Source organism: Anopheles marshallii, chromosome 3, assembly GCF_943734725.1.
Source record: "Anopheles marshallii chromosome 3, idAnoMarsDA_429_01, whole genome shotgun sequence".
Lineage (NCBI taxonomy): Eukaryota > Metazoa > Arthropoda > Insecta > Diptera > Culicidae > Anopheles > Anopheles marshallii.
This window is the reverse complement of record NC_071327.1, coordinates 885,039-1,024,051: the sequence shown is the minus strand read 5'-3', so window position 1 is coordinate 1,024,051 and position 139,013 is coordinate 885,039. Positions and strand designations below refer to the sequence as shown.

General features: G+C 45.1%; 23 protein-coding genes across 25 annotated transcripts; 12 read left to right on the top strand and 11 right to left on the bottom strand.

Annotated features, from left to right (window-relative positions):
• The first annotated feature begins 4,069 nt into the window (after positions 1-4,069).
• On the top strand, positions 4,070-5,995 carry LOC128710928 (rac GTPase-activating protein 1). The gene has a single exon (XM_053805793.1). It carries the CDS (start codon positions 4,070-4,072, stop codon positions 5,993-5,995), a length of 1,926 nt encoding a protein of 641 aa, XP_053661768.1.
• Positions 5,996-8,896: 2,901 nt separating this feature from the next.
• Positions 8,897-12,212, top strand: LOC128710929 (protein dimmed). Its single transcript, XM_053805794.1, has 3 exons — positions 8,897-9,283; positions 10,925-11,179; positions 11,493-12,212. The coding sequence occupies exons 1-3, from the start codon at positions 8,897-8,899 to the stop codon at positions 12,210-12,212; spliced, it is 1,362 nt and encodes a 453-aa protein (XP_053661769.1).
• Positions 12,213-20,558: 8,346 nt separating this feature from the next.
• LOC128713375 (DNA polymerase delta subunit 2) lies at positions 20,559-22,561 on the bottom strand. Its single transcript, XM_053808232.1, has 5 exons — positions 22,274-22,561; positions 22,028-22,211; positions 21,859-21,867; positions 21,390-21,514; positions 20,559-21,329 (listed from the first exon to the last, which is right to left on the bottom strand). The coding sequence occupies exons 1-5, from the start codon at positions 22,559-22,561 to the stop codon at positions 20,559-20,561; spliced, it is 1,377 nt and encodes a 458-aa protein (XP_053664207.1).
• Positions 22,562-22,938: 377 nt separating this feature from the next.
• LOC128715726 (protein D2-like) lies at positions 22,939-23,559 on the top strand. Its single transcript, XM_053810638.1, has one exon. It carries the CDS (start codon positions 22,939-22,941, stop codon positions 23,557-23,559), a length of 621 nt encoding a protein of 206 aa, XP_053666613.1.
• Positions 23,560-23,960: 401 nt separating this feature from the next.
• Positions 23,961-25,162, bottom strand: LOC128710942 (actin-related protein 2/3 complex subunit 1A-B). The gene is made up of 2 exons (XM_053805806.1): positions 25,090-25,162; positions 23,961-25,012 (listed from the first exon to the last, which is right to left on the bottom strand). The coding sequence occupies exons 1-2, from the start codon at positions 25,160-25,162 to the stop codon at positions 23,961-23,963; spliced, it is 1,125 nt and encodes a 374-aa protein (XP_053661781.1).
• Positions 25,163-26,114: 952 nt separating this feature from the next.
• On the top strand, positions 26,115-28,182 carry LOC128711224 (carnitine O-palmitoyltransferase 2, mitochondrial). The gene is made up of 2 exons (XM_053806091.1): positions 26,115-26,895; positions 26,963-28,182. The coding sequence occupies exons 1-2, from the start codon at positions 26,115-26,117 to the stop codon at positions 28,180-28,182; spliced, it is 2,001 nt and encodes a 666-aa protein (XP_053662066.1).
• A 2,181-nt stretch (positions 28,183-30,363) lies between these two features.
• On the bottom strand, positions 30,364-37,665 carry LOC128713521 (brefeldin A-inhibited guanine nucleotide-exchange protein 2). Its single transcript, XM_053808382.1, has 3 exons — positions 37,410-37,665; positions 30,627-35,728; positions 30,364-30,552 (listed from the first exon to the last, which is right to left on the bottom strand). The coding sequence occupies exons 1-3, from the start codon at positions 37,663-37,665 to the stop codon at positions 30,364-30,366; spliced, it is 5,547 nt and encodes a 1,848-aa protein (XP_053664357.1).
• Positions 37,666-38,800: 1,135 nt separating this feature from the next.
• LOC128714628 (brain protein I3) lies at positions 38,801-39,396 on the top strand. The gene is made up of 2 exons (XM_053809502.1): positions 38,801-38,876; positions 38,969-39,396. Exons 1-2 carry the CDS (start codon positions 38,801-38,803, stop codon positions 39,394-39,396), a joined length of 504 nt encoding a protein of 167 aa, XP_053665477.1.
• Positions 39,397-40,109: 713 nt separating this feature from the next.
• Positions 40,110-45,979, bottom strand: LOC128715767 (cysteine sulfinic acid decarboxylase). Its single transcript, XM_053810681.1, has 4 exons — positions 45,254-45,979; positions 42,524-42,680; positions 42,240-42,450; positions 40,110-40,710 (listed from the first exon to the last, which is right to left on the bottom strand). The coding sequence occupies exons 1-4, from the start codon at positions 45,977-45,979 to the stop codon at positions 40,110-40,112; spliced, it is 1,695 nt and encodes a 564-aa protein (XP_053666656.1).
• Positions 45,980-48,693: 2,714 nt separating this feature from the next.
• On the top strand, positions 48,694-52,032 carry LOC128711460 (leukocyte receptor cluster member 8). The gene is given in 4 exon segments (XM_053806337.1): positions 48,694-50,844; positions 50,911-51,109; positions 51,190-51,547; positions 51,603-52,032. Coding segments are annotated over 4 exon segments (3,138 nt in total).
• Positions 52,033-55,515: 3,483 nt separating this feature from the next.
• On the top strand, positions 55,516-56,261 carry LOC128711462 (uncharacterized). The gene is made up of 2 exons (XM_053806338.1): positions 55,516-55,732; positions 55,798-56,261. Exons 1-2 carry the CDS (start codon positions 55,516-55,518, stop codon positions 56,259-56,261), a joined length of 681 nt encoding a protein of 226 aa, XP_053662313.1.
• A 1,803-nt stretch (positions 56,262-58,064) lies between these two features.
• LOC128711244 (zinc finger protein 85-like) lies at positions 58,065-60,435 on the top strand. The gene is made up of 2 exons (XM_053806110.1): positions 58,065-58,096; positions 58,179-60,435. The coding sequence occupies exons 1-2, from the start codon at positions 58,065-58,067 to the stop codon at positions 60,433-60,435; spliced, it is 2,289 nt and encodes a 762-aa protein (XP_053662085.1).
• Positions 60,436-61,029: 594 nt separating this feature from the next.
• Positions 61,030-65,281, bottom strand: LOC128715897 (facilitated trehalose transporter Tret1-like). The gene is made up of 6 exons (XM_053810815.1): positions 65,194-65,281; positions 62,300-62,663; positions 61,890-62,233; positions 61,606-61,820; positions 61,325-61,525; positions 61,030-61,260 (listed from the first exon to the last, which is right to left on the bottom strand). The coding sequence occupies exons 1-6, from the start codon at positions 65,279-65,281 to the stop codon at positions 61,030-61,032; spliced, it is 1,443 nt and encodes a 480-aa protein (XP_053666790.1).
• A 4,817-nt stretch (positions 65,282-70,098) lies between these two features.
• Positions 70,099-91,591, bottom strand: LOC128715930 (uncharacterized). Its single transcript, XM_053810852.1, has 8 exons — positions 91,399-91,591; positions 79,250-80,151; positions 73,908-74,079; positions 72,339-73,831; positions 71,829-72,130; positions 71,287-71,757; positions 71,053-71,213; positions 70,099-70,976 (listed from the first exon to the last, which is right to left on the bottom strand). The coding sequence occupies exons 1-8, from the start codon at positions 91,589-91,591 to the stop codon at positions 70,099-70,101; spliced, it is 4,572 nt and encodes a 1,523-aa protein (XP_053666827.1).
• A 5,472-nt stretch (positions 91,592-97,063) lies between these two features.
• On the top strand, positions 97,064-97,444 carry LOC128711988 (vitelline membrane protein Vm26Ab-like). Its single transcript, XM_053806880.1, has one exon. The coding sequence runs from the start codon at positions 97,064-97,066 to the stop codon at positions 97,442-97,444; it is 381 nt and encodes a 126-aa protein (XP_053662855.1).
• A 7,473-nt stretch (positions 97,445-104,917) lies between these two features.
• On the bottom strand, positions 104,918-108,233 carry LOC128711882 (ATPase inhibitor mai-2, mitochondrial-like). The gene is made up of 3 exons (XM_053806769.1): positions 108,184-108,233; positions 107,835-107,970; positions 104,918-105,049 (listed from the first exon to the last, which is right to left on the bottom strand). The coding sequence occupies exons 1-3, from the start codon at positions 108,231-108,233 to the stop codon at positions 104,918-104,920; spliced, it is 318 nt and encodes a 105-aa protein (XP_053662744.1).
• Positions 108,234-108,848: 615 nt separating this feature from the next.
• On the bottom strand, positions 108,849-111,214 carry LOC128714800 (nucleolar transcription factor 1-like). Its single transcript, XM_053809680.1, has 6 exons — positions 111,139-111,214; positions 110,676-111,064; positions 110,478-110,599; positions 109,542-110,396; positions 109,338-109,466; positions 108,849-109,263 (listed from the first exon to the last, which is right to left on the bottom strand). Exons 1-6 carry the CDS (start codon positions 111,212-111,214, stop codon positions 108,849-108,851), a joined length of 1,986 nt encoding a protein of 661 aa, XP_053665655.1.
• Positions 111,215-112,014: 800 nt separating this feature from the next.
• Positions 112,015-114,885, top strand: LOC128711194 (dynamin-1-like protein). 3 transcript variants are annotated; one of them, XM_053806060.1, is made up of 5 exons: positions 112,015-112,116; positions 112,364-113,988; positions 114,082-114,209; positions 114,537-114,748; positions 114,829-114,885. In XM_053806060.1, exons 1-5 carry the CDS (start codon positions 112,015-112,017, stop codon positions 114,883-114,885), a joined length of 2,124 nt encoding a protein of 707 aa, XP_053662035.1. The 3 variants fall into 3 exon arrangements, with proteins under 3 accessions (XP_053662035.1, XP_053662034.1, XP_053662033.1); XM_053806059.1 differs by having other exon boundaries at positions 112,364-114,006; positions 114,079-114,209; XM_053806058.1 differs by having other exon boundaries at positions 112,364-114,209.
• Positions 114,886-116,731: 1,846 nt separating this feature from the next.
• LOC128713416 (actin-related protein 2/3 complex subunit 5-C) lies at positions 116,732-117,342 on the bottom strand. The gene is made up of 2 exons (XM_053808275.1): positions 117,197-117,342; positions 116,732-117,047 (listed from the first exon to the last, which is right to left on the bottom strand). The coding sequence occupies exons 1-2, from the start codon at positions 117,340-117,342 to the stop codon at positions 116,732-116,734; spliced, it is 462 nt and encodes a 153-aa protein (XP_053664250.1).
• A 4,683-nt stretch (positions 117,343-122,025) lies between these two features.
• LOC128716113 (uncharacterized) lies at positions 122,026-123,129 on the bottom strand. Its single transcript, XM_053811033.1, has 3 exons — positions 122,228-123,129; positions 122,101-122,108; positions 122,026-122,033 (listed from the first exon to the last, which is right to left on the bottom strand). The coding sequence occupies exons 1-3, from the start codon at positions 123,127-123,129 to the stop codon at positions 122,026-122,028; spliced, it is 918 nt and encodes a 305-aa protein (XP_053667008.1).
• A 1,423-nt stretch (positions 123,130-124,552) lies between these two features.
• LOC128716111 (uncharacterized) lies at positions 124,553-125,656 on the top strand. Its single transcript, XM_053811031.1, has 3 exons — positions 124,553-125,454; positions 125,574-125,581; positions 125,649-125,656. Exons 1-3 carry the CDS (start codon positions 124,553-124,555, stop codon positions 125,654-125,656), a joined length of 918 nt encoding a protein of 305 aa, XP_053667006.1.
• Positions 125,657-131,871: 6,215 nt separating this feature from the next.
• Positions 131,872-133,160, top strand: LOC128714046 (chorion protein S38-like). Its single transcript, XM_053808922.1, has 2 exons — positions 131,872-131,898; positions 131,991-133,160. The coding sequence occupies exons 1-2, from the start codon at positions 131,875-131,877 to the stop codon at positions 133,158-133,160; spliced, it is 1,194 nt and encodes a 397-aa protein (XP_053664897.1). The 5' UTR covers positions 131,872-131,874.
• A 1,204-nt stretch (positions 133,161-134,364) lies between these two features.
• On the bottom strand, positions 134,365-137,149 carry LOC128716105 (hornerin-like). Its single transcript, XM_053811026.1, has 2 exons — positions 137,138-137,149; positions 134,365-136,959 (listed from the first exon to the last, which is right to left on the bottom strand). Exons 1-2 carry the CDS (start codon positions 137,147-137,149, stop codon positions 134,365-134,367), a joined length of 2,607 nt encoding a protein of 868 aa, XP_053667001.1.
• Between the last annotated feature and the right edge of the window lie 1,864 nt (positions 137,150-139,013).

The following is a 139,013-nucleotide window of genomic DNA, read 5'->3' as shown; positions in this document are numbered from 1 at the left end:
TTCCTGGCAAATGATCGTATCCTGATCCCGAATCTTGCGGTCTGTTGCGCGATGGCAAAGCCAGCTTCATACGCTCCGTGTGTCGGTAACCTTAATCCTGTACCGCGGTAAAGTGCAACAATGGCACAGCGCCGCCACCTGTTCCACGCCTCTCGACACCGCCACCCAATCGAGCTGGGACGTGTCGAACGGGTCGCGTATACGACGGGTTTCCTCGACGGGTTGCCTTTGCCATTGGAAAAGCCACGATCTCTGTTGACCTTTAGCTTGGCTCACGTTTATGCGGCAGTGTCATGATTTATGCGACCGGATCCGGTACCAGCAAGGCCAGCTCGCTTCACATACAACCACACAAACACACAGTCCCAGCACAGTGAGTTTACAGTGAGTATGCGTGGGTTGCACGACATTGGAGTTCGGTGTCCGGTTCCGCGGCGAAAGTGCACCGGATGCAGAAGGTGCAGAATGGAATGTGAAAACGGGCGTCCGTGGACTGACAGTTGGAAGGGAAATTGGGCTATGGCAGTACGGTGTAGTACTGGATCCGTTTTTCCCACGCCCACGTGCAGTGCTTGTGAGATGCATTCGGTGAATGTGTGGCCGCTCCGGACGACAACGATCGCAAAACGAGAACGAGAATGAGAACAATGCTGTTGCGGCTATGGCCCGGAACCGCGCAGTGCACTATGCGTCCGTCGTGTTAACACTATTGGACATACAACAAAACCTAAAGTAATCTGTATGTTTGGAGAACTTTAAAATATCTATTGAATGTCTTAATATTACGAACCAACAATGGAAAAATTAAACCAACCTAGGCTACAGTCCAGTGATGTTTGAAACGATATTCCTCTTTTAAATGAATAATTAGAGGTTCGTGTGCTGGTAACACATTACGCTGTTAGTACAGCTGTAAGCTTATCCTACCAGTCCTCGTAAAGCCACAAAGACACAATTTCTAACCCAAATAACACAAAGTTGATAATGGAAAGCGCTACCAGGGTACATTGCACGCTAAATAGCACGTTGAATGCGTTCCTCAAAAGCCCATTCTGGTTGTGAGATAATCTTGTAACACTTTGTACCTTTTTGTACATCTTTATATCCGGTCGGATGAATGGCTAGAAGTATATGCTTCCCACTTCCTAACTAATCCCATTTAGAATGATACAGGCATTCAACAGCAATATTAGCATGAAGAAATAAATTGCCAATTTTAAAGCTTTTATGGCAGACAGAAGAATAGTTCGTGACTAAAATGTAAATTATCGACTCGATATGAAGCATTTTGTCAGAGTCGACTTTGTAAGCAAGTGAAATGTACGCCTAAAAGTATGCACGGTTGTAGAAAAACGCCTCGAGTTATGCAATTGTAGGGTTAAGTTCTTCTCGTTATGACCTTTAAACCTGTTTGTTCTCAGTTAGGCTTTATTTTCGAAACTAATGCTTTTCAGGTTGAGGTGGATTATGTTAGACAAATAGTTTATTAATTGATAGACATCCGTGGTGATATATTTAGTATTTTTCACAGCTATTTAAAAAGAATTCACTCAACATTTAACAAAGTAGAGACACTAGGTAGCAGAAAGTCCGGTCTCTTACACTGCAAACCAACAACATTAAAGTCTGGCCGATGCAGATAGGCCTATTAAAATGCATTACAGGTACTGCTTCCTGGTCGCCATACTGCCCGCCAAGTGTAATGTGTGTCAAGGTCCCCAAGGGTAACGATTTGTGCTCTTTATCCATGATCCTTAATCGCATCTTTGAGTCTTGCAACCGTGCACACCGTGCGTAGCAGCTACAGCTTAGCATGCGGCCGGACAGTTGGTAGAGTATCGCGAAACTTTTACCTTCGGATTCATGACGAAAAAAATGAACTGCAAGAAAACTTTAAGCTTTTTACCATCTAGAAGATGCACACGCTTGTGGGTTAAAGAGTTATTCGCAAGGAAACAGTTTAGTATCAAGCTTTATTGTACTATGTATGACTTTTATTAAACTCTAATCGGTGAAGCAGCAGTATTTGCCGATATTTGGCCACGAGCGGTATCATATAGAAGAGTGTTCAATTGAAATATATTGGAATAATTTATGCGTTCCTTTATCCCAGCTCCACCAATAAAGGCGTTGCGACGCAAAAATACATTCTCATACAAGTCCTTAGCATTGCAATAAATTCCAATCCCCTGCCCAGATTCATACGCAACGAACACCTTTTAACACTCGGGGTGCTCAATTGGGATAAAATTGAGGCGTATCTTCAAATGTTAAGAGCCTAATCAAATCAAACATCAATCACAAACGAAAAGGTTGAATCGCGAGGCATTATAGAGAAGCAATTTGAACGATTTTCCTTTTTTTATTGAGGGTACACATTTTTACATCAACATAAACATAAATATTTTATTTTTCATTTTGTTTTATAAAAAGTTCTTGGACCTTTCGTTATTTAAATCGTGAAGCTTTTCGAACAAGACGAATATAACTCATATTTTTCAAACAATGTTGTACTTTCTACCTCGTTTAATCAGATAGCAAAACACCCGTTATGCTTCGAAATCCTCCCTAGTCCTTGGTTCTCTTAATTCATCAAAAAGAACAAACACGAGCAAATAGCCTCGTTTGTTATACGCTCCTTACTGCTTCCACGCTAATGTCAAGTTCTGGTTGAAAAATAAGAATCATTTTTTGCCATTTTGTCTCCCTGACTACCTTCTGACCAAACAGAACTTCACCTCAAGTTATTCCGCGTACCGAAGTGCGGTAAACTTTTTCCTTTGGCTCTAGCCACCAAGATGACCATCGTTAAGACCACCGCTTCAAATCCGGGCTTCCAGGCACGTTTTTTGCGCCACGATTAATTGTACCTAATGAAGCCAACTGTCCCCATGACGGATTAGGGCACTTATTGCAAACAGTAGCAGCAGGGCAGAATATAATTATGCTATTAATTTCCTTCCCTGGTTGGTACCGTTCACAGGCTGTTCCAGATTTTCCCTCCAATAAATTCATAAATAAAAGTGTAATAATAATAAAGGCATTTTTATGTTTATATGAGACAAGTAATATTAAGAGACCTTCTTCCAATGGAATGGATACAAATTCAAATTCCTCGTAAAAAAATGCTCAACTACATTCACCAACTTTCCCCAACATAGTGCATGCAGCGGAAGTAACCTCAATTATATGACTTTCTGTACATAAAAAGGCAAACTAACAACATGTGTGTCAAGCTCTGTTTGAAAGCAATCGGTCGTAAAACTATCTGCCCTTTTCCTTCCTTCTTATTGCTTGTTACCTTCAGATTTTTTACGACTCGCCATCATTGGATAAGTGCTTTACGGGTTTTCCTATTTTACGATGTGTCGATGATAGTAATTTTTGCTAACCCGCTCGAGAACTTTCACTTGCAACAAGTTACCCGTCATAGGTGAGTGCAACTTTCAGCAAACAGTTTTTTTTCTCCTTCGTTCGTGCGTTCTAGCATTTTGCTGCATTGTAGGATAAACGTGCACGTAGTGCTGCTTTTTCAAAACTAACAAGCTTTGACATTCACTTAGTGTGGAGAGGATTTTGAACAGCTTGGCAAAAAATGATGCAGAAACTATACGTTTCGTTTAACTTTACTACATGATTGCCTTTCATACCGGTTGGCAATCTACATTATTCTGCTTCATTTTCATCTTGTAAGCAATATAGTGTTAGCAATATAGCATTTTTAGTTATTAAATTAAAAACGTAATTTCACAGAAATGTTTAAAAAGTAGCCAATGAAATTTACAACATCCGATAAAACACATTCAATTTGTACATCAGGGGTAGGAAGGTGCATCAATAGCGGCAGACACGCGATCGAAGCAGCCGCCGCTGCACAATGACAGCTGATCGCGTCCCGTTTGACAGCTACCCAGCTAACTGTCAATGCAACCCTGTAACGGTCGGCGGCAGTTTAGTTTCGAAATCGGCGGCTGCTTACGGGCTTTCCTGTGTGTGCCGTCAATTCTACGTAGCAAGAGGGACGCGTTGTGTATTCGTAACGGAAAATCAAGTACCGAATGGTGTATCAATGGTAAAAGTGATGGAGTTGTCTCTGGTGGCTCAATTCGATGATCTACGGCGTTCGTGTGATGTGTTACGCGATGGTGCGGCCGAGGTGGAGTTTTTACGCTTTGTCCAGCTGCAGGACGAGTGCCGAATGCAGTGGCTGAAGTCGATCGACGAAGCGAAGCGCCTGCAGCACGAGCTGGATAATGCGCTGCGCATCATTACCAATCTTGAATCGAAGCTGTTTCACGCCCGCAAGCTGCTCGAGACGGAAACGAAGGCCCGTCGACATGCGGAACATGAGCGTGATTCGATGGAACGCAAGATGATGGCCGTCTGTGAGATAGTGCGCAACGAACATACGATCCGAGATGAGACGCGTGAACAGTTGGCCGTGTTTGCGACGGAACCGAGACGCAAATCACGGAATGGACACGGTGCAGACGGGCCAGACCGTGGGGAAATGGCCGGCGGTATAGACAACGACATCAATTCGACCGGATCGTTTCTGGTGGATTTGTCCCTGACGCAGTCGGAGGACGATTTCCTAGAACCGCTCAAAATGCAAGCCAAACGAAAGTCTTGGAAGAAGCACCGCCCATCGTACAACAATAATGTCAGCTTTAAAATGCCACAGGAACCGACGAAGCGCGTGATGGAAATTAATTCCACCTCGAACACGATAGAACCACGCTCCGAGGGTGAAATCATCGCACACGCCAAGATAACCGTCCCGACCGGACTCGACGGTGGACCCATTCAAGCCGAGTCCACCTTCCGCACCATGGCCCCGCAAAGGCTGCCGGCGGTCGTTTCGAGCTGCGCATCGTCCAACTCTACCGCCGCTACCGTGGTGAACGTGCCGGCAGCACCCGAAAGGCAGGAACTTAAGAAAACGGTCATCCAACGTCAGCACGATTTGGTCGGTCGAACGTTCATCGGTGGCGACACGTGCAACCAGTGTCAAGAACGGATTCGTTTCGGTTGCAGCGGCCTGCGGTGTCGCGAATGTAGAGCCGTATTTCACGGATACTGTCGCGAAAAGATATCTGTCCCCTGCGTACCGCAATCACAAACCAAGAATGGCCGTCGCGGTACGGCCAGCACGACGGCTACCAACGGTGGCCCACCAACGCCACAGGTTCCGGGTGCCATTAACAGCCTGGAAGATTACTGTCCTTCGTCGAGCCCTCGCATCCCAGCGCTAATCGTGCATTGTGTAAGCGAGATAGAAAATCGGGGCCTTACCGAGGTCGGCCTATACCGACTGTCCGGATCCGACCGAGAAGTGCGTGCCCTGAAGGAGAAGTTCCTGCGTGGTAAAACCGTTCCCACGCTTGGCCAGATCGACGTGAACGTGCTGTGTAGCTGCATAAAGGATTTTCTGCGCACCCTGCGCGAACCGCTCATCCCTTGCGCTCTTCTCGCCGAGTTCTCGCAGGTTGTATCCGATGGTTCAAGCCCGAACGGTAGCCAGCGAAGACGCGAACAGCTGTGCCAGCTGATTGAACGGCTCCCAGCGCCGAACCGCGATACGCTTGCGTTCCTGATGCTACATTTCCAGCGCGTCGCACAGTCGGAACAGGCCAAGATGCCGATTGACAATTTGTCGCGTGTGTTCGCACCAACCATTGTCGGTTACACGCGGGCCGATCTTGACATGAACGAGATGTGTGCGGAAACGTACGTGCAATTCAGCATCGTGCAGGCCATGCTGCACATCCCCACTGACTACTGGAGCCAATTCATTCAGCCAGCCACCAGCGGTTGGAGCGAGGAGGTCAATAGGAAGGGTGCGACCGTACCTACGCCGAGGCGCGGTTTGGGCGATTTCATGACGCAAGCGCTGGAGAAAGAACGACGCATGGAAACACCGATATTGCGTCGACCCCGCAAGGACAGGAAGTATTACGCGACGCCACCGTACAACAAGACATCGAAAGATTAAGCGTAGGACGGACGGTGAGGGAACCGTGCTTAGTTAAAGATACTTAAATTAACCATATCGTTAATTGCCCCATATTTTCTTTTATATGTGTTTTACTCTTATCCCATTGAAGGTGTATAAACTTGTTGTTCCATCCACATTTGATAAATAAAATAATATGGAAATATGCACTAACCACAAGCAGCGCGCAGGAGCGATTGTGTCACTTCCATCGAAAACTGTCCACAAAAAGGAAGAAAGAATTGAGATGCTTTAACAGAACTTATGTAAAACGTGGTTAGATTAATTCAGTTCTCCCTTTTTACCGTCACTTGCAGCAGTTAGTTATCGTCGTTGACCGTCGAGGAGAACTTCCATAAAAACCACGATGATGATGGTCAAACTCCTTCTTTTTCATTTCCACTTGACATTTGATCTTCCGGACGATACAATTTCATGTCCAGCCACACACACTCACACGCTGATCCCGCCTGTTTCCCCGTGTGGAATTAACCCTGAAAGAAAGGACATCATCGTTCAATGCGGCAAGAATTGATCAACCGATGGAGGGAAAAAAACAACAAAAAAAATGACTCAGAAACATACCGAAGCCACCGGAAAACTTCCCGCCAGACTGCCCCCATTCGATTCTCCCCGGAGAAGAGAAGATTGGCTAAATTAGAAGAATATAATCTCAGCGGGATATGATTCAATTTGTTTTCATCAACAACTTCCACGGTTCGATACCGCGCTCGTCCGGGTGGGTTTGTTTTGTATTTTCCTAGCCCGGTCCCGAGGTTAATTTTCCTCGCACACACATTCCTACTGTGCGCGCACTCCGACCCATTTCATGACCGGCAAAAAGTCCCCTGACAGTGACGGTCCAACGGTGCTGGGTCCGACATAACGTCGTGCCGATGATGGTAGTTCGACGCGTGTGTGTCCGTGTATGTGGGCAGAATAATGAAACCGAGTTTGGCTTACTGTCCCGCAAGTGATAAATTTTTGATGAAATTGGAAATAGAACGGTTTTCTCTAACCCCCCTTCGCCTGGCAGCAACGGTTCACCGAAATCAAACCCCAACCTAATAGGCTTGTGGCGCCGTGGGCAAGGATTGGAAAGGATACTTGGTCTAATTTAATTACGTGTGTCCTTAATTAGCAGCAGCAACCGGAGGAGTGCGCTGTTACCAATTCGTCACTTTGTCGTTAACTTTGACCACCGTCTAGCCTACCAGGTTAAACAGGCGTCCATTTCTCGAGTACGGCGGAGTGTTGCGAGTGTGCGGAGGACCTTTTTTCGCTCTCTTTTTACTGCCAAACGACACAAACGCCCAACTTTTGTTCACTGAATGAAGCCCCTATTTAGCGATTCGTCAATGGTGCAATTGGATGTGGGAGGTCGTCAGTTCCCAGTTCCAGCGTACATGGTGCGTGTACATTATAACTATTCCCATTCCCTGGCCACTCTGGTACTTCCCACTCGTTATACGTGGCTATATGAAATATTAAGCGAATCGAGATTGGTTCGCTTGGCGTTACCCAAAAACTCATTTTTCTGAACATATATCGTAGGAGGCCTTTATTTTTGGACCCACTTCCAGGAGTTCACCAAATCAAATCACCTCCTGTTCAACGTCTCAGTTAATTAACTCTCATCGATTAAAATAAAAAAATTCCCATTAGAACGCACTTTACTGTACTTCCTGCGTATTCTAAATGGAGCTAATAATAATGCTCTGATGGTAATGAAATGATTTTTATGGACACGTTATGGGTTAAAAAAAATAATAAAACATCAAAATGTCTTACAAACAGCGAGAGGGAAAACAAACATCCTTCTCCGAAGGCCACATCAAAAAAGGGTATTCCGTTCTATAACCCTTCCCCGCCCATCACGTTCAGAGGCGCTAATCAGAATCTGCGATCCAGTTTGTTGCTGTGTGTGCGTTCTCTTTTGCCCCCCGCTCTTACCGCAAAACTTTTCAACATTAATCTTGTGGCAGAAGATTTGATTTCGCCACCGGAACATCATCCTCGTCCTGGGAAGGATGGACCGTTGTTCCCACTCTTGGGTTTCTATTTGCACGGTTAACGTTCACGAAGAACATGTTCTCTTTGCCCGGCCAAATCCGGACCGGAGCGAGACTTGCTAATCCCGTCCCGTCATCTAGCGGGAGAACATTTCACCCCTGGTGATAATCTGTATGGCTCCATCGACCACTACGCAGCTCGCGATTATTACAAACGATGCGGTCGTAGAACAATCTCGCCATGACAGAACCATCCCCGGGTTGCCGGTCGTGCAGGAAAAAAAGCGACAAAAAAAACGGTTGCTCGAGCCATTATGCGGAAGAATGTTGAGCTTGCTTGAGGGCTGAGGGCATCCTCACCCGACCATGGCCCCCATGACTGTCCCGCGTTCTATACGCCGGCGGTCGCCACGGACGTTCTCGGTGGCGTGCTCGGACCGGCATGTCTTCAAATTAATCTTGAAATAAAAATAGATTGCGGACTAAATTGGTCCGGAAGTGTTTTATAATCTGTGGGGCCTACCTTTCGTCAGGATTGTGCACAACTCCTGTCCATCCGGGATCGCATTGGCGCATTTGCCTTCCGTCGTTTTACTCGGTCAGGGAAGGAAAATACCACACGCAAATGAAAGGGGATTGGAAACATTTTTATCACGCCTTGTTCTTTGCAAGATTCTTCACGTAGTTTGCCCCGATAAAGCAAATAACATCCTTTAATTTATTTACTTTTATGCCTCCATTACTAACACTCCGCTTTTCGATTTGTTTTGTTGTGGACTTTCTTTGCAGGTCAAGAAAGCTACGCGCATGGAAAAGACATCTGCAATTAAGTAAAAAACAAAAAAAAGCGGAGAAAAAACATTTAAACGTTAGCACAAAACCGATCGCGATGCGTTCCGATCTATCCGACGATAAGCACAGTGTGCAGTTGGCCGCGGCCGAAATAGCAGAATCATCCGACACGAGCGGATTCTACGAGCTGGCCTCTAACGGCTCCACGAACGGTATCATCCATGGAAGCGGACACCATTCGCATCATCACCATCATCATCATCACCACCACCATCAGCAACAACATCAGCACCATTCGCAGCATCATCCGCACCATCACCAGCAGCAACACCAGCATCCCGCCCATGCCCAGCATCAGCAGGAGCTGCAGCAGGATAAGAATGCAAACCTGCTGCAAAGTGAATCCCTAACGACCCATTCGACCGGTGGCATTACCCTGAGGGCTACCTCGCGACCGAAACGGGCCACCAGACGCATGCAAATGGTGAGTTTTATCGATTTGCGCGCTGACCTACTGATAGTGGTTTAATGCTCAAAAAAAAAAAGGGAAAACCAGATGGTGTCCCAACCTTGGGCCACGGTTATTTTTGGGTGATTGAGGTTTAGGAAACATTACCATTGTAAGGCACATATTTCTTAAGATAGAAATGCGGGTTTTTTTGTTATTCTACTTTACTGACATAGTTCTATCTTTTGGACCTAACCAGCTTTACAGTTCTTGTCCACGTGAACTTCCTGTGTCGGTGTGTTTGGGCGCTCAGCGGTACCGATACTTTCCGCTCGCAAAACACCCGCAACACGATGGGGTTTTTATTTTGCGATAAAAATAAGCTGATAGTCCACACTTTTTACGACTCTAATTACTGAAATCGATATCGCTCCACAAAAGTACCGACACACCGAAGATGCAGCTACTGTGTGCTACACCAGTGGAACCAGTGCCGCGTTTGCCCCCCGCTCAATCTCGCCAGCAGCGAGGGCGGGCGAAATTCGAGCGCATCCGCGAATGCGAAAATTCAATCAACCCCCCTGCAACCCCCAGCCTCGAGGGAATCGGAAAGCACACCACAGGCACATTGTGTGGAGAACTCGTACCGACTGCCGAAAGGGCGACAAAATGTTGTTTTTTTCTCTCCACCAACCACCGCCGGTTTGGCCGGTATCGTGTTCCGGTGTGGCGGATATTAAACGGTTTGTTTACTCTGTCATAATGATAATCGTGCCTTGAATCCGGTTCACGAATATTGGCATCTGTGGGGCACGGGTTTTCGGACACGAAACGAACACTGCTGCCCACCCGAACTGGACAGGAAGCATCGAGGTTTTAGTATGTCGAGGACTCACCTGCATCCGCTCTTGCCATGTAATGGGGGCCGTGCCGTACGATCCTTCGCAACAACCGTGGAACGATGAAGGTGGTTTGATGGTGTCGGTGTCCCACCATTTCCCTCGCCTTCCAGAGTATTTGGAAAGTGAAAGTCGTAAATGGGTACAAGACTAAAACGAGCAGAAAAGAAAGTGAAAACAAAATGAATTTTCGGTGTGTTGCAAGCGGTGGATTGTAATCGTGTACGGTTTATGATGCTATTACGCCACGAGAACGATCTGCAATCGATCATGCGTGCTATGGAGTGGAGTAGGAGTAGGAATCCTACGCAAAAATGGATGACAAATTAAACACTGAATTAAATAGGCTATTATTAATTGATACAATCAATTTATCCGGCGCTACATTCGCTTCGTGGGATTGGCCTGCCACGGTCGAGCACCGTTGTGTGCCTATTCATTCACTGCGTCACAACTTGGACCTATTACGCCTGCTCATAAACACGAATCAAAAGAACGACATAAAAGGATTTGACGGGGTGGGTTGTTCGGTGTCATTCTCATGATATGACCAACCCACCGGAAGCCGGGAAAGACTAGGTCACTGTACAATAGTGAGTTCATCTTACAGCCCGTAGAAGGGCCCGGACACTTTTCCGAACAATCGACAATAATGTTGCTTTTAAAATAAGGCACCATTATTAGAAACTTATAATACCCCATGTCGCACACATATCCATACCTGCATCCATGTGGAAGCTTCGTCAATTTTGTTTAATGAACCACGCCGTTTTTGCAGGAAGCTGCAATCGACCCGGACATGACGGACTCAAGCTCGCAAAGTGACGATACGAGCTGTGGCAGCAGCCGCACGGGCAGCCGGGGCAGTAACGGTGGCCGCTCGGGTCAGGGGGCGGCTGGCAATGGGAGCAGCAGCAGTAATGCAGCCCGCCGTCGCAAAGGTGCGATGAATGCGAAGGAACGGAATTTGCGGCGCCTGGAGTCGAATGAACGCGAACGAATGCGAATGCACAGCTTAAACGATGCGTTTCAGGTGAGATTTCCAACTCGTCGGTATTTGCTGCCGCAGTCGGTCCATTATTTCTTTATCCCCCCTTCAGGCTCGAATATCATGTCCTTGAGAAAGAGTACGCTGTTCTTCGACTTTTCTTAACTGGTGCCTTTTTGTTTTGTGCTTCGCCTTTCTTTTCCATGCTCGTCAACTTACTGGGCAAAACATCGATTGCAATTGGATATGCTTCGGAACTCGTCGCAAACTCGTCCAATCGGTTCGGCTCGGCTGGAAACATACTTGACGCCCGCTGCTGCTGCACCGGTGTCTGTCCTTAATGTCTTTGTTTGTCCAGTCGCTGCGGGAAGTGATTCCGCACGTCAAGAAGGAAAGACGCCTGTCGAAGATCGAGACACTCACGCTGGCGAAGAATTATATCACCGCGCTAACTGATGTTATCATCGTGATGCGTGGTGAAGGTGAGGCAGCAGCGGCCGCCAACGGTGCCCTACCGCACCTCAACACTACCGCCAACCTGCCGATCACCGACGTCGGTACGGTGGCCACGTTAGCGATGCAGACCAATTGTCTCACGGCGATACAGGCCAAAACGCAGCCGGAAGTTGTGGGTCCATGTCATGCAACCGAGGTGGATCCTATTTCCTCCTCGCTCGACATAATCTCCGCCACCGTCGGTACGGCACTCGACTGCCACGACCGGGTCATCCTGCAGCATCATCTCACGCTACCGCCCCACCAGCAGCATCACCAGGTGCAGGATGGTAGCAGCAGCAGCAACAGCAGTAATGGTAGCACCACCAGCAGCAATGGCAGCAGCAGCAGCAGCAGCAACAACAACACCACCGCCAGCAACAATAACGGTAGCAACGCCAGCATAAGCAACACCACCGGCAGTATCATTGACGTGTCCGTCGTGACGACAGCGAATGGTCACCATCCACACCACGGTAGCATAAACAACAATCACCTTAATACCCACCATTTCAATAACAATAGCGCTAGCAGTATAGATATCGAAAACAGCTTCTACGAGGATCCATTTCAAATGATGTAATCCCCATTCGAGAACCGAACCGCCGGGTCCATTCCTTCCGAAACAAAACAAAAAAAAACGAAGCATTCCATCCTTGAGTCTGCAAATGTCCAGGAAAGGTTGTGTTTTTGTGTGGGTAAGCGGCGTACGGCAAACATTCTGGATCCAACAGAAAGGAAAAGAATTGAAGAATCTTCAGCGTAAAGGACTCCGGGAAGAAGGACACTACCAACAGACACTGCGCAGGACTTTGCTATTGTTTTGCGTAATCTCGGCTAGAAATCAACCGCCAAGATTTTCCCAGAAGACCGGGAAAAGCAGAAACAGAAATGGCAGGTAAAAATATTTCAGCTGATGATTTACTGTTTTTGTAAGCTTCGTTACAAACATTCTCGAGCATTACCCTGTACAATGCCGAAAGGTGTACAGAAATGTTGTACTCTCTGTCTTCGTCTCGCTAGGACAGTAAGTCTGTTACCTCCGTTGGAAAAAGAATTCTACATTTACCTAGACATAATAACAAATCCGGTTTGTTACGTATGGTTGGACACTTTCTTCAGAGATCCCACTTAAATTGGTACTCTTGCGTATTTAGAATACTAGAACAAAAACTGAAAAAAACACCACCGAATCTACAACTTCACTCGCTTCTGCGGGCCGACTCCGATTGGTTTGTTTTGTTGTGATTTAAATTTATGTCCTAGTGATCCTGGTCCTTGCATCAGACGGACAACAGTACGACTGAGAACGGTCCACTGGTGAAATCTCTTGACTTATACCTGATGCACGTATCCACTTTCCAAGGGATCCGTTGTCCTCGAACTGGATTCTTCAACGCACCCCACCCGCCCACCTTCGTTAGATGACCAACACCCTTTTGCGTTGGGCTTCACTGCAATGTGGGCCACTCGGCTAAGGTACTGTTTAGCGCTGAAGGTTGTACGAAGCACAACACCCGCAAGATTGTTCCACCGTTGGAAGCGACCGCTGTGTGTGTGTGCATTCTGCTTAAGGACAGATTTTTGTTTTATTTATTCGCCCTCAGTTTTGTCCGGCTGGTGATTTATTAGTATTCCACGTGCGGACTCAAATTCTACGCCTCCGTTTCGGAAACGCTCGGGCTCGACAGTGGAGCCGCCCTTGAGTTCGGTTGCAACAATCATCTGCTGTAAATGGTGAATTCTTTTCATTTTCTCATATTAAGAATATGCCATATGGAGAGGGAATGACAGGGAAAACGGGATATGCGGCGAGGCGTGTAATGCCTCCCCACGGGTATGGAATCATTTTGATGGTTTTTACAGGTGTAAGGAACACAGTGGATGTTTTAGTGCTCTGTACATTCCTTCTAATCTCACCACACACCGTAGGGACAGTTGGGCTCATTGTTTGTCACAGAGAACAGAAAAGAATGCGTCATATGGTTGCAGCACAATAAGAAGATTGCAGTTACCTTAATGTGTGTACAGTCTGAATAATGGATGTTAGGTAAGCTATTGTACTGGATGGCACTATAATAAGCAGGATTTTTGGGATGGTCACCAAAATTCATACGGTTGTGTCTTTTTTTTGTGGTTGCGAGATCCCACTGAAAGCTAGCATTATCCTCCGCAACTGAGTATTAGTAATCTGACCACCCAAGAACGAGAGACCTGCCTCAATGGACAACATTCTATAAATTTCAGTAAACAATTTGTTGATTGAGTTGAAACTCCCCTAAATCCTTCATCCTCAATGTATTTCAAACGTATTTTTCTTCAATATCCAACGATCTCAACTCACCCTTAGACTGTACATAAAATACTAAAATAGATACTGCCCGCCAACCTACATCTGGCACGTGCTTTCGGTTGCGATGTATTATGTCTAAATGCATTTCGAATCTTTTCGACCCCCGAAAATTCAGTCAACTTTTCCTAAGCTTTCCAAATCCAATTACCATTCCATCGCTACGCGAGCGGGCCGACACACCACCGTATCGCGATCGATGGTACTTCGCGAGAAAATGGACTCATATTTTGGGGAATACCTTCAGATGAGCGTCCACTAAGGAAAAAAAAACTTCACTCAAGAAACAAAGTCGCTAAACGAATCAACGAGTTTGCACCGGTATAGAACCCGCGACTCGCGAAGATGTTCTTCCTGTACGGCGCTGTACATTCGATGTCCTTTCGTCCTTCGCCAAATTGAACTTTCTTTAGCGACATGGAGCTGGCAGCAGTTACTGGATTGAACAGAAGCAGAAAAAAACGTGTCACATCAATACGGGTTGCCTTCAACAGAAAGGCCTCGAACGACCCTTACTCGCTACCTTAAAGCGCTGTCCGGGGCGCGTTATGCCGTCTCGTTATCGTTCGTCTCCGAATAAACGTATCTTCGTCAAAGGCGACAGATAATACATTTATCGAATTTTTTACTCTGACTACCCCCATCTCCTATTGCACACCGTTCACCTGTAGGTCTATATCGCCACGGATCTACATCTAACTCATACGGCCAGGTTGGGATGATCCATTCTTATCATTCATTCTTGTCTTCGTCTCACCTGCCAATGTGTATATGGGCGCTTCATGTTTTCCTTCAGCGAGGAAATATTTTTTAAATAGGCTTCTTCTTGTCCTTCAGTCCCCTCTTTCAGTTCTTCATAGTAACCTTCGTCAGCGGTCTCTCAAACTTGCTATACACCAGGGCTTTAACGATGACCTTGGAGTGTTAAATGGATAGTAGGAAAATGGCAAAGGTAGCTGTAAAATAAGTAAGTTCGCCTATAAAAAATCCGTATCACAATTTTCCACAAACACCCGCTACAGCCTCCTCTCTAGATGCCCCCAGCGTCATAGGCTACTGGATGATTCTATTGCTAAAGAATTCAAAACAGTAAAACGATTTAGAATGTAGCGGAAAAGTTCGCCAACCAGTATTTCGTCATGGTTTCCGTGTTGTTACTTTCGTATACAGCTCCTTGCGAGGAAAGGTTTGCGAAATCGCTATGACGACCTATAGGTGTGTGTGTGTCACGTCTTATCTATTCACCCTTTGCCATCTCGAACCATTCACAATGCTATCAAGCAATTCGAACTAATTTTATTCTAGCCCAATCGAATAGGATAATTTGACAATCGTGTGCCCGACCCGGGGGTGTGGATGAATGAGCGCCATAGATATTGTGGGTTGTTTGGTGCGATTGACGAAAGAATCTGTATCCATCAATCATAATTTTGTGTTTTTCTACTTACCTTGTCTGTGGAGCTGGCTGTAGTCGAAGCGTTGAAGGATGAGGCGTCTCCATCGGGACTACGTAAGCAACTTCTGGCCGCGACGGTTGATACAGGCTAGAATTTTACCGCTCCCGTAGCCAATTTAAATGACACCGATTTCGCGTGAAACTTTAAGTGGCAAACAAGATAAGAATGTTTGAAATATATTTCAAGTAATTGATATTCTAAAAATGGAATAAAATACCTACGGTTATGTGCTACGATTTACGATCCTTCCAACACCAACAATAAATTCCATCCCGTCTGTTCTCAGCCCTGAGAGGACATTCCTTACATTCCTCCTTTCACTGTTGTTGTGTTATTATGTTTTATTATCCCGACAATCTTTCCTTTTAACGGCAATCAAGCGACCATCATTCTTGGGCTCAATTATTGCCATCGCCACGATTCTCAACCTACCCAATCTAATCCTCGGCTCATGCGTTCGTGTTCAAGTGCGGGCCACGCGTTGCTCGAACCTGTCCCGTCGCCACATGTTGCTTCACAATCGGCAAAACATGCCGTTGTTTGTTGACGAAAGGCGCAAAGAAGATAAATACGTATTTATGTTCATCTAATTCTGTCAAGCGATTCTTCTTTCACCCATACGCGTCGATGGCGTGTGTGCTCGCTAACTTCTTGACAGTGTGCAGACATCACCCCACGAAAGTATCGCGCGTCCCCCTTGGGTTGGGGGGCGGTGGGTTTTCTGTGATGGAGAAAAAAACAAAGCGAGCGGTTGCTCAACCCTCGGGGTCGATTCGGTACAACGGTTCAATCTGTACCGTGGTTCGGTGCCGGGCGTGGGAGATCCTTCCAAGAATTCGCATCTCTCTCGTCTCGAATCACTGTATTGTGCCGCCGCCTGGGGTGGGAAAAAGGGAATCCTTTAAGGAACCGTTTATAATAACATTACACGCAGATTTACGCATCTACAAAAGAGACCCAATATCTCCCGGGTACTCACACAGCCGTGAAGGTGTGAAACACCATTAACAAAAAAAAAGTCTGTATGCTACCATAAGGGACACTTTTTTTTCAACCTTCGGTATTTTTTGAGATCCGATAACCCCAATACAGCCAATAGGGAATTGAAAAATAGGGGGGAAAAAAACTTTAAAACACTCCACATTTTGGTGCGCAAAAAAAAGCTACTTGAAATGGTAGATGCTGTATTCACAAAGGAAGAAAGAGACCATCATTTGTGGGACGAGACTTATGCTCGGTGAGAAGAATTCACAAGCAAAAGCGCCATTGACCAAAAACACACGCATACACACAGCCACCCAGTGCCGCCTGTTTTGCTCCACTTTTCGGTCACCACCGTTGTTTCACCCTTTTTCCCTACATTTCCATCGTCACTTCCATCACCAAAGTGCCATAACGGAAGAAGAACGAGGGAGTGAAATATGCTCTCCCTTCCGATGGTCTGCCGGTTTGGACGATTTATCAGGATTTTCGTCAGTTCAACGCGTCAACGAATTTGTTATTCCATTTCTTGGTTTTTTGTTTGTTCCATTCAAACATTTTCCGCTAAGGCTGAGGCTGTGTTCCGGCGTTGTCAACTCCTTTTACATTTTTTTTCTAGATTCTAGGGCGTGGGTAGGACGGTAAGTAATAACTTCAGACAAGCATGTTTGCTGCCACACTTTGCGCCAACATGTTGCTCTTTGCATCGAGATCGAGTGCTACTTTCTGAGTGGCCCGTCGTACTCAAACCGAAATCATCTGCCTGTGATTCTACACCAAGACATCACGAACTCTTCACTTTCAACACCACACGAACGCTCGTCAGACCGATGGTCTGCTGACGACGTAAGGACCCTGCCTGTTTGCGCGAGTTCCGTTTGCATCTATTTGGCTCGTGTTTGGTTAAGCGTGTGTGTGTGTGTCCTTCGCGACGAGTGTGGTGCGCTTTCGCCAATGATTGCTGGGCGGAAATAGCGGAAAGATATTTATGTTAATCAAATTTGACATACCGATTTCCTGGGATCAACCACGCACTTCCGCCGTGCAATCCCTATGGCAAACAGTGTTAACAATTTTGATAGATGTGCGATGGAAGGAACGCGTAAGGGAGCTGGGACAATGCTTTCAAAATACTAAAAGGGGAAAGATCTTAGTCACCCAACTTGTCTCCGAGATTCCATTCAAACATCACGGAACGAAGAGACAGGAAGAGTTTGTTTATCCAAGGAAAGGCTTGTTTTTCCGATGATCTACCTAGTGCCGGGTGGATGGGTTGTTTTCGTTTGAAAGGGATTATCCGTTCCTTAAATAGTAACCTAGAACCTGCTGATGGCTTTCCTAAGGGGTGATTATTACTGGTATCAATTTATTTATGGAACTGCCGAACGATAAAGCGTGTCGTATAATTGGAACAGAATTGGAAGCAATCGGGAATTTGTAAAATGTTCTTTAACTTTATCGAGAAAGGTTCTGCATTTCAATATTTTTTTAGATTTTTTAAATAAGTTTTTTTATGTACTTTTCGACATCTTCACACGTTGGACTGCAATGATATGAAATAGAAAAGGAATACATGACAAAAAATGTTATCAAACTGCGCTCATCCTTTACCGGAACCTGGGACATAGTTCGGTCAGTGACCGTGTGGAATAGTATCCGTAAATGCAATAATATTTTCCTGTTCAAACGATAATCGCTAAGGAATGTAACGCATGAAACCACATGTAGTGACAACACGGCACATCTACCAACGGTACGCTCGGTACAGCGGAACACCTACAGGATTTAATGGTGCTGTATAATGCAATTATTCACTTCGTTTTACAGTAGCTTACATTCAGTGTTCAACAGTGCGATGAAAAAATGCTTCCGTAACACTAAAGGTTTGCGAGAATGTTTTCCAACCAACATCCCTTAACGAGACGATTTCCCACTGAATAACGCCCTAACCGATTTGCCCATTATTATCATTACACACGATTGGCTCAATATTGTCGAAGAAAGTTGCACAAAACAGTGTCGTTAAAAGTTGACTTGTTGATTTATCCACCGATTTGTCCTGGATGCGATTTTGTAAACTAATTCCCTACTAGTTGTGTTCGAGCTTCCGGCAATAGCATCGCTGTGCTGTTCAATCGAGCACTTAAGTTACCACACACACACACATGGGCAGAACGTGAGCGATTGTATGAACCGTGAAACCGTTCAAATTTGTGTAAATAAACTAGAAGCTTTAAATGTTAATTAACATTAGTGCATTTAGATAATAACTTACTGCTCTACACGTTTCAGGCGATAAATTAACAAGTAAGAAAGGTTCAAGAAACCCAAGCTAATAGAACCCCTAAATTTAGCAAAAAAAAAAAACAACAACGACTTCAAATCATATGACCATGGCTCTTCGCAGCTCAGGTTTGGTACCGTCCGTTGCTCACACGGAGACAGAGAATGCAGCATATGAAAAAACAGCGTTAATTAATACATTCTAGAGCATTCATAGAGGACAATTCGTTACATGAATCCAACACGATGCTGTGCAAATAAATAATTAAACGCTAAGAGCTACCAGCTGCTAGGAACTTAACTGTTGTTTGTTGAAATTTAATCCTAGCTTTACGTTTAGTATCGACAACCCTAGAACATTGAGGCATTGAGCTTAGATGAAACTTATGTTATGATTTAGATTGTAAATCAGTACTAGACTTTGTAACCGATACCTACATTCCCAAGGTAACGCAAGCTGTCCAAAACAATATGTAAATAGTTAAAAAGATAAAAAAAGCAGAATGAAAAACACACACAACCAAGTGACAAAACAATGCTAGCTGGTACCAAACACAAATAAGTACAAATGGATACAATGACAAAATGGAAAACTGAATGCCAAATTATGCTACTTCTAAACATGCTAACGTTGATAGCAAAGCATAGCGTTGATAGCGAGTTTACAAAACAAATAAGTTACAAGCAAGAAAGAAAAGGAAATACGGAAAAACTACAACAATGAACAATGCCAAACAAAAGGGGTTTTTGGAATGCGAAACTTGCTTAAGAAAGAGTTGATTATTTTTAAGATCGTTATTACTTCCGTATATGTAAATTTCTTGCATTAAAAGCTTGCCTGCTGCCGCCATGCGTGAAAATGAATGTGAATTGCAGAACGTTCTGGAACTAGCAGATAGGTGCCACCAACCGCAAGCTTGCATGCAGGTGTTAATATTTTAGTAAGTAAACCACACGTAGAGTAGTGATTGATGTCTGCCCAATAAAAAAATCATCTAAGAAACAAAAATCCAGAGTCTAGCAAAGGATGCATCATTCAAACTGGAGGAAAACGGTTTTTTTGGCTAGCAAATCCAGGTCCTTCCATAAGAGCAGCTACCATTCACATTCGTTAACTACTAAGCCAATTTGGTGTATGGAAAGTGTTTCATCACACGGTAGTGTAAGCTTTGTTATTAGTAGTAAATGTACATTAAGCTTACTATCTGATAAGAAACATTGATTCGCTTTTAAACCATGCAACCGCTACGATTGTGCATTAGTAGCATGTAGTTTATAAGCCATTACAATTATAAGAAACATTAGAATGAACTCAAAACGAAATACATTTCTTGCCTCCTCCTCATAAACAATTAGCTCATTTTAATCTCCACTGTGACACGATCCCGCCCCATGCTGTCGATTCAGCTTGCCGCAATATCGTCCAAATATGTAATACCTTTCCACCTACACGCTTTCCTTCCATACGTGTGTGCATATATGTGTGAAGCAGCAAAATAATGCATCTAACTTTAGTTTCCACGTCTAGCATCTCCAGTCTTACGCCTAAACAAATCCTAATCTATGTATTTAGTGAATGTTTGTAGAACGAAAATATGGCTACAAAAATAAGCAAAACCTAGATTCGCCACCGTAAGTGTGCGTTGTGAAAATAAAACCACATTCAAAATGTTTAACTTTTTGCTCTAATTTTTGCTCTGAAAGATTCTAAATTTTTTTTTGTCTGTGGGTAAGTTAATCAGCGAAGCAAATAAATTAATGTTCTCAATTCTCCGTCCATAGAAATGTTGTATTCGTATAAAATGATTGACATATGTATTGAACGCATTAATATGAAGTACATTTCACCGCCACAGCTTCACTCTTCTCCTCCTTCAAATCCAACCATTTTAAAGCTGATTTTGCGGCAATCCATTGTACGCAGATTTACGACGGCAATACTTTGACTTTCCGAGAACGATGGCACACAAACGAGCCGCGTCTTCTGACCGTTTGCACCCGTCCACATTTCCGTCATAAATTTACCCACATTTCCTGCAAAGTACACATGCGGACATTCACCGATGATGAAGGGATCCTTCTGATAATACGGATAGCACGGCAGCGTATCTGGCGCGGTCGGAACTAGGTGACTCCAGCGCAGCGTTGCCTTTAACGCTTCCAGCGGACAGTCTATCTTGGAGTAACGCATCACATCGAGCACATTCTGTCCGGACGTTCCGATAACATACCGATCGGCTAGCTCAAAGGCGTACGGATTCGTCACACCCTTGAACGAGCTGAACTGAACCGAACGCGGGAACAAACAGTGATGCATCGCTTGCTGCGGTAGCATATGATTGGCCGGATCGAACTCACCTGGCATCAGATCGACCGGGACCGATTGGGCGAGATTGTGTATTAGTGAATCGACGGACTTGACCGCTCCAAGGAGTGCATCCGTTTCGGTCGTTACTTTCGAGTGAAGATGATTTTTAGGTTTGGCGCTTGCTTTAACCGAATTGCCAGCTATAATAATACGAACAATGCTGGCCGCTTCCCAATCTTGTCCCTCGACGAGCTGTTCCAGATTGCCAAACACCCACTGCTGCAGCAATTCCAACGAAGGTGAAAAATCGTTTGCGGCCGTCTAAACGTCCAAGAGATATTAGTGTCAAATCTAAACCAATGTTGATGCAAATAAAGTTACCTGATTTAATCCGGAAACCAGAACAAGCAACGGGGAGCTTGCCAAAGGTTTCAGTTCTTTCTGAGGGCCTCCTTGATAGAAAATGTGATCCTCTACGAAAAATCGACCATCGCTTTCCTCATATCCTAAAAACGGAACGCAATCGATTCAGATTTTGAAATAATATGTAATATAAAGCAGTCTTAGCTAAAATGATGAAAGCGAAAATTACAAAGCAAACAACTGTTGAAAACTGAATGTTTTTGACAGCTTAACCTATGTTATAACCTATCACACAATTATTAATTTTAATCATTTGATCGCAGTATGTGCATTGGGGTGCTTGGGGTGCTTTTGGGATGAATGAAACCATGAATAAATAAAATATAAAACCATTTAAAACCGTGCGGATGAATATTACAAGGAATATTTAGTTTGTAACCACACACACAGGTGAGAAACAGTGAAGCTAGACTTTTCTTTCACTTACTGTCTTGGCCTTACGGTGGCGAATGGTTCAGAGAGAGGACATTTGTTTCAATGGTTTCGATTGCATAGAACGAGTAGAATAGGACATTATCATTCGATCCGTAGTTTCAATCGATATTTAAGTCTTCTGTTCAGATTTTCTCCAACAGATAGGATCCGATAAAACTTACCCATGACAGCACACACCACTCCCGTTACGATCGTGTGTACGTCTATTTTGCCCACAAGCTTGATGCGCTGCAGAGCGTCTTCCAAAATCAGTATATCATTATCGTTCGTGTAGTGTGAGCGTGGCGGCTGTGGAGCCAGCTGATTTTCCTCCGATATTTCGCGCAAAATGCTCGGCTTCAGTTCCTGAAAGTAGGCGAAAAGGAGGCTGGTCATGATGTTCGAATCATCGCGGATTTGTGCCCTACCTGATGCTTAAACAGCGTACCGATGATGACACATTTCTCAGGACAATCTTCACGCAGATCAGCCAATCTTCTGATCGGCATGTCGGCGCCCCATTTTTTCTGCACACTGTCTTCCAACAGCTTTAGCATTTCCTCCAAACGGGACGCATAAATGAAAGCGAACTGTTTCGAGAAATCTTTCTTCACGAAATGGAAACTTTCCGATCGGTACGTGTAGGGCACTGTTAACCGCTCGAATGCACTCCCGCTCGGTGGGTTGGAAAAGTTTGTATCCTCGGGAAACAACATGATGCTGGTGGCCGTTGTATTTTGCGCGTTTCTGCTCGATGACCTACGTATTGGACGATGCAGTTGGTACCCCAAACCAAACCAAAACAATTTTGCCGCCTACTTTGACGTTCTGAGATGAAAGCTGACAGCACAGGGTAGGTCATTCGGAAATACAAAATGCCCCAAAAACTCCGCTTTATGATTTTACGGGGCGGAATTCCGGTGAATTATTCATTTGTATAGATATTTAAATGTCCCCAGAATGATTTATGAAGAGATATAAGGGCTAAAATGTATCTTTGTCCCAATATCGATGACATCACAGAAGTCTGTAGGTATGCTCTACCATTGAAATGGAATGATCCCCCAGTTTCGAGGAAGCATCCATTGGAGTAATGTCAATCTGCCGGCTGCAAACTCGTGCATCGTCAATTTTTACTACGTCGATCCGCTTGTTTAGTTCTGCGATTGTGAAAAGCATGGATAAACACGAAGTCGTCCCAGACGTGGTACCGGTTGCACCGACCGAAGTGGCCAAGGTAACGTACCCGAGCGGTGCGGTCGTGAGCGAAGGAAACGTTCTCACCCCAACCCAGGTAAAGGACGTACCGAAGGTGGAGTGGAATGCGGAAAGTGGCGCCATGTACACGCTCTGCATGACCGATCCGGACGCACCGAGCCGCAAGGAACCGACGTACCGCGAATGGCATCACTGGCTGGTAGGAAACATTCCCGGAACCGACGTCTCGCAAGGAGAAACACTGTCGGCGTACGTTGGGTCGGGTCCCCCACAGGGCACCGGTCTCCACCGTTATGTGTTTCTGGTGTACAAACAGAATGGTAAACTAACCTTCGACGAGCCACGGCTGACCAACACTAGCGCGGACAATCGTGGTGGATTTGCCATCCGCAAGTTTGCCGAGAAGTACAAGCTGGGCAACCCGGTTGCTGGAAACTTGTATCAGGCCGAATATGACGATTATGTGCCGCTACTGTACAAGCAGCTGGGTGCATAAAATGGGCTAAATTGGCTTAATTGAAGCGAAGCAGCCCATCGAAAAATTGTACCGTATTGCACTTACATACATGCTTGTTGGAAAGAATTTCCACACAAGCGATAGAAGTTGCTAGAAGCAAAACCTGAAGGCTGGAAGAAGAAAGAATAAAAATAAACACCACTGATAAACCCAATGCTCGGTGCAAAAAGTTGTGTCATAATAGGGAGATAAAACAGACGTAACGATGTTGTTCACCAATTCAGAGTGGAAAGAAACGAATTTAGCTGGAATGAAGTATTTATTTGTAACAATTCTTGTTCGAAGGACAGTTAAGATGCACTAATAAACGCAAAATGCATTAATAAATGCTATTAGACAAGAGAAAATACTTTTTGCCAGGCGTTCCATCGCGTCTGCATTTAAAGCTTCAGTCCCTGCATGGACCGTGTAAGTGTATCGATGTCCCAAATAACCAGTTGGCCATCCAGTCCGGAGGTGCTTACACGCTGCACATTGCCCTTCTCACCACTGTACACGCAAACGCTTGTGATTGCATTCTGGTGAATCGATTCCAGGTTGGTGTCGGAGTTCTCCGTGCGTAGATTACGATCAAGCGACTGGAAGATGCGCATGGCCGAAATGCCACTCTGTTCCTTCTTCGTGGATTGATCAAGCTTGACGGCCAGCACGACTTTGCCCCCATCGGCCACCGTGTAAATCAGCGGCACGCAGCTATGTCCCGCAACCAAAATGGAATGGGGCGAGATCCACTCACAGCACAAAAACGGTAAATACTCCGTCTTCTGCTTGATGCCGACGTTCCCCCCATTCGCCATGCCGATGTTGATCGCACTATCGTGACCTACCCAGCAGATCCGATTGCCATCGGCCGAGAAGCTTACGCTGTGCACCCACCCGCCACCACTGCTCGAGTTCTTAAACTCGGCCAGTATCTGGCCGAGCGGTTTCTTCGGTCCCCAGGCCGTCGGTTCCGGATGCTGTTCGATGTCCTTGATGAAGGCGGAAAATACGCGCACCTTGTAGTCGGTGGAGCCAGCCACCAGTAACATATTGTTCGGGTGCCAATCGAGCGACGTCACCGTTGAGCGGATCGGTTTTTTAATGTGCTTCGAAACCCACCAATCGTTCTCGGATTCGAAGTAGCACACCGAGATCAGTCGGGCACCCGAACCAACGGCAAACTTGTTCTCCAACGGTGACCAACGCACGCAGGTGGCCGCTCGGTTAATGCGTAACAGCACCAAGGTCGGTTTCCACTTTCCATCATCACCCTGCGTCCACACGTAAGCATTCCGATCGACGGCACACGTTACGATGCGGTTCGTGTTGGGCGCCCAATCAATACCCATCACGCGCAAATCGTGCTGATTCAGCACGTCGGTCAGCTTCCATTCGGAACCCTCGCGCTTATAGATATGCACCTCGTTATTGTTGGGCGAGATAGCAATTTCTGTGGATGAGAAGAATGATTTATCCGATGGTGAGTGACTAAGCCCCAGGATACCCCCCGGACGGAATTGAACTTACGGGAACGATCTTTGTTCCAGGCATGGCAAGTGATTGGGTTAACCGTCCCACCAAACGTATGGCGTTCCGTCATGGTACTTCAGTAAATACGGTTGAGATCGTACAATAAATCACGCCAAGTAGTAGGCAATACACAAAACGAGGAAACGCCCAGCACAGAGATGGCTTATCGAACGAAACTGTTACTTTCCTTTGCTCTAAAGCAAAAACTTCAACTGTAGAGTGCACTTTGGAACGAGGAAATTACACCGAGGATGGAAAAGATGATAAAATTCGCGGACTCTGGTCCGTCTACACGAATTTTATCCGTAAAAACCGGAGAAATCCAACAGGACAACCGCAGCAAATCCTACGCACACACACTCGCATGAGAATGATTCACGAAAAAAATGCACACGAATGTTTTGACAGCTGTATGCTGTCACAATGCTGTGAGATGGCCGTGCTGCCAAACTAAATGAAAAATTCCATTGTTTATTTTCAAACTGCTTTTAATTTTCATTTGCTGTGCTGTTATCGGACATTGAAAACAATTTATAGCACTATTTTAAACATATCGATCAACACGCTTTAGTTATCAAAGATACAAATTGAATATTTTACTCCTGTCTGGTATTGTTTATGTGTTGTCCTTGTTGTTGCGTTGATTGGTGCCAGCAGCATATTTCTGTTGTTATTACCACTGCTGACAAGGCAAAAACGATCGCATCGTCAAAGTTTGCACCCGCTGTACATATCCGACCGTGTTCCAATTTATGCAATTGTCTAGTTTTTAGTTAATCTATCCACGGACCTATGCTTTTAGTTAATACTCCTCCTTTTGTCGACTGATAAGATTACACCGAAGCCCATGTACGACTCCACCTGATGTATTGTTCCTCCGTTCAGCGAAGTGAAATCATAGCGCGAGTGAACTTTGAACCTGGGAACTGAAAATTAATTTCACCGACTACCGATACGTGAGTTGCGAGCTGATCGGCCTGGACTGTTGTTGTGCCTTATAGTTTACTTGGTGACGATCAAACATGTTACGTATTCCGAAAACCCAATGGGTAGCATCCTTGGCGAATGCTACACGGTGTCAATCTACCTCGGCTCGACGCACTGATGGCGATGAGTACCAGTATCTTCAACGTTCTAAGATTCCGATGCTGCACTTTCAACCTTCCCTGCCACGACTGCCTATTCCGGAGCTGGAGAAGACCTGTGCGCGTTATCTGGCCGCTCAACAGCCGTTGCTTGCACCGGATGCGTTCGAGCGCACGAAGGAAGCGGTAAACCAGTTCGCCCAAGGAGATGGACCAAAGCTGCAGACAATGCTAAAGGAATTCGATGCCAAAAACAAACATACGAGCTACATCTCGGAGCCCTGGTTCGACATGTACCTTCGGGACCGTGCGCCATTGCCGCTGAACTACAACCCGCTGCTGATGATGAATCCGGATCCACGGCCAGCATTTAACGACCCAGTGTTGCGTACGACCAATCTGGTAATCAGCTCGTTGCGCTTCATGAAATCGCTGCGGGCCAAAACGCTTGAGCCGGAAGTTTTTCATCTGAATCCAACCAAAAGTGATACGCACATGTTCCGCACGGTCACTTCGCTGATGCCGGCAATCATCTCCACGTACGTGGCGTACACGTTCAAGGCATATCCTCTCGATATGAGCCAGTATCAGGGTCTGTTTGGTGGTACGCGTATTCCCGAGCTGGGAAAAGACCGAATTTATCGTAACGATTCCTCCCGTCACGTGCTTGTCCTGCGTAAAGGAAACATGTATGCCGTGGATGTGCTGGATGCAGAAGGTGAGATCGAATTGGTGCTAGGTTGAATGTCTCATTAAAGAATACTTTTTCATTTTAAACATTTTAGGCAATATCGAACAACCTGCTACATTATTTGCACGATTCGAGCGGATTATCAACGATACGACATCTCCAGCGGCCGATCCGCTAGGACTGCTGACGACCGAAAATCGTAACACCTGGGCAACGGCTAGAACACATCTTGCCCAGTTGGGCAACAATGCCAAATCCCTCGAACTAGTCGATTCAGCACTGTTTTGCCTATGTCTGGACGATTCAACGATTAATCCTGACAATCCGATTCCTGCCATTCGCGAGTTCCTGTTCGGCGATGGCACAAACCGATGGTTCGACAAATCGTTTTCACTGATCGTTGCCAAAGATGGTACGGCAGGCATAAACTTCGAACATTCCTGGGGTGATGGTGTGGCCGTACTGCGTTACTTTCAGGAAATTTTCAAAGAAACTACAACGGCGCCGTTCGCAGATGTGGGACTCCAGGGTTCCGATAAACAATCAGATGCTATTGTCCCGATCGAATTTACGCTTGATGATCGCGTGAAGGCTGCCATCCGGACCGCCGAAAACAACCACAATGCGGTCATCGATTCGCTGGACATGAACTACATGAAGTACGAAGGGATAAACAAGAGTGTCTGTAAAAAGCAGCGCATCAGTCCCGATTCGGTAATGCAGCTCGGTTTCCAGCTGGCGTATTACAAGCAGGCTGGCACCTTTGTGGGCACCTACGAATCGTGCAGTACAGCCGCGTTCCGCCATGGACGCACAGAAACGATGCGCCCGTGCACGCTCGCCACGAAAGCATTTTGTGAGGAAGTGGAAAGGCGCGATGGGGCGAAGAAGAAAAGTGCGGCCGAGTTGCGCGATATGATGAATCAATGTTCCACTGTACATGGTCAGCTAACAAGAGATGCCGCAATGGGGCAGGGATTCGACAGGCATCTGTTCGGGTTGAAGCATACGGCACAAAAAAATGGTCTCCCCTTGCCGGCACTTTACCAAGATCCCGCTTATGCGGCTATCAATCATAACATTCTGTCGACCAGCACGCTTTCATCGCCAGCTCTGCTGGCTGGCGGCTTCGGACCGGTAGTAAAGGATGGTTATGGCATCGGGTACAACATACAGGATGGTTACTTGGGCAGTGTCGTTACGAGCTACAAGCCGCACCGTAATGGGCGTGAATTTGTCGATTGTCTCCGGGCGGCATACGAAGACATTAACAAAGTGCTGACCGCCACCGGTCCGTCTTCCAAAGAGAAATAATTGTAGCAAATTGAAAGTAAATTGCACATTGAAGCACTGATTTGTGTGTAAGCTAGCTAAAAGTTTAATACGATTGACATCGTTTGTTAAAAGGTGGCTTTTGGGATAGTTGTAATATTTTCTAAATAAACAAATAATAAATCAAAAGTTTATCGTCTGAACTTAGTCTAACAATATTCTGACGAGACTATCATACTATTTTCTGTTTTGTTTAGTAATTTATGAAAGGTCCTCTATATGTTTTATTTTTAAAAGGATAATCTCTACTTCTATCTTTTCGGAATATCTCTGAAAAAAACGGCAGTCCATCGTCCACAATGCGCCATTTAAATTCGACTAAGCTTACAACCGGTGTATTTTTAATCGTATGCAGATTAGTATATATTATACTATATATATACTGTATATTCTCTTTCGTTAATTATTTCATATAACAAATAAATGATTAATTTATCACCTTCTTGCGCACGTGTGATTTGCTCGGCATCGATCACAGAGTATATGCTACAACGCCTCCCATTCATTGCTTCCTTTCTCTATTGCTGGACCGGATCCCGTTAACATACCTACCTAGCCCTCGGTGCCGAGTTATGAAATGCCAAAATGTAACACAATTTGTATACTGTACCCAAAATTTATGCGCCAAACCGATCCAAAAACAGACGTGTCAGTATAATGCGCTTTTGCTAGCTTGCGAGTCGTGTCCACCACGACTCTGTTATGACTTCGATAAACATCCGATTGCCACTCGAGACACTCGCACGCTGCTTGAAATCTCTCATTCACTACACCCATGTATACAAAGCGATTTACTAGTTTAATGTTGTTTTTCCTTGAACTATTACCACACAACCATTTCTGGGGGTTGTATTTGAGTTTGCCTTTTTAATTTCTAACCTGCCCTATTCATTTCTGTTTTTTAGCTTGTTACTTTTATGATTAAATATTATTACCTTGCTATCGCCACTACGTTTCTTTTTATGTTGAGTTTCCACTGTTATTCCGGGCAAAAAGACTGCCACATGCGACCACCAGAAGAGTCCCTTCTGGTACCAATTGTTCGAAATGCTTTCAACTAATAAAGGTGCATTATTCTCAAGCCAAGCAGCAACTAGTGGTTGTGTTAATTCAATGCATTACAAGCATCTATTTTACTATATACAAAAAAACCATCATACACCTTTTTGCAACGAGTGCATTTTCATTCCTCTAGAAGTAGCGTGCGTTCCGGGGTTTTTGAATTGTAAGGACTGTCATGAACATAAAATGCGCACACATCGATAACATTATGACTGGTGCAAATAAGATAACAATATCTCAACTTTGAAACGTGTCCAATGCATTTCATTTTAATTTTCTTTGGATATAAAAGTCAATAGCATAATTTTTAGATGCTTCTTTTTGGAATTTTGTGTTGTGACGTTCTCAAATATTCAATATTAAAAAAGTGCACTAAGTGCTCCGGTCTGTATTCAACCACACACGCATCCCACAAAAGCACACACAGACCTGTGTTTAATCACGTGACTACAAAATACGATTTTTTGTCAATGAGGAATTGTTTTTGCAACCACCACCCATCTTGCCGGGATTGGCAGCACGTTTGCTAGCGGAATAAAATGTACCCACCGGATAAAAGGCCGAAGAAGAAATAGAGGACGTGGGTCGGCGTGTGAAGGAAGAAACCAACGATGTAAAACTTGGTGCTGTAGGTGCAGTAGCAGCTGAAGAGCGCCGTGTACTAGCGCTACCATTATTACTAGAGGTAGTGGTAATGATATTTTTTATGCTACTATTGTTGCTTCTATTGTTACTGCGCATCGTTACCCCTATCGAATGACCTGTTCTAGAACTGCCCATACTAAACGCACCTAAGACGCCGGTAGATGAAGCCCGTCTTTGGTGCACCACCCGACCACGCTGCCGCTCCGGTGAGGACGGAAAGGAACGAAAGCCGTTCTGATCACTGAGCGCTAGCGCTCGCCAACGATGACATTGGCAGCCTGTCGCGGACTCACGGGAAGAGTGTACTGCTTGCTGGTGGGTCGTGGAATAAGCATGATGGTACATCGTAGGATGTGCTACATACTGCCATGGGCCATATCGGTATTGTGGATGCCACCTGTTGCTGTGTTGGTTGTCACTGTTGGTAGTACGAGAGATTGGGCCGTGCCGCCGATACTAGGTAGCTGCCATAGGAACCGTATTGGACGCATTTGCACTGGACGCCCCAGCAGTGGCACTCGAGATTCCAAACACTGGACTGATGCGCAGGAAAACACGTCGCAATACTGTTCGCAGTTCCGGCTTTAGATCCACGCACGTTAGATCGCACAGGAACACATAATAACTGGCAATGTGTGCCGCGAACTGAAATTTAAACGAAGCATTTTATAGAAAACCTTTTGTGAATATTGAATTTTGTTTGCTATAAGATAACCTACCCTGGCATCCGACATTTTTAGCAACCGTGTCATTACTAGCAACAGCAATGATGTCCACGCATCCCGATGAGGTTCACTTGGTAGTGAGAGGAAATAGTCCAGCGCTTCCGTACATACACCGATCAGTCGCTTCTCTATATCCTGCCAATCACGCCGCCGGTTCTCATCGCTGTACATCTTGAACAGTATTCGCAGCACGCAAGCAAGCGATTGCGTTTCCTGTTTCAGAAGATTTGGCTTCAGCGAACCCTTAAACCCTGCCTTCCACAACACCGTCCGCTGGTCGTTGTTGGAATTGAACTGCTTCGCAAACCGGTGACTCTGCAGCAAACAGTCGACCAGCTGCAGAAGATGGGGTGTGTTCAGATAGCTGTACATGCCCTGCTCTTCCCGCTGGCACTCCTCGCCGGAAAGGGACGACGGATAGGACGCTGCGTGCTGGTTAATCGCGCTAAGCTCAGCTGTTGCCTGAGCGAGCGTTTCGGCGTCTTCCTTCCGTGAAGTCGCCGGAAAGAACACTATATTGTCGATCGTCTGTATTAGTTCGAGTTGGACGACACATTTAATAAGCAGGTTGGAGAAGAGTACCGATGTATTCGCGACACTGTTGCCACCGCTCGAGGCCAGATTTGTAACATTGCTTTGCTCACCGACATGCGGATCTTGCAACCCGTGCATTGAATGCTGTGATCCCGAGCGTTTTAGAATGCCATGTCTCGGTAGATCTCCGTTCTCGTGCACGCGGGGAACATTAGCGGGTGTACCGGTACCAACGATCGATTGTGGCAATGGGTCCGGTTTCCAGGTAAGAAGCTCATTCGGTAGCGTACTGTTGAAGATGTCCAGCATACACTGGCAGGTCTTGCTCCAGGTGTCTTCGCTGAATTTGAGCCCGTTCGAGATGACCAAATTTTCGAGGCAATTCGTTCCGGATCGTGCCAGTTGTTCATTGTTTTGCTGCACGCACCAGTGCAGCTGACAGTACAGATCTGCCAGTAGCATCGGGCCAAGCATATCGAAATACTGTGTAAACACGTCAATGATTGCGTACAGTGCGTGATTGCACGTTGTTGTCATCCATTCCGCCTTTTCCGTCTGGTGTTCGGGTAGCTTCATGTTGTCGAAGATACGGAACAACACATTGAATAGATCGCGCCACCAATTCGCCCGGAATGCGTCTCCATGCGTTTTGACGATCTCGAATAGCACGGTTAGCCCGCGCGTCCGTACATCCAGCTTACAACGATTCACAACGCAGGAGAGTGAGAATAGCATCGGGAACCAGCCACGTACCCACACCCGATCCTCTTCCGACACGGACACATCGTTTTCCATACCCGCATGCTCGGCAAACAGGTTTGGCGAGTCGTTCACACAAATCGCACACGTCCGCACGAGCCGAATCGCTTCCATGCTCGTGTCCGGGAATCGCGCATTGCACGCGAACTCCGACAGGCACTTCACTGCATCCTGGAACGAATCTATCATGATGTGGAACTGTGTCTGGTACAGGTCGGTAATGATCTTGCCAGTTGTTAGGAACGCCAGCTCCACGATCGCTTCATCGTGATCGCCCGCCGCCAGATGGAACACCGAAAAGATGTTCTTCCAGCCTGATTTGATGTTATGCGCCTGCGAGTTCACCATCTGCGCCACACACCGCACCACCATATCGCGGATCGCGGGCGAATTGTTTTTCTTCATGATGTGTTCGAACGGTCGCAGGAAGTCCTTCTGGAACCGGAAGTTGGTAAACTCACCCTTTTCGATAAACTTCATCGACAGCTGGCGCAGTGAGTCGAGCGCAAAGAAGGCAATCTCCTCGTTCGTATTACAGCCGACCGCATTGAAATGTTCACCCAAGATTTGCCAGATACGGGACCATTGTAACCTAATACGTCCCATGTTGTAGTACGAAATCTCAACAATCTTTTGCAGCGAGAACATTCGCGGCTGGGGACGCGTCAGCTCATCCAGCGATACCTGGCAGAGAGCCTTTACGAAATCCACTATAGCGTCTCCATCTAGCCGAATCGAACCGGTAAAGATACGATCAACCGCCACGACAATACTTTGCGAGCTCGTTTCTCCGATATGTTCTTTAGCGGATGGGTCTAGTGTATCGCGATGTGATGCCGGCCCGGACAGAAACTCAGGCCGCACACCGGTTCCGATGAGCTGCGCCAACTCGAGATGGGAAATGCATTTCACAATGTCCAACCAGCTCGAACCAAGATAGTTCCCGTCCGTATGCGCCACCATAATAAGCGTTTTGATGGTGTCAATGTTTTTGGCCTTCATCTCATTGATCGGTGAGTTAGCTGTCAGGAGAGTGAATCGAGCCAATGCTTGCACGTAAGCATCACGCTCCAGGCTCATATGAAAGATGCACGCAATACGCACCGCGCATCTAATTCCATCCAGACATAGGGACGCTATTTCCGGATCGTCACAATCTTGCAGTCCCACGGAGAACGCTGCCAAGAAAGATGTCCAAGCCATTTTAAACATTGGCCGAACGTGCTCCAGATGCTTTGCAGAGGTAAACGAGGCTTTCACGTGCGACACCGATTCCATCAGATTTTTGGCCGTCGTCGAGAGTGCTTCCATCTCAAGGTTCCACAGCAGCTTGCGCTTCTTTTCGTTCACAATGATTTGCTTGCCGGCCGGTTTGTTCGCAACCGTATTCTTCATTTTGATTTCATGGCCCGCAATTTCGTCGTAGATTTGAGACAGATACTCTTCGGGCAAATCCTTATTGTCACTGATTCCTCGGTTCATCTTGATGTACTGTTCCTTGGTCATCTTGTGCTTCACCTGTGGCGAATGCAGATCCGTTGTCAGCATTATCACAGAGAACGCCAGCACGTACACCGTATCGGCGCTGGCAAACAGCGTATTGTTCGGATTGCAGTCACAGTAGCGCGACGCGAATTTCTCCATCAACCGGTCAATTTTCTGTGCTTCACCTGGTAACCGGAAGCCCTCGAGAAAGTAGCGCAACGCGGCCACAATGTCTAGCTCGGCAAAGTTCATCGCGTCAATGTAAGCACACATGACCGTTTTACTTTGCTCGTCGTTCTCTCCCAGATAGTCTCCGATCTGCGTTTTGTCCAGTCGTTCATCCTCGTGCAGCCAACGGGCCACATCTTCCACCGACGTTCCGAGCAACCCACGTTCCTGAAGAAAAGCGATACCCTTTTTCGGTTTCCGATTGAACATGTCGATACCCGTTTCCATGACTTCTTTGCGTTGCTTTCGCTCTTCCAGTTCTTCGGGCAGATCGAGCACTTCCCGATTGCCTCCGGACGTATTGGTGCTTCCCACAGAATTAATGCTCACGCTGGATCCGCCATGTGATTTCATAGTCATCTCCTGAACCTGTTCATCTACCGGCGATCCGGTACTCACATTCAGCGAACTGTTTTTACGTTCGACTACCGTACCTCCGGACGGCGGTGGATCACCGAGTGTTGTCTGAGAGTTTGGATTCACGTACAGATCCTTGCTCCACTCAACCATACACTTCAAGATCGACACCAAACATTCCAGTCCCCGGATGCGCATCGATTTCTCTTGATTAACCGACGTACCCAGCTCCAGCGCCTGTCGACCCTGGCCAATTTTCGACAGATCGTTCACCAAACGCTCGAACAAATTTGCGGCCGAAAAGTCACAGTCGTAGTTAACGTAAATATCTACCACACTTTGCGCGTCCGCACAGATTCGTGTCAGCGCCTGAATGACCATCCATTTGTGCTCAAAGGACGAACTGGGCGCCTCGAGAATGTTCAGGAAAATTTCCTTAAAAAACACTTCGATTTGCTTTTTGAGATGAATCTTAAAGTTGGACAGCAGTGCTACGAAGATCGACAGCGACAGCTCGAACACTTCCGGTACCGCGCTGCCACCATTCTTCGAGAGAGCTACGCACAGGTACTGCTTGATTGCCATGATGAACATTTCGTTCGAACGAAACACCGGACCGGCGTTCTGCAGGATCGACAGCAACAGATGCAGCGAAAGTATTTTCGACCGCAGTTCGTGTGACTTTGGATCCGGATGTCCTTCGGGAAGCGGTTTCATCGAAAGCTTGCACAGTGCACGAAACACCAGAAAGGCATCTTTCTGCAGTATATGGGTAAATTTGGCCGTCACAATGCTATCGTTCTCGCTCGTCACTTCCATACTTTCCTGCGATGGGACGCGTGCAATCGAGGTCGAATCGGTACCACCACCGATCGATATTCCTCCGATGCTGACCGTTTCACTCGTTTCATTGATGTTTATTGCAGGTTCGCTTACACTGCCGGAAAGTACACTCTCAACGCCGTCAACGTTCGAAGCAGCCTGCGCTATCACATTATCGACAATTTCTTCCACGATCGACCTGATCGTATCGTAATCCGGATGTTTTTCCTCTGTCGGTTTCGCCACCAAGGTAAGCTGCGTGGGAGATTCGTCCGTTCCCGTCGTCCCCGCAACGGAACTATTGTTGGGTGAGGTGCTCTGTAAGGTCGAGCTACTACTCCCCGTTACCACGGAATTTGCCGTTCCAGCGGACGCAATTGCTTCGAAAGCTTGATTTTCCATGCGCGTGAAAATCACATTCAGCATCTGCGTAAGGGTGGCCCGGGCCGTTGTTTGGTTGATAAGGTTTTTGCTCGATAGATAGATGTCGTAGCACGTCCGCACGCCCTGCAGTACCGTTCCCTCATGTACCTCGACGTGTTGTGAGGTGACGACCGTCAGCAATGCTTTGATGATCTGCAGCTGTACACCCTCGTCGGTCTGTGGACCCATAAAGCAATTGCATATCGTAGTAACAATTCGATCGATCAGGAACTTGCCCGGATTCGACGAGTCGGGAATGTTGCCGGTCAGATGACCATAAGCGATCAGCTTCTGCAGACAATCCAGGGCAGTCACGACGATGCGCGGAGTACGACTTTGGCAGGCGAGCTCAAACGGAAGGAAGTACTTTTCCGCATTGATGATGTTGCCCGAATCGTTCTTCGGTAGCGGCAGCGCTGCCGATGGAACTGGTGTTTCGCCATTGGTTTCTGTGTGTCCCGCTTGCTTCAACTCTTCCTTAATGTCCTCTAAAAAAAAAGAAAACAGAAAAATGTAAGAAAACATTAGATACACATACAGTTTCAAAAACACCTTTCGCTGCAAATCCCCAATAATCTTCTATTCGTTTGAATACATTCAGGAAAACTTCATCCATTCCCTAGAACCAGCCGGGAAACAAAGTGAACAGATTGACTGAATCGAATCGTCTATCCGCTATCAGCGACGATTGAGCGATGACTAAAATACGGCCACTTATCATTGGGTCGCGTAAATTAACAAAAAAAAAACATTCCGGTATCTGTGCTGGTAGAATAATATGACGGTGGTGCTCATGTCGGCACGAGGTTTATGGCGAATGCTTTCGAGAGCCACACAGTGTAACCATTTCCCTCGGTTGCACAATGCGGTGTACAGGCCGTTATCTTCGCTTAAATAAAACCCTTCTTTACCTGAGTTTGTGAAGAGTTTAACAATGTTTGTCACCCTGGACATAGATTATGGGCCAGGCGCATTTGAAGGTATTGGTATGTTCCTCTACAAACCAGGGGTTCTTATGTGTACTACCAAAACTCTAAGGAATTATTGTACTTCTGTATATTGTATTGTAAAATGGTAGCAAAAAATAATAAATAAAATTGTTATTCAACTATACATATGGATAAAAGTAAAATATGCTTCAAATTCATTCAACTCAACCGAAACATATGGTGTCATGAAGAATTCGGAAAATAAACATATGTTCAACATATTTTACAAATTATGCTGATAGTTTTGACGTTTAATATACATGTTTGTTATTACTGTTAAGAAGATTTAACTTAATGTAAAAGACACAAAACTATTATTTAATTCAATCGTACAAGTTCCGGATTTTGTCTCCTCCGACGTACTATGCAATATTGCTATTTTCATTATAGAAAAATTACATAAATTATGACATATTTCGACTACAATTCACCCCAATTGTAGCAGAAGAATCTTAAAAAAAACAATAGTCCAAAAGGAAGCGCCACTTGCACTAAAAACAAATCAGTCCCTGTCAATATATTACACACAATTAATTGAATGAAACCCCACCGAACCCAGTGCAAGTACGTCCATAAGGACAGGCAGGGCGACACTTACAACCCGTGCGTTACATGTGCTTCGAGCCAACACCATTGTACGTACCCACAAACGCGTACTGGCCTCTTTCAAGTGGGTTACTTAAGTGTTATTGATTTTTTCTCATTTTACACATTTGCTCCAGTTTTCGCGCTTCCTTTCCTTCCAGGTAATACTACGGCACGCTTTCTTTGAGCGATTACACACTCCCGCACGACGCGTAACGTTGTGGACAGGGAACGCGCCCTAATGAGCGACCTTCGCCGTAATTCTCCTCAGCATCGATGGGAGTTTTTAGGCTTTTTTAGAAACAAACCCCCCAGATACACAGTATCCTGTATAAGGGAAAATGGCCGAGAAAAATGAGAACAACAAATTTGGGACAGTACTACAAAAAAAAAAGACATAATCAATAGTAAACCCCCCTTCTTTGGGCAATCCAACAGCTCTTCGAACGAATGAGACATACTCGACTCGATTAGGGTTACTTCTGTCTTATCATTGGTATAATGAACGGAGAAGCGGTTTACGAGATACGAGTGGGTTAAAAAAATAACATTGAACAACTTTGGGGAAATATTAATCAGCTACCAAATTGCTTACCAAGTGCCACATCGCATGCACGTTTTAGCTGAAGATGATGGGATCGTTTGATGTCCTTATCGCTGAGGATCTTTTCGAGCGCGCGTAGGATAAACATTTCTTTCGTTTTTGTCGTTGCCGTAGTTGCTCCGCTAGTATTGCTGCCGGTGGCTAACGATCCCGTCGTCGTCCCGTTCGTGCCTTTTGTCGTACTGGTAATGCTTCCGCCGCTGCTTGTGTTGCTCGTTTTTCCTACGCGGCCGGTCGCAGTTTGCATAGTTTTCTCCGTTTTTTCGATTGTGTCCTCGCGCTCGATGGCACCGAATGAATTGAATGCATCAACTCACCGGATGCAACTTTTTCTTTTTTTTCGCTTTAGATGTGTTTTCCTCCAAACTTCCAGGTGTAATTGTGACGGTTTACCCTTCACACGATTTCCATCAGTATCCGCTGCATGGTGTTGTGGGTCGCCTACGATGATTTTTCGGATCTCAATGTTCGTTTTAGCAAGAGGAAATTGGTAACCGGAAACGCATCACCCCGTTTGTAACCATTGTGAATGAAAGTGTTTGATTACTGCGCTTTTCGTCACGAACCACAGGATACCCCGGGCCGTTCACCAGCAAAGCGTATCCGTCAGTCGTAGTGAATTTTGGACGGATGCTTCGTGGCTTACAGCCACACTGAATGGGAAATCCGATCCGAATCGAGACTGCAATTCGGTCAGGTGCAATGGGGAATATGGGAGTGACCAGGGTGCAACTCAACACGTCTGCACCAGTGCTCGGGCAAAACTTTCTCAAACTTTGGTCTGTATGTATCGGCCAAACTTAAATCACCACCTAATTAAACCACTCTCGCACACACTCTTTTACGTAGCATCTACAAAAACACACCAGAATCGCACAAATTTCGAGGCAATTTAGAAGTCCTTCGTACTCGATTACGGTGGCAATTTTTCACAAACTTTTTTCTTTGATTATTTTTTGATTATTTGGCACGTCATGTTGACAGTACGAATTTTTAGTACAGCACATAATTTTTAGTACTGTTTGTGCTAACATTCCGACGGATGGGTAGTGATGGGCACGGGTGGATTATAAGTTAAACATTTTAAATTATTTTCTCGTATTTTGTACCACTTGCTTGTCTACCATATAACAGCTTTGTATTAAAAAAGTTTTTTTCCTTTGTATGCTGTACAATAATGATTCACTACGAAGTGAATTCCGATACACAAAGAGCACCGGTCCGGTTCGGTTCGGATTGAGCACAAGATGTTTAGAACATACAGCTCCGATATCGTTCCACTGTTTGACAGCAAGTTTATCATTTCCTTGTAAACAGCAGAGTACGCACAAACGCAATTCAGTGAATTATTCTTTTTCAGAAAAATTCATTTCTTTGGCGAAATGGCTTCGCAAAAGCATTCCAACGAACCTCCGTCGTACGACCAAGTGATAGCTGAGAATTATTCCACACAATACGGTACTGTAATACGCTTACGCATAAGGATACGCAAATTAGAATCCCAAAACCGAAAGCATTACTCATACTCATTGATTATTTTTTTCTTGTAGTGTCAAATGGTGATTCCTCACAATCGTCGGCACCATCAGCACCGATCGCAGTCACAGTAGCAACAGCAGCACCATCGGCATCCTATCCAAGACAGGAATACATCCAACAGCAACCGATCGCTACAGCCCACACGTATGTAGCCCCTGTTGTTGGAACAGTGCCTTACTACGGGACCATGGATGGAAACAAAACAGCAGTGCCAATTATTCCGCAAGTTACCATACAGACTGGACCGGCTCCACGCCCGGAAATAATCAACCACCAGATTATTGTTGTGAACGGTTGCCCTGTTTGCCGAATCGGTATGTTGGAAGATGACTACTCTTGTTTGGGGATATTTTGCGCCATTTTCTTCTTTCCACTCGGTATACTGGCGTGTCTGGCACTGCGTAATCGTCGCTGTACCAATTGTGGTGTGCAGTTCTGAAGCGAATGGTAAGGAAATTGGAAACTTTTTGAATCGTTTATACCAACAACCATATATATGTACACAAGGAAATGGTACTAATGATGGTATGTGATAGATCATTAGCGATAGGATGATATAACCTGGCGTACCAATTAACTTTGAACATAATTTACAATGTTTATGAGGATTCAAACGTTATTCTTGTAATCGGAATTTACTATTATTGAATACCAAAAATAAACGATCGAACTATTCTTCCTGTAGACAAATCTTCCCAATTGATAGTCAGTATTTGGTGGGCTACGCAGCGGTTAATGTGATATTATGGTTACCCAATAGTTCATGATAACAGTAGGTTGTATGTAAAAAAATGTATATATTGAAACATGCTTACAATATAGCACAAATAAGTATTCTTAAGTGAACAACATTACACCCACTATGGATATGAATGCTATTGCACTGTGTCACGGTTTCTTATTAACACTATTGCCCTCATCTATACAGTGCGCATAGGATGCATTTTTTGCCAACGCCTTCTTTTGCTCTTGTATCTCTGAAAAGTACGCCACGACCTGAAAAGTACGGGGTCGCTAGTTTTGTCTTCCTTTTTTGTTGTTAATTTAGCTGCTAGTAACGAATGCGTTCAATAAATACATCTGTACGTGATAAAGCAAGTGAATAAGTTAAGCAACAGGAAACAACAAGGAACTGTACTGGCTTGTGTCGCATTACAGATCCTTGCCCAATCGTTCAATTTCGTCGATAATGTAGTTCATGTCCGACTTGTCCAGCGACGAGTTTTGCAGCACTAGCCGGAAGAAGTTCGGTTTATCGTGAATCGGCTGGTAGGTGATCATCATCGAACCTTCCTTCATCATGCGCTCTTTCACCTTCGGTGCAACCTTATGCAGCCGTTCCCGGAATTCGGTCGAATCGCGCGGCACACTGCGTAATCCTGGCGGAACATACCAGAAGCACACGTTGGTACACTCGGGATTTTCGATGACCATCTCGAATCCGGGCCTTGCTTTAATACTGTTAGTAAAGTGTTCCGCATTTTCGAACACCTTGTCGATGTGCTGTTCGAACCCGGCAGAACCCTTGGCGCGCCACATGAACCAGAACTTGAGCACATCGGCCCGTCGGCCACACTGGATGTGTTTGTCGCCGGTATCGTACCGTGTGTCGTAGAATTTGTCCTTCTGGAACAAGTACGTGGCATTCGTGGAATGGCACTCAGATAGGATGTTCCGGTGGCGCGTAAGCAGCGTGGAGCATTGCTGTGGAGCCGCCAGCAGCTTGTGGGGATTCCAGGTGACCGAATCGGACCTGCAGATGCCGGAAATAAGTGGAAATGAAATCCAAGTTAATATACGAGCAATAAGAGATGCAAACAGTGTTTCTACGGTACTTTACAGTATAGCCTTAACAAACGATTTCAATGTTTTTTTTTCTTCCATCCATACGCCTTAATGACCATAGTCGCGTTACGGTTTGTCGGTTCCACCTTTTTTTTTGTTGCTCTACCGGCAATGTGCCAATGTGCCTGCAGATCAAGGATCTTACCATTTTCACTGTGGTGCCATTGACATTGACCTTACTGTGCATCAGCATGGCGCGGCACAAGCGCACTCCATTGCAGTACGGTCTAGTACAAAGAAATAGTAGTCAACTTTATTCGTGTAAGTCGGTATACTTGGTAGGCCTTCTTATTACCGGTCGTTACTAAACGACCAGCCAGCCGGTAGATCTTTTGGGCCAATGTCGTTACCAGGTAGCGTGTGCATACATGCAGGCCTCTAAAACCGGCCACCGTCAGCAATGCGAGTGACGGTGCGAATTATTTCCAGTTCTCCGGAAAATTGACTGCTGTGCGAATCAAGCGAAACCAGCACCTACAGTAGCCGTATAGTGCTGGGTGTTAATCACCCGGCGGCAATAATTGCATGCATTTGTATCGAGATACTTTTTTGTTATTTTTGAGGTTAGATAGAAGTGGAACAGAGAGCAATCCCATGGAGGACACGGAACACGGTTGGACCGGAAAAGAATCTCCAAGTAATCAAACCAACAAGAACTGATTTATAATTTTAAATCAATTCAAAACCATTAGTAACCTCTACATTAGCTACTGTATCCGATAAATGTACAATTAGATCAGACCTCCAATTTAAAGATTAAAAAACTAACACGTCCCATTACGTGACATGAAAGTATAATAATGATGAACATTAACCGGGTGTGATCGATCGATTAGCCATACTAGAGCACGAAGATAAACTGGCGTGTCGCTCGGATCGATCACCACAAAGGTCAGCGAAGGAGCTTGAAGTTTGCCGCTACCGTTGGAAAGTAAAGGCCAAAGAAACTTTTATTGGTTCACCGGTCGTCTAGTTGTAGCGAATAGGACGGATATGATGCTGCCAGTGCGCACTCGAATGCATTGTTACAATACCGTGTAGAATTCATACAAAGATGAAGGAGAACATTTTGCTCGCCTTGCAAGGTTACGGGCCACGTGTTCACTTTTAAAGTAGCCACACGGCAGCATTCCATACGATCGCGCTACATTCATTTCCGCAACACGGCAACGCGTTGTAATAGACAATGAGCTGGGGAGAAACGTCGCGCAGATCTGTTGCTGTCCACCATCGATCGAAACTACCGCCAAAGAACTGGACGTTAAAGAATCGTTCTATTCTTACCAATTCTAGCCACCGGAAACCTGTTCTATTTTACACAAAAAGGGTAAACTTGAGCGACCAAACCAGTACCACTTTGCCCGCGAGAGAAACAATCGTCTGCAATCGAAAGCCAAACACAGAACACTTCCGGTTCCTTCATATAGAGTAGCTTACCTTTCGATACCCTTCAGCAGGGTACGATACTTCTTGGACATCAGAGCACCACCACCCCAAGCCGCATCGACGTGCATCCAGAGATTGTACTTAGCACACAGATCGGCAATCTGTTCCAACGGATCGAACGCACCAATTACGGTCGTTCCTGCGGTGGCCGATACCATGAACGGTAGGGCTCCCTCTGATTTGGCACGCAAGATTTCACTCTCTGCAAAAGAAGAAAAAATCATGAAGTGTTAACCGTTCACCTGCATATGGAATGGGATGTGATCGCAACGTACCCAAATGATCGGGCCGAATTTTGCCAATGCTGTCGGTCTTGATGGCGTAAACGTTGTCCGAACCGATACCCATGAACGAAGCCAACTTCTTTACGGAGTAATGAGCGTCTTCCGATGTGAAGATAACCAGCCGCGGAAGAGCATTTAATCCTTTCGCCTGTCAAGCAAAATACATTTTGTTATTTGTATGTGATGTTGTAAGTTGATGGAAGCTGTAGTATAACTGCCGCTGTAGATCATCGATCGTCTGTGGAGATTAGTATCACTACGTCTAGACACTAGACGGAGGTATTAATGGTATAACCTCTAGCCTTTTTTCGTGCGAATCGATAAGCGCATTTCAGTTTCAACCGCTTTGGTAATCCAGTTCATGCAGGTACACCAATCGCTATTGTCCATCTAATTCAGATTATACAACGTTCGAAATCAGCGGAAGAAAGCGATTTCATAAATCGAACTTGACGATCATTCAAGGCCTACTAATCATTCTCGTAACAGCTCCATTCACAGTGACGTGCATTGCTAGAATTCCCACCGTTAATGATCTTGCCTTTTTGCCGGTAAGTTCACAAAGTGATTTCTCCGTCAAACGCATTGTGGTTGATCATGCTGTCGATTCCTGATCGTAGCGTGCGATGTGATGAATTGATCGCGATCACAGCCGCACTGATATGGAAGCAGTAGTAGTAGAAGTGATAATTAGCCTACTAATAGCGTGTACCAGCACCTTGCAAGTAGTCAGCATGTCTAGAAGCAAGATAGGAGTGAGCGCTGTGTAATCGACTGCAGCTGGCCAGGGGTTTTGCTCGATCTAAGGTCTTTTTTTCCACACCTGGGTAATTCCATTGAGAAGGAATTTCCGAGCTCAAGTGAATGGAAGTCGATTTAGTAGCGATATTCTTTTAACAAAGGTTCTTCCACTGGTATTACATTTCAATTGCAATAATGTAGCAAATGGTTGAACAAGTCTAGAAGGGGATTTCTATTTCAGAGAGTTCACTTCCCAATTCCACATCCGCTATGGTCAGATCTGGATGGTTGGCTTGAAAAGAGGTGAAAAAACTGAGAACACAACAAAAACCGATCACCTCCAAGGTAAGTGATCGTAACGGCACCTCGATCGAGCTCTCTGTATCTTGCATCGTCCAACATCTGAAACCTGTTTGGCACGTTTGTTTGTAAACATGCGAGATTTTGGTGGTGCGTGATATGCTTATGATATCACGGCGACTATCTGCCGTGTTTGTGACGTTGATTTATGAGTTGAGGAAATAATTGGGAACCTGCCGAAACCAGTTTACCGGTAGCTGAATTGCAAATTCGTGGCACGATACACCCCGTCCCCCGGAAAAAAGAACGGAAGGAGAGGTCAAAATGTGCATCTTAACACCGCTAGCTTTTCAATGTCATACGCCGGTTAGCTATTTGTACCAGTTCACTGATCGGTGGAGCTGGCGCGTGTCGCCGAAACCTGCCTTCTCGCGCGTTCACCGACACCAAGAATCGCGCGTGGCAGGATTTCGTTAGCGTGCGAGGTTTTGTTGTCTTTCAATCCGTTCTGTGCTCGGTGCTTTTTTGCTATTGTTGCTGCGAAGTCTGGCAACACGGGCACATTCACGGGCGCTCGATCGCCATGTTCAGGGCCAAAGTCATCATGTTGTTACGGGCCAAGCGCCTTTTCCGGCCCAAGAGAAGCAAACGAAAAAAAAACATACACACGACGCCACACATGAGGATGTGATCGACGGCGGCAGGGAGGAAGTAATGCTTCCCCTATTTAACGGTTGATTGGGCGGGTAGGTGAGTGGATAGGTATGTCTTCTGGTGTCTTTCGCGGACGTCCCTTGTCCGGTGGCCCATACCATTTTTGATCGCATTCGAAAAAGTGATGGCAGCGCCAGATAGCGTAAAGTTCTGTTCTGAACTGAGTTTCTTCTGAGCAACCTTTTCTTGGGCTGATGGTGCTATTTGGGCAACCATGCACGGGAGCCTTTTATGATTGTTTCGTTGGCCTGCCTTCAATTATAGCTGGTCTACAGGTGGACGTATAGCCGTCGGTGTCTATTAATAGGACCTCACCGCTGTGCCCGTGAGGAAGCAATCGCAAATGGTTCTACGTTCAGATCCCTTTACACCGTTCAGCTCCTGTAATTGTGGTCGCATCGGATTTTCCGCATGTGGAACCACTAAAATATCCCTTTCACTTTTACTGCGGATGGTGCAGGTCGGTGGTCGGAACACCAAACAGGAATTATATTTAAAACACCACGGCTAATTTACTCACAGAACTACCCGTGCCAATCTTTTACGTTGTGAATGGATGATGCCACTCTCCTGCGATGCAGACAAATCATCGTCAGACAACAGGCCACCACGGTGCCGACAGATGGCTGGTAGCGTTAAGCAGGAATGTTCTAGCAAACCTTGTCACTCTACACGATGTGCTTGTGCACACGTGCGAAACCGAAAGAAATTGATGCTAATGATGCCTAACAACTAATCGCACGGAAATGTACATGCCTTGGGTGAATTAGTTGAATTGTTCCAATTGTTATCTTCTACTCCGGCGAGTAAAAATGTCTGTCTGTACCAATCTGTATGTTGTTAGAAGAATCATTGTTTTAGTAATTGGAGTGATTTAATTACGTTCCCGATACTAATGTTCTTCTGTACGCTGAGCGAAAGAAAATTGTCCCCACCGTTTACAGTCCCCTTTCTAATGGCACCTACCTTAATGTCAGGCATGAACTTGTGGCGAGCGCAGCTAATTGCGTACCCGTTGGCCATCGAACCGCCGGGTGCGAATATTCCATCACCGTCCCCGTTCGGGTAGCCCACGATCGAACGCATTTCGCGCAGCACAACCTCCTCCATCAGGACAAACACAGGCGACACCTCGAACGTGTAGACGCTTGGGTTTAGCGCATCGGTCAACACTTGGCCGGCGAAACCGTACGGATCGACTGACGAGAACAGCTGGTTCATGAAGTAGGGATGACCCGTCTTAACCGAGTGCCTAATGGTGGCCCGCGTCAACTCCAGCAACTTTTCGTGCGTATCCGGTTCATCCTTAATGGCCAGATCGAGCGTACGCTTCAGCTCCTCCGGATCGACCCAGTTGAGTACTTTGTTCGAACGATCGGTAGCATTGAAGACGGCCGAATTGAGCACCTCCGTCAGGAACTCCGTCAGGAATTGCTGGTGCTGCTCACGGTTGGGCAGACTCGCGTAACGCTTTTCCGACACTGCTTTGCCTTCATCCGGTTGCTGCGACAACTTGCCACGCGTATCCGACTTCTTGGGCAGGGACACACTCGTAACACGATGCGTACCGTTCACGAACAGCTGCTGCACATCTTCGTCCTCCGAGACGCCCGCACTGTCCGAGCCGCTGGTATAGGTGGCCGTATCTTCGATCACCTCCAAACCGACACTACACACACCGTTGGCAGGCATTATTGAGCTCTGTCGTGTCTTGTCAAGCCTTGTTCCCGTGTGATAACGAAGCACTGAAGATTGATTCAACCTGCGGACACTATCGAAAAGCTTGCAGACCACTCCGAGACACTTTGCAAATGTTCCACTTGTAAACTTCAACAGTCACGCAACAGTGGGATCAGGATGGGATCTCGGTCACCTCGCGGGATGGAGTGCTTCCTTGCTCTGGAGCTTTTACCGGCACGAAGCACAAGAAAAGGTAGACCACACGCACTGCTAGCTGCGCAACCTTTGAAGCGATCAGGCTCTAACTAAATTCCTTTGGCCACCGACACACGCTCTTATATATGAACCAGCAGTAGCGCTAGCACCGACGGGTACCCCCGTGTGATGCGATCGCAAACCTAATACATCTACCCGCTTACCGTGCGCCGGTCTGCCAATAGCATCGCGAGAATTCAAACGATTCGCTCCGTATGTTCGCGCCTCCATTCAAGATCAACCCCGCGATCGCGATCGGTTCGTTCAGTTCGTAGAATATGCAGGCCGGGGGAAAATGGTTCGCGAACACATACAAGAACGAACGTTGCGCTCTCGTTGATCGGTCGGGGATGCACGAGAACCGCCTTTGTGCCGTGGCACGCGCCCTGCCGCGCTACCGGAACGTGTCGCGGTGAGTTGTTTGACGCGGTACAGCACGCTGCCGTGTTCACAATTCGGCGAGGTTGCATGTGATGATCGCCTGTCAGAGTGCGGAAAGGGATGTAATTAAATGAAGAAACAAAAAATAAAAATGAATGAATCGATCAAATATGCGTAAAGTCGCTTTTAGAAGCGAGGCGATAGTGGTCGTGGCAGAACAATCGATTGATAAAAACGCACCCAGTGTTTAGAAGCAAATCTATTAGCTGCTATAAATTGTGAAGCAAAAAATTGTGAATGGCCAAGTGGCTGGGGAGATACTTGACTTAAATTCAATCGAAATCAGCGAAGCGTTACGATGTTTGTGGCACTGTTACCGCTTATATTCCCGAGAGGATGGTAATTCATCCGCTGCTAAATACTTAAATACTTTACATTGTTATCTGACGTAAAATTGAAACGTTGTTGCATCCATCGGTTACGCAAGTTCTAAAATGTTCCTGTGGCGAGAAGCGCATCAGAACAATTAGAGTTTTTTTCCTATCATTCCGCTGCATCCATCCTCCGCTGGTATATTATTTGGACAAGTCCTTGACAGACCATTTCCTCGATATGGAATCCGCGCGTGTGGGCACGCGTGTGCAAAAAATTATGCTAAACGATCGCCCTGGCCTGCTATGTTGAATGGAGGGAGGTTATAGGTGGTTTATCGTCCATTTGTTATTAACCATATTGTTAACGGGTTAAACAGAGAAGCATTCCATATGCATACTAATGCTGTTTTGCACTGCCTTGAACTTTAGCACGCCTAGCTGCACCATGCGTGTGTGTAGATAGGAAAAAAACATGATTTCCTCCTTATCGAGCACGCGCACGCAAAATTTTTAATTGATAAAAATGGTAGGACCTTTTGCTTTTGTTTTTGCACTGTTACTCCCGAAGGTTACAAAACCCGGCAGATGAATGTTATGCAGAAATGCTCCCATTATGCGTCGCACCATGTGTAATTTTCCAATTGAAGCATCCTTATTAACATTGCGAATTTTGAGTGATTTTTTTATTAACTAATTCATTGCAGAAAGGGTAATAAGGGAAAAAACATCGTTTGTAAAAGAACATTGCAGCATTGATTTACCGTTGATTGCAAGGAAATTAGAGCACTTAAAATTTAGTTCATCATTAGGCGATTAAGGAGCAAGTGAATGCACACGTGCAAGGTTTCGAGTAAGGGGGACTCTGTGTTGATATATCGATGCCTTGTTGACTTGTGCTGTACTCTTCGAATGTACGCCATCAACGCCACCACAATTTCTCTGATGCATTATCTGTTCATGTGAGAATGACCTCAAAGGATTTCACGGGCTGGGTCACCCATTATTATTGTAATGCCATCAACAACCAATCGAAACTTGATAAGTTAACATAAGTACAGCTTGTAGACTTTACAATTCGAAAATGAAAAAATGTCTCACTCCCGGTTTATTAATAGCCTCACAACTTCATACGGAATTTCATAACAATACAATTATGCATTAAAATATTAATGGATTGTAATAACATTGAACACTTATTATTTTTTTCAATTATTCAATTATTTTTTCAACTCAGCGAGGCGGTAATGTTTGCAACGGTTTTTTTAAGTTCAAATAATCTCAGATGGATCGGAAACATTCATTGTTCCGCTCCAGTCCCGGAGTCATAGTTCACAGTTGGTTCGGGCCATCACTACAAATGTTATCTTCGCATGAAGGTGATGTGTGTCGAAATAGCTTAGGAAAAAATTCAATTTCAGTGATATAATTGTGAAGTAATAAACAAAAATCGTGTTACCAATTGTAGATAACACTTTGGCCTTGCTAGTTAAGGTAAGTGGCAGAGCTTTCGCGTAGAATGTACGGTGAACAAAGGTGAAATTAGTCTGAGCCGTAAACGTTCCCGTAGCCGCCATCTTGGATTTTCACTTTTCGCTTCGCTATGTGTACCCCATATATAGCCAACCGTATTAGAGGTTCTTTTGGAAGCTTTGGAATCATCTCCTGAAGCGGAATAACCCAGGTGACAACGTGTCGTAGCATCGTCGTACCCGTGCGATGCATGTAGGAGAAACAGTCGTAAGTAGGATTATGAACTCGCAAGATCAATCATTGAGTCAGCAAGCTGCTTGGATAGCAGCTGCCCAAGCAGTGCAACAGCAGACCGCTGCAGGTGGGGGATATTCGGGACCTTACGGAATGAATCAACAGCAGCAACAACAGCAGCAGCAACAGCAACAATATGCACAATTTTATGCACTGTACCAACAGCTACAGTACAACAATACTGGTGGTGGCATGCAGGGCCCCATGGGATCGTCTGCCTTTGGTGCCGCCAATAGCAACAAGGGCGGTAACAATGTCGGTGGAAACATGAACAATGCATCGCCCGGGTTTTCTTCTGGTCCAATGTCGGATAACAGTAATAGCGGTGGTATGGGATCACCTGGCATTGGAATGACAGGCAACAAGTTTTTCAGCTCTCCTCAGCAACAACAGAATCAGCAGCAACAGCAGCAGCAACCCGGTAACGATGCAATGGGCTTTAATAAGCAGGCTCCGAGTCAGTTCGGTCCTATCCGTTTTAACATAAACAAACACCCTCAAAGGGTAAGCCCGATCGTTGCAAATAATCCGCTCGCACAAGCCAGCCAAATACACGCTCAGCAACAACAGCAGCATATACAACAGCAGCAACATCAACAGATGATGGCTGCTTTTCAGAACCAGAGCGGTGGTGCTGGTGGTAAGAAAAAGCGCAAGAAGAACAAAAACAATGGTATGAACAATCAGCAGCATGGTAACGGAAACACTGGTACAATTTTCATGAACGGCGGTGGGTCAACGGCCAATATTCCACCGCTAATGCCAGCTGGTTCCCTTCCGGTATCGCCCGGTAACGCAACCGCAAACTTTTCAACGCCTCCGCCCGATCTAAGCAAACCTCCACCGCCGCTGCCTTCCGTGCCCGCAATTCCCGGCGGAATAGCACTGTTGTCCCAGCCACAGGCCCCAACGCCACCGGTCGCGGGTACGACAAAGAAACCTGATCCTTTCCACAATCCAACCGATGATTGGCCGCAAAGCTTGAACAATTTCGTAGCAAGATGTTACGCCAAATGCAAGACGGATTTCGATAAGGATCAGATCGATATCTGTCTGAAGGGTCGAATTACGGCCGCGGCTAACAAGGGTGAATTGTGGACGAAAGACTGGGATAACGAACCTGTGCCGAGCGTGCACAGCGAACGGAACCAACAGGTACTGTTGCCGAACATGAACAGCAGCGTACTTGGTATGTCTTCCAACAAAGGGAAAATTGGTGGCATCGCCCCATACCATAGCCCGTTGGGCAATGTAAAGGGAGGGGGGCAACAGCCGCAGCAATCCTTTGGTGGAAAAAAACAGTCACCAAACGCTGGTTTTTCGCCATCGCTCGGTACGAGGCTTGGCGTGAAACCGGGAAATTCTGGCACGACAAGAAAAAATCGTCCTTCTCGTTCACGGTCCCGATCGCCAAGTCGCTACAGTAGCAGCGGCAGTCGTAATCGTCGCAGCCGGTCGTCTAGTGATGAATCACGATCACCACGCCGCAAGAACCGTCGATCCTCGAGCAGTAGCGATAACGACAGTCGTACGGCATACTCGAGCAAATCCTCTGGCAAGGGCAACAACAAGCAGCATCAGCAGCAACAGAAGCATAAAAATCAGAAAAATCAGAACAACAAAAACCAGCAAAACCAACGAAACAATAAGTCGCACGGTGGTTTTTACTCGGAACACGGCCAGATTGGCGGTGCGGTGGAGGGTGATTTGGAGCAGCTAAAGAAGCGTGCTGCTCGTTTCAACGGTCAAAGTGGAAAGAAAGTACCGCCGGTCGTGGCCTCGAACATTGTGTCACCGTTCAATGGCGCTGGCAAGAGGGACCGTAGACAAACCATGCCAATGGCATCACGCATTTTCATTGACGATGCAGGCGATCGCGATAATGATGACGACGAGGTAGATCTGTTCGATCTACATATCGTCGGAACGTGTCGAGATCTGGAAAAGAGCTTTCTGCGTTTAACGAAAGCACCGGCACCATCCGAAGTGCGTCCGGTGGAAGTATTGCGCCATTCGCTGCAGAACGTCAAGAAGAGATGGGTCGAAAAGCAGGACTATTTTTATGCCTGCGATCAGCTGAAATCCATCAGGCAGGATTTAACGGTAAGTGTTGTAGACAAATATATTAATGTACCTGATCTGTTTGCTGACTAATTCCTTCCATCGTAGGTACAAGGTATCCGAGATGCATTCACTGTGCAGGTATACGAAACTCATGCCCGTATCGCCATGGAGAAAGGTGACCATGAAGAGTTTAACCAGTGTCAGACTCAACTCAAAATGCTGTACACCGATGTAGGTGGAGAAAATCATCTGGAGTTTACCGCGTACCGTGTCCTGTACTACATTTTCACCAAAAATACCTTAGGTAATTCATATCCGGTTAAAATAAGTTGCAGTATTAATCCATCCAAGGGAAAATCCTTTCTTTTTATCGTCTACCCTCAGATTTGACCACCATTCTCAAGTCTTTGACGGCAGTGGATAAGGAGAGTGACATAGTTGGGTTCGCGCTCCGACTTCGATCTGCTTGGGCGTTGAGTAATTATAGCACTTTCTTCAAGCTCTATCGAGAAGCGCCATTGATGGCGGGTTATTTAATTGATTGGTTCATCGAGCGTGAACGCAAACTAGCACTCAAATCCATAATTAAAGCGTACGTATGCAAAAACGGGAATCCTGGGAATTGGGGGGTGGGGAGCGGGATTAGGAAAACATGGTGTGGGTGAGATTTTCAGGTGCTGCCTCGGTTTGATTTTGTCTTGCTTGACGGAATAGCTGATTTCTGGTTTGTGATCATCGCGGCGTGCGTGATACAGCTTTTGACAGGGGACCGGAATTCCTTTTCGCAATTGGAAGAGCTATGTAACAACTGCGGAAGTTGTGGAACGATCATCATCCATGTATCTGCATAACATTTTTTTCAGTCGTTTTACCATTTATTTCCCTCTCATAAAAGCGTTTAGCCAAATAATGCATTTAACGATTTCAATTGTGTTTAGTTATCGTCCCAATATTCCGGTGGAAATGGTCAGCCAAACGTTGGCTTTCGACAGCGAGCAAAAATGTTGCGAGTGGTTAGAGTCATTAGAAATTATCATGGCAACTGTACCTGTGCCCGCGGCCAAACCAGCACCAGCGGAGGGATCTGCGGATACGACGGCGGAGATGATGAATTTGGCTGGTGCTGCTACAACGGTTGCTGCTGCAGCGGATTACAAAAGTGTAACAAGTGCTATGAGAAAAGTGATCGACTGCAAGTTATGCATGAACGTGCTGGCCAATTTCTAGTAACGCTCTATAAGCAATGGGAACAAACGAGTTCTGCTTACTGGAACTGGAGTCGCTCTTTTTACTCCGTTCCAATGATACATGCTTATGAGTTAATTTCGTTACTAGACTGTGCGAGGTTGACGACAAACCGTCCGGATCCTATGGTTTTCCAAAGTACGAGAAAAACATGTTTACGGCACTTGTCCAAAACTGCGTGCCTGTCTGGTCTTCACCGTCTTCCTTGAATCGTGCTTAACCACACCTTCATGACATAGATGGGTTCCTTCAAAGCGTTACGGATCGCAGAAAGTGAAAACGAGAAAGGAGAAAAATTTGTTTTAGAATGTTTCTCTTTTCTATAATGCAAACTCGCATCTGTTGCACAAAAGCAGAAGGAACTTTGAATAGATTTGGCCGCCTTGAGGTTGTATCTGTGTTTAGTGCATATTATATGTGAGCACAGTGCTTCGAGGCTGAGTGCGAGTGATGAGTAACGGTGGTTCCAGTGATCCTGAAACGAACGAGAACTCGTAATGATGCGTAAAAATAATCTTCGGATGGAAAATGTTTTGCCGACATCGTCCCATTATGTGCTCTCTTCTTATGTTGCCGTTATGCCTGGAGAAATTATTCTACGAATGCAATGCGATAGCTGTTGCTTATTCAATTGCAAGGGCCCTACAACAATCTTCACGAAACTAGAAAGCGCACGACATTGCTACAGTCAATAGCTTGACGATACGTTAAGTAGATCGTTCTGCAAAAGTGGCTGCCTTTATGTGAAAGAATCAAAAACACTCGTACAGCTGAAGTGACAAGAAATCCAATATCCTGTACAATATGCCGGTGTAGATTACTTTTGAATAATGCCATAAACGGGCAATTTCACCAGCACTACATTCCACACCATAAGCTCTATACTAACACATCTTGCATCTATTCTGTTATACCATGGTGAGCTCTACGGAAAACTCCCTGAGTAGGAAGCAAACTCAGTCGTAATGAAGTCGTTAGACTGAAAGTCTCTACAAACAACATCACCGTCGCACCATCCTGAGTCAAAAGTGTCTTCTTAGTGAATATAGTGTTTCGAATACGACAGTGCGTCACAAAGGAACTCTTATTGTTTATTTTTCTTCCGTTTCGTTATTCCGTTCCGTGTCTCTCATGCAGGCGTTTGCATCTGAAGAGTACCGGAAAAATACGATGTGACAAAGAGTGCGCCAGTAAGAGCGTGTGATATGGGAAAGTTTCACTGACCGCAACCATAAATAATCGTTTGCAACTAAGAACTGGAAACCTGGTGAAAACATCATATCGCATACGAAATTACCACCCATAGTTATTACGGAGCAAGGACATGCACCAGTGTTGTGTGTTTAGGCGTATTGCGATCGCTGGTGCGTATGCGTATTGCCATCGTGTGCAGAAAGACAGGCAATATTTTCAGGTTATGGCCAATGCTAGTCGAAGATATCCAACAACACACCATACGATTGGTCGCAATAACCGCATCCACTATGGTGAAGAACGAGGAACCGGAGCTTTTACTGTTAGCCACAGCTATTGGGGGCGAATTCCTTTATTCCAAACTATCCATCCTGGGTGAATTCCTTGTAACCTTTATATGTTACTCCTGTCCAGCAACTCTTGAAAACATCCCGTCTATCTCGAGTGATCGAGATTATCCTTTCTCACGAACATCCCTTCCATAAGACTACGATCAGTTGACCGAGTGGATGAAGCAGCCTGTTCTTCATCAACTACGTTGAGCTGAAAGCATCGTTGTGTACATCACTCAAGATCGTGTTCAACACACAGCAGCAAACAGGGGAGCCATGCTTCCACTGAGATATGCACCAGAACATATCGTTGCAGTTAACGGCGTTATCATGGAACCATCCAACATCACGTGGATCTATCATCTACAGCACAGCATCAATTCATACTTCTGCGTGTGTCCCGTACAATACTGTTAAACTGTTTTCTGTTGCTCCGCTTAGTACAAGAGCCAGTTGAAGGACGGCCCGAAGTATTCGCAATCAACTTCGAACCGTATTCGTTTTGTTGCATTGTTGATATGTGTGTATATATACTATATAATATATAGATTACTGCTAGATAATATATTTCGCGCTACAAAAGAAGTAAGTTTTTGTCGTCCAGCTTGCAACGATTCGTTACCGGCATCAGGAGACCGATTTTTATCCTTGTTTTAATGAATCCCTCAACTCAAAATCTCTTTATGTGGTGGGTTCGACATCAGCTGTATCTGTAAGAGATTAAATAAATAAATAAATTAGTTAAAATAGTACGCTCTTCGCATTCTCTCACAAAGGCGCATTGATATCACATAGTTGATTGCAAGGTTCGCCATAAGTTTGCAATTGCTGGCTGGCGGGGCTCTACGTTTACATAAAGTCGATTGTTAACATGGAGGAGGTTAAGAATTTCGTTCCGTTTGGATGTTTAAAATCTATTCTCGTTGGAGAACATTCTCATTTCTTGTAATATCACTAATCTGTTGTTAAAAACACGACTATCTTTGCTGTGGATACATATGTTTCTAAATGGTGGTTTCTAAACATACAAAAGAAAGGTACCCAGCGCAGTTGAGACATCTTTATAAGAGCTAGCCTCTTCATGTAAGCTTTCCATTGATATATATTGTTTCCATTGTATGAACGTAGAGGTAAAAAGCTAACACGCGTATTTTCATTTGCATCAATTATGTCTTGGACCGTCCGATCTACAGATCGAAAAACTGAGTTACAACTGAGGTGTTGGATGCTAGTTCAACTTCTATTGCATGATGAACTAAAACCGTTTGTCTAGAAACTGAAGGCAGTATGGGAATAAAGCCGTTGAAAGTCGGCTCACGATCATTTGCTTAAAGCACAGAACATTATTTAGCTAATGGCTATTTTCTTCATAACGCTAACATTATTGCAGGAATGCGGAAAAATGATAAAATAAAGCTTGCAAATTTTACTAAACGAAAAGTTTTTATTCGGCATTTCCACGGCAGCAGATTTTCACCCAGATAGGCGAGAGCGAAGAAAGAGAAAACGTAGGGGTTGAACGTGAGAGATTGTTTACAAATCGTAGACGCAGTCTGTCAAATGTGTGCAGTAAGTTTGGGTCGGTTGGTTGAAGTGCAGCAGTGCAAAGTAAACCGCGACATTCGTTTCTATGCTAATCCCGACTGTGTTTCAACTCACGAACGTGTTAATACGGCGTATGTAGTGCCAAAGGACAGCGTAGTGGCAACAGAGTTACAGGATTTCATTCAAAATGTCGCTGGTTGGTGAAGAATTTACGCACAACCAGCGCCTGTGATCTGTTGTAATAAGGAAAAAGAAATAACTCGGATGAAAGCTGTCAAACTTGGCGAACTAAATTTATAAACCAATCCCAACACTTTGCTTTTGTCGCTATCGCGTAGTGAATGTTTGTTTGGTAGTGATTTGTGCGCATAACGAGCGCGTCTGGTAAAAAGTAATGGAGCCCAACAATCGGCCGATCGCAAGCGAGGCGTACGAACGCAGCACCATCTCGACCAACACATTCCAGATCTGGGAAACAACTGTGCGGTTGGCGCAGATTCAAACGCTCATCGATAAGCTTTGTCTCGCGACCTGTCCGGACGAGGCGATGATATGCTTCCTGCAGGAAACGGACGGCCAGTCCATGCTGGACATTATTTCCGACGATGAAGGTTTGTTTGATCCTTGCTGCTGCTGCACACAACTCATTTAAATTGCCCTGTTATATTCCACCCAGAAGAAGACGACACGGAACCACAGCTACGCGGCAAGAGCTATCTCAAGCGAATGATACAAGATATGTACACGCGGCCCCAGATGATCGGCACGGTAAAGATGATCCTGTACCACTGCCTGACGACGATGGCCGAAAAGCTAACGCAGGACATAAAGTTCCGCTCGGAAAATGCGGAATTCTTCGACGATCTTGAACTGGTGCTAAGCCGCATGACTGATGAGGCGGCCGAAACTACCAAGCGCGAAATCATGCAGTACTTGTCGATTGCTAAGAAACGGCTTGCCAAACGGAGGCGGGTTCGGGATCAGCAACAACACCAGCAGCAACAACAGCATCAAGAGCAGCAGGAAACTTCGTCATCGTCGTCGTCGTCCTCGCCGACACCGTCGTCTTCTTCCGCCTCCTCTTCCTCGTCCACTACCCCGACGCCTGACTGTAAAGTTTCCCCACCCTATGGGTCATAGGAAGTCAAGGGTCGGTAGCAGAAGGGGATGGGCTGAAAGGGTGGGGCACAATCCGTTTGTTTTCTGCTGGTTACTTCAGCATTGAGCCAAGGATGGATTAGTTTAATTATTATTTATATTTGCTACCTTCTTGAATGGGAACGCAGCAATCGTCGATCGTGCAGCCGCGAAGTAACGGTAATGGTCAACTGTATGAGTCCTCCAATGCGGAAGTTAATATAATTATTATTTCGTTTACATGAATAAATCATATGTAGGTGCATTTTAAGAAGTCCGGCCTCCACACGGCGACTGTTCTTTGATCCGAAGGATACTATTTGCATTGGTTTGTGAGATAAAGATAGAGTCACGTGAATGCTTCTTTGATTTTCTTCGTTTGGAAATTATGCAAAAAACTGTGAATGCTTGAGTTGAGGTAGGATGTAAATATCCATTCACAAACATATGACCTATGTTGGGTCTGTCATTCTGTCTCAAAACAATATGCCCAGTTTGTCAGCATTTGTTGTTTTCGCGTTTTATGTAAGTTAATCCATTCTTTTTTTCCTCAAGGGAGAAGTAATCTCAAGCAGCATGCTGTGGGTGGTATTAAAAACAAGATTCGAGAAATGCATCAGAAGAAGGATGCATTTGCATCTCTCCTGACAAAACATCAAATCTGTCAATTCGACTGGGACTTGGCAATGCATGGTTACGGTAGTCAGTGCTTCGGGCGTTCTCCTGCAATATATTTCTTGCCTTAATAATTAATGGCACTGCAAGTCTTGAGAACTGTTCGAAGGATCCTTGCAATAACGGCAGCACAACGATGATCGATCACATTTCATTCGGCGTCTACTTGCGGTGGATGCCATGTGCAGTAGAGAGCATACTGCAGATGCTGTTCGAGTGAACCTAGTTTAACTGAAGACCTTTTGTTGCAAATAACGTTTTGCTCTGCTAGTGATAAACAACAGCTGAATTTAAAAAAGAACCGGGCAGATTGCAATTGCCAGCATTCCGTTTTTTCCCCATATTGCTCTCGATTTATAGCACGACAGTTCCCCATTATAGCGGCCTTGATGACAGCTTCCAGTCCCCATACTGAGAAGTTCATTTCAGTTGCCGTTTGCAGAAGTGAGCGTGAATGTTGTCTCACTATAGTGAGCTGTTTGAGTGAATAAAATCTCTCACGAACAGTTTTCACCCTTCACGCTTTTTTCGACGTTAGTTTTATTGAACTCGAATGGCGCTAGCACACCAGCGAGCCGTTTTAATAGATTTAATAGATAATTCCGCTCTTTTTAAGCAAAAAAAAACTGTTTTCCACGTCGTTTACTTTGCACTATTGTGTACTAAATACGATAAACTTATTTATATTTCCGACTATAGTTTTTACTTGAGATAATGAGAAAGTTTGTTCATAGATTGTAACTAAATAGTTTAAATCGGTGAATTTCTGTATGTTTTAACCTTTTCAATTGGTTTGGATCATGTTTTTCTCACTGTTTCTCATTCCAATTTCACTTGACCTTTGGGCGTAGATTGATCGTTGATTGGGTAAGTCGCTCGTATATTGCGGCTTCAAAATGTCAATAATTTCCGAGTTATTTGTTGTCAACAAAATTGGAGAGATATCCGTTATTGCTTTACTAAATTATCAATGGTTTCGTAGTTCTTTTTATCCGCATTCTACCATCTGGCCCATCAGGGAACTCCGGTGCTGTTAGAGAACGGAATTTCATCGCGATGCTTAGCTAGGATAAGCTTAGTGCAGGATAGCGGGGTAAAAAACAAACACCGGCGCTGGCGTCTTCTTCTGCGATGGAATACAACAATACCTACAACAAACCGTAGTAAGTAATGTCCTTGGCGTTGGTATACAGCGCAAAGATGTGGACTGGTTGGTGTTTGCTTATCGTCTTTTGTATCATATAGCTGTGGCGTCATTTCCCAACCATTACCACCTCCCGGGAGCTCTGGTTTCTTCCCGGCAAATGACACTGCACCGACGTTCCTTAAAGTACCCAACCCACCGTACATCAAGCAGGAGTCGGGCACGGGAGGCAGTGATACGGTGATCCATGGTGGAACCATAACGCCACCAGTAAACTATAGCCAGAATCAGCACTATGCCGCTGAGTACGGTGAATCGGTCGACATGGAGAAACCTCTATTCTATCGAAAACAGTTCGACATGCCTTACCTGTCGAATGCGTACATGCAACATCATCCGCAGCAATTTATGCAACATCCTCCTCCGCATCTCCCAGCTGCACCACCCAACCATCAGCATGTGACGCACCTGCAACATCCACAGCAACAGCATCTTCCACCACCTACTCCGACAGTGCCATCCGATATGCATTCGCCACAGCAAATTGCACCCGAGCATATACAACGACCGCAACATCCAGCAAGCTTCCACGAGTATTTTGATCATTCGGATCCTTCCTCAATGGAACCGTACGCATATGTTCTCCAAAAGCCCACTGTATCGACGTTGACCACGGATGCGCCGCCATCAATGCTTTCTACCTCATTTCCGGTAGCTCCAGCAGAAGCACGGCCATCGTACGATACGTGTGCGCGACCCGAACCAGCCAGCTTTAAATGCGAAACCTGTCCGAAAACGTTCGAATCGAAGGTTAAGCTAGATAAGCACGGAAAAACGCATCTGTCGAATGGGGCGCAACAGGATTTCAAGTGTCGAATGTGTGATAAAACGTTTCGCACCAGAAGTACACTGATCTGCCACGAAAAAGTACACGGCGAGAACGGTGTGGACAATAGCTTTTCGTGCGTGGAGTGCGGTAAAGTGTTTGCGACTGCCGAAAAGCTACAGGTACATCGGCGTTTACATACGGGCGAAAAGCCTTACCAGTGCAAGGTGTGCCTAAAGTACTTTAACCATCAGTCGAACTTGATCGTACACTCGCGCATTCACGAGAAAGTGAAGAAAGCGCTCAAATGCGCCCGTTGCAGTAAGGTGCTGGATAATGAGGAACGTTTGGCCATCCATATGCGATTGCATACGGGCGAAAAGCCCTACAAATGTTCGTACTGCGATAAGCGCTTCAATCACAAGAGTACGGTCAGTACACACGAGAAGGCGGCGCACATAGCGGCCAATTCGTTCAAATGCGCACGGTGCCATAAGACGTTTAATCAAAAGTGCCAACTGCAGTACCATGAGAAGCTGCAGGAGGAGCATACGATCGCGTGCACCCACTGTGAGAAGGTGTTCTGTTACAAGGCCAGCCACAAGGAGCACATGTTTAAGGTGCACTTTCCACGTCCGAAAAAAGAACTAAAGAAGGAACAGACGAGTGATGATAGGAAGGGTGGTGTTGGGGATGGTACCGGTGGTGGTGGTGGCGGCACAGCGAGTTCCAGCACCGGAAATGGCAATCAGGGAAGGAACAAGTTCAAATGCAACGTTTGCGATCGTCGGTTTTATTACAAACGTGCGCTGGAAGTGCACATGGGGGTGCATGACGCATCGCTGGATGTGAACGTGCTGTACTTTTCGTGCAACTACTGTCCGGAAACGTTCACTGAGGAAGATTCGTTGCAGAAACACGAAGCCAATCACGTAGCCGCCGGGACGACCGACTTTCTGCGGAACATGAGGGAATTGGAACAGTCGGAAAATCCTGCCAACGGGCAAGTCGATGGTGGGTTTTGTTGCCCGTTATGCTTTAAGCGTTTCGAGGATCAACAAACGTTGCGCGATCATCATAAAACGCACCTTTGCTCGTACCCCGACTGCACTAAATGTGGACCAGCGCGTAGCGATGAGTTCGATCTGACGCGCAGTACGTACGATGCTAACGATGACACGCGTGAAACGGTATGCAACATTTGCCACCGCCAGTTGCCAACGTTCGAGCAGTTTCAGAATCATTTCCACTACCATACGTCCCGCGTACCGTTCTACTGCTATCACTGTCGGGAGGAGTTTACCGACAAGCGGGAGCTGTACAACCACTCGAGGACGCATTCGCAGCGCGAACCGGAATCGTATACGTGCGAGGTATGCGCGAAGGTGTTCTCGACCAAGGGCAACTTTAAACGGCATTTGAAATCTCACGAAACGGTCCGTGCGTTCGCGTGCGATCGTTGTTCCAAGCAGTACGATTATAAGAGCGCACTGGAGGTGCATCTGAAGCGATCCCACGGTATCGAACTTTAGATTCGAGTTACTCGGCTACATCCAGCTCAAAGCTTTTTCTTCCCGGGACAAATCCGATGGTGTAGGCGCCGCCCAGTCTTTCTCTGTACAGGTTTAATACGCATATTAAATCTCAGCAGGCCGTTCTTTTGTAGCAAGGACTGAATATTCGGTTACGTGGTAAAAAATAAATCTAGAAGGCCAGTTTTGGCAGACACATGAACTTAGCAGATCGTTTCGCCATGAGAAGAAGAAACTTCTTTCCGCTACTGACATTGACGAACGTTAAATAAAAGCAAATAAAATGGGCAATGTATATTTTACAGTGGTACGATCCGTGTTTTCATTATTAAATTGCTAAATAAACCACTTCCCCTGCTTCGGGATGGACAATCTTTTATTTACTTGTTTCTAAATTTTCTCTCACTCGGGTGTGTGTGTGTGTGTGTTGGTAAACTTCACCTAACAAATGCTTTCGATAAATATGTACAGAATACGGGTAGTTCTATAAATAATAACGTTTTGGGATATGTAAATACTATATGTACAACACGATTGGCATTCTCCCAAAAGACATCAAACGTGCAATCGCGGCTCGACCGCAACGGTATTCCTCTAGCTTTTAATGTTGTTCTCCATTGCGTGTATGATCTGTTCTATGCTGCGACCACGCGTTTCCGGTATGAAGATGGCATTGAAGAGACCGGCAAACAGGCAGACGGCACTGAATACCCACATGCAACCGTGCAGCCCAATCAGTTCGACCGTGACGGGGAAATATTTCACCACCAGGAAGCTGATTGTCCATAGGAAAGCCGTACAGAGGGATCCTCCGAGGCTGCGAACCTGTTAAACGACATTGCGCTGTTTTAGTGGAGAGTTTCCAAATAGCGGTACTAGTTCGTCCTACCTTCGGTGGCAGAATCTCGGATAGAATAACAAATGTAAGCGGCAGCATACCGACGGATGCGATGAATATGACAAACGACAGGCTAGCGACCGGTATCCAGTTAATCGCACTGACATCCACGTGCTGGCTCTTCAGATAACCGTGCGTCCCCATCGCAAATAGACCGATCGCGGCGAAAAAGCTCGTTGCGATGTACACATGCTGTAGGTAAGGTGTTTGCAAACGTGAGTCACAACAGTGTGGTGTTTGTGCCGTGTATTGCACACAGCCGCGCCATTTACCTTGCGCTGGCAACGATCGACGATAATGGTCGATCCGTACGAGCCGAGAATCTGTATGGCGCCCACCACCATGGCGGCTATGTTGGGATCAAGATCGGAACCCGAGTCGGCAAAGATCTGGGCGGTGTAGTTGATCAGGGCGAAGCATCCAGAGAGTTGATTAAACGACACCAACACCAGTCCGATCAGAAGAGCTTTACGTGCTGACTTTGGCGCTGTTGAGTGAGATACAGGCATAGTGAGCGTGTTGCAGGTTGCCTATACTTACGTTCCGCTTCGCTTACCGAAGTCCGCCAACGAAATGCTGCTCTGTTCCGTACTGTCCTTCTCACCGGATACCTGCACCAACAGTCCGTCCATCTCCGAGCGCAGCATCTCCAAGTGGTCGGGCGTGGAGGTGTATCCACGGAGGTACTTCAGCGAGCTTTCCGCATCCCGGACACGGTTGCGCCGAATAAGGTACTGTGGTGTTTCGGGGAATTGTAGAAATAGTGCCAAGAAGATGATCGGTAGCGCGAACAGAATGTACGCCGTCATGTGGTAGGAAAGGTAGCTGCCCATCACGAACGACACCAGTGTGCCGATGTTGAGGAACAGAATGAACAACGATCCAAGTGTGCCGCGTATCCTGTGGAACCGTGGATGGATGGATTAGGATTGATCATTTGTTGAAGGTATTAACATTGCACCCTACCTATCTTCAGCGATCTCGGTAATGTACATGGGCACGAGTAGAAACACGCCAGCCGCTGCAAGTCCGGCCAGAAGTCGGGCCACGTACAACACCTCGACCGTGGTACCGAACGCGACACAGCCCCAGAAACCGACCAGCGGCATCGCGGTCGCCAGCAGTGACGGCTTGCGGCCGAACTTCTCCGCGCTCCAGCCAAACAGAAAGGTACCACCGAACGCACCGATGCACAGCAGGGACGCGATCCAGGTCGCCTGGACGTCCGTAACGGGGCCATGTTCGAGCGGTGAGTTGGGCGAGATCAGCAGGGGTAGAAACGGCGACAGCCACCCGATGGCCGTGCCCAGCGACAGCGAGATGATGTTGGCTGTTGGAACGAAAGCGAGTAGGCTTGGGGTAAATGCATCGGGTCTTGTAAGATAAGTCGCGGGCGTCTACCGCGATGATAAACAATGGGCACCGCTAATGGGGACCTTCACCGAGTCCATCCTCAGTGATTATCATTGAGCCAACACACCCGGTGACGAAATGAAGCTTTATCTCCGCATCTCCCCATCTGGAAGAGGAGTTTGCGTTAAAAAATCATGCACCTCATGCACCTGTCCTTTCGCACGGTTAGTGACGTATGTGGTCCACTCCGCCCAACAAAAACAACGCAATGACGTTCTCTTTCCGAACGCTGCGGCAACCTCTAAGCGCCAAGATAGCAATCTAATGGTACGACCGATTCGGTCGTTCCGGTTCAGACAGCGTAGCGTAGCTGCTGCGGTTAATCACAATCGATGTGTCTATTTATCGAGCAGCTTGCTAAGGTCATGAATTATCACCCGCGGGTGGACCGCGTACTACCCGCACCTTGCGTCCCATTCGTTTCGGGAGCGAACCGTAAGGTGAAGTGGTTGTGTGGCGCGCGCGTCCTTCGATTAGAGCTTCAAAGATAATTCCCACCGCCACCGTATTGGGCCCGTTTGGAGGTTGGGACTGTTCGGTAAACAACGGTGTTTAGATTGAGATGGATGGATGGATTGAAGTGCGCACTATCACCACCACTATTGGGGTCTTTTTGAAGTGCGGAACGATCTTGAACGCATTACACTTTGCGGGTGGATAAAGAGATGATCTCAAGCCGCGATCGACCGGGCCGTTAGAACCTTAGAACGTTAGAAGTACGATGACGCATCGGGAGAGGTAGCCTGTCGTATCACACATTACATGTCTGCTCTCGCGTATTGTTCGTGTCTTATCGACGTGGAATAACAGGCGACAACTTGTTCGATCACTATCGCCCTAATGGATACGCACAAAACGGATGCTGCCTTCACAATGCGCATTGCGCACGACGCGAGTCTTTCCACCCACGGACAGTGGATCGGTTCACCAAACGCACCTAATGAAATTACACATCCCGCACAATCTATCGAACATCAAACGGAAGCGTTCCGTGTGGGGTGTTTGAATGTCGCTGCATTGTGCCGTGTCCGTATGTTAATAGAATTCATTCATTCGTACGGTGTGTTCGCATACGTAAACTGCACTTGTTGCCGAATAAGTGTGTGTGTTTTTTTTGTTCGTTCCCCGGGTATTTTCGTGCTTGAATTGTACAACAGTATGAAGAAAGCTTCTTCCCAAAGCCATTCCCTACCGGCACAAGCCCTATGCTCTGGCTTGGAGAAAAATCGGAACCTCGATAACATGACACGCATCGTTCCCGGGTTCGGACGTTGCGGAATCTTCGCCGTATCCCGCTGCAACTTCTTGGTACTTCACCGCGGGGGTTGTCTTCTGCGCTGTTATCTACCGGGGCGGGACCTGCAAATTGCAGCTTCCGAAGATGACTGACTGACACGGTTGCTAGGGCAGGCACCATTTTGGAGCGCAGAAGAAGCTGGATGCTCCATAACAGCATGTGAGTAAACAATGGTAAGGCAAGAACAGAAAACCCCGCGCTGTAGCCAAACAGTGGATTAATAACAAACCAAACAAGATGGAACTCGTTGCAAGGTGTTGTTGGGAAAAATTGGTGTACGTGGTGGTGGTGGTATTGATTCATTCTATCACCTGGCCGGCGATGCGCATGATGCACCGAGCCACTCCCACCGCTGACCTTCCGTCCCCAACAAGGATATCGGTTGTTTGGTTGCGGTGAAACGGAACTTTCCCAATGTGAGGCCCCCGGCAAGTACACCGGCGCGTTCTAGGGAATTTGGGCTTACGAAAGCCAAACAACATGGCCCCCGTGCACAGACAGTGCAAATAGAGTCAGCTTGTCGGTCCGTTACACCCTTCTTCAAACACTCTCGACCCGACATCCTGCTTGTTGGGTGACGCTTCGCATTAGTTCTAAGCGTGCTGTTTTCGGTGATAGGTTTGTTTTCATTCGCTCCATTGTTTGCCCGCGATACTGCCCTGCAGCAGCAGGCGCTGAAGATCATACGGCTTAGGCACACGCGCGCGGTGATGGGAAACGCGATCGCGCGATCGCGAGAAGCCATTGTGCGAGAAGATGAGCTGGATGTTCAGGGTGTGAGAAAAAAATAATCGGGTGAATGAATACGTGTGCACGTGGCGCTGTACGGTGTGGCCGTGCCGGAGGTAGGTACCGTACTATTATTATAGATCAAACCGTCGATTGTATTGCAACGCGGCGACCGACGGTGTCGAGGTGTGTACTTCAACATTGAACTTGAAACATTCGAACGAAATTGATCATCTCCACACACACACAGGCACAAGTACACACACACACACTCACACACACGCCAACAAGTATGGACACTGGGTTGGGGTTTTTTTCTGTTGTTGCCGTTGTTGTACAAACACACACGCTTAATGTCGAATTTGGAGAAACTAATGGGTTGGTGGAAAAAAAAAATCATATCCAATGCAACGATAATTACCCGCCATTGCGGCCAAATAAAGCTTGACTATCTTCCGGTCCGGTTCGATCGTTCCGGATCCGGCTGGGGATTGTTTTTCGGCCGTCATCGTTGCAATCCTCGTCTGAAGGCGCGTGAAATCGGCACTGGCTGATTAAGTTTGGAATCAAAATAACAGGATCTCGCGTCGTCAGCACTCCGGCAGCACACTGTCCGCACTTTTTTGTTTTTTTTTGCACACTCCCAACACGTGACTTTTAATTTCCTCCTGTGGAAACACGTGGCAATCACCACGCAGCAAACTTTTCCCGAGCGATCGTTCTACAGCGCGCGCGAGATCGGCGATCGGCTATCACGCACAGCGCCCAAGCACAGAACGGCAAGAATCACGGCAGGAAAACAGTGCAACAGTGCTTGGTGGACACACGGTGTGGCGCTGTTGCTCGTTTGGAGTACCGACGGCGAATGCGATTTGTAGCGCCGCGTCCAGCCAGTATGCTGCTGCGCTGCGTATGACCACTTCCGTCCTCCTCCCGCCCCACACACACACACACAGCGCTGGAGGTGTGTTGGTGTGCATGGACGCGGTAGCGTAACAACACCTCCACCAAGCCACCGATATGACTTCCGATTGATGCCGTTTATTTTGTCGGTGGACGCTATCACCCGCTCATCAATGTGCGCCGCACACCGCACGCCTAAGGCGTCTACGGAGTCCAGTCGTTTGTGTCTGGTCGGAATGGTGAGTAGTGAAGATTGATCCCCCCACCGCTGCACTATCTGCGCGATTATGATCCCCTCACTATCTGCCAGGCCAAGCGAAAGGGTGTTTTGATGATGTGACATCTGGATATGACGAGATTTAGTTGGCCGCGGCGTGTTTATCTCCCGGCCGGTGAACTCTATGGCAACGCTTACTGCCCCGGCAGAAGGTTAAAGGGAGCTGTTGACAGTGCGTGCTTAGATCGCCACCGTTTGCGTAGAAAGGGCCAATGGCCGTGCCTGACCGTGTGGCGTCTCCATTGGCCATCGTGATACCAACCGGACATGATACAATTGCAGATGGGATACACATATATTGTCAATAAGACACGGCCTATTCCATATCAGGCGGCGTATAGCGGTACGTGACGTAGATTTCACTTATTGTCCACTTAGGGGTCCACCGCACCTCCCCAGTGCTGTGTGTACGGAAGCGAACGCTCCATTGGCGGTCTCGCAAACAAGATGTGTATTCTATCTGAAGGACACGTGATCATTCGGTGCCTTTAAGCATTATCCCCTTGCGTGCGATCAATTTAGTCAAGGTTAACCATTGCCAAAATTCTGACCATTCAAAACGCAACGCGGCAACTGATATTTAAGCATTGCGCTCGCAAGGGATTGTACGATGCGCGAATATAGGTAGACAAACATCAACAACAAAAAAATGGGAAACCGTTTGAAAAAAAAAAAAACATTCGAATAGAACAAATTGCAGAGCAATTCATTGCGGCAGGAGTCGTAGACTTCAATTATCATATTTGGAGTAAAAACGCTTCACAGGTGCGCCATGGCGTGTAAGCTAAAGTGGCTATTGTTGATTGTTGGCGAACGGATAGCTTTTTTGCTTCCGTTTGGGTTCTTCTCCCCCCCTCCTTTAAGGGCTTTATTAATTTTAATGAGTGAATATTTGTTGGATAGTGTCGCCTAAGATCGAGTATCTGGTCAGATTCTGTATGAGTGTATGCAACAGTAGTTCAGTTAAGCTAGAAAGAATTGCTTATTTTTGGGACCTCAATCGAGATCTTCTGAACAGCGCCCTAAAGTCGATCGTTGAAAAAGTGTAAATCGGTGCACTGAAACGCATGACATAAAGCTTGAGCTCAACCGCAATTTAACACCTATCTGGGAGTGTAATTGTTGCTCTGCTTCTAATTGCCAATTACTAATGCCGATTTCGCACCGAAGCTACCAGCGCTGGAAGGCAATTCCGAAAGATATCATCCATAAACGGGTTAGTAGGTCGTGTGGGGTCTAAAGATACTCCTTCTTAACAATTGTACGCACCTTATTAGTGAAAGGGCCTCGGAGCAAACCTGTAATTAGCCGCCTTGCTAATCGAACCCCCAAAGCCATGCGGTAACGTGCAGTGGCATCGTTTGACCGAGACACTGAAACGTTTCCAGCTGAAACCACATCGCACCGGCGCATTTCAAAGTCCTTCGAAGGATTGTCCCCTAAATTGGCTGCCATTGTGTGTGGCATTTGATTGAGCCATTGAAGAAAAAAAAAAAGATTGCCGTTATGGTCCGTTATCGCGTCGTTCCTTCTGTCTAACGCAGGTGGTTGTTGGCAAGAATTGGACGTAAAATGGTGATATCCTTCCCGCTGGTAATTGCGCAAGCAAAGAATGGCCCGAATTGGCGGTGCTCGTTGCGTAGAATTTAATCAACGGTACGGTTTGGCTTATTCGTTACTGTTCGCAGCGTGCTATAAAAAGTGTGACGTATTGAGTGCCCCCTCCCGCCACGGCCTTTGCTGCGAAATGAGTGCACCTCGGGCGTATTGCGACCTTGCAAGATCGATGCAACCACAAACCGCTACACCATGCCGTCTAAACACAAGAGCTGACGATTCTTCCGGAATTGATTCAAAAATGGTATTGCTGCAAACAATGAACAGTATCTTGATAGCTCTTCTGAGTGGATGGAGAGGGCCAAGAGCCACTGATTGGTTATTCTGGGCATGCTTTGTTTTCCTACCCACAACTCCATTCATGGAAAGGGAAGTACCGTGGCTGCTTTTTATTTTTGTTATTTCGGAAGTGCGTTCGTCGCTAGAACTAGTGAACAATTTACGCGACAGCCGGCCAGTTGACCTTCCGTGTGCCGGAGAAAAACACTTTCGGTTACTCGAACCGGTTCCCGCCAACCGGTTCATGTTAAGTGCTGTTCCGTTTGATCCGTCTTTATGTAGCTTTGATTAGGCTGATTACATTCGTGGGTAGTTGCGGCGGGGTGTGCACGCAGTGTAGAATATGGCCTATGTATAATTAACAACAAATTTGCAACGGCGTCATGTCATGCCGGCGGCAGCACGTTCGCAACGGTATACAGCAGATAGGGAGGCTCACCACCGTGCGGAATGAGTGCGTAAGATCAGCTGTTACGGGTGGCGCAGGTTCGCGGTAGCTGAATAGCGGAAGAAACATAACTCACCTTAACCGGTGATATGTTTGTGTTTGCCCGATGCACGAAATGATAGCAGTCTGTATGCAAACAACACGCGTTGACTTGCATTCCATCGATCTGTTGATGAGCAAATGACACGTTGCAAAGATGGAGCGGGCACAATTTGCATGCGGCCCGTAGAAATTGTTCTGAGCCGACCCGTTCATCGCTTCCTGTGCGCACCGGCTTAACTTGCTTTGTCATAATTGAACCTGATGGCAGCGTAGATGTTTCTCTTTCCTTCTCGATTCTGCCGAATGTTGTGCGCCCGTCGTAGGCGTATGTTTTATGATTGCATCCGTATAAGTGGAAGTTGGCAAACTATGCGATTGCAAAGTATATCCTAACTTTAACCCATTACCGCAATTAAAATGATCCATTTTTGGTTCAGTTATGGAGCAAGACGATCGGTAAAATTATAAAAAAACAAGCAAGCATTAATAATTAAACTGTTCTACAGTTCTTAGGTCGAATGAAGGAGCTTTAGTTAAAATATTTTGTAATCCACCGATTTGATGAATATTGTTCGTTGGAGATATTGCTTAATATTGCTACAACTGTTAATTAAAATTCATTTTACTCAATATGGGATCAGATAACTTCCGATAGCAACTGAAGTGCCCGAAACAAATGGCGCTAATTATGACTTCGATCATATGTGAACCGAACCCACTGTGAAAATGGTGTTCTACACATTTATCCAAGACACAAACCATTCATATCAGACCGCCCTTCGCTGGAAGGGAAATAGCTGAGAAATTGTTTTATTCGCTGCACTTAACCATTATTTCGGGTAAAAAGTACGAACTAACAAATCGTATTTATGTCTTCCTTTGGTCGTGTCCATATATTTGTCGCTAGAATAATTTATGAATATTTAATAGCACAATATCCGTTCATAATATATATTATTAGTTATTGATGCTTTTCTTTTTGCTTGAGGACAGCCTCGCGTGTCATACTGACGAGAGAGTAAAGTTGCATCCTCGAATGGCACTCAATCTTATCGTCATTAGTGACCTGATTTCCTTTGGCGCTATCATGTTTAGCTTACTAAAACTTTGGAATGATAATGCTGATGCATAAATGAAATAATAATAAATTAATTCACCAGAGTCGGTGCATGACTCCCAAAACAATTCCCTTCTGTTTCGGTTTGGTTTTCCGTTTTATTTCTTAAATGCTATAATTTCGAAGACCGAATTTCATCCGCAAGGCAAATATTAATCGTAATGGAATTAGTAATTCATTCTTGGAATAAATTTATATCTTATGGATGTTAGAAAAAAAAGTAGAAATAAAGAATATTTCAAAACGCAACTATAAATAAAAGGCATACGTAAATCAAAAGGAAAAACGAATATCATATAACGAATCAAAGTTCAATGTGTTGTAGTTTAACAGATTTCAGTGTAAAGTTTCCTATCCTGTTTGCTAGAGCATTAAATTAGTAACTAAATTTCATTAGTATGTTTTACTAACCTCAAATAAATAGTAACATGAAAGTTGTACGTGGAATAGAATATTCCTGGTCGTAGATAGCATCCAAGCTAAAGGCGATGTTCAACAAGGTAATCAAATGCATTTCATTTGCACTTATGAGAAAAAAAACCTCTGTGGTCAAATGCGCTTCCATTTCCATGTGTGTAAAATTGTAAAAAATATGATCCTTCTCAAAACAACAACACGAGCCCCGAGCTACGCAAGGAATCGATTAAACCGTTGAGGTTAGGGTAAGCCCTACCGGATCCTTTTCGTTGGTAGCATGCTTTTTCATAACCTCTGCGTACTCGACGGGAACTTCAGCGTTGCTGTTGTTCGCTATTTTATGTTCCTGCACCAGCACTTGATTCGGCATGGCTAGTTGCGATTCCATCGAAACATTCTTTGGACAGCTTTGGATGGACGTAAGGCCAGAGATCGGATCTACCAGCACCATCTGCAGCTCGTTATCGACGTTCGAAAATCGTAAGGCAATATCTTTGGACTGTTTCTTGTCGACCATATTATTGATCTCTAGGTTCGCGTTCAGATGGCGATTGTTTTTGTTCATATCGACGTACGAAACGACCCGGCGTGGCTGTCGGCTGGGTGAATCGTACTCGCTGTTACCGTTGCTGCCACTGCTGCTACTGGCTGTGTCTCGATCCGCTTTGATTGGAGTGCTCGTGATGAAGGATGTTTCCTCGAAATGATTTCGCAAACAGCGCGGTGGACTTATGGAGGAAGATCGTACTGCACCGGAACGGTGGTGATGGTGGAAATGATCCTCGTTGGAACTCGTGGACGAACCACTAGCATTGCTAAGCTTTTTCGGCCTCAAACGTACATCGTTTTCGTAACGAAGTTTCTGTTCAATCGTGGCCGTTTCGATCAGGGGACGAGGCGTGTCATAGCTCTGTAACAGTAATTGTTTCTTGTCCTCGGACAGCTCCGATATCACTGCAGTTACTGCCATCGCCGAGGGTGTTTGATAACGTCCAGTATGCTCAGCACTCGTCGTGTCCACCGTTTCGTACTGCGGTGGCGTCCAAAGACTTTCCAGTCGGTCCTGTTCTTCCTTGCAAATAGCCATCTTTGCACAGTCGACTTCTGCGTGAGCGGAGAATGGAGAATAGACCACAGGTTAGTTTTGTTATGTTCATCCAACAATTATAGCACAGCTTACCATCGACATTAACACAGTACACCGGATTGGAAATAGAATTTTGTTCCATATCGATGTACTTTGCACTGCGTCCCAGCAGATGCTCAAACTGTCCAGCGAGATGCTTAAAGCTGGGTCGCTGCTTGGGATCGTCGGCCCAACACGAACGAACGATGCTGTATCTGAAATATAATAACATAACTCATTACTGCCAAAAAATCTACACTTTTACCATCCCACTTCCATTCAACTTACATTTCTTCAGAACAATTTTTCGGACACTCCATCCGGTATCCTTGCTTTAGCAGATTGTAAAGGTTCTGAGGCGGGATACCGGGATAAGGTGATGCACCGAGCGTTATCAGCTCCCAGCACAGTACACCGAACGCCCAAACATCGCTCTTGGTGGTGTAGATGTGATCTGCTAGCGATTCTGGTGCCATCCACTTAACTGGTACCCGATCCTTGCTCTTCTTCAGATACGCATCATCTTCGTACACGTCACGCGTTAGTCCAAAGTCTGAAATTTTGCATACTTTGCCTTCCGCCAGCAATACATTCCGTGCGGCCAAATCTCGATGCACCAGCTTTATGTCGGTTAGATAAGCCATGCCTTTGCTGATCTGCCATGCGAACGAAAGTATGTCCTTTACCGTGATCGGTTCGACAGCATTCTCGTAGTCTGCATTTAGAACTTCCAGCTTGCGGCTTAAACGAAGATAGTTTCTACACAGCAAGCGCGAAAAGGAATTGTTTAATGTGTGTGCTATTTGGGTCTAAAACACAGCCAAACTTACTTCAACGATCCGTACTGACAGTATTCAATGATCAGCAGTGGTGTGTCTCCCTTCGTACACGCTCCTAGAAGCCGGATCACGTTGGGATGGTTCACTTCCTGTAGCAGCTGATACTCGGACAATAGGGCAAGCAATTCAACTGAGTTTGCACCGGTTTTGAGCATCTTCACCGCAACGGTTGTGATGCCCGGTTTTTCCGGCAGGTCCGTTGCAAAGCCCTTCAGCACTTTTCCGAACTCGCCCTCGCCAAGTGTCGCATCGAGAATGAGGCTGGAGCGTGGAAATTCCCACTTGGAATCGTACTGTAAGGGAATGCAGGTATCGTTAACAGATTGGAAGCATGGAAGCTCTTCAAACGTGTTTAAACAAATAAAGCAAATATTCATGTACGATGATCATCAAATGCAATGGAGGCGCCTGATCTTTGATAAGTCTAGAGCCAGCATTTTTTCTCTAGCTACATACAAAAAGGCTACTTAAAAAGAGACAAAAGTAATACGCTCTACTTACATCAATTTTAAAGTTGAATTCATTTAATCGCGCTGTCAGCGGTAACTCAACATTAAAAATTTCCGTATCATTACTGACGAGGTTCATGCTGATGCTGTTCATTCCACCGCTAGTGCCATTACCACCACTCCCATTCAGCAGCTTATTCTTCATCGACAGTTTGCGGCTAAAGCAGTACAGTACTATCATCACTGCTACCACCATCGGTATCAGGACGATCGCGATCAGGTAGATCGAAGTATGCGGACCCTTTATCAGCCCCGGCTCATAAAAGCTTCCATCGCGTACCGCAGCCGGCGGTGCATCTTCTGCGCCATCGCTCGGATCCCGGCGTGGTCCTCCACTTTCGGAAGACTTTCCTTCACTATGGTTTTTGCCAACAATCGGTACTAGCTCGACATCGCTTCCAGAAAGCCCCACAATGCTGGACGGTGTTGTAGTGGTGGTCGAAGTCGAGCTCGACGTCGTCGTGACAGTTTTATTCCGTTTGTACGAGGGTGGAATGCGTAAAGTGTCGATGCAAGTACAGTGGCCAGACGCACGGCAACTGCAATGCCCGGATGCGGTTTGAATTCCACGTGGTTTGTCCGAATTATGCACACCGAAGATCTCCTTCGTGAAAACGCAATCTTGCGGACAGATGTGTATCTTTTCCCTGTGTCCCATCTCCTCCAGTGGATCACAAATACCGTCCGGACAGTGCGACAAACCAGACGAACAGGTCGGATAGTCTTCGGTCCATGCGACAGGCCTCGGTTCGTCAAACACTGACGTACTGGGGGCACGATATTCACACGGTCCCATCAAACTACCCAACCCGCAAGCACTTTCACACGTGGTACGGTTTGGATGGGCCGCGCAAAATTCTTCCTCTGGTTGTTTGAACGGTACCGATGAACAGTGCACGTTGGGATTCTTATGCATTCGAACCAAAATACTCGCGCTGTAGTTCTTCCATGCTACGGTTATTTCGTGCCGGCTTTCCGGTTTGTTCTGGAAGGCGGTCTCGTTCTTTAGGTAGATGATTCCCGCAATTTTCGTAATTCCGAACGCATTTAGTGGATTGCTCGTAAGCTGGAAGTTCAGATCGACACTGTTCTCCTGCATTAGCTGCTTAAACGATTTGGGCTCCGCAATTCGGGCGAACTTGCGCGAAGTATCATACACTATCGCTTCTCTCGGGTACACAATCTTCGCTAGGTTAGCTTCCTTTTTGCTTTTCTTTCTGCCCGCCTTTTGCTCTCCACGGAAACCACTACCTTCGCCGTAGGGTGGCGCATGAACAATGCCGCTGCTCGTTAGTGCCTCCGGACGGGGCATATCGTACTCATGGATGCGGTTCAGGTTCGTTGTGAGACATATGGACGCATTGGCGAACAGTGATGCGGCCCGGACTGTATCGTACGGGGATAATTCCACCGTTTGGTCCACCGCCTGCAGCGTGACACAGTAGGGGCTGTTTCGCAGAATTCCAGAACGGGCGAAAATGAGCTCTGCCAAAACAAAAACAAATATCCAGTGGGAAGAATTAGCTACGTTTGGTTGCCCTTAAGGGGAAGCATTACTTACTGCATCCGAAGACCGTCTGCTTTAGGCCTCCGTCGTGCTCATTTTCGTACATTGCACAATCGGGATGAAACAGCTCCATAGTGTCACCGTGCAGCTTGTAATGGACACGAGTGTTCACCGGAATGGAGTCGTCGTCGGTAAATATGATCCGGAAATAGCCGACAGTGTCACCCTACAACAAAATGGACCGAAAAGAGCTACTAATTAATACAGGTGTACAGCAGCAGAACATCTTGCAATACACAGAATTGATCTGTTTACAGCACTGAACGAATGAATAATTTATGTCCATGAGCGATTCACCCGCCGGAGCACGTTGGATGGAAGATACTACTACAAATTATTTGATTATTCATACATTTTACCACTGGCTTTCAAATTAACACCATCAAATTTCCATGAAGTGCTAAAAAACATTTCATGAGCACAATCCCTCGAACGAAAATTTTCCTTTTGAACACCAATCGATAACGGCTCCAGCAAAATGCAGCTGGGCCATAAGCCCCCGGAAGTTTATTCCGATTACTTGTACATTATTATGATAGGATCTATTGAGAGGAATACATAACAAGGAATTGCAAATTTATTTTCATTTTTCTGCCAAAACTTTTCCGCTGCCGTAACGAAAAACGTTCGATCGAAGTAATGTTTTCGGAATAAAATTTTTTTTTTGCCTAATTAGCACACAATTAGAGGAACTCAACATTCAAGTCATCGTTTTATTTTAACGATGTTCAACCACCAACAATACCACAGGGTCACGCTTAGGATGTGTTAAATTGTGCGGTTCTGAAAGGGCATATTAGTCTAAAAGATAATGATTGATGCATGAGGTTGTAAAATTAAGCCCCAAATTCGATATTCAACAGAACTTGCCGGAGAATTTGCAACATCATCGAGGTGGTCCACAGGCAGTGTTGGTGTATCTGCACACTGGGGAAAATAAATTAATTTTGCCAATGCTTTTACAACAATGTCACTGGAAAGGTTTCGCTTGGCAGGTTTTTTTGCGCGTAACACCTTGAACGTTTTCTACCAGGGGTTTTTTTTTTCAAATTTAGCCCTGTCGATCAACTGGAATACACATGATTCGATACACAATGCGCCGTGAGAGCTATTTTCGATATATCCTGGCAAAATTTAATAATGGAACAGTAATGGCTTTGTGGACATCTCTTCACACACGTCAGAGTTCCACGCCTTTCATTGCAACAATGAAGTGCAAATTTCAATTGAACAAGACACACATAATAAAATTCCGCATAAAATCTTCCATTATTCAGCTGAGTGACTAGCGGTTTATTATCGGCGAATGATTTACAATATGGAGATTTTCATAACTTCTCCAGCTCACATACATATCGTCTTGGACAAGCGAACTTTCCGGCTTTTGACAAGAACATTTGTTTCATAGCAGCAACCAGAAAAGCTCCCTTTCTTTTAAACGAAGAAATAGTTCAGTTTTTATGTGAACCAACTAATTTTCTTGCTCCAGAATTGCGGACAATTCCTAACAAGCTTCGTTTTGTGAGGGAAAGCTTGACATCAACAATATCGGGACACGAAAGCAAACAAATCCCATTTAATACTCGTATAACAAATGAGTTCACTTTATAACCCACTAAACCATCCCTTTCTTTTAAGGGAAGTTCGAAGATGTTAGTTTTTATGAGTTCTTTGTTCTAGCGGATGATGCCGTCATGCGACAAAACGCAACTGTTCCCTCCCGAATTATCCAATCCCGACAAGCCAGTCTGCCGCGGAAGTAAAAAAGGATATTTTGCATGTGTGTGTGTGTGTTTGTTTGTGCGGGAAATATGCAAATTCATTCGCTCAATCCAAACATGTCGAACGTCCGGTTCTGTGCGCCATCGTTCAAGCACTCAACCCTTGAAGATGGTGCGCGGTAATTTCCATGGCATCAGACAGTATTGGACGGAACGAGAATGAGTTGTTCCTCCGACGGAAGTGCCCATTTGCTTCTGGTGCTTCACCTACCGAATAGGAATCCATGAAAATAGTTAAGCATATGAAGTTCCATTGCACTAAAGATGTTCTTTATTGCAAGGGGTTTCGTTCGAGACGGGAAAATTTTGCATGACCATTGTAATGTGTGGATAGTCTGTGGATCTCCCATCCAGCGTGACGGTGTGAGAACCTGCAACAAAACGACACATGATGTTCAAAGTCATCGAACTCCACGATCCGCTGAAGTGTTCGTGGTCAGTTTCCCGGGAATTAATCAACTGCACGACGAACTGAAATAACTCTAGCATGGCTGAATGTGTCGTTGCAAGGGAAAAGGATTTGTGGATGATTTTTCGGATTCAATCCACACTCAAACCATAGCTATACATATGATCCTCCATATGTCTGTTGAAATGTGGCCGGACTGAGCAAGGACACCGTACACTAGCACGTAGTCCGCCTGTAAAGGGACCTTTTTCCTACGGTCATTGCCGGTTAGTTCGTTTATCCAATGTAGCAAATGAGCTGAGGCTCTATCGGTCTTCTCTACACGCTTCCCCCGATATCTTTGACCGTCGCGTGATTAGCTTACATTAATCAGCGTGATGGGTAAACAACAGTGAAACGCAATGTCTGGCCGAACGAATGAGACGAGAAAGTCCCGCCGCGAAGACAACAAGAGGTGGCTATCCATTCTGCCCTCATCCCAGTAGTAGTTGTTACGCCCATCAAATCCATCGTTCGGCCTCAAACCCATCATCATCCGCCCACCCGGTAGGTGCTAGGTTCCGGTGATTGTTTTCATCACATTCTGCGTACCCAAACACGGCACGGCCTCGGGCCGACTTGTGGCACTTGAGTGGGATTTTTTCTTTGCCGATGTGTGTAACCACCCTTACCACTCGGAACAAGGATCAACGTGAAATGGGTAAATCTCGGAGCAAACGATCGGCCTGTTGTGCGTTGTATGTGTGATGTTCTTTTCCGACTGATGATGGTCAGCAGACATAAGCTGGCCTAAAAGGGTGTAGATGAGTGATTAGTGTGTTTCATGAGTTTCACGGTCAAAGTCAACCCAATTGTCGGGGCTCTCGCTATAAGACTTTCTATTGCACTGGATTGCTCATTTTGCTTCGGTTTTTGGAATGATTTATGCTCCGTGTAATAACACAGTTCCTGATGCTTTGTAACCATTTGAATGCCTAACGATACCATTTTTTAAATGCCTCTACATACTGACCATCGTATGTCATGCCATTTGGTAACGCTCCTTTGGATGGAAGCAATTTTTATGCCAATATTGATACAACCAATACCAAGCATCGTTTCGCAGAAATCTTTCCCTCCGCTACTTTGTGTATGCAGTCGAAGCAGGAAAAGGATCGAATTCATTGTTCAGTCACATTTTTCATATAAACCAGCCAAAAAAATCCCCCTCTACACAAACACACCCACTCCCTGCACGAACATTTTCAATGCCCATTTGTCAACAATTGTCAAACAGCATGCCACCAAGAAATTCAATCCGTATCTTTTTCTCCTCATGCTCCATGTAACGGGTATGACGACCGGTGCTGCGTTTGGAACCTTTTCAGGACTCACGTCAGTTAAAATTTGTATCGAATTACGCATGGGGAGGTTCAAATCAAGCTAACGAAACGGAAAATGGCCTTTAAAAGCAATATCAGATTGTAAGCGGAACGAATCGAACCCTATCAAAGTGTGAAGGTGAGAAATATCATGTCATTGCAACCAAATTAGTTGGTATTATGGGTTTCAAGTATTAGCTGTTGCTTGTTAGCAGCTTGGAAAAAGACATTATGAACCCATTTTTAACAGTCATACAATGTAAAGGTGTAACTAGAGAGAAATCCATTTAATAGTAGCTGATCATTTGCTTCAAATGAAGATCAGGTAACTAACATTCTTTCGTTGCACACCGTAAAATGTTAACAAAACAGCAGTTGTAAAATTTATAAACCCAAAATAAAAGTTAAAAGGTTCACAACAGGTGTGGTCAATTTACTGTACCCACCCATCCTTCAATGAACCAAAACAGCGTAATGTTTACATTAATACCGATGGCATCTTTGGCGCTTTTTCATCATGTGGCATTTGCTTACTGTTTGTTCAGGGATGACACTTTCCACGTAGACAAGCTGCGTCAACACATCAGCAACTTCGCCGAACGATACCAACCAGCCCCCCACACACAAAACCACTCACCCCATTAGCAATGGGGCCATTTTCATCATAAATGCTCCTTCGCCCCAATAGAGACCAGAGCTATTTAAGACCGGGTTTTTCATTTGTTCCATTGCCGAGGATGACATCCGTTTCACAGGTCCACATCGCTTCACTATCTTTTGTGTTTGATGAAGTCATTAAATTTTCATCGTTCCTCGAGCGCTAATCACCGCTTTCACCCTGGCTTGAGCAATCGTTTCCCCCATTTTAACGCTCAGCTCGATTGCTCTCTTTTACGCCGAATGTCCTAACCATATCTCCTCACCGACCGATATGTACCGCGTAAAGGGAGCATCGTTTTGGGGTCAACTCAACTAATTGAGTACGATGTTCCACAGCGGGGTAGGTATTTCGTTGCTGTTGGTCATCGCTGAACTGCCTCCTGAAGGGAGAGCATCGCTCATTACAGCAACGTAAACGGAAACCGTAGGGATGTCCATTCCAATCCGCCCCACTAGTTTATGATCGTTGCGCTGTCCTTGGTGTGCTTTTTGTTATGCTTTCTTTTGAGGGAGCAGAAAATGACAAGAATTCGATACATTCTTAATTATATTAGCCTGCAGGCGTTCCGGTTTCTACCGGCTTTTGTCAGTGCCAATGTCCAACAGTATAGGAGCACGAATACCTTTTAATCTTAGCTGTACGTTGAGTCTTAAATCAGTATCAAGAGTAATAGCAGCTTGTCGCCTGCTGTATAATCATCCTATAACAAGATTGAGATTATAGAGAATGGAGCTTTTATGGAGCTAGCTGTGACGCTTGTTTTCTCTCTAGAATTAAATTTTACTGTCGTCCAAGCAAATGTAATAAACTAAATCGCATCATCAGTTGTTGTAATCCGCTGCGTAGCAAAAGGGCTTACATCGCTTATATACACAATCTTTCAGCGATACAATTCAATTACGCAAATGGAACGTCGTTTCCACAACCAGTGCATAGTTCTAGTCGCTGAGAAAATCATGAACAAATGGAGGCAAAACTATTTGACGTTCAACTGTTTGTTAATATGTCTTCATCTCCTAGCCTATCGTCAAACGTTTTCGAATAAATTGCTACTGCAGATTAAGTATTTGATACAGAAAAGCTAGAGCTAATTAAATTTTTAACTAAAAATTCCGATAACTCACCTGATTAACGTGTGGATCATCCACATACACTTGATAACTGTGCACATCACCCTGTTCTGCGTGATGCATTGAACTATCCGTTTCGTTCAATTGCTCCAAACGAGGCAAATTGTCGTTCCGATCCAGCACATTCACCGTGATCGTTCGATCCACTATTTGAGATTCACCTTTAAATGATTGCAATTCAGTGTCCGAGGGTGGCACCTGTTGCAGCGTGCACCGTACGCTAGCTTGCAGCGTTGGTCCTGGTGCGTGTGTATCGTGATCAAACGATACCTTCGTTCGTAGTGTTCCCTCGTTGGGATCTAGTAGTAGATATTCGTTGCTATCGTTTCTATGGCCGGCCGTTGATAGTAATAGTTCGTACTTGGGTCGATGCTGGGGACACAGTCGACGGTAAAACGTGGGTCCCACCGCACCGATCGTCCATCCCCTTGGTCCATTTTCTGCCACCCGGTACTGTGCCGTGTCCCAGAAGCAGGCACGCTCCGGATGATGTTCGCAGAAGCTGTCGAGCGAATCTTCCGCCACCGGCACAGGATCAATGGTGAGCGTCAGCCGGGCGGCTGGTATAACACCGTGGGCAAACGGTGAATTAACGCTTGCATTCACTGCTACGATTACGAACTCGGTGACGTTCGACAGGGTGTAAATCTGTGACGTTATCCACAACGCGCCCGTGCCAGAGTCCACCTTAAGGTACTCGGTATTGGGTGGACTTTCAATCGCATAGCTATAACCGTCCGACTGGTCGATGGCGTTTGTTCTCAGCTCGCTACCCGTGGACAGTAGATGCAAGTTGACGATCGGTTCGTTGCGTAGGATGATGTAGGATTCCTTCGAGATAGGTAGTGTCACGCGGAGCTTCGAAATCGAAAAGTAAACACCGGCGGTGGATGATGCTGTGAAAAGAAACCATAAAAAAGAATGAAACCATTCCCATGGCCAATTCATTGAAGTTAGATGGATTCAATTAAATATTCAATACGAACTACTGAAGAGCGGATGAAGCACATCATTTAATGTCAAAAGAATTCACGTAATTTGGGTCGAGTTTGTTCAGACTCGTTTCGTTTTAAATTGTACCTTCGTTCGATGATTATTTCAACACGAAGGATAAGAGGCTTCAGTTATTGATTTGCCCCAGTTAAGTACGCACGAATTTCGCAAACAAACGTAACAAAATTCACTGGTACATTAAACAGCGTCTCTTTAAAAAGATATTTACTTAGGCCCTGTTCGTCATCAACCAAATTCTTAATAACAAACATAGTAAGGTCTTCCTCCCACATCAACCCCAGAATATATCCTTACAAACCATACAATGAATTACAAATGCGAGGAGTGGAGTGTGTAGCAAGCAATTAACCTTTAAAAGCAAAGTTTATTTTCACATCATTTACTTAGTTTCTAGCATTTGAAGCGTATTTAATTGCTTTGCTGAACGTTTACCATCCATGCTCCTAAAGGGAGTTCACTGAAATCTGATCATCCAGTAGCGGCAATAGCAGCAGCTGCCTGGAAGCTTCCCTCATCAATTAGAGTACCTTCTCTAACGGGAAACTCCTCATGCTCACTGTAGTCACGGCGAAGGGGTGTATGCGATATGACATGATAAGAGAAAGCACGACCAGAACCATGCCGCGACGGTGTGCAGTTGGTAAAGATGATGGAAAACTTGCTCTAATCTTCATCAACACCTTCGTCAACATCGATCGCACACTAGGGGGGGTTGGAAATTATGTTTTTCAGCGGCACGCTAATGACCGGGAAGCTGACGGACGCCCACGAAAGGTTCACCACCACTCACTTTCCAATAGCTATGGCAATTCCCTTTGTACGTTACGACCTGATTAGAAACTCATCACATTAGATTAGCCATTTACGAGGTCCGGTAACGATAGTTTACCGAACGGCTCGTGTAAAAAAAGGTAGCTACAAGCATAGGGGGGGGGGGGGGGGGGGGGTGAAGCTGCTCATCGTTCTTGAGCCACAAATGAACCATTTGAGGGAGTACCATAAGGAGAACGGGTGCGCACTAAGGATGGATTATATTTTCTCAAACGCTATCCAACAAGGGTGAGCAGTTTGATGGAAATATCAATTAGCGTTTTGTTACCCTCTAGTTACACGCCATTTTTTCCCCACTCGGTTCTGTCCTGTTTTTCCCCCAGTTGGCAAACAGCAAGACAGACACGTCCATGTACCTTCATTGACGCAGAGACACCCGGGTGGTGATATTAACTGGAGCTATCGTATAAGATTTCTAACGTCCCTAAGAAGGCAAATGGCGGACAAAAAGAAAAGGGTGAAAAGTGAACAAAAAACCCTTCCCCCGTACTGTTAATACACGCTAAAGATTCTTTATCCGTTCAAAGAAATTCAATACACCGACACATAACAGCTTTTCACGCATTTAAATTCAACAGGAAAAGATCACCACCGTGTCAACGTGCATTTTCGATCAACACTTCGGAGCAGGGTGTATAAAACAAGCCACCTCTTTTTTCCGGAAAACAACTAATAGAAACAAATAATGCTTATGCATTCCTGGAACGCAACTTTGCGCATCCATTTATGGGATTCGAACGAAATTTCCCAACCCTGCTGACAGCAGCTTTTTGTGTCGTTGCGGTTTCAGTTCGCGTGAAAAGTTCGTAATTTGGGAGTTAGAGTGCCCGACCCGGCAAACATGTCCTTTCGCACCTACAGTCCTTTTTGTTGCTTTCCCGCGGGGCTTACGTGTTTGTTCGGTGTACCTGACGCATATAAAACACTCCTCTTCAGCGCCAATGGTGAAGCTTCGCTATGGTGCAAATTTTTGTGTTTTAGGATTTTTCCCTGCCCTTATTAACACCATAAGTAGAATGTTTCCATCCGGAGGTGATTATAATAGGGCCAACACTACGACTCAGCTAAATGTCAATACACGTGTGTCCATTGAATGTCATTTTTGCTGCGACATCCCAGAACTGCCTCAACGGATGGAAAGAGTTTTCCCTGGGTTTCCACGCTTTATAGTCCCAGTTTGATATGAATCAATCACATAACAAGCGTCTGATTGAATATTTCAGTTATGTGTGGAATGTAGGAGGCAAATGGAACCCGCTTCGTATCATGTTTCTACAGCTTTTTGTTTGCCTTTATTCAGACACATATCCATGATCGAAAGTGTGCGATAAAATAATAAAAAAAACAAACGTTGGTTCGTTTCATTCAGAAAAAATTTAATTTCATTGGCGTAGGAGTTTCCCGCTGTTCTCGGAAGTTTGTGTTGGAAACGGTAAAAGGACACGTGTGGATGGACAATATTGATGCGATGGTTAACTGGATTCAAAATTCATAACATTTTAGTTTACCTACGGAAGTGTTGCAACATTTTATACAATTATTCGTATTATAACTATACGATTAGACTTTGGTAAACAATAAATTGTTTCTATAAAGTATAATGTACAAACTATAGGACAAATAGTAAAGAAATTTAATACCAAAGAGCAAACGTCTTGACAGTAATTGCTTTTTTACGGCAGTCAGATATCTGAGCTTTACATTCACTTCAGATTGCTGTTCTGGTAAATGATACCCATCCACAGCGTCAAATAATGAGGTAGTGCCTTGCAGAAAAAGGTTGTAATACCAGGACATTGTTTCAGGTGATGGCAAATGGATCGAAATAAAATCATAACACCAAACTGGATGGATCAATTTCATGTTGAGTACTGTGAGCTTCTCAAGCATTCTACAACCCATTAGAACCGTCTTTTGTTATGAGATGTCAAGTCAGCGAAGATGATTAAAGGCTTTATGAGTTTTACCACACCATTAAAGGTGAGAAATTATAAAGAAATTATGCTAGGAAACGCTGCGTTTAAGCTGTCTAAAATGTTTCCGATGCTGATCTTGGGCACTTGGTTTAGTTGGGAACCATTTCCAGAATTATCTAATTGTTAGGGCAGGAATGTAATATGTGAACGTTTCACCTATTATGGCGTTAGTTTAGTAAGTTTAATAACTTCATTATAAGCTAAAAGGCTTTCAAAGTCTCTGCAATCAGTTGCTGAACCACCAGGGCAACATAAGCTCCCCGTTGTAAGCTCTGGGTCACGGTAATTAGCCTCTGACTATAAATAGTGCATGTGACATCAATCTTCCCACACGACGGTGTGCAAAGGGCAACCCAAAATGACACAGGAAGCAGCAGTACAGAGCACATCCTCATCGTCGACGTTTTTCCCGGCCAAACCTTCTTAAGCTAAACAAGCGTACATTTCGTACCGATTGCACATCAAGTGCAGCAGCTCCATCCAGCCATCGATCGATTATCGTTATGGGGGTATGATGAGCAATGATAGGAAGAGAAAATATACGGCCATCAATCACACTACTATCCACCGGGGCTGCTGCTCGCTATGTTTGTTTTGGACACGCGTCCGCAGACAACCGAACCGTGCGACAACACCAACGCGACGTATGGTAATTCGATAATATATTTATTGATGATAACGATAATTGTCTTATCTTTGTGTGCGCGCGATTCGCGGTTTAGGTAACCGAATGCTGACGCAGAGAGAAATAATAGCAGCAACACACACTCTGGCCGCCGCCATCGGGCGGTTCATGTTGATGAAGCTGCATATCTCCGTTCTTTTCTTTTTTTGGGGGTAATTCCTTTTACTCTTTTTCATTGTTGACACGGTTCTACACTTTGCCGGCGTGCTTTGGAAACGCGGGCTGTCGAGCTGTTGCTCTGCTGCCCCGCTTGTCACGATTTATCATTTCGGGCGAGTTTCATTTTTTAAGTTCGTTTGCGTCACTGCTTTCAGTTGCAGTTCATCCGGTGGGGAGACCGTTGGACCCCACGCAACGGGGGTGATTTTCCGGGAGAAAGAATAAAGCCGTCGTGTGCTGGGAAAAGCAAACATGAGCATTAAACCGCATAACCAGTTGGAGCCGAATAATGCAAGCGCACATTTTCTCGGAAATTGATCTTACAAACTTTTATTCACTCCTACAACGATGTTTACACGTGCGGAAGCCTTATTCGATTTTCTTGAAAGGAATAAAACAAGGTTTTTGACAAGTATGTTACGTTCAAGCATCTTTTCGTGTACTATTATCATCCACTCATTTCCTGTGTAAGATGAGAGTGGACGTTAAATTTTCTCCATGGGTATTTACTATTAACCCACTAAGTGTGTTATTCTTGCAAATATAAGCGTAACAAACAGGCTTATGAACTCCATCGCCGCCCCCAGCCATGTACTTTTGCCAGTAAGTCTAGCTGCTCTTTTTTTAAAAAAGAGAAACATAACACCATACGATGCTTGGCGTATACTATGTACAAACAAAAAAAAAGTCAAACGGAAAACATAATTCATTCATAAGCAGCCATCGGAGACGGTATTCTCTTGGCGGAGGAGCAATTGGTATTTCACAAATTTTGAAACAGCTTTAAGCGTGGGCTCAGCTCAACTTTAACGTCCAAAGCCACAAGCACAACATATAAAATGGCAAACATGAACGACACAAGCTAAGTGCTTGCGGATTAGTTGTAATGTATTTTGTTTTCAATGAAAATTGTTTTGTCATCACAATTGGTGGTTCGCGCGAGAAAGAGTGGAAAATGTGTGGATGGCTGGGCAGTAAAAAATGTTATCAGTCAAAATTACTTTATACAAACGAGCTCACTTCCACGAATTGTGCCACTTACCTCCGCCATTGAAAAAATATATTTCATGTTCGTATTACGCTCTGCAGGTATTTGTCCTTTTTCTGTTATCTCTCCAAAATGACCGATGGCATAATTTAATCGCAAAACTTGTACCTATCAAACGCGTTAACTTGTGAGAAGAGAAAATGTGCATAAAACCTCATCCATCAGTTCTCACGCGTAAATAAAGTTTCACACAAAATAAAAGGCATTTTGGCAAAATGGAAAAGTCTGTTCGCGACCTCCGCGTTCAGGTAAGAATGAAGTTGCGTAACTTTTGTTTTGATTGATTTAAACATCAAACGTAGGCGAATAATTCGGCTTGTGCTCATCTACCAAAAATACGAGTTTCAAATGTAATGTTTCAAAAGAAAAACAAAAAAGGGAAATATGATCATCACACAAACGGGATTCTGTTTCCCGTAGGGATGACCTCCATCGGTTCCCAGTTGCCATTTGTTTGTGGTTTATCTTCCGTTCAGATAAGCATCGGAAGCGGAAGAAGAGCAACAACATTCCAACCCACAAATGGGATATGAATATTTATTCCAGTTTGTTGTTTCGTTACGCATCGTTCCGTCAATTTGGTGAAAAATGTAATATTCTTGCTCTGTAGTGGATCGCTTTCTGTTTCAAAACAATCCGATTTCTTCGTTAGTTAGACGGCAAGAAACGACATCAGCTGTAAGACAAGACCTCCTCCACAAGTATTCACAGACAGTCTCGCAAGGAGTAGGAATAAAAAAGTCACGTTAAATATTAGCCTTTTAAGTCTTTTTAAGGCAAGTTGTATCGAGAGGTATAAGAACAGGATGAGACTACAATGAGCGGATATCTGCGTTGAGCTCAACGTATCCCCAATAGATTTGAACCTTTGGGGAATTTTGCGGATGATGCGTACGGCTCGGATAATCCTTCTCAGTACGCCACAAACCTTTGTACAACTGAAAGCTCGATCAAGTCAGGTGTTGACAGAGCGCCAATATTCTTTTGAATTAAGATCCTGATCGACTCCGAAGAAGCCCGAAGAACATCTGCTCAGTAGCCTCTTTCGTCGCAAGGAAATCATCGAGAAGACTTATGGATGTCATTCAACTCAGATTACAACAGTAGAAGCTTTAGCAGGATCAGCTATAAGGATGGAGGCGGTCAGACCCGTGGAGATCGCTGAGATTATCGTTCGAGTAAGACGGTCACAAGGGAAGTAAAACCGATTGAAACTAAAATCCTGGACTACCCTTTCATAAACCGTCGATATGGCTATGCTAAAATCAATTTGTTTTATATCATATATCTCAGTTAGTTTCGTTTTGGGGCAGGACTTCACACGGCAGTACCGGGACAAAATCCCATCCTGATCAATTTCTCGTACGCACGACTGTCTATCCCGCTGTGGGTAAAGCGAAGTCGAAACCCATAAAACACACCAAGGAAAATGCTAGCCGCATGCGGATTAGTCGAATAATAATAGAAGCTCTTTGTGTGCTTCGTTTAAAATTCAATCGGCTTATGCATACTCTTCATTAGTTTTTTTCCCTACAATTTGTCAACGATGCATACGTTAAAATCAGGGTAAACATTCATCAACGATACCAAACAATCAAGTCGGCAGTCGGAACGACGCAAATCTTCCTTTGCCACCGGGCAGCAAAAGGAAGGAAAAGAACCGACATAAATCGTCAAAAATTGCCAACGATGCTAAAACCCTTCGATCATAATGAATTCCAGGGTCGTTCCGCACAAATTGATTCGCGGGGCAATGTGCGTAACAACGACTACAAATTGATGATTATATTATTTTTCAGGCGGATCCAGAAAAAGGGAACACCAAATTCGCCACCATCGACCGTCGAACCATTTCACACATTTACGTAAAGATTAAAATTTATTTCCATTAATTAGTTAAACAAACGCCACCGCCACGAGCGACGTGGTGCGGTACGTGCTGAGTTCCACGACCGTCAGCTTCGACGCCGTCCCTCCGCAGTGTTGCATGTTCTGGGTGTGCTTATGTTTGCGAGTAAACTCCCAGACTCGATTTACGACACGATCGAAAACCGCACATTTTTGTTTGATTTTGTCACTTGGCGCGTGAAATTGAGACGAAATCGTTGTCGATGGTAATAATCACAATCTCAGCGTGTCCGCGAGATCTATACCAGATACTCTCGTTTATTCGATTCCTCCTACCCCCCCCCCCCCCCCCCCTCCCCCTTGGGGCCAGTATGTAATCGTCTAACGGGATGATCGCGTTGAAAACGCTGAAGTGGTCGTTGGATGATGATTGGTTAGTAACTGCCTTGTGTAAACACAGAGCCACAGCGCGTCAGGAGTGGCGGGGGAACCCTTAAGGGCAAACGAAAGCGAGGATGTAGCCGAGAACGGAACGAAAGCTTTTGAGAGGTTCCGACAGCAACCAGACTGAACCACCACCCACGTCGTCAATAGCATTACCCTACGTTTTCGGCTTGGAAGGTGAAAGAAACGGGAAGTACTTGACAGCATCCTCCACGTTCCTCGCTTCGGTACCCCACACCCGGATCTCTAGGACTCCCGGTGTAGCACGGAAGGGAAAACTGACTTCGCTTTCAAAAGGGAATTTCCTTCCAGAGCACACCGTACCAACGCTGCGCTGTGTGTGTCCCCGAAAGTATGTTTGCCTGTGTATGTAAGCTTGGTTCGTCTGCAGCGAACCAAAGTGTGTCCTTCGCGAAACGATACTGTCCACACGCGCTCGTGGCAATGGAAACGGGTGGGCAAAATTGCTGTGATTTATATGCCAAAACCGGGCCGCGCTTACCATCGTCCCATCCGATTTTTGTTTACTCATCGAACTTCCCATGCCCGTTTATCGCGCACTCATCAACCGGCGAGAGCGTGCGATGATGATGGATTTCGTGGAATTGATTTTGCTCTCAGGCGTGGTAATTGTTTTCGCCTTTGTTAACTTCTGCCGAGCGCCCTTTTTGCAACAAACCAGCGCAACAGCAAACTGTTGGTGGGCTTTTTCCTGCAAAACCGATTAGGGGCGCATATACAACAAGGCAAGTGCGGTTGAAACACCACTTAAGCTCGGTGACTGATTGCTAGTGGCACGATGCCGAGGAAAAGTGTGCCGGACAGGATGCTTTTCATCTGGATTGTTTTTTGTCTTCTTGTACACTCTCTCCTTTGCTTGCGGAAAGGTTTCGCTAAGCCGTCCTAATCGTTTCGAACAACAGAAAGAGGAAATCCCACTTAATAAGGCGTTCGCTTTAGACCTGATATGTTAATAATTTTTCAAATTTTAAGCAAAATTGTGATAATCTAGCCGATGGTATCTGACACATCCAGGGGTACCTAACGTAGGTAAGGGTATTTAACGAGCTAGTCTAAGCAATATTAGTATTCTTTCCTTTCTTATACCATATAACTGCATTAATTATTGACGGATTTCTACCTCCAAAGTTGCTTTTAAATTTGAATTTACGTTATAATAAATCGGACACAATTTACTCTTGCAATTTCGAAAAAAAAAATGGTTAATCATCCAAACGTTTTACGTTTGCCTATGAAAGTAGTGTAAAAGCATCTTTTCTAATGCCCTCTTTACGTTGTTTCTTCCAGAAGATTGATGACGCCCTACATTACAAAAGTACTTCCGTATTCCTAGAAGGTCGACCCGATCCCGACCGCTCATGAATCAATAAACACACAAAAAAAACTTACAATACGCTTGGGATTTATTTTTTCTCAAGAACAGCGCCAAACATTGACAACCGAGAAAATAATCAGCCGTGGACTCAACCTTGCTGTGCGTTTGGCGCGGATGAGGGTTTGTTGAATGAATCCCCTCAGCTTCAATTGGGCAAACTTGAGCAGAGGTTTTCCCAAAGCGTCTCACAACAACGGTGTGCCCGCCTTGATTCCACGAACGCAGATATCGAGAAATTTCCCGCTGCTTTCCCATCTACTTGGGCACGCGTTGCGCCCCACCTATCGACGGAATTTTCCGACGTTCTCTGACAAGGGTCACGATGGCTGAAGGAAAATCGGCCCCACCAGAGCGCACCCAAATAGCGGAGTAGCATCATCATGTTTGGCGAAGGGTTTTCTTTACATTAATCGTATCGAGGCACACACAGGAGGGAATGCTTTAGCGTATGAAGTGACGCCGTCGTTCCAGACTGGACTAGCGAAAAGACGCATTTAATCAAAAGCGTTTCTTTGCTTAAAAAGGCCAAACGACGGAGATACAATCCTTTTCTGCATAAAGAAGGAGACACAAATGTGCTAGAGAGATCCCCAAAAGCTGGCCGCGTCATCTTCCGTGCAACGGCACAACCTTCTTCTAGGCAGGATGCAAACAATTCTGGCCGTGGGCCAAAACGGCTAAGCGTATTTCCCTCCAGCAAGCGTGTTGCGACAAAACTGACAACATCTGACTCATCACCGGATGCATAACCCGTGGAAGAAAAAAATTCTGGCATCAGGTTCAATCAACTCGGAAAAGCAATTTATGCACCTTTGTCGGAAAGCAACCAGTGTCCTAAATACACAGTGTAGTGAGATCAAAAAAAGGTTGTTGAAAGGGATGGCATTGTACGGAGGTACGGGGTTTGAAGATGAAAAATAATATCAATATTTTACAAAACCATTTGACTTAAACTAATAACTTTGCTTTGTTAACATGAAGTTTTTAATATAAGTTCCAAGTTCTTATAAAAATTAATGTAAATTTAAGGTCCGCGAGGGATTTTAATTTGTTTCGCCAATTTAGCATTGTACGACAACAATACAGATAATGTTTTGATAAATCACAAAAATAACTCAGTTTGTGTTGCTATTTTTACTCCGCGCGGTTTAGAGAAACGTAGATAATTTTGTTAAACCAAACAAAAATCCCATCCCGAATGGGTAAACCCCCGAACCAACTGGGAACCCCGATCTGGGTTTAGATCATAACTTGACCGGGTATGAGTTTACTACTAAGTTACAGATAATCGGTCAAGCAAAGAACAATAATGTTAGAAATATGTGTTTGAAAGTCTATTGGTGCTAAAATACCACGGAAACCGGTTTGTTGCTTGAGAAGTTTAATGTATTTCCAATTATCGAGCATCGCGTCGCTATAAAACTACTCCATCGGACGCGTTGACCCAAATACTGTTCAGCATAGTTTCATCCATTAAATGTAATAAAAAAACCCGTTTTCTCAAATCCTTTTAACCACAATTTGATCATTCCCATCGCTCGGAGGATGCAGCAAACAGTTGTCCAGTTTCAAATTCACCAGTACAACGCCGATAATCCATTGTTTGTAGGATGAAAAAAGGGAAAAAGTCATAGCCGTTTGGTAGTGCCACATTCTCTCACGCTTTGCCTCCATATCGAAATTCCTTAAACCGAAAAGAAAAGCCAGCAAATACTACCCTCAACGCAGCAACTCAATTCAACTTGTGGAAAAGCTGGCAGGAGAAAAGGACACCCATTTCACAATGTGCTAAAATGTGTTGGATGGTAAAGACCACTCTGTTGCCAGGGGTCCATCACGCTGGACATGGTTGGTGAGAGAAAGTTTTAGCTTTAATTTCATTTTTCGATTCGTTCCGAAACGAATTTGATCCGGAATTCCTTCCCCACTTCACTGCAGTTCTCAGTTCTCCCATTGCCACACGTGATTTCCTGGCGGCTAAAGTTCACATTTTTTGCTCGCATCTCAACCAAGAGACGAGCAAAATACTCCTACTGAAAGATGCTGCTATCTGAGAGAAAGAAACCAGGACAATGTGATGCTACTTAAAGGGCGAAAAACTTTGTCCGTTAAAACGCGTTTCTAATCTTTTCTTGTGCAACGCGATACGATGGAAAGTAGTTAAAAGAATTACCCCTACATCGGAACCATCCTTGTCCGGTTTTCTTTTCTGTTTTTATCAAGTTTGGTTTGGTGTAACCAAATGTGTAACCTTTTCCTGCCAACTACAAAATCTGCCCCGTAAACTAGTGATGGTGAACAGTTTGGCGAGCTTGGTTTATGGTTCTACATTCGATTTATTGAATCAGGATCATTGTCATCCAATTCCAACGTTCCGGCCATAATCAAAACGATGCGTAGCCAAGGGAGCTGCTTCTGATTCATCGTAAAAATATTGTGGTAGATTTGATGCTACGGAGTTCACCGCTTAATTTATGTGAAATGTTTATTACATCTTCCGATCCGAGTAGTTGCAATGTTTAAATGTTGAGAGAATATTTTTTCGTTTAATAAATTCCAACGAAGCTCAACAATGACCAAAATAGAGCGTATAAATCACCCGCCTGTAAGACTATGAAAGTTTTCGGCTTAATTTCGTAAACCGCCTAACTCGCTATTGAAAATTCACAAAGGTGGCCCTCTATTGAAAAGAAACCATTTAAGGCAATGCAAATAAAATATGAATTAATTGTAATTACTCACCGAGTGCCGCTGGAAGTAAGCACGTGATACAGCAAAGAACTGCCAGCAGCATCTTCGTCCAAGAATCTCCCACCAGCTGACGATGTCTTCGAAAAGACCCCTGAGCTGTCGGCAATTGTTTCCGACGAAGGAGGAGTCCGTTATCCTGCTCGCGAGCTTCGGCAAGGATAAAATGTCTTATTAACGGCAGCATGGCGATGATAGCCGGATGTGTTATGATGCGTTTTGTCTTCTACCGGCAGAATTGTTCATGCGAGGGTCGAGACCGACTCAACACCACCAAGACAATCTCCACCTTGTACTAACACCACTTATACCACTTGCGCGTCGGGATATCGTTTATTCGTGTCTTCTGCTCTCCTCCGGCTTGCTCAAGCTGCCACGACGTAGTCTATATAATTTAACACCGAGTTTGGTATGTTTATATGTTCTGGAAGATGATGATGCTCCTTCCAGTTTCAGTTCCAACCTCCAGCACGGTGCCAAGGCGAATGGTTGTACTGCAGCAACATGACATCGGTGTGGTAAGAATGTCTCATTCCGGATGTTCGCTTCGGGACGGGAAATCATCAAGCAATTATGGTCGTACACGTCATACTTTTACGATGCATCCGAGCGGGTACGAATTGCTGCAGGACTCTGCCAGCCCACCCACGGTGAGATATCTCCGTGATATCTCCTATAACCCTTATCTGACTCACATGGAAGGGATAAAGCCTAGATCGTTGATACCGTGCTGGTATTTGCTGTTCCGTATTTTTTGTAACAACACTAATTCATTTCAAACGAACAGAACAAAAGGCTAGGAACTCTTACTTCACTCTTCGATTTTAAATGCACCTCAAATCGATCACTTGCAACAACGTACAAATATCGAATGAGCAGATACGATTAAATGGTGGTGATAACTTATTGGTTAGTGATACGTTGATGCTGGGGACTAATGTTTCTTCTGCCCTCTCGCTTCTTTCGCGTCGGTCGGTATGATTCTGTCCAATTTAAAACCCATTCAAACTGACAGATCTTGGTCCTCCAGCCCCGAGCTGGTCCGAACAGTTGCTTTCAAGTTTTCAATGAAACTGTTCTTCCGCCTGTTGCGCGTCCGGTTCTTGCCGTGTTTGTCTTAGCGTCTTTGCTGACCGTGCTGGTGGGAGAGATAATTCATCCAACTGGCGCCTCACGTTGGGTGCTTTCTCCTGGCGGATCGTCGTTCGTATCGTTGGACGATGATGATGATGATGTTGTTGATGCTGGGAAACGTGGGACCTGTAATGATAAGCGGAGATTTGGTTGTTTGTTAAATTTGTTCGAAGCTATTTGCACAGTGCGGAAGATGGCCGATGATAGTCGGTGATGTCTTCTTCGATTATTTGGTACGGAACGACAAGGACAGACGAAGGCAATTTAAAATACACAAACCAACACACACACACAGTTTCAAGGAGCGAACGTGAAGATTGAATGACATTTGCAGTCGCTTCAATTTCAAGACCATCTCATCATCAATGTCGTAACTTTCCTATCAATTTATGATTTCTCGGCTCTTGAACTTGGGATTGGTCAGGACGTGGAGGATTGATTTTATGTCGTCAGCACACTGTAACGAATGTTGACTTAAATTTTCAACATAATTAAAAAGAAATAATAATTGAAATTGGATAGATATGGCTTCCCACCTGGTGCGTCACATATTTATGGACTTTGTCGGGATTTTCCGCGTTAGCGATACAGCGATACATACTATGGCTCTTTATTGCAGCAATTTTAAGTGAGTGAAACAACTTTATTGAAGATTGATGTGAAGCCGAGCAGAAACGTATTTCTCTACTTATTGCAAACATTAATAGGCAAATTTTCTCTACTTCAATTCGAAGAAGTAGTGGAGTCAATGGTAAAAAATTATCAATAGAGTATGGAGCTGTCTTTTACATTGGAGTTTATATAGTTTAACAACTTAATATATGTGGACAGACCGAAGATATGCAAACATGTTACATTATTCAAGGTAATTTCCTCTATTTTGTGCTACGTGTACTAAACTTTAGGGATGCCATGTACTACTGCAAGAACTATTTTATTTGGAACTTATTATACATTTCCTTACTGACTTTACAGTTCGAAACGATCAACGGTCCCACAATGACTCACATAAAGCGTAACAGACATTTATCAAATCGAAATTCACACTTGCCTCGACCTGTTATCGTACTGTCTTGCTTGCGGATCCAAGTGATCTTCGCACTCGGTAGCAACAATTCACCCAGTTAATGGGCCCTCCCTTGGTGAGATGGGCGAAACTTACCGATAGGAGGTAAGATAAGCAGTAAGAAACAAACAAAAAAACGTTTACAATGAAGTGCCAAAAGCACCGACAAGGACGCGTTTAGAACCACAGGTGAGGTGATAAGAGAAGGGATATCCAGTGTGCCATGGGCTCGACCAACCGATTAATTTATGACGTCAGTGACGTCTGCCGAAAACAAAACCAATCTGACAAGCGTGAAGAACTTATCACCTATTCTTTAAACATTGCGTCGTTTTCTTTCTTCCCCACCCTATCGCACCCATTCATTTCACAAACGCATACGAAGGGAACCCTTCGAGTAGATAAGGCTAACAACGCGGTTAAGTAGGTACGCTAGCAAAAAAAAATCAGGTGGTATTGACCTTTGCCCGAATCGGTACCACAAGCGAATGCAAAACGTGACGAAAGTAGCATCGTATCAATTTTCTAGGGTGAGAAATACGCGCTTATCACGACAATACCACCCGATGGCGTAGGCAGAGATTTCAAGCATTATCTCTACGCGTATCATTTCTTTGGATGACGGGTACAGGAAGACTTTTTTCTTGGCTTTAACAAGGGGTTAGCTGATCAGCAACAATATTTAATGCATCTACCTTGCACGAAACTCTTTTGCGAAGCTCCAATCCAAGTAGCTGCCAAGGACAGTACAGCTAAATTGGTTCTTGTAAAAATGACGTGGAAACTCGAACAAAGTGCCTTTCGCAGAGTAAGAATATTGAACCAATTTGCGTTAACAACCTCGTCGCACTTACCAGCGCACTGATGCCACTTTTTACGCCAACTGTTCTGCTAAATCACTCAATGAAATTACCACAAAACCCTAGGCTGGGGCAACACCCCACGTTCCACACTTTCCGTTTACATTCATTCAAAAATATACTCCACTCATACTGACGCGTAGACGCGTCTAGAAAGGACATCCGTAACCAGGCACCGTACGCTATTCCAACACATCATGTAAACATCGTTTGAATATCGGATTTTACGCCTTTACTGTACGTGGTGCCCAAAACAAACACACACACACACAGCCGAATTGTAATGTCGCGTCACAACGCTTTCGTCGTTGCAAAATTGCTTGGAACGATTCCACCAATTGTTCTCCGTTGGGGTGTTGTTTCTGTTATTCAAACTTTCAAAGAAGCATGGAACCGCATGGGGACCGGGGTTTAAGCATCAACATTTGATCCTACTAGTTACAAACTCAACAAAACCTTTTTACATACGGCACTACACAATCTACGGAATGGAATACACTAAATTAAACTTTACCACAGGAACGCGACGTATCCACACGCCATGAAAGTGAGAGCACAAAATGGATTCGTTGGCTTTTTTCACTAGATCAGCGCGGCCACTATATCTTGACGGTTGCGTTTTTGGTTTTGAAATTTGCGTTAACTTTACATGGGAACTTTTCACCACAAAACAATCTTGTTGACATACTGCACTACATTGCTCGGAACAAACCACATCGTTTTACACATCAACAACACTACAAGCAATCGACGTACCCAGGTTACATACCGTTGATTCGGAAACGAGTTTTATTTCGTAAATATTCTACACGGTCACATTGGCTACTCTGTGCTTCGCCAGCACTATATCAAAACGCATTCGCACTATACCACGACTGCTGTGGCTTAAATAGCAATGTTCAACCATTTAGAAAAACCAGCTCGATGTAGCCTCGCGCGCGAATCCTGGAAAACAACGTTCAAAAACAGACATCCGTGCGCTATCAGTGATAAAACTATTGTGCTCCGATTCTGCTGTATGCGTGTACTGCGAAGCCATCGTCGCCGTCGACGCGTTGTCGCTGCTTAAGAAACGGCCTCTCTCGCCTAAGTGGTGTTTTCTCTTTCGCACTGGTGCGCTCTCGTCTGGTTGCTGGTGGTGATTCTCTCGCCAGGTAATGAAAGCAGCAGAACAAGAGGTATGTGAGTGTGTGTGTTTTTGCATTGGATTGCTTTCACGTGGAAAGAACGAGGGAGCGAGAGGGTAGAAGAGAAAATGCGATCACAACAGAACACAAAACGATGCTCGCCGTTGTGTGCACTGAACAATGCCGGTCAAATTCGCATAGGGGAAAACGGAGCAAAAAGACGTGGTACTGCTTATTGCATTTCTTTCATTTTTATTGCTGCGCTGCTAAATGTGTTATTGAAAGGATATTTTAATCTTTTCTATTTATTGGGAAATTAAATTTCATTTGTCAGTTATTTGAAAATACTTTATATTTCAAGTGTCATAACTATTCCATACACCGATAAGAATATTATGCTTGTAAACTCAAAAGTATCATTGGAGGATATCGTGATATTTAAATGTAAAGACTATGAGGTTTAACCGGACCGGTGGTCATGACCGGCCCAAAAATCCATCCGGACCAATCCCTCGTAGACTGACTATCCGGCTACGTGGCAAAATTAAGTCTGGCAAGCCAGAAATGGTGAACCTACCTAGAAGGAAGTCACACCAAGAAGAGAGAGAGAGAGAGAAAGAAACTGTGAGGTTCAAAGTCTACTTTAAGGTTCAGCCATGTTCTATGAGTTATCCCAGATTTTATAATCCGGCAAACTTTATTTCCTTTCTAAAACTGATGAATCAGTCAGAAATTATATGTCGTGGAATGTCTAGAAGTAGGAAAGATCCTTTACATACAGGGTCTTTACCAACTGTTCAATGAAGCACGAATGTCCAAGCTAAGTCATATCTCAATAAACTAATGGAGTCCCTCATATACCTCCCATGAAATTTACAAGACTAATTTTGGACACCAGACTACATTAAGAAAGTAAGCTTCCTAATTCCCGGTTGATCCGATTTACCTCCAAAGGCCAGTACATTAATTTTACAACCGACAGACCTAGTTTATGCGGATGACAGTGACATTAGCCAACTCCTCAACCAACATTACCGATCCCAGACTCCCCCACACATTGTGTAATACCGGCATCGAATGCGTCACGACAAGAAGAACACCCCGTCCAAGTGATGGCTCAATGTCCTCTTGGCGTAGTTTGGCCTGGCCGCCATCGTAACACGTCCAACGCCGACCACAGTGTTGACGCGACGTGATCAGGTTGGAATGCTTAATTAAACACACTACGCACCGCTGGTACCCAAGGGGAGGACCTTCAATGACGTTCGATGACCGCGATACATACGTTCGGTTCCCTCACCACTGGCTGGGTACAATATTTCGGGTCTTAGCGCTTTATTTTACACCGATGGTAAAAATTAATCGAGTATAAATGTGGCTACCGCCGCCAACAAACGACACACAGTTCACACATCCAGCAAACGATCAGCATTAAGTTTCTTACCAAACTTACCAAACAAAACCATCTCAATATGTTCGCCAAAGTGATCATTTTCGTGGCCATCGCCGTTGCCTGCGCCGCCGGTAAGCCCCTGACGGCAGCTGTCGTTGCTGCCCCGGGTGTCGTGACTGCCCAGAGCTCGCAGGTCTTTGCCAGAAACTACAACGGAGTGGCCGCTGCATACACTGCACCGGCTGTTGTCTCGGCGGCTTATACTGCTCCAGTGGCCGCTGCCTATACCGCTCCAGTGGCTGCCGCCTATACCGCTCCAGTGGCCGCCGCTTACACCGCCTACAGCTCACCAGTTGCTGCCGCCTATACTACGGCACCAGTGGCCGCTGCGTACAGTGCTCCCTTCGCGGCTGCGTACACCGCTGCGAACTACGCCTCGTACTACCCGTATGTGCTGTAAGGCAACAGGACTACACGCCATAACGCCAAACCCGATCGTTTGTTGTAAATAATTACCATCGAACCATTAAGCATATCAACCAGGTCGTCATTCTCCCTAACCAGGAGAAAATTTCTTTTTCTGTTCAATTGGAAAGAAAATACGTCATCCAACCGTCTTCTATGATGTTCATAACTTGGCCTTCCGGAGTCTTTTTCTTTCCATTGACCTCTGTCCTAGTGACATTCAATAATGCTTTGAAGTGTCCAGCCCATCGAAGATGGAAAAAGCGACAAGATTTACGTTTGTTCTTCGTCATTCGTTCCTAAAGGATGCCGGAAGCAAGTGTATTCATTGGAATTGCGACCGGAAGTAGTAAAGCCTCTTTAAGTATCTTGGAGTAACAATTGGACGATTGGAAGAACACATACCCACATTTTATGATGCAATAGAATGGTCATCAAATTGCTCAGTTTCATTTGGACTGGTAAGCTGCAGAGTGCTGTTTGTGTCACGGTAAGAAAATATATTCCCTTTTCACTTCTAGGTAAACTTTCTTTCTTGGCTCTTCTCTAGAATAACAACAGTTTCTGGTAGGAGAATCAAAAATAGCCACTTTAACGAAGGCATTCCATGCAGTATTGCAGGAGCGCTCGACTTTATTGGTCAAATCGGAGTATCAGCGGAGTTTCGGAGAATCTTTAAATTGGAGTACAAATAGTTCTCTTCATGCTACACACCGCATAATTCCGTTGTTGATAACTACACTACAATTATCACTTTTTTAAAGATTTTTTTTGTGACCGATTGGGCACGGCACAGATGGGAGGTGATCCGGTGTATAGGTCCGAATGTAGAGGACTCCAGTGAAGAGTGAAGAGTCCAGTGAATGTGCAATAATTAATTATTTATACAACATCCGATATGGCCTTCAGGTGATGCTCAGTATAAGGTGAGGTAATCAGTACAGATACGATTTAATTATACTAAAGATGGCATAACGTATCGAATTACCAGCGTACTAACTATCGGCACAACTTCATGCTGATAGCACTCGCAGTAAGACAGTAAAACCAATCGATAACTTCACGAACTGTGCTAAAAAGGTGAAGTAATAAGCTGAGATAACGATTACCTTCATAACGATGCCGAGACACTTTGTCCTGCGAAAGACATTGCGCAGGAAGATTATGCAAATGGCATATACGAGGTAAAACCGCATAAAAGGTCGGTCATCTGTCATCCATCATTCGAATGGCGTACACCGATCGGAATTCCTCCGGTACAGTTATTTCGCTATTTTCATACCATCCTTCTGCTCCAAATCATCTCTTTGGGTTAGCCGATTGTTTAAAGTGGAAGGAATTGGGAAAGCAGTGGTTAGATGCTGGGGCTCACTTTGGTGATATTTTCTTATCCGTTTCTTAGCACGCAAGCCCAGCCCGCCCGGTGGGTATTTCTGTGGAGAAATTCCTGGGCGCTTTGTACCAGAGCCCGGTGGCCACAAGTGCACGAATTGGCATTTCCATCGACGCGTGCCTCAAAGCAAGCGCCGAGAAGAATACTTCAAGAAATGCCAGCAATTCTCATATTTAATATTCATACCCATATAATTATGCACGGTACGTTCCGTGCGGTTAGAACTTGCCACCGGATATTATCATCCTTTTGTCGCGCTGTGCGGACACACTTGTGGCTATCGCCATTGCTCGCTCTTTCTTGCGGTAAAAGGCCACCCAGCAGCATCCTCAATCGTGTGTTGCGCAAGGTGTTTGAAAGGAAGTATGCGCCATCATGGTCCTGGTGAACGGGAACCGTCTCCGCTATCCTTTTGTACGGCCACGGTGAAGCAAATAAGATATGATGGGACAGTTAAGTGAACTTCCTCGCCCGGGATTGATGGTAATATGTTAGCAGTGAGCTTCATACACCGAATGGAATGGACCGGGATGTGGTCGCAATCAACTGGTGACAGGATATCACATCCAGCGGACATCATTTAATCCGCAGGTGCGCACAAACAATGCCGGCCAGGTACGCGGCGCGAATCTAAACGACCTCGGCACGAAAACCAATATGCCATGCGAACAATTTTCCAATCCATCTATGGTGGATGGACAGCGTAGAACCACGATATACAACAACTACAGAACCTTGGCAGTTGGAAAAAAACACAAAAAGGGACTGAAAATGACGGTACAAATGGAATGATAATATCGGGCATCACTGACTAGAAGGAGATCTGAAGAAGAACCCTCCTGTGGCACAATTGTGAACTCACACGGATGTCCTGCCTCCTCTCGGAATGGAATCTACTCTTTTGATGGAGTGCATTTAGCAGCGAAGAGCACGTGGACGAGCATCTACAGGACGTTTGCCGTCGGGAACGTCAGAGCATGGAGCATGCCGGCGTTGCCCACCAGTTTATAATTGCACCGCGTTATTGCCGGTGGAATGAGATTAAAAGGCTAGTGCCGATGGGATGGGACTGGTGGGAAGTGGCGAGAAACCAGCAAAAAAAAAAAACAACCCCATCCGGGGAAAGCGATTGTCTATGGTGCGAACGACAAAATAATACATAAGACCTGCTTATGTACCGTGGTTTGGTTCGAGAGCCAACACAAAGGGCGAGTGCTGAAGGTTAAAATAGCAACTAGAGAATGAATTGTTTAAATTATAAAATTCAATCTTTACTTTTTATCTCAATCGACGTTAGTGGAACAGAGTAGAAATAATTCCCCATTAAGGCTTTCACTACTTGTGGTCCTTGTTAACTTTTATGTCCAACGAAATGTCCCACTATCCCTATTGTAGTGAACGCATTAGGAAAAGCGCAATACGGGCACGGGTCTAACTACTGCCGCCAGTAAGGAACTGTACAGAAATTACGTTCACTGGTGCATCATCCATCATCGACGACAGTGTCAATGTAGTTCGCGGTCATCCCTTGGCACCTTTGTGCCATTCTCCCTACCATGAATTGCCACTTCCCGCTCAAGATGATGTCCGCCAGGGCCTTCCCGTTGGTGTTCAACTTCACATCCGGTGTACACAACGGGTACGGAAACCGGGCACAAGCTTCGCCGGCCAGACGCACGAAATCGCATGAAGCAATTGGGAGCAAACACCGTTTAAATGGGCGACCAGTTCTTATAATGTATCGCATTGCTACGACCCCGAGGTAATCCGGATCCTTGCGCCAGGACTGACTGCCTGCACACAAAAGCGGTCAACGAACCCGACCCGTTCGGAGCGTGCGTCCCGATTTAGCCATTCATCAGCCAGTCTAGCCGATAGGACGAGCAAGTTCTTTAGTACCGCTACGATCGCACGTGGTTAGGGAAGAACTAGCTCGCCCATCCTGTTGGGACTCGGGTCCTTAAGGGTTCGCGAAGGCGTGCACTTAATTGGGGAGAAAAAAGAAGACATAATAAAATTAAACCCAACACCCAATGAGCGATGGTTGCAACGGCTAGCCTATGGTTCGAAGTACGAACTCCCACGAAAGGCCGTGGAGGGTGACTTTTTAATGAATGCTTGCCTATTATTCTGTGCTAGGAGCGGGTGGAGTGGTTCTTTGGTTTGCTAAAAGTGCCAAGCGGCATAACATCCCGATCCGCAGACTATTGGCGGAAGAGGCGCAAAACCTGAACAATTCCCTGGCGTTTGTAATAAATTCACGATTAAATTACAATCGAGATCGAATTACTGGGAACACGGGGTTTGTTTTGTGGCTCCCCCAATAAAACCGATCAATCATCCCGGGGCAAGGGTTCATCGATTTGATTAGGACGGGCGCCCGAACACAAAAAAGGATAATAAAACGCAAACAGAGCGGCCGAAACCTTGCACACAGATGAGTGTGTCGTCCCTGTTTGTCGAATTGATGGCCTCGTGCGAATGTGTGACCCCACCAAATCTTGTCAGGGCGCGCGTAATCAACTAGTTTTAGATGGGTTGATGGGAATGGGTAGAAACAAAATCTCTCCGAGCGCCGGGAAAACATTCCTACGCCATGCTTTTCCACTGCCGTTCGGCGGGTGCACTAGGTGTAGGAAATTTCCGTTTTATTCTGTATCATTTGTACCGTCTCGTGTTCCACCGAATTAGGTCACTCGTCGAAATAGTGTCAGATTTACGCACCATACAGTGGGTTTTCCACGCCTGTTTTTTTTTTGTCTCTTTATGGGATGCTTGGAAAAGCGTGTGTTACGATGAGACATCGGTCAAACCTAAAAATGCAGGTAGACACTGAGAAAGTGATATCACATTGAGGCGGAAGAAGCGGAGTAGATATACGGAAAATAATACAAAAAAGCAATACAGAATTATCAAAGCAGAAAATTAGGAAAGGAACAGTAACAAAAGAAACAAACGAACCGATAAGGATAAGGCGCGTATCAGCTTTGGGGAGGATAAATCACAGAAGCACAAGAAAGAAAAAAAAAACGACAGTATAAAAAAGACCAATGAGGGTGGCATCGTTCGTGTTTGTGCGTAGACAAACATTATAAGGGTCACCACACATTTTAGGACAATTATGACGTAATTCCGGGGGAGCATGTGTGTGTGCGTTTATTGCACCCGCCCTACCGAACGGGTGCGCCCTACCCGAGGCTACACACATTTTATGCTCATGTCTGGGAAATTTACATTTCCAAGGGAGGTGCCATCCGTCAATTTAATCACATTCGAGTTTGGGCCATTTTTTACACACCACGTTATTAAATTACGGAGCACCAAAACGATGGCCAGACAGACATGCAATGACGTGTTGCATCAGGCAGGAAGTATGGGAAGTTAGATAACGTGATGGGTAGGAATCGTTGAATGAGCTGTGGTTAATATTTTAACATTCCGTTAAAAAACAACGAACGCTTTCAATTTCTAACTTTTTGGCCATGTTTTATGAACGTTGACGAAAGGGCAACTGTTGACATAGTTGCAGCTATTTACCCATCCATTCCAATCATCCTTCTTTTAATCAATTGATTTTACTATAGAAAGTAACGCGACTCCGAATTGCCGGGGAAGCAAATTCGGGTTTCAAAGACCTCCACTACAGCATACGGCCATCGGCTCATCGTGACCACGAAGAATTCCCGGTCACGTTTAGTCACCAATAAAGCTGATGGCTCTATTTGTACATTGTTGAATGAACTCTTGCACGTGCCAAGCGTGTCGCCGAGTACCGCAGGGATACAGCAGAAGGTGCATACAGAAAAAGTGGAGGATTTTTCTCGTATTTCCATCAAGCGTTATTGTAAAGCAAAGCGTGTGAGAGACAGGAATACATTTATAACCAGCCGAGGAACAAATAATCACCCTTATGAGCTGAAAACCGTGTGTGTTTGTGCAATAAGAAGGGCACGTAGACTTCATGCATGCAATCGATGTATCTGAACGTTCGGAAAAAGTGAGGGTCGAACCCTCGTGTAGAAACGCATAACGTGACACTCTGTTGGCCGATTACTTAATTTGTTTTGCATCGACAAAGTTGATGAAAACGGGCCATTTCGTGGATACGATTTATCCCTCAGTTTGGTGGTGTGGTAGAGATTTAGGATTAATCAGCATCGAGCTATTCAATGAGCAGTCCAGTTCAGAATAGCTAAATCATAGGCATTCCATTAGGGCATCTGAGCGACAAATGTTTTAACCATTCGGTACAATTCATAATCCTAGGACAGTGTGTGAAAGTTTCGCACATTTAGCAAAAGCGGTCGTGCATAAACTGTTTCCTGTTTCTTGTGAACGTGTTCACCTACTCCGTATGAAAGCATCGATCGAAATATTCCAACTGCTGGTTGGCAGCGAATGGATGGACACCAAGATAATACTCCCCGGCAATAGAGTAAGCTGGCATTATTTAAATACCATCACATACTTGACATAATTTCCTCACATGCTCAAATGCCCCTGCCGAAGGATAAGAACGGGAAAAGTAGTTCTAAGGACAGTATGTCAGTCCATCTAACAGAAAGTCCTTTTCCCTCCTATTGTGGCCTTGTGCCTAAGACGGTGTCCGTACTTTATCCCACTAAGAAAGGAGGTTTTTCCTTGCATTACGTGTAGTTTTCCTTCCATGTTTGGTTGCGTTTGGTACGGGGGCTGCATTTCAATGGATGAAAAGAAATGGATGGAAAAGCGTTCCAATAAGAAGATTGCTGCGTAAATGCATGACATAAAATGGTTTCGAGGTCTCATATATATATATACCGTTTTACTGTAATGGAGAAGACAAATTATGCTCACATCGTACTTCAACATCGCATGTGGCAAGCTACAGTCATTTTAATGAAAAAATGGTTAGCTGAGTTATAACATATAAGAAATTCAATTTAAAGCAAAACCATTTAAAAAATAAGTAACCTGAAACATATCAAACAGTGCGCTGAAACCTGTTGGATGCGATACAAGTTGAACCAAATTTTCACACTGCAGGTGGAATTTAGAACAGCGGGTGGGTTATTTGGCTAGAACTTTAATTAATTCCATGACATTCGGTCATTTAGAAATGGGACAATTACCTCATCATAATGACGGGCTGAGCGATTTTATCCTATTCACGGGTGTCCTTCGTACGGGGCTCGTTAGAGACTCCCATGGGGGCGGAAGATGTCGTATTTTTTGGCAGTAATTAATTCAACCGTGAACTTCGGCAGTTTTCAGCGTGGTTTGACTGTGGATTATATGATAATGAATGCGTACGGTGGTGCTTGAAGGTGTAATCTGCCTAAACTATCCTCAATGTGTTGGTTATTGTGCCAGGCAGAACTTTCGCGATAAGCGAACAACAATTTGTTTTATGCTGTTTAACAACTTTACTCCCCTTTGATCTGAAAGGGTATTTTTTATGCATATAACATGTTTGGATTAGTAGAAAAGAATGGCGTTGAGCGCTAAATTAATGCAAATGGTAGAACATCATAATTTTCACGAATGAATCGAATCGTAAGGTCAACGAAGCAAATGGGTTAGCTGATGGGTTATAATGTTTACTATTTATAGAGCTCTGGTCTGTGTGTTCGTTAGAGAGGACGTTAGACATATGCATCTTTTTTGTTTTGCATGTTCCCGTACTAGAAAAAGCAGCTGTTAATCTCAATACTACGTAGACTCCGTTGATTGACAATTTCAATAATTTAGCATGATAGTAAGGAACGGACAAAAATAGATTTTTGGCCTCTGTTTCTGAGTTTTCTTTCACGATACATTATTGAAGTGCAATGTTGCACAAAACGATGCAGCTGTATCGTTTAGGACCGACCAACAAGGTTAGCGTGTACATTGAAATCTCTAATTTATTCTAACATATCCGAAAACACTTCAACCCACCACCATCGGAAACGAACACGGGGATAATACTTTAACATTACACACCCTCATTAATCACGCAAATACATAAAACAACATTAAGTACCCGGGGGCCAGGATTCGTGATGCACATGTAACCGATACTCTCGATCGAGCGATCGCAAAAGGCACGCGCTTTTAATTTTTCTTCAGCTGCTCAATAGCTTTCTTATGGCGGGCGATGGCTTCTTCATGATGCTTGATTGATTCCGAGTGGAAATCTTCCTGATTAATGGCTTGCTTTTTAAGCTTAGCGAGTTGTTCCTGGCGCTGAAAAAACAACACAAGAACGATTGATGTTTTAGGAGCTGTCCAACCGAAGTTGGGTCCTATTTTTATTCTTCCTTCCAACTGCTGGGAGTTAGGTCCCAGACAACTTTGCTTCCCTACTACACGTTTACTGGCTGAAGGATTTTCTTGTCGAATATCGGAGCGATAACTCGCAGAAGGTCTTCCTCGTCGGAGATCGGAGCGATAACTAGAAGAAGGTCTTCCTCGTCGGGGGCCGGAGCGATAACTAACTTTTCGTTCGGACATGCCACCGCTTTTATATTGTGCTGGCCATGTCTCGAACTTTCCTGTCTCCTTTCGTGTTTGATCCTGTCTGTTTTTTTCGTTTGTTCGAGTATTCCTTCGTTCCTCTCCTACAAACAAGGATCTTATTGTTCTAGCCTTACCGGTTGTCTAGTTTGGGTTTTACCTCGGAACAAAGAACTGATTGTGTTCGTCGTGTCCAGGCAAAACTTCCCAACTAGCAATTTGTTTAGTACCCTCATTTTTGCCTAGGTGGCGCTATTTTGTGTCTTGGCTATTTGCGATGCTCTGGTCGCCACAGTACTCCCCTCCTAGAGCGGTGTTACCAGAAACTGTGTGTGACTAGGAAACACCGATCGAAAGATTCCGCCAGGAAGTGGCGACGAAGGATAACACATCGATGATGGGATCAGGCAACGGTTGTTGCTAAGCCTCGGTGATTCGGTCGGGTGACGGTTGTCACGACGTGATGAAGGCGGGCACATCGGTGATGTGATCAGGCAACGGTTGTTGCGAAGCCTCGGTGATGCGGTCGGGTGACGGTTGTCACGACGTGATGAAGGCGGGCACATCGGTGATGTGATCAGGCAACGGTTGATCCAAAGAACTCCCTCAGCTGGTCGATCATCGTTGGCGTCGTATCGCGGACTATGACGGTTGGCTCCCGTGGATGAGGGCAGGAGGCTGCGAGTCGGTCGAGGGCCCGAAAGTTGATCTAGAGGGCGTGAGGCGCGTGCCGGTGTTTGTCGTGTGTCGGAACCGAATGGTCAATCCAGGGAACTCCATCAGCAGGTCGATGATCGTCAACGTTGTATCGTAAACCAATTCGGTTGGTTCCAATGGATGTCGTCAGGCTCAGGATCAATGTGCCATCAGCGATGATGGTAGTTCGTTCGTTCCCAGGACACTCAACGCGGTTGTGTTTGTCGTTGTGCAGTGCAAGGAAAACAACCAGTAGATGATGGTGTGGCTACGTTCGTCACGCAATAAGACGGCGTGGATAGCGTTTCCTGGGAAGTTACAGCGTCTAGTTTTGTTGAGTGTAGGGGCGCTCCGTATGTGCTTTTTGGCGCACTAATACGGCGTCACTGCGGATGACGGACGCTGTATATTTGATGGAATACGTGTAACGAAACGGCGTCGAACGGGATGATGTCTAACGGAATGATGTCCTACGGAAAGGTGCGGACGGGATAGCGTCGGTACGGATGGTGTTTGTCGACATGAGCCGTTACACGACGATGTGTAAGGTAGCAGCATTTACGGGCCGAGGCGTTGGTACGAGGTGGTACCGGATGTTTCGTGGCTGCTGGTGTCGTTCCTCGGCTGCGGAGTTATCGCTCGTTTCTGCGTTCGTCCTTCTATGGTGGCGTTGTTCAGCACGTGGTGAAAGAAAATGGCGGCGTTCGGAAATCGTCACCTTTCACAGCGATCGTGATGATTGCGTTCATCGTGCGGTGAAACGGCTTGAGGTGGTACGGCGTGTACGGACACAAGGCTAGGCGTGTACGAGTCGGCGTCGGAGAGCCAGCGTCATACTCAACAGTGTTGGTACGGGACGATGTCGGGTGAAGCGGCTTGTGCGGATCGAGACTGTACACTAACACGTACGTGGAGTAAAGAAACCGGATGGTTCCTCAGTACCCATGTTGATCCTCGGTGCCAGTGGTGCGGTACCCAACAAGCCTGTTTGAAGGCTGATGGTGGAAGGAATCACGTCGGGGTCACCAGTTTTAGGAGCTGTCCAACCGAAGTTGGGTCCTATTTTTATTCTTCCTTCCAACTGCTGGGAGTTAGGTTCCAGACAACTTTGCCTCCCTACTTTACGATTACTGGCAGAAGGATTTTCTTGTCGAATATCGGAGCGATAACTCGCAGAAGGTCTTCCTCGTCGGAGATCGGAGCGATAACTCGCAGAAGGTCTTCTTCGTCGGAGACCGGAGCGATAACTCGCAGAAGGTCTTCTTCGTCGGAGACCGGAGCGATAACTCGCAGAAGGTCTTCCTCGTCGGAGATCGGAGCGATAACTCGCAGAAGGTCTTCCTCGTCGGAGGCCGGAGCGATAACTCGCAGAAGGTCTTCCTCGTCGGAGATCGGAGCGATAACTCGCAGAAGGTCTTCCTCGTCGGGGGCCGGAGCGATAACTAACTTATCGTTCGGACATGCCACCGCTTTTATATTGTGCTGGCCATGTCTCGAACTTTCCTGTCTCCTTTCGTGTTTGATCCTGTCTGTTTTTTTCGTTTGTTCGAGTATTCCTTCGTTCCTCTCCTACAAACAAGGATCTTATTGTTCTAGCCTTACCGGTTGTCTAGTTTGGGTTTTACCTCGGAACAAAGAACTGATTGTGTTCGTCGTGTCCAGGCAAAACTTCCCAACTAGCAATTTGTTTAGTACCCTCATTTTTGCCTAGGTGGCGCTATTTTGTGTCTTGGCTATTTGCGATGCTCTGGTCGCCACAATGTTAATAATCGATCCATCACGCAGTCAACATTCACATTCAGGTGCTATATTGTTGTACCTGCTTGTAGAAATATTCTTCCTCATGCGCGACCTCCATTTTACCAAACGAACCTCCGGCATCACGGATCGAACCGCCACCACCGCCACCTTTGCCGGCTCCGCTACCCATCTCACCGGCGCTCATGCGTGCGATTCTGGAAGGGAATAACGTAATGGATTTGAAAAAAGCGAACCGCTTTATCGACATTCTCACCAAATGATAAGCAAGAACGCCGATAAGCGCTAGGCAGCTAGAGCGCTGGGTTTCAGACCCACAGAATTGATCACTTGTATTTCTTCTCGCAATAGGAACAAAGTAGCCCTTTCGCGCATTCCAAACAACGGTACGAAGCGCTAATAGTATTTACCTCATTCCACTGGGAATCATCCATGCAGTTGTTTTGCGAAGAGATTGCATTTTGCGGTGCACTTTTAGACAATCTTTTAAACAACGAAATGACCTTCTAACAACGATCAGATACAACAGCACAATGGTGGTATACGCACACCCGCTCACCACTCGCACCCAATGATGACTTTGACGTTTTTGACAGTTGCTTGCTGAAGTGCAACTGCAACAGGTAGACGCAATTTATATCACCACCGCTCGGATGAATATTTTAAAGCTTACATCGAAAATATCCAAACTTTGATGTACATTACTTTATTAAAGTTGAAACTTCATTTTCACTCGTTACAATTCAAACAACTCTTAACTGGAAGCAAGATAGAACAATCTCTAAGAAAGTAGAGCATACTTATACTTATGAGGTAATAAACTTTCAATAGTCCAATTTTTAAAGTAACGTTCCGTTAACAACAGGCGTTCAGAAATACGTTATTTTACACGTACACAATGTCCATTTCTGTTTGTGTAATAATGTAGAAAAAAAAATGTTTGTGGAAATATCGGAACATATCAGAAAATGGATAATTAGAACCTCCAGCATAACTCGCAGTACTCACTATGAACGATAAAGAAACCCACGTAAAAATAAATCTACCAACTGTCGCAAAATGCATTTACGCTAGCCTATTCTTCTTCGCTGCTTTCCTCATCTTCTGTACCACTGCCTTGATCGTTTTTGGATTTTTCGTCTGCACTGTCGTCTTCGCTGCCGCTACTGCTGCTACTGGTGCTCGTTTGAGGTTCCTGTTTGGGAGTTTTCTTAGCCACGCTCTCCGAAAGCACCCCAGAATCATCCAGCACACTGTTTCCGATGTCGAAATCAACCTGGGCTTGTTTCAGCTTTTTGATATATTTTTTAATATCCTTCGGCGGTACGGTTTTAAGAAATTTCTGTAATTGTTTAAAATATTTTCTCTGTGCCAAACGCATTTCCTCTTTCATTGCTTCTTGCTGGTTAACTGACAGTTTTTTAAACGACTCAGCGCAATTTTTTTTCTTCCCAAGGTAGTGGTTTAACATGTAATATTTAATTACGTCGCTGGAAAAGAGGTAAATATACATAAGTCAATGAATGAATGCAAGGACTGCACAATTATCATTGCAGACACTTACGACGGTGGTCGCACAGGTTCTTGAACTGCATTCCCTACAGCAGAAGTATTGCCATTTTCCATAGATCCCATACCGGGCTCAACGATCGATGCGTAGGTTGTTGAACGTTTGCTCTTTTTTTCGGAGTTGCTGAAAACGGTACAATATACGCCGTTACATTAAAACCCACACCATCACCAGCAGTTATCCTCGACAGTCACTTACCTGTCAGAGTCATTTTCGCTCAACGAATGCTTCCTTTTACTTTTAGGCACCGCTGGTTTGGTAAATGTCTGCGCCGCTGGTTGCGCATCCTTTTTCACAGGACTTTTTAAGATGGATTTTAATGGTTTCGGGCTACCAGTAATGGGGAAATTTTTTTGTTGGGCAGAATTATTGGCCTTTTTTGTTTTAGTCGTTACAAGCGTCGATTCGGCTATTGGTAGTTCCAGCATTTCATTCTCCAGCTGTGATGTTTGAACCATTGAGCAGAATGTACGATTTTCATCTGGCAATTGCTGTCTATCGTCTTTATCCATTTTCTTGTCGATGAACGATTTTAACTGATCGATTTCAGCTTGTTGAGTTTTTTTGTCAGTTATGCTCGTTATGTAGTTCTCATATTTTGTAACGTAATCTTGTTTCGCTTGGCGGTACTCTATTTCCAACTCCAATTTTCGCACCTTTGGCAGTTTTTTGAATTCTAATAATTTTAGCTTCCGCCATTCGGCCAACGAAACCGAATCCAAACTTTCGGCATAATTTTTCAAATAATACTCGCTAGTTGAGCCTGCTATCGATACAGGCTTGCCCTTTGCATGCGCAATCATGAACTGTTCCTCCTTGGTTAGCTTTAGCGATATGGCCGGGTTTTCCGTTTGGGACTTAAAGGCTTGCTGGATGTAGTTCAATTTCTTCTTGATTTCCAGCTGGTTCCACTGAGCGCGCAATTCTGCTAAACTTAAACATTCAGTTTGCTTATCTTTTCGGAACAGATCGAACGGTGTGAACATGTTTTTCTTTGGTAACTTTGCTGATATTTTGCTTTTAGCTTTCTTCGACTCTTCCGGATGATCTCGGCTAAAAGAAAAAATAAATAAAATAAAGACAATCTTACAGATTTAGTGGTAAACGTAATTTGGCTGTAAGTCGTATACTAACTAGTATTTCTCCTTCTGCTGCTTGAACAGCTCCTTTGCATCTGTGGCCATTGCTTCGTACTTTTTCTTCTTTTTCTCCGACAAAATGCGGTACTCTTTTTGAACCAGTACAAAAATTGCTTTCTGAAATCAATCCATAACCGCAAACAAGTTAGTGAACCCTTTGCAAAATCACGAATGGTAGAGTGATGATATTTACGCTTTGCATTTCAGGGTGCTTCTCTTTGAGTTGAGGATATCTATCCCTCATGTAGAAATTATATGCTGTCAAAGGTTTTTTAAGTTTGTCTTTCTTTGTGATCGATGGTATATCGTTGATCATCTCGCTAAGGGTGCGATATTTTCGAATTTTTCTGATTAACCCTTCTGTGGTCGCTTTTACATCGTCTGCGGTTCGGCCATCAATCACCACGCTTTCCCAATCTATTTTGCTCAGTCCGACCTTGTATGATTTGTTGTCCTTTCGCGGCAGAAGCTTACGCAGTCCATCCATCAGCGCTTGGTATTCGGCACCCGTCCAATCGGATTCGTTTAGTACCTCATCGTTTTCTTCTTCCGATTCACTTTCTTGCTCGTGCTCGGAAGGTACTGTAAACAAATTGTTCCGATTAGTTAGAAAGTGCTAAACGCGCTATTTAGCAGCAGGGCGAAGTATGCATTACCTCCTTCGAACTTGTTCGCCATCTGCTCAAACTGTAAACCACGGTCGTAAGCGACCGAAAGAGACCGTTTTCTCATCGTAACGGGGTTGTGCGGTAGCGTCGCCTACGATGAAAATTAAGGTTATGTCAACAAAATGCTGTTCCCTCCAAATGTACGCAGCTACCAGGTACTAAATTTCGGCACACCGACAACACTTAACAGAATACCACAAGCACAACAAGTAATTAAGTCATACAATTCGCAAGCAACAAATTAATTTCACAAACAACTTTATAAGCAACAACGCGATACAGCCGCTTTATCAGTTAAATTGTGTTGAATGCAGCGGGCTTTATTTTCTGTGCAAGAGTGACATGAGGTCGCATTGACGTTTGACAGTAAAAACGAGAAACAAAATGAGGGCGAAAGCTTCAGCTAGACGACACATTTTCGCAAACTATCGGGGATTCATGTTTGGGATGTAATTTACAAAAGACGATATGTAGAAGCAATTTATAAATGTAGTTGCTTAATCATTGAAAAGTAACGACGCTGCTTGAACGCCCTGTGGTAAATGTTCTATAACATGCTTGAGATTTTCGCTCCATTAGCAACCACGTGTAACTGCGCCTTTATCAGCACTGGTCGTTTAACTGTCAAATGGTATAGATTCAAAGCAACGGTAGCAAAGAAGGGGAAAGGCACGCAAAATCATCTTTTCTGCTCGACGCGAAAGTGACTAAGTGTGTGATAAAAACTTTAGCTTTTCTCAGTTTGAAGGCAAGAGTGCAACCCGAACTTTGCGAAGATATCCGTACAGTTGCACCGTGGTGTGAACGAAGAGAACGGTGGTTAGGATTATTAGGAAACAACGAATCGGTACGGTCCACAAAACGATGGAAGCTCTCATTCCGGTGGTCAATAAGCTGCAGGATGTTTTCAATACCGTAGGCTCGGATGCCATCCAGTTGCCACAGATTGTTGTCCTTGGCAGCCAGGTAAGAGACATTGACGCCTTCTGGACGGGTTAATGCTGGAAAGCGAAATACGGGACATTTGTATGCTTTTATTTTGCGTGATTTTTCCGTTCGATGTTTTTTATTGGCTTTGATTGGAGAAATTATGTAACGCGCGAAATTTGGAAAATTGGCTTGTTTTGGTTCACGCACTGACAACGAATAATGGCGATGATGTAAAGCAAACACAGCTCACTGACAATTTTTCCCGTGTATTCCTTCTCTACAGAGCTCGGGTAAAAGTTCGGTCATAGAAAGCCTGGTTGGTCGAACATTTCTTCCGCGCGGAACCGGCATTGTAACGCGTCGTCCTTTGGTCCTGCAGCTCGTCTACACACCGCTCGATGACCGTGAACACCGTTCGGCCGAACATGGCACGGTGGCCGTGGAGGAGTGGGGTCGCTTCCTGCACATTAAAAACAAGGTTTTTACCGATTTCAACGGTATCCGCGAAGAGATTGAAAATGAGACGGACCGAATGGCGGGAGCAAACAAGGGTATCTGTCCGGAGCCGATCAATTTGAAGATATACTCAACGAAGGTCGTGAATCTGACGTTGGTCGATTTGCCCGGAATTACGAAGGTACCGGTCGGTGATCAGCCGGAAGATATCGAGGCACAGATTAAGGATTTGGTGCTGAAGTACATCGAAAATCCGAACTCGATTATTTTGGCCGTGACGGCTGCCAACACCGACATGGCAACGAGTGAAGCGCTTAAGATGGCAAAAGACGTCGATCCGGACGGTCGTCGTACGCTTGCGGTACTAACGAAGCTCGACCTGATGGATGCCGGTACGGATGCGATCGATATTCTGTGCGGGCGTGTCATCCCGGTGAAGTTGGGTATTATCGGTGTGATGAATCGTTCACAACAGGATATTCTCGATAAGAAAGCGATCGAAGATCAGTTGCGGGATGAGGCGGCGTATCTGCAGCGAAAATATCCGACGCTTGCGACGCGTAATGGTACACCTTACCTGGCCAAAACTCTTAACCGTCTGCTGATGCACCACATCCGTGACTGTCTGCCGGATCTCAAGACGCGCGTTAACGTGATGGCATCCCAGTTCCAGTCGCTGTTGAACTCGTACGGTGAAGATGTGACTGACAAGAGTCAGTGCTTGCTGCAGATCATTACGAAATTTGCGTCGGCCTATTGTTCCACTATTGAGGGCACGTCGCGCAACATTGAAACAACCGAGCTGTGTGGTGGGGCACGCATTTGTTACATTTTCCATGAAACGTTTGGGAAAACGCTCGACTCCATCCATCCGCTGACGGGGTTGACCAAGATGGACATTTTGACCGCGATCCGCAATGCAACCGGTCCGCGGCCGGCTCTGTTCGTGCCGGAGGTAAGTTTCGAATTGTTGGTGAAGCGTCAAATCCGTCGCCTGGAAGATCCATCGCTTCGGTGCGTGGAGCTAATCCACGAGGAGATGCAACGCATCATACAGCACTGTGGCACGGAAGTGCAGCAAGAGATGCTACGTTTCCCGAAGCTGCACGAAAAAATTGTCGATGTGGTGACGCAGCTGTTGCGCCGACGATTGCCAACTACCAACTGCATGGTGGAGAATCTGGTGCAGATTGAGCTGGCGTACATTAACACCAAGCATCCGGACTTTCACAAGGATGCGGCACTGGTACCGAGCCTGATAAAAACTGACTCCCAAGATCAGTGGGCCGGACATCAGACAGGCAATCCACCGAGCCGGCGTCCCGGTTCGAATAGACAGCTAGCGCTGGTGGATAAAACGGGCATGATGAACCTAAATCATGATGCAAATCAACAACAAATGACACAGCAACAACAGCAGCAGCTAAACCATGTTGCCGAGCAACCGGGTGGATGGCTGGGAAGCATTTTGCCACCCAATATGGAAGCCATGATCGTTGCTAGTGGGCAGATGGGCGGCCCGGGCAGTGAAAGTGGCAACAGTACGGCCAGCAATACACCGACCCACGGTGTGCTAAGTCCGACCAAACCGGTTAATTTGTTGCCCGACGTTCCAATGAACCATTCGTCCCGCAAGCTGACCGATAAGGAGCAGAAGGATTGTGATGTTATCGGTAAGTAGTAAAGAAGCATGGGGATTGGATTACACGGCATTACATGGCAACATCATCATGAGGCGCATTGTTTTTCTTTGACGGTCCAGTGCACGCTCGGACGCGATGAGTCGCGATCTAAATGTTACACATTTATGACGTATGGTTTCGGTGTTTTGAGAGGGAAATAGAAAGTGTACGAGGCACACATTACTGTTGAAGTCATGCCTGCTAACACATGCTATGTTGAACAAACCATAAAAAATCACTTATTTCTTCACGTCAAAGTCTTCACGTAAACACATCGTTCATGGCATTTATCGGATCGTTTTAACCCTTCCATTACAGAACGCTTGATCAAATCGTACTTTTACATTGTGCGGAAATCGATCCAAGATTCCGTACCGAAGGCCATTATGCATTTCTTAGTCAACTTTGTCAAGGACAACTTGCAGTCGGAGCTGGTGACGCATCTGTACAAATCCGACTCGGCCAACGAGCTGCTGAACGAATCAGATCACATCTCGATTCGACGCAAGGAAGCAAGCGATATGTTGAAGGTAAACAAACCCGTCGCGCAAATGCCTTACGCGGCACGATGAGTATGTATTGATCGGTTCTCTTTTTCCGTTGTTTTCAGGCACTGACACGCGCCAATCACATCATAAGTGAAATCCGAGAGACACACATGTGGTAAGCGCTTCGTTTCAACTATTTATTCTCGCACACCAAATACATAACAGAGTACCCTGAGTACCATAAATGGTTGATGGTCGGTGTTTCCGGTGCTGGAAAAGGAGTGATACCGTTAATTACGTTCAGCCACGCTCTCGTACCGGTGCTCACGTAAGCTTTTGGAGTTGGATGGGAACGTTTAGCCTGAAAGATGCAGCAGCAGCAGAATACGTACTAATGCTTGCACGCATCTCAAAATTGCATTAGTATGTCGATCATTTTTATTCTATTAGAACATACCCATTGACGCACGCCATACAATGACGGACGGACAGCATTACCATTCTGTTCGATAAACAAGAACGAATGGTGGAGCAGCTTTTGTTAGACCGGTAGCGAAACTAATTGATGGAAAATTCATTCTTCACATAACATGTTAAACTATATACATAAATAATATGCAGCAATACGATCGTGTCCATAAAATTAAAAGTGGGTACTCGAGAGAACCAAAAGAAAGAAGATGAGGAAATATTATACCCATATAAAAGAACATGCATTAAATTTCGAGGATTTCAAAATTTGTAGTCAAATTCGAGAGCGATAGATATCATCTCAAGCACATTTCATGTTCATTTCCTAATCAGTTTCGCTCCCCGTTTCTCTCTTCCTCTATGTCTTGATATTACGCAAATAATGTATTGCAGTGTAGAAGTATGGAAAGCGAACGTAACGCAAAATATGCAGCAGCTTTGTGAAAAAATGGAGGAAATGCTTTTACTAGTCCAAACATACCACCCGGATGCTGTTTAGTGTGTGTCCGTGTACCGAAACACCGGTGCAGTAACATAGATTCCATTCCTATCCCGTCGCGATCACATGTTTTGGACCATTCCTACTACGGTTTCCTCCGAAAAAGTCGCTCTCTCGATTCGGAAAATTCAAACTGTGGACAGAAAGCTCTAAATTATTCGTCTCGAAATTATACACTGTGATTCGCATTAGAAACGCCTCGAACGGTGTAGGTAACTGTTTTTGTTGGGTCTCAAATCTCAGTCGTTTATGCACTTCGTATGTTTTCCGCGAGTCAGCAAAATTAAAAATTCTAGCTAGCAAAATATCTGACAGTGGAAAATGGACCCCATTTAAAGCATTTCAGATATGAATAATGTATGTTTTTCGTCCTGTGTTGTTAGCACTACACGCCACTCGTGTGGTACTACTGATAGATGTCGCCTTTTCATTGTGATTGTGCATTTTTGTTTTGCAATTACTTAAAATGAGATTAGGAAGATAAATCAAAAGACAGTTTTGTTGGTTTGGTGACACTGTTGTCCTGTAAACCAAGTGCTAAAACCGAACCGAATAATACAAGAAACAGATTATGATACATTTTCTAGCTATTATCTTTCTGTTAACTTCGTAATGAAAGAACATGGAGCTGATTCATAAATAAAACGAATAATCGTTGATTAATCCGAACACTATCGTTCAGACGGTGAGATGATTAAGTTTAGTTTACTTTATGTTTTACATGATACAAAATATTGAGAATAATGGAATTTTAGATGAATTGCCGTCAATAATTTGTTATTAATAATATTTCTCATTCATTAGTATAACTAAATTAGCCTTCTCAATCGTAAGTATTATATCACCTATTTATTTAACAAATTCAAAATAAATTCAACTGCAAACGGCAGTCATATATCTGCCCCAGCAGATTGAGGAAAGAATGTACGGAAAATGTTCGCATATTCAGCGACAGCAACATAACTAAATCTGTGCTATCTAAAGGAAGCAAGGATTTTCGAAAAGATGAAAAATGACTTGTTTTCTGGTACGATGCAAGAATGACTGAAGTCCATTTATGCTCGGGCACTATCCGATAGCACTCGCACGATACTTCCTACGCCACCTTTAGCAAATACTTTCTCGTGCCAGGTTAGCAAATGGCCACTCGATCCTTCGGAGGGAATTTCGAACCCGCGGTAAATGTACTTCATAAGTACGTCGCACAATTCCGGATCATCCAGTGATTCGATGGCGGCATCGATTTGGGACGACTTAATCGATAGTAGCACACGCAGTGTGAGGCCTAGCGCATTATCCTTTACTTGCTGGTTTTTGCACATCAGCGGCGCATTCTGGAGAACTGTTTTCAGGGCATCAATATTACGACCCGTGCGGAAGATAAAAAGGCTAGCTAAGGAAAATAGTTCCGGAATGCATGCAAGTACGGTTGGTATGATTTCGCGATAACAAAACTATAGCCACTTAATCCACAGAGGACCAAATGCCAAATGTTCTAAGGTTAAATTTGAAAAGGATATTGATTCAGTAGTGAGTTGATTTCTGCTTCATCCGGCACTATCATCCCACTGGAGGCCTGATCCGCGTCATCTTCCTTGAAGTTGTCCTCATTGTACTGGTCCACATCAATTTTTCGGAACGCAGAGCTGGAAGTATTTTTCGCCATGGCAATGCCTTTTCCTGCAACAGTATAATAATATAAACTGAATAAGTCCTTCGGAGATTATTTTAAAACATGAATTACAAGAAATAAACAACTTCAATCCGAGTTCACACACCCAAAATATGATGAATCAAGCAAAAGTTTTCCTGCACCAATAAAACGTCAACACAACAGTGACAGCCATCGACCCAACCTGCAACTGTCAAATTAATGTATATTTACACTGCGCGACATTGCAAACGAGAGTTCGACTCATAAGAAATTGTATATTGGGAGTTGTACTGAATGTTTCACAGAACGTTATGCTATTTTTGAAAGGATCTTCGAAAGGAAGATAAACTCAGCGCTGTATGTTTACAAGATCTCATTGCTTAAAATTTTCATAAAATAACCAACCAACTAACCATTAAGCGTTTGTTTGCTCTTTAACATAACGCAGGGAGTTCAATGGAACTTTGACGCTCTTCAAGGTAGAAAAAAGGGTAAAAGATTTTTATAGTCCCCCCCCATAGGGTTCGAAGCTACCCTGAAACGTTTCACGCACATCAAAGGGTGGTTCGGTCATGCGATGTGACAAATTAAATGTCAACATGGTTTGTTTACATTTACGTTTTAATAAATATCGGCGGTTTAAAGCGGAAATTTAAAAGCAACAGAGTGTATTACTTATGCAAATTTATTGCGTGCCACAAATTACGAGAGGTATTTTATTTTCAAATTGCATGCTCAATTAACGCGGCTTGTGGTGAAAATAAGTGACTCGTTTTCAACGCATGTAATGCATTTTCTTTCAGCATTGGGTGTAGCAATGTGTTTTATATCCGAGCACGGTCAAACCGAGAAAACCTGCTTGCGCAAAATGACTTGGCTAATGTTTATGCTAACATATCAGGAAGAGATATAGCTTCAGGTCACCGGCTGTTAGCCAACGCTCGACGACGGGATGCTGCTGAATCTGTGAAGAAATTAAACTGAAAAGTTCTGCGTGAAGGATCCTAGCGGTTGATGGTCACCAGACCAGCACCGATCGATCGATCGCTATTGTACTGCTGTAGAAATGCCCCTACCGCGATATCCGATGAGCCGGAAATAAGCCTTTGGAGTTCTTTAACGGATCCGTTCCGCTACAAGCCACATTCGTTTGGACAAATTAAGGTAAGTTGACACGGATAAGAGCTTTAGCCAAATTTTCCTTGGATCCGGTGAAGTTTACGTATAACGTTTTATTTTTTTTTTAAATTTCGACGCACTAAACAGACACAGCACGCAGTTGTTCCAAAGAGAATGCATAGCCAATGAAGACAAGTGCGGCGCAAAATCGTCGCAGTTCTAACAAAGCAGTAGGACGACCATAATCAACTGTAGTCGGCTAACACTTTTGTAAGTTCAGTACCTGGCCGTTCGATTTGAGATGCCAAAACAGAATTATAACATGCTCCTTTTCAGTGGAGGAAGCAAACATCATCAACAAACACCACCAGAACATTGAGATTTGCTAATATACCGTCCATGAAGCGCTCAAATGGCTGGGTTGCGTCGCACAATCCAAATTGTATCATCGTGAATTCGAAAATCCTGAACGGAGTAATACCGGCAACCTTGAAATGGACACTTTCTTCGACCGGAACGAAGTGGTATGTAAATCATGGGTATTTGCAACGGGTCTCGAGTTATTTTTAAGCGTTTTCCAGCGATTGGTGGACCAGTGGTTTCAATGTGATGCAGCCTGATGATGTGGCCTAGCATTGGAAATTATTTACTTACCGTAATTCGATTACACACTTCCAGGTTAACGGATGATTCAGGCTTGGTTCAAATCTTGCCTGTTTCATATTACGCATGCACAGGGGACATATACACAGAGTAACACTTATTTATACTCTATATGAAGACAGGTCTTTTCGCTTTAGATCGGTCCTCCGATGGCCGACAGGCATCTTATAGCTTGCGTCGGTGTTTCGCCATTTCGCATTGCTCAAAAAAACAGTTGCTGTTTGCTCCAAAAAGAAAACAAACTCGCAAAAAACATTTAATACTCCTTTACTGTAGGAAACTGATGAAAAACTGTACGCTTGGTTGGAAAATCTTAGAAGGTGTTTTAAAAATTAGAAGTCATAATTGCACACTAATGGAAGAAAAAGTGATCGCAGTAGTGGTACAATGGTTCACGAAATTGAAGGATGTTTATTATTAGCGTAGTACTTGTTTTACTTTTTTTCTCTAAGTGTTCCAAAGCTACAATCTTACTGCTTTATGTTAGCACTAATCTCTTTCGACAATTACAGGTATTACAAATTACAAATATTACATGGCGTAACATCACATTTTTCCTGAAGTGTACCGAGTATCCTTTTTCATTTCATTTCATTCATTCATTTTTTATTCGATCTAGCCATTTGATGAGCATAAGGATGTCCTGGGAAGTATCAAAATTGGTCTTGTCCTTAGGAGTATAAATCAAAGTCAAAGGAAAAAAGGTAAGGAAACACGATTACTCGTTCGGAATGTTGAATAATACTAATTCTTTATTTATGGTTATACGTAGCCACGCGGGTGCGATGCAGGTTTAGCTGCGTCGATACTACTGATACGCTGATGGAGAAGAGCGGTCTCGAGCTTAATCCGATACGATGTACTGGTGCTGCAGATCTTCAACTTGATCTCGATTTCATCTCCATTATCACTTCGTTTATGAATGTCGAAGTATAGCTTTAAAACGGTAGGAAGCTGCTGCTATGTATTTATAGCGTGTAATGTGTTTAAACTATCAGCTACTGTTTGTCTGTAATGTATTGTATTGTATGGACTGTCTTTCCTTGGGATGAAGTTAATAATTAAGCTAAATCTTTAATTGCATTATCAAAAGACAATTTGTAACATGATAATTTGATTTGACCGTTTTTTACCATTTAAATGTTAATTTAACAATATTTGAATATATATTTAGCTTGTAGCTATCACTCTCGTGGCTTTGGTACAATGAAATTATTTTTGATACAATCCATAATTCGAATTTGCATTTTACATCCGAAATATTCTAAACTCACGCAATCTTCCATACCATCCTTGATGTAAATTTTTAATCAAAGAGCATGTGCAGAATACTATGCAGAGTATAATTTTGCAAATAACATTCATGATGACATGCATTGTAGCCCTGGGTATTCCATCCTTTAGTACTGTCTGGTATGGGAAACATTGTTAGATTTTAAGGATTGAATGAATTAATTTCAAACTCTACCGCTACATATGGTCCGTCATCGAATAATATGTCTGATATCTCTGGATTGTGCAAATATTGTTATATAAGCGTTTTTTTCTTCATATATCGTCTTGGTTGATAGTGTCACTTATCCGCCCAGTTACCTTGCTCTCTATCGATTGATAGTACATCGGAAATGCTGCGTCCGCGTGCGTGCTTACATACGTCTACTTTATGGGGATAGCAAACTAGTTCATATGATATGATATGATAGGATTGCAAAATTCTCATACTAGGACTGGTAGTTTCAAACGAACAGTATTGTATTAGGGTGTGCCAACAGGGCAAGCTAGGATCGGTTGTAATATGTTCAATTAGACTATGAAACTATGACAAAATATGAGAAGAAAATAAATTAAAAAAAACATAAATTATTTCCCTTAATTTTCTGAACTAATGTCGCATCCCCAACCATAGGCCCGGCGGAGTTATTGATCTTTACTTTCAAATGTGATAGGTGAATCTCGTCGCTAGTTGTTCTTTGCTGCATATAATATATTCCGCAAGATGGAGTACTCAGATGTAATGTTGTGTTTTCAATATTTTATTACGCTTTTTTACGAAAAGCTACGAACAGCTGAAAGGCATTCCCATTGACAAGTGGTATTATCTTAAGCTTAATTCTTCCTATTGATAAACGCTATGTACCGTAAAAAAACCCGTTTTGGCTAGACACAGCCCGTGTACTGCGGATGTCCACAATTTAAATACCTGGATGTTCAGTTTTTGTTTTGCCAACGCATGGAAATTCGTACCTCGTCAACCGATGAATGCTCTCGCGGAGAGCACACGTGAGTGCTTGGTTGCATAACGCATCCAACAACAAGGTGTGGTACCGCTCCTTAATAGGATCAATACGCATCCGATTCGATGTTCGATTCGAACCAGATACCGCCTTTTGGAATTGTACGCTACCGGAATTGCTGTGCTGCTAACTTCTTGTTATCTGTAAGTATTTTTTAATTTGCAAATAAAAAAAGACTTAAGGGAAATATACACGGTCCGTTGAATTTAATGATAACTGTGAAAATATATACAATTTGCGTTATTGGTCTTCATTATAAGTACCTGCATAGCTATATGGCCTGGACGTCTTTCTAAAAGTAAAAAAGAATCTTCACAAGTAGGTAGGATTAAAATTTAAAAGTGTTGATAAACAAACAGATAAGACCATGGTACTTGTTTGAATATGTGTTGCAACCTGTGGAACTATTGAACTGTGCTTGAAGCCTGTAAAGAGCAGATAAATAGAAAAAGTACAAAAATAAAATCGTTTTCCCCCGATCCTGTTAGTATATGATGGCCGGTAGCACACATCATATTCCAGCCAGCACCACGAGGAGGTAGGATACGGAGTTCCAAGATAGCGGATGTATTACATGTAAACGCTAAGGCATGTAGAATACATTCGCTCTTGGCATTAGCTAGCCACCTTGAAGATAGTTGATGTATTAAAAATGTTTACGGAAGAGTAAATGAACAATTGATGGAAAACTTACCCATGTTCCTGTGTGACCGACGGTTGGATGGATGAGCACATTATCTGAAGAGAAATAGAAACATACAAATTACAAACATCTCTCTGGCATTCGGTAATCAGATAATCGGCATTAACAGAAAACTTACCCAAAGTCCTGGACAGCTTTGATTGCGCGCAACACACTCAGGAAGCCGTTCTGGTTCCGCCGCTTCATTTGGTACTCCCGTAGGTACGCGATAAGGGCTCCTCGGTTGGTGCCCTTAGATCTTAAAAAGGGCTTTACCCAACGCCACAGGTTTTCGATATTTTGTGTGTGCACAAAGCCATCGTCCGGATCCACGAAATTTTCGGAGTGATTGACCGCTACGTGAACATATCCGTACTGTTCGATGCCGTTGTAGGCCCTCCAACCATCAGTCACTAACGTTGTTCCCGGAGCCACATGCTGCACAATGATGCCATGCAATGTGCCAGCATCCCGTTGCTGCACCAGCTCCAGAAACACTTCCCGTGTCTCGCGGCAGATACCGACGACCAACCAGACTTGGTTGCCTTCCGCGAAGCGTCCACGGTTATACTTCCGCTTGGTGACGACAGATTCGTCAATCTCGACGGTCATTCCATCGCCACCAATTGGAGCCTGGTTAGTTTCGATGTATTCCGCGGATACTGCTCGAAGTATAGCGTACCATTTCGATATGGCACTTTTGCCGGCACTGCACTCCAATGCTGCGTCCGTCCGCTTCGCATCCCGCGACCACTCGAAGGTTATTTCTATCAGCTTCGATAGGGGTAGATGCGAGTTCTTGAATATACTGTCCGTACGGACAGTACACTCCCACCCGGTACAGCTGGTCGTCGGCTTGCATATCCATTTATACGAATTAGCTTTTTTGGTCGCTTTCATCTTCATGCGCCGGTTACACTTGTTGCACATTTGCTCCGACGGCAATATACCGGCTTCCTGCAACAATAGCACCAAACGCTGCTCATCCTCGGTGATTTTCTTCAATTCACTCAAACTTCGCACTGCACCCAAAGTTTCCATCGTTTTAGCTTCAAACTCGCTTGTTGGAAAATCTCGGTCTCGATCCGATATTGGTGTATGTAACTACTAATTTGCGCGCCAATTGGGTACAGTGGGTACATTGGGTTTCATTGATGGTAGGTGTGCCCATCGTCTTCATTGTATTCCAACGGACAAATGTCATGCCTTCTTGCTTTGCCAATTGGCGCGCAAACTAGTAGTTAGAGGCCGTTCAATTATTACGTAACGCAAAAATGTCCCAAATCTTCATCATCGGAACCCAAACATATATCCTCCTGATCCTTGATCGTAATCACCTTCTTTTTACTTTTATTTACGTCGTGTTTGGACACTGACGACGATTCTAACAACCGATCCTTTGTGGAATAAATTTGGTTACGGTTCAGCAAAACTTGTGAAGCAAAATATATTTCGCAAATTTTACAAACTCTGCTTTGTAACGCCTTTTGTAATGAAGGGCAATATAGGTCATATGGCAGCTCTTTGTATGATGGAAGAGATTTAGGTAGGATCTTTGCAGTGTTAATCGAGCTATTAAGGAAGAGTGAAACAAACGATCCACTCGTTTTGGACAAACTTGGGTACTCGGCTTTAATCCCATCTGCAGTTTGATTGATGCGAATCGGAGCAGACATAAATTGCGTTGGCATTATATCGAAATAGCTGCTTCTGGGTGTGCTGCAACATTTGCGATTTGAACATTTCACTATCTGCTGAAAGTACTGTGAAGTGCGTACATGTGCTGAACACCATTCTGCATCACAGCTAAGTATGGAATCAAACGATAACTCGGAGGAACTTGGGTCAATATAATCCGAAACTACGGGGAATCCATCGAATGTTATATCGTTCCATATTTCTGTAGCCGTTTCACCTGCATAAAATTCTTTCGAAAAGAATTAAAATTCTTTTTCTCTAATTCCAAATCAATAGTTCGAAGTCTTTCATCATGATGCGTTCCGTAATGATCATGAGGTAGAACAAGGCCTGACAATTCTCGAGACAATGGCGCCATTCTTCTTTCCAAATACAAATTCAAACAATAATGATATTAAATGAAGAATCTGAGACTAAATTTATAGAGGAATTTATACTTAATGTATAATGTATAAAGGTGCGAATACAAATCACACAACTAAAATAGACCCAACCAGTGAGGTCGAAACTATGCAGCAGTGGCAATGATGAATGACGAAAAATAGAATCATCAATAATTTAGCCATCTGAACAACTTATTCTATGTTACGTAATATAAATTGAACCACCCCCCCCCCCCCCCCTCCCCCAATGTAACAAACCGTAACGTTTGAAGGAACCCCCTCCCCCTCCTAACAGCGTTACGTAATAATTGAATGAACCCTTACATACACCAATATCGGATCGAGACCGAGATTTTCCAACAAGCGAGTTTGAAGCTAAAACGATGGAAACTTTGGGTGCAGTGCGAAGTTTGAGTGAATTGAAGAAAATCACCGAGGATGAGCAGCGTTTGGTGCTATTGTTGCAGGAAGCCGGTATATTGCCGTCGGAGCAAATGTGCAACAAGTGTAACCGGCGCATGAAGATGAAAGCGACCAAAAAAGCTAATTCGTATAAATGGATATGCAAGCCGACGACCAGCTGTACCGGGTGGGAGTGTACTGTCCGTACGGACAGTATATTCAAGAACTCGCATCTACCCCTATCGAAGCTGATAGAAATAACCTTCGAGTGGTCGCGGGATGCGAAGCGGACGGACGCAGCATTGGAGTGCAGTGCCGGCAAAAGTGCCATATCGAAATGGTACGCTATACTTCGAGCAGTATCCGCGGAATACATCGAAACTAACCAGGCTCCAATTGGTGGCGATGGAATGACCGTCGAGATTGACGAATCTGTCGTCACCAAGCGGAAGTATAACCGTGGACGCTTCGCGGAAGGCAACCAAGTCTGGTTGGTCGTCGGTATCTGCCGCGAGACACGGGAAGTGTTTCTGGAGCTGGTGCAGCAACGGGATGCTGGCACATTGCATGGCATCATTGTGCAGCATGTGGCTCCGGGAACAACGTTAGTGACTGATGGTTGGAGGGCCTACAACGGCATCGAACAGTACGGATATGTTCACGTAGCGGTCAATCACTCCGAAAATTTCGTGGATCCGGACGATGGCTTTGTGCACACACAAAATATCGAAAACCTGTGGCGTTGGGTAAAGCCCTTTTTAAGATCTAAGGGCACCAACCGAGGAGCCCTTATCGCGTACCTACGGGAGTACCAAATGAAGCGGCGGAACCAGAACGGCTTCCTGAGTGTGTTGCGCGCAATCAAAGCTGTCCAGGACTTTGGGTAAGTTTTCTGTTAATGCCGATTATCTGATTACCGAATGCCAGAGAGATGTTTGTAATTTGTATGTTTCTATTTCTCTTCAGATAATGTGCTCATCCATCCAACCGTCGGTCACACAGGAACATGGGTAAGTTTTCCATCAATTGTTCATTTACTCTTCCGTAAACATTTTTAATACATCAACTATCTTCAAGGTGGCTAGCTAATGCCAAGAGCGAATGTATTCTACATGCCTTAGCGTTTACATGTAATACATCCGCTATCTTGGAACTCCGTATCCTACCTCCTCGTGGTGCTGGCTGGAATATGATGTGTGCTACCGGCCATCATATACTAACAGGATCGGGGGAAAACGATTTTATTTTTGTACTTTTTCTATTTATCTGCTCTTTACAGGCTTCAAGCACAGTTCAATAGTTCCACAGGTTGCAACACATATTCAAACAAGTACCATGGTCTTATCTGTTTGTTTATCAACACTTTTAAATTTTAATCCTACCTACTTGTGAAGATTCTTTTTTACTTTTAGAAAGACGTCCAGGCCATATAGCTATGCAGGTACTTATAATGAAGACCAATAACGCAAATTGTATATATTTTCACAGTTATCATTAAATTCAACGGACCGTGTATATTTCCCTTAAGTCTTTTTTTATTTGCAAATTAAAAAATACTTACAGATAACAAGAAGTTAGCAGCACAGCAATTCCGGTAGCGTACAATTCCAAAAGGCGGTATCTGGTTCGAATCGAACATCGAATCGGATGCGTATTGATCCTATTAAGGAGCGGTACCACACCTTGTTGTTGGATGCGTTATGCAACCAAGCACTCACGTGTGCTCTCCGCGAGAGCATTCATCGGTTGACGAGGTACGAATTTCCATGCGTTGGCAAAACAAAAACTGAACATCCAGGTATTTAAATTGTGGACATCCGCAGTACACGGGCTGTGTCTAGCCAAAACGGGTTTTTTTACGGTACATAGCGTTTATCAATAGGAAGAATTAAGCTTAAGATAATACCACTTGTCAATGGGAATGCCTTTCAGCTGTTCGTAGCTTTTCGTAAAAAAGCGTAATAAAATATTGAAAACACAACATTACATCTGAGTACTCCATCTTGCGGAATATATTATATGCAGCAAAGAACAACTAGCGACGAGATTCACCTATCACATTTGAAAGTAAAGATCAATAACTCCGCCGGGCCTATGGTTGGGGATGCGACATTAGTTCAGAAAATTAAGGGAAATAATTTATGTTTTTTTTAATTTATTTTCTTCTCATATTTTGTCATAGTTTCATAGTCTAATTGAACATATTACAACCGATCCTAGCTTGCCCTGTTGGCACACCCTAATACAATACTGTTCGTTTGAAACTACCAGTCCTAGTATGAGAATTTTGCAATCCTATCATATCATATCATATGAACTAGTTTGCTATCCCCATAAAGTAGACGTATGTAAGCACGCACGCGGACGCAGCATTTCCGATGTACTATCAATCGATAGAGAGCAAGGTAACTGGGCGGATAAGTGACACTATCAACCAAGACGATATATGAAGAAAAAAACGCTTATATAACAATATTTGCACAATCCAGAGATATCAGACATATTATTCGATGACGGACCATATGTAGCGGTAGAGTTTGAAATTAATTCATTCAATCCTTAAAATCTAACAATGTTTCCCATACCAGACAGTACTAAAGGATGGAATACCCAGGGCTACAATGCATGTCATCATGAATGTTATTTGCAAAATTATACTCTGCATAGTATTCTGCACATGCTCTTTGATTAAAAATTTACATCAAGGATGGTATGGAAGATTGCGTGAGTTTAGAATATTTCGGATGTAAAATGCAAATTCGAATTATGGATTGTATCAAAAATAATTTCATTGTACCAAAGCCACGAGAGTGATAGCTACAAGCTAAATATATATTCAAATATTGTTAAATTAACATTTAAATGGTAAAAAACGGTCAAATCAAATTATCATGTTACAAATTGTCTTTTGATAATGCAATTAAAGATTTAGCTTAATTATTAACTTCATCCCAAGGAAAGACAGTCCATACAATACAATACATTACAGACAAACAGTAGCTGATAGTTTAAACACATTACACGCTATAAATACATAGCAGCAGCTTCCTACCGTTTTAAAGCTATACTTCGACATTCATAAACGAAGTGATAATGGAGATGAAATCGAGATCAAGTTGAAGATCTGCAGCACCAGTACATCGTATCGGATTAAGCTCGAGACCGCTCTTCTCCATCAGCGTATCAGTAGTATCGACGCAGCTAAACCTGCATCGCACCCGCGTGGCTACGTATAACCATAAATAAAGAATTAGTATTATTCAACATTCCGAACGAGTAATCGTGTTTCCTTACCTTTTTTCCTTTGACTTTGATTTATACTCCTAAGGACAAGACCAATTTTGATACTTCCCAGGACATCCTTATGCTCATCAAATGGCTAGATCGAATAAAAAATGAATGAATGAAATGAAATGAAAAAGGATACTCGGTACACTTCAGGAAAAATGTGATGTTACGCCATGTAATATTTGTAATTTGTAATACCTGTAATTGTCGAAAGAGATTAGTGCTAACATAAAGCAGTAAGATTGTAGCTTTGGAACACTTAGAGAAAAAAAGTAAAACAAGTACTACGCTAATAATAAACATCCTTCAATTTCGTGAACCATTGTACCACTACTGCGATCACTTTTTCTTCCATTAGTGTGCAATTATGACTTCTAATTTTTAAAACACCTTCTAAGATTTTCCAACCAAGCGTACAGTTTTTCATCAGTTTCCTACAGTAAAGGAGTATTAAATGTTTTTTGCGAGTTTGTTTTCTTTTTGGAGCAAACAGCAACTGTTTTTTTGAGCAATGCGAAATGGCGAAACACCGACGCAAGCTATAAGATGCCTGTCGGCCATCGGAGGACCGATCTAAAGCGAAAAGACCTGTCTTCATATAGAGTATAAATAAGTGTTACTCTGTGTATATGTCCCCTGTGCATGCGTAATATGAAACAGGCAAGATTTGAACCAAGCCTGAATCATCCGTTAACCTGGAAGTGTGTAATCGAATTACGGTAAGTAAATAATTTCCAATGCTAGGCCACATCATCAGGCTGCATCACATTGAAACCACTGGTCCACCAATCGCTGGAAAACGCTTAAAAATAACTCGAGACCCGTTGCAAATACCCATGATTTACATACCACTTCGTTCCGGTCGAAGAAAGTGTCCATTTCAAGGTTGCCGGTATTACTCCGTTCAGGATTTTCGAATTCACGATGATACAATTTGGATTGTGCGACGCAACCCAGCCATTTGAGCGCTTCATGGACGGTATATTAGCAAATCTCAATGTTCTGGTGGTGTTTGTTGATGATGTTTGCTTCCTCCACTGAAAAGGAGCATGTTATAATTCTGTTTTGGCATCTCAAATCGAACGGCCAGGTACTGAACTTACAAAAGTGTTAGCCGACTACAGTTGATTATGGTCGTCCTACTGCTTTGTTAGAACTGCGACGATTTTGCGCCGCACTTGTCTTCATTGGCTATGCATTCTCTTTGGAACAACTGCGTGCTGTGTCTGTTTAGTGCGTCGAAATTTAAAAAAAAAATAAAACGTTATACGTAAACTTCACCGGATCCAAGGAAAATTTGGCTAAAGCTCTTATCCGTGTCAACTTACCTTAATTTGTCCAAACGAATGTGGCTTGTAGCGGAACGGATCCGTTAAAGAACTCCAAAGGCTTATTTCCGGCTCATCGGATATCGCGGTAGGGGCATTTCTACAGCAGTACAATAGCGATCGATCGATCGGTGCTGGTCTGGTGACCATCAACCGCTAGGATCCTTCACGCAGAACTTTTCAGTTTAATTTCTTCACAGATTCAGCAGCATCCCGTCGTCGAGCGTTGGCTAACAGCCGGTGACCTGAAGCTATATCTCTTCCTGATATGTTAGCATAAACATTAGCCAAGTCATTTTGCGCAAGCAGGTTTTCTCGGTTTGACCGTGCTCGGATATAAAACACATTGCTACACCCAATGCTGAAAGAAAATGCATTACATGCGTTAAAAACGAGTCACTTATTTTCACCACAAGCCGCGTTAATTGAGCATGCAATTTGAAAATAAAATACCTCTCGTAATTTGTGGCACGCAATAAATTTGCATAAGTAATACACTCTGTTGCTTTTAAATTTCCGCTTTAAACCGCCGATATTTATTAAAACGTAAATGTAAACAAACCATGTTGACATTTAATTTGTCACATCGCATGACCGAACCACCCTTTGATGTGCGTGAAACGTTTCAGGGTAGCTTCGAACCCTATGGGGGGGGACTATAAAAATCTTTTACCGAAAAAAGTATTTAGGATCATTTTGTTCATAAGTGTGGTGCTACCAGATGTTAAGCATTGAGACAAAGCACCGAAGTGTTCATCAGAAAGGTCGAAAGAATGGATTGGCAGACGATTCAAAGTAGACTGCTAACTTTTCGAGAGTTTCAACGCTGTGATGTCTGCGGTTCAAAGAACTCCTACCGCAAGACAAGCATTAATGAAATAGAAAATAACAACTAAGAGTCAGAATGCCCATGTGAACTAGAACTGGAGTTCGATCACCTCATTACATTCATTACACCATGTTGTTGTAAAGGACTTCTTCTGCTTTATCGGCACAACAACCTCAAGAAGTTCAGACCTGCGTTTTTGGTTTTCTTTGACTTTATTTACCCGAAGCTTGATGATCAGTCCTGCATACGGGAGATTAGTCCGGATGGGATTTTGAAACGGGCCTGTCGTGTTAAGACCATTGCCGCTCACGAATATCGTTTTGGTAAATTTTTGCCTCTTTTTGAAAAAAATATTAATTGATTAAATTACTAATGAAGCTCGTTTAAAGCTTTAAATTCCTTACTTTCTACAACGCGTCTGCTAGTAAATAAAACCTACAGTTGAGAAGCATATAAGACGCTAGCGATCTTCGATAGCGACAGCTTATATTTAACACGACGGACCATAAACCCTCCCCCCGAGGTGATTTGGTTTCTATAATCAAACGTGTAATGCGTTCGCTGTGCGATAGTTTTCCGGGCGTTACCATTTTGCCGTTTCATGCCGTAGTGGCACTGTATGACAACTTTCATCTAGCTATCACCCGCGGTGTGCGCGTGCCGTACGCGTGCGTAACGTAAAATTAGCATTGTACCAGATGAATTAATTTATTACCGCCACTTACAGAGCACGCATATTGTTGCTCTCCGCGCGGCGCCCTCGATCAGCACCGTGCGGGAATCCTGTTCCAGGTCATGTCACGCTTATCACTTATGTAATGCAACGACAGGACAGGTCTGTCGGGATTAATGGTTCAAATCATAACAAACGAGCGTTCCATAATGTATCATCATTTTGTACGGAGTATTGGATTTATATCAAAGGAATATTACACAGCAAAACAGTTGAAATATAAAATCAAATGCTGCAGATGCTTCCTGATGTGTGCTAATGTAAATAGAGAGGAATTTATGCAAGATAGCGAAAAGCGTTACTCACCTACCGGTTAGTACGATGGCCTAGTCTGGATTACATCCACGCCCTGGAGGCTTGAACCACGTCAAACAAAGCCCCCGAGGCTGTCAGTAGGAATCCCCAAGCAATCAGTCAACTACGAAACGCGTATGTCACCTGCTTATGCAGCTTAGTAGGTAAATAGTGCGTACTCGCAAACAGGCTACAGGAACGCGCGAAAAAACTGGTTGAAAAGGGACAACCGCCGATATCCCCTTATTGAAAGTGCAAGTGTTCAGCGGTCGGAGAAGGGCAGATTACAACCAGCTGACGTACCGAGAAAGACCTCACCTCGATGGGGAGGCATCGTCGTTTGTCTGCAGATTTGCTAGACATTGCCCCCCCCCATCCCCCTTTTGACTCGGCCGTCATCTACCGTTCTTCCTGTACCGCTAAGCGGAGTTGCGTCCATTTGACAGACACGCACCGTTTTTCGTCCACGGCTCGGCATCTCGCAAGCGTTGCGTCCGGGAGTTGGATGGTTGGGTCGATTAAATCGATGCAATTATATGCAAATCTGTCAAAACTCGTCAAATGCGGCCTTGCTTGGGTGTAGTGCACTACCCGATACTACCTCCCCCCGGGGGTTTAGGGACTAGCGGATTGCGGACCGGTACGGCAGCATAAAGCATGCCGGATAATGTGGCGACAGATGCTGACGGGAGATGATGGGTGGCATCGACGGTGGAATGTATAAAGTAAGCGATCTACCAACGTTTGGCCATCAGTTTGTCTCCAGCCAGTGATAAGAGCAGTGGAGCAGCAGCTAGTTTTGTTGTCGTGAGAAGTTTGTGCCTGTGCAACATGGTCGGAATGAGCTACCTGAGGGTAAAGAGGCGAACCGAGTTCTTGTGTGCCGTTGGGTGAAAGTGAAATTTGGGGAAAGTGACACCACAACTTGCGTTCTTTTCTAATCGCAGATATGTTTGGCCCTGCTCGCCTTTGGCTGCATTACCGTGATTGATGGGGAGGAGGCGGTCGTGGGACAAGGCGAGGAAGGAACGGGTGTAACGTCATCAGTCGGTCAGCAATCGATCGAGCCCATTTCGTCGTCTTCATCGGATGCAGTGGCTGTTGGTGCACAAGGCGGCGATAAGAAGAACGCGAAGCGCCATCTTTCGTTCGGGTTTGGCCATGGGTACGGTGGAGGCGTTGGATTTTCTGCCGGTGCAGGATACGGATCGAGCGTTGGCGTAGGCTATGGTTCGGGCCTCGGAGTGGGTTATGGATCGGGTATCGGGTATGATGGATACGGTACCGGGTACGGAGGCTATGGGTACGGTGCAGGTTATGGTGGTAGATTCCGCGGTTATGGAAGTTACGGTAGTTACGGCGCAAGCTATGGTGCCGGTTACGGAGGTTACGGAGCGGATGGGTTCCACGGATTCCATGCACACTACTCGAAACCGATCGTAACTGCCACCATCAAGGAACACATCCCGATCGCCATTCCGAAACCGTATCCAGTGTTTGTGAAGAAAACCGTCCCAGTGCCGGTACCGATCCACAAGCCCGTCCCGTATCCGGTGATAGTGAGAAAGACGGTTCCGGTACCGATCGTTGTATCGCACCCGGTGCCGGTACCAATCACGAAGCACGTCCCCGTCCCGGTCCCGCAGCCTTATCCGGTGTCCGTTCCGCATCCCGTTCCGGTGAAGGTACCGACCCCGGTGGTCGTAACCAAGCCCGTGGTCGCTTACTCACCGCTCGTAAGCTCGCCAGCCATCGTCAGCACACCGATCGTGAGTACACCGATCGTCAGCACGCCAATCGTCAGCACACCGATCGTTACCAGTGCCGGACACATTTCCGTCAGCGATCATGGCTTACATCAGACGCACCACTCGCACAGCCATTATGCGACGGGCAGTGGTGCGTACAAAGCGTACACTTCCGGCACGGCGGGTCTTTACGCGGGCGGTACTGGGCAGCACTACGGTTCCACCGGCCATTTCGGAGGACATCACTACGGCAGCCTAGGATCGTCCGGTGCTCACTACGGTGGAGTGGGACATTATGGTGCGCACTATGGAGCCGGCGCTGGTCACTATTCGGGCCATCTAAGCGCTGGAGTCCTGTGCGATCACTAGCAAAGTACCTTCAGCCAGCTCTCGCGTATAGGCACAAAGTAGATAATAGTCTCGCTTACGCGTCCTTAGGTTAAGATCCTTGCTCAGGAGTTTTCAACTTCGAACGTTTCAACAACTCGCATACCAGCAGTTAACAGCAGTTGAATATGTAGAACAGTGTTCAATAAAGAAAGTAATTTGTTACAAGACGTGCTGTTTTGATCATGAGTTGAATATCGCTTCCTTGTCTAACGAGTTGCTCCACCAGGGAATTCATTCCCGCAATGTCTCATCCAGGTGTCATCTTTGCTACGCTTATGTTTACAGTTTCGGAAGCAAAAGCCAATGAAACAAAACACATACGCAGCTTTGCAATTAGGTTTCAACTTACACATTTATTCAGCTGGTACTGCGCCCGGATTTTCAACAACCCTGGCGCGGTGCTACCTTACAGTTACTAAAAGGTATAAACGTAGCGCAAAAAACGCGAACTAGTGAAGTGGAAGCTCGCAGGCGTTGCCAGTCCAACCCACAAGCTATGCGAACGTTACATTCTTAAACCACTAATCAACAACACAAAACACGGTACGACGCGTGCGCACTGGTACGGGGGGATGGTAACGGGGAGGGAAAGTAATAACACAACAAAATGAGAAACACAAATTGTAACAAACAAAACACGAAGGAAATACAACGTCAACTAGCTGCTGGTTCCACACACATACACGCGGAAAACATTTGATCCACCTCAATGCAGCTGTTGATAAGCTTTTTTTTTCTTCTTCCACTGCTTACAATCAGGGCAGCCATGCCATATGGGCGGTGATGATGGCGGTTTTCCTGTACAAGCCAGGAAGATACTCTCCGATAGATGGCGGCACTGTGTTGTAAGTGGGTGGCAATTCGCAAAGGCCGTGCCGCGAGGACAGAGGACGGGGAAAAGGAAAAGGAATTGTGGGGAAATTGGAAAATGCAAAACGTGCTGTACGCAATCACGCGTCACTGAGCGCGTATTGCGGGTGTGTAGGAATTAGCATTCAAAAAGGTAGTACACCTTAGTGCATGATGTGCACCGAGGAATTTCCTGCTTTGGTCCAAGGTTGAGGAAAAATAAATAACTCAAGGAATCCTCTGCCTGCTGCCCGGAAGGCTTTAAACCTCGCACAGTGTCCTCGATCGATGTTTCCGTGTGGAGGTGTGGAATCAAAGCTTCACGTTGCGGAGATCAATGCGTGTGACCGTACGGCGAAGATTCCTCGTACGGTGCACGGTGTTGCCGTTCTTGCACGGTAGAAGCACCGGCAAACATGTCACCCGTACCGTCGTCGTGAAGGTGAAAGGTGCTGCCGCTGGCAGGTGGATCGTACGAGGTTACGAGACTTCCGTCCGGTCCGGCAACACCACCGTACTGGCCGAGCTCGGCGTGGACGGCGTACTGGTGCTCGCTGGCAGCGGGCTCGTGGTGGTCGTTACCACTTCCGGCACCACCGACTCCGACCGGGTGGACATTGTGGAAGTGATAGTGGAACTTTCCGCCTGTTCCGGTGTGGTCGTGACTGTGGGTTGCGCCGTTGTTGTCACTTCCGTGGTGGTGGTCGTGGTCGTTGTAGCTAGGGTAGAGGTGTGCGTCACTGGGGACACTGTAGACGGTGGGCTTGGCGGAGGATCCGTAGCCTCCCTTGTGCTTCTGGCCAAACTGATCGTGCTGGTCGTGGTGGTGCTCGGTGAAGGTGTGGTAGCCACCGGCGTTGTGAAACTCGTGTACGGTTTGCGCGGATGTACCGCGCGCCGGGGACTCCTTGTGTTCGCCGTACTGTTGCTGTAGCTGATAGGATGGTCCGCCGGCAGCAGCGTCTGAGTGATACGATTTGAGGGCTGGCCCAGCAAGAAGGGGATCGTGTTTGGTGGCGTGGTAGAAAGGGAAGGGATCCCCGGCGGTGTTGGCTTGATGATGAAGATCTTTATGCGCTTCCCCTGGAAGGTCCGCTGGATATGGATGCGAATGATGGTAGCCCGCGGTGGATATCTTCGGGTAAACGGTCCGTTCCCCCGATACCGAGTAACCGTGTGTTGCGGTGGTGGCGGCAGCTCCGACGGTTGCTGCACCAGGTCGGTTCGACTGGGCAAAAGCCGGGTGACTGTAGCCTTCGGCGAGGACGCTGCCGCTTCCTCCACGGACACTGCCTTGCTGTTGACGATCGGAGTCATGGTGGTGATGATGTTGGTGGTGACCACTGGCAGCGGTGTGGTAGCGACCGAAATCGGGCTTCTCATACCGGGGGTACGATTCGCGAACAGCTTGGAACGGGCGTGGGGTGAGATCGTTAACTTCTTTCGTTTTGGCACCGGCTCCATGATGTTGCGCACCTTTTTCGGCACCTTGGTCCGCTTGGAGCCCCGCTTGGAATCCCGCTTCGAGTCCCGCTTCGAGTCCCGCTTGGTGTGTCGTTTGTAGCCCTTCTTGGAATCCCGCTTCGAATCCCGCTTGGAGTCTCGTTTCGCCTTCACTTTGGAATCGCGGTACCGTGGTCGCTTGGTTGTCCGCTTCGATTGCCGTAGCTTCGCTGAACTTGACATACGAGTGCGCACCGGCTTCCGGGTCACTTCCTCCGACTCCTCCGATATCTGCTCCGACGACTCTTCCGCCGCTCGGTTCTCCCGCTCCTCCTCGTCCTCCTGCTCCGGTTCCTCCTCCTGATCCTCCTCGACCGTATTGCTGAGACTCGAAGGAAGATCCTCCGTGCTGTCCTCGCTGGAACTGCTGCTGTGGCTGCTGCTGCTGCTCACCGGCAAAGCGGTAGCCTTCACCGATGGCCGACGGCGCAGACGGTGCAGATTTGCCTCCGGAGATGCCTGACGCAGTGGAATAGGGCGTATCCGTGGCACGGGTGAGCGGGGACGTGTGGAATTGGTTTGCGCCGTCCCCGAAGTCATACGACTCGGCCGCCGATTGGAGCGCATGAGACTCAGGTCGGAACTTTGCAGCCGAATGCGCACCGGCTTGAACTTGAGCACCACCGACATAGAACTGTCGTTGCCCCCCGCTGGCCCCGCCGCCCCCGTGTCCCCCGTGGTAGTAGTGTTCCGCGCCCGAATGCGATCCCGTTTGCGTTGGCTTTTGATGCTGGCGATGCTTCTGCTGCTGCGAATGCTGCCCGGTGTGGCGCTGGTGGTGCTGGGCGTACTGGTGCTGATATTCTTCCAACTGTTGAAGTGAAGAAGGACTTGGTTTACTGAACGTGCTCTCAGTAGGGGATGCAGTGTGTTCCGCTAGTGCGAGACGGTTTCCTTCCATGGGATTGTAATCGTCGCCAGCGTCGTATACAGAGTGTATTGGAAACGAGTGTACGTACTCTTGGACCTGCACCGTGCTCGCGTGCGCCTGTGACGACGCTGGGTCAGCATCCGCGGGCACCGGCGACGGACTTGGGCCGCTGGTGCTACCGGCCACAGTAACTGCCACCACGGTGGCGGCAGTACTCTCGACCGGTATGGCAACCAGCGTCGGAACGGGTACCGGGACGGGTTTGCTCACCGGCACCGGGACCGGAACCGGTTCCGGTACCTTCACCGGGAACGGTACTGGCACCTTCACAGCCACCGTTTTGGTGATCTTGATCGTCTTCGGGGGCAGCTTGTACTTGCCGACGTAGGCACCCAAATCGATCAGCTTTTCGCTGGCCTTTTCCAGCTCGGTAAAGTTTTGATTCATCTCATTGATCAGTTTATGCTGCTCCCGCACGACATCCTTGTAATAGTTGCCGAGCGCCGCTTCACCCAGCGCCCCGCCAACCAGCAGCGCACACAGCACCACGAACACCTGTACTCCCGAAAATGGGTTGGTAGAGGCGATCGAGCATTAGCAAAACAATAGAACAGAGAGCAGAGAAAGGGAAAGAGAATTAGTAAAATCGAAGGCGATCGAACTGGTTGTCACTGAGAAAGCACTGTCAAAAGAACAAAAACACTCAAAGCACAAGCACACTAGCACAACTTACAAGCTTATTCATTTTGTGTTTAGCGGTTCTGACGTGGAACTGCTTGTTAAATCAAAACCCGTCCAAATCACGTCACCGAGACGGAGATCGGGTTTCGCTGCTTGCTGTTCTGGGCGTAGCTGGCGTCTTCGGTCAGTTCATGGAGCTACTATCGACTCGCTAGAGTTCTGAGTTCTGATGGAGAATTGTTATCACTTTCACTACACGGAAGCTGTCACTTTAGCCAAGCCAAGCTTTGATCGATTTCGCACACCACACGAGCTTCGGTCGAGACAATAGGACCTGCTCGAACGGATATCGCACTGCACACTGTCTAATGGCCGGCTGGTGCTACTTTCTTTTATACTATTTGCGCAACCACCAAACAATGCACGCTGCCTGCAATGCTTTCCACCATTTCCATTGCATCCCGCTTTGGCCGAAAGGGTTGGTCGTTCCTTCGCTACCAAACGGTAGCAAAGTTTGCGTACGAAAAAAAAAGAACAACTGTTTACCGACTCAAAAGGGGCCAGGAAGCGCAAGCGTGTAGAGCGCATCGCGTTCGCACATAGCCCAACAAACACGCTAAGGCCCTAAGGCGGCGCGCTGGCAATGCAAAGGAAGCAAGAATGCAACGGAAGCCTCCCGGGGGTGAAGACACGCCACGCCGTTCGTCCTCCCACTACGTCGCACCGGCGCAGCGTAGGGATTAGCGCGAAAATGTGCATCAAAGCTGAAGAACCACGTCCACCGATGGCCACCGCACCCTGAAACCGAAAGGAAACCGCTGCGGCAGCAGCAACAGCGAAAGGCCAACGGACAAAGTGCCAGCCATCGTTTTGGCGTGCAATCGGCGAACGTATCGAAGGGAGCTGGAAATTGTCCGAATTACGCAATGGAACGATAATTTTTACGCGGAACTGTGGTCCTGTGGATGGTCGGCACGCGCCTGACTTTGATGGGTGAGCCTAAATCGATGCTTCAAACACGAGCCAACATCGATCGCCGCCGCCGGAATTATGTGGCTATCAACTCCATTTTCTACCGCAATTTGCTCGAATCGAATCGGAAAATGGTTATTTTCTTGCGTTTTCGGGATTGTTCTGTCGGACCGGTTGCTGGCGGCTGTTGTTGCTGGTTCTTTGAAGGGGTGGATGTGCTTTGGTTGAACATTTTTACGAAGATAACCATCTTCAAGTCCGTATTCAGTCTCGAACAAGTCAAGTCATATTTGAGCTTCGTTTTGTTACTTGACTTACAACCCTTCCGGTAATTAAACTTTGTATAGCCACTCCTGTAGGCTTTTCGAAGGAGTCCTCCTCCTGGGTACTGTCTGTCTGCTCTTCTGGATACTGGTTAACGAATGGAAAGCTGATCGTGGATATAGACTTTAGTAAGAGAACTTCAAGGACTTCGCAAGCTGTCCATGCTGACTAGGCTAAGGTGTTTGTGGCACAAAAATGATGAATCTGCTCCAAAAGCTGATTGAACCTTTCGCTCGTCCTGCCCAAGAGCCTCGTTTCCTGGGTATTGCTCTAGATATAACCCACTACAAAGGTGCTGAGTTTTGGAGATACCCCATGAGAGTTTCTTTCCGTTGAAGATAACGCGTATGTCTGAACTGTCAATTCCGGCATCTGTCACACTATTGAAGCCTACCGTTATGTTGTCATAACGACCTTCATGTCGTCTAGAGCAATACTTCTGTTCTGTGTTCTACGATTTCATTTTGCGGTTCCTCGCTTATTGCCACCCAAATCTTCATATTGTATTATTTTATGTTTTAGTAAATGATTATGAATTATGCTCTTTTATTAGTTCGTAACAATAGAACTACCAAGCGTACCAATTAAATGAACCGGACAATGGAATTGTACCATAAACTTGATGAAAAGCT

Bases quoted from the DNA above. Each gene is read 5' to 3' on its own strand.
- LOC128710928 (XM_053805793.1), top strand. From the start codon at position 4,070: ATGGTAAAAGTGATGGAGTTGTCTCTGGTGGCTCAATTCGATGATCTA.
- LOC128710929 (XM_053805794.1), top strand. From the start codon at position 8,897: ATGCGTTCCGATCTATCCGACGATAAGCACAGTGTGCAGTTGGCCGCG. The intron at 9,284-10,924 runs GTGAGTTTTATC...CCGTTTTTGCAG, and splicing joins CCACCAGACGCATGCAAATG to GAAGCTGCAATCGACCCGGA. The intron at 11,180-11,492 runs GTGAGATTTCCA...TTGTTTGTCCAG, and splicing joins GCTTAAACGATGCGTTTCAG to TCGCTGCGGGAAGTGATTCC.
- LOC128713375 (XM_053808232.1), bottom strand. From the start codon at position 22,561: ATGTTGTTTCCCGAGGATACAAACTTTTCCAACCCACCGAGCGGGAGT. The intron at 22,212-22,273 runs GTAGGGCACAAA...GCCTACTTTCAG, and splicing joins GTACGCTGTTTAAGCATCAG to GAACTGAAGCCGAGCATTTT. The intron at 21,330-21,389 runs GTAACTTTATTT...TTGGACGTTTAG, and splicing joins TGGTTTCCGGATTAAATCAG to ACGGCCGCAAACGATTTTTC.
- LOC128715726 (XM_053810638.1), top strand. From the start codon at position 22,939: ATGTCAATCTGCCGGCTGCAAACTCGTGCATCGTCAATTTTTACTACG.
- LOC128710942 (XM_053805806.1), bottom strand. From the start codon at position 25,162: ATGACGGAACGCCATACGTTTGGTGGGACGGTTAACCCAATCACTTGC. The intron at 25,013-25,089 runs GTAAGTTCAATT...TCTCATCCACAG, and splicing joins CTGGAACAAAGATCGTTCCC to AAATTGCTATCTCGCCCAAC.
- LOC128711224 (XM_053806091.1), top strand. From the start codon at position 26,115: ATGTTACGTATTCCGAAAACCCAATGGGTAGCATCCTTGGCGAATGCT. The intron at 26,896-26,962 runs GTGAGATCGAAT...TAAACATTTTAG, and splicing joins GGATGTGCTGGATGCAGAAG to GCAATATCGAACAACCTGCT.
- LOC128713521 (XM_053808382.1), bottom strand. From the start codon at position 37,665: ATGCAAACTGCGACCGGCCGCGTAGGAAAAACGAGCAACACAAGCAGC. The intron at 35,729-37,409 runs GTAAGCAATTTG...CTTTTTTTTTAG, and splicing joins TGCATGCGATGTGGCACTTG to AGGACATTAAGGAAGAGTTG. The intron at 30,553-30,626 runs GTAGGTTATCTT...TTTAAATTTCAG, and splicing joins TAAAAATGTCGGATGCCAGG to TTCGCGGCACACATTGCCAG.
- LOC128714628 (XM_053809502.1), top strand. From the start codon at position 38,801: ATGGCTTCGCAAAAGCATTCCAACGAACCTCCGTCGTACGACCAAGTG. The intron at 38,877-38,968 runs GTACTGTAATAC...TTTTTCTTGTAG, and splicing joins GAATTATTCCACACAATACG to TGTCAAATGGTGATTCCTCA.
- LOC128715767 (XM_053810681.1), bottom strand. From the start codon at position 45,979: ATGCCTGCCAACGGTGTGTGTAGTGTCGGTTTGGAGGTGATCGAAGAT. The intron at 42,451-42,523 runs GTACGTTGCGAT...CTTCTTTTGCAG, and splicing joins AATTCGGCCCGATCATTTGG to AGAGTGAAATCTTGCGTGCC. The intron at 40,711-42,239 runs GTAAGCTACTCT...CGGCATCTGCAG, and splicing joins CTGCTGAAGGGTATCGAAAG to GTCCGATTCGGTCACCTGGA.
- LOC128711462 (XM_053806338.1), top strand. From the start codon at position 55,516: ATGGAGCCCAACAATCGGCCGATCGCAAGCGAGGCGTACGAACGCAGC. The intron at 55,733-55,797 runs GTTTGTTTGATC...TATTCCACCCAG, and splicing joins CATTATTTCCGACGATGAAG to AAGAAGACGACACGGAACCA.
- LOC128711244 (XM_053806110.1), top strand. From the start codon at position 58,065: ATGGAATACAACAATACCTACAACAAACCGTA. The intron at 58,097-58,178 runs GTAAGTAATGTC...TGTATCATATAG, and splicing joins AATACCTACAACAAACCGTA to CTGTGGCGTCATTTCCCAAC.
- LOC128715897 (XM_053810815.1), bottom strand. From the start codon at position 65,281: ATGACGGCCGAAAAACAATCCCCAGCCGGATCCGGAACGATCGAACCG. The intron at 61,526-61,605 runs GTAAATGGCGCG...CCTTACCTACAG, and splicing joins TCGATCGTTGCCAGCGCAAG to CATGTGTACATCGCAACGAG. The intron at 61,261-61,324 runs GTAGGACGAACT...GTCGTTTAACAG, and splicing joins CCGAGATTCTGCCACCGAAG to GTTCGCAGCCTCGGAGGATC.
- LOC128715930 (XM_053810852.1), bottom strand. From the start codon at position 91,591: ATGCTGCCGTTAATAAGACATTTTATCCTTGCCGAAGCTCGCGAGCAG. The intron at 74,080-79,249 runs GTGAGTTATCGG...ATTTTGTTGTAG, and splicing joins ATGATCCACACGTTAATCAG to GGTGACACTGTCGGCTATTT. The intron at 71,214-71,286 runs GTAAGTTGAATG...ATTATATTTCAG, and splicing joins AAAAATTGTTCTGAAGAAAT to ATACAGCATCGTTCGTTCGT.
- LOC128711988 (XM_053806880.1), top strand. From the start codon at position 97,064: ATGTTCGCCAAAGTGATCATTTTCGTGGCCATCGCCGTTGCCTGCGCC.
- LOC128711882 (XM_053806769.1), bottom strand. From the start codon at position 108,233: ATGCAATCTCTTCGCAAAACAACTGCATGGATGATTCCCAGTGGAATG. The intron at 107,971-108,183 runs GTAAATACTATT...ATTCCCTTCCAG, and splicing joins ATGATTCCCAGTGGAATGAG to AATCGCACGCATGAGCGCCG. The intron at 105,050-107,834 runs GTACAACAATAT...TTGTTTTTTCAG, and splicing joins AAGAATATTTCTACAAGCAG to CGCCAGGAACAACTCGCTAA.
- LOC128714800 (XM_053809680.1), bottom strand. From the start codon at position 111,214: ATGAGAAAACGGTCTCTTTCGGTCGCTTACGACCGTGGTTTACAGTTT. The intron at 111,065-111,138 runs GTAATGCATACT...ATTTGTTTACAG, and splicing joins GGCGAACAAGTTCGAAGGAG to TACCTTCCGAGCACGAGCAA. The intron at 110,600-110,675 runs GTAAATATCATC...GATTGATTTCAG, and splicing joins AGCACCCTGAAATGCAAAGC to AAAGCAATTTTTGTACTGGT.
- LOC128711194 (XM_053806058.1), top strand. From the start codon at position 112,015: ATGGAAGCTCTCATTCCGGTGGTCAATAAGCTGCAGGATGTTTTCAAT. The intron at 112,117-112,363 runs GTAAGAGACATT...CCTTCTCTACAG, and splicing joins TTGTTGTCCTTGGCAGCCAG to AGCTCGGGTAAAAGTTCGGT. The intron at 114,210-114,536 runs GTAAGTAGTAAA...CTTCCATTACAG, and splicing joins GAAGGATTGTGATGTTATCG to AACGCTTGATCAAATCGTAC.
- LOC128713416 (XM_053808275.1), bottom strand. From the start codon at position 117,342: ATGGCGAAAAATACTTCCAGCTCTGCGTTCCGAAAAATTGATGTGGAC. The intron at 117,048-117,196 runs ATATCCTTTTCA...TATCTTCCGCAC, and splicing joins ATCAACTCACTACTGAATCA to GGGTCGTAATATTGATGCCC.
- LOC128716113 (XM_053811033.1), bottom strand. From the start codon at position 123,129: ATGGAAACTTTGGGTGCAGTGCGAAGTTTGAGTGAATTGAAGAAAATC.
- LOC128716111 (XM_053811031.1), top strand. From the start codon at position 124,553: ATGGAAACTTTGGGTGCAGTGCGAAGTTTGAGTGAATTGAAGAAAATC.
- LOC128714046 (XM_053808922.1), top strand. From the start codon at position 131,875: ATGGTCGGAATGAGCTACCTGAGG. The intron at 131,899-131,990 runs GTAAAGAGGCGA...TTCTAATCGCAG, and splicing joins TCGGAATGAGCTACCTGAGG to ATATGTTTGGCCCTGCTCGC.